We start from the raw sequence: 138863 nt of genomic DNA on the forward strand, positions 1-138863 counted from the left end.
AAGAGCCTTGATTTCTGGGAATGCCCAGATGCCTGTCATCTTTAGCCTGCAGAGCCAGGTCTGGAAGAGGATGTTTACCGGCAGCCTCTGAAATAATGACTGTTTTCTGAGGCTACAGTCACGTGGTCCTTGTAGCAATGCCTTTGTGGCACTTGAAGTCGTCCATTCCCACCCGTAAACTGGAAATTACCCTCTTCCGGGCCCTCCTCGTGTTTCAGCACAAAGGCAGGAGGTCAGTAAATTCTGGTGGGAGTGATGTGAGTTTACCCACCTGACTTTCCGCTGGAAATTAAACATTGATATTTTTTTTATAGTCTTTTATACTATGCAATAGGGCTGACTGTACAGCTGCTGCGGAGTGATGGCAGACACCTGGATGTCACTCACATCTTAAACTGGCACAGCTGCTTCTCCAGTAAATACCTGACCCAAGACTGAATATTAGTCACTTTGCTGGACAAGGCTTTCTATGGCAGCGTAAAGGACCTGGAAAGTATGTAAACTACAGCTGGCTAGAGACTTCTCCTGTGCAGAACTGACTTTTAAAACAATACATATATTTTAGAAGAAGGAAATTCCCATGCAGGAAACCTAGAGGTTTTTACCTGAATGTGAAAAGGCCACAAATGTGCAGGCATTTTAAGTATGCAAGGCCACCAATTCTCTGTCACTTAGCTAACAGGAAACGGCAAAATAGCTGAGGCATGAAAATCAGTCACAGCCACAAATAAAGTGATCTCTGGTGAGTGTAACTGTGAAAAAGCAACTTCCTCCAGCCCCAAAGAAACAGAATTGGTACTAAGAAACTAGATCTCATGAAAGTAAAAATTTGCCAACCATCTCAGAGCACACATTCTCCACTTCTACAGCAAAGCAGTGGGTGAACGTTACCAAATAGCTACATTATCCACCTGCATCTGCTTACGCTGCTGAGAGCTGCTGGTGGTGTTACTTCTGAAGTGAGAGCCTCAGTAAATCCGGAGCTTCTGTTTTGGAAGACAGTGGCGTTAGCTAGTCCTGACAAAACTCACCCCGTTTGGACTCTGACTTGGTATTTAGCAAATTACTGAGCTTCATTGACAGGTTCAATAATGAAGGATCTGTCGCATCTGTAGGTAAAAAGTTTTAAGGAATAATTACCTTTGCTGTTGCATTGGTTTTGATCTTGCTTCATTTTCCAAGCATTTTGTCTAGCTGTCTTTTCCTACTTGATTTAAATGGCAGTACTCTCAGAAACCGCTTTCCCACGTGGGTTCTTCATACACCATGATCAGGTCACCCCAAACCTTTTGGTAGGTGTTGGTGTAGTATGATGGTACTGGCACAACCTTTTCACTTTCACTTGGGTTTGTGCACAGTATTTTCTTCTGTGGTTTGTAACAGAAACATTTTTTTCTGAAAATTTGCCTTGAGTGTTTTGTAGGGTCTTGCTCTTTCGGGCCATCTTCTGACACATTATGCACACACTTGTTCTCCTCTAAGAGAAGACTGTTGTGATGTGGTAAGAAAAATTTCTGAACCTGAACCATTCGTCTAACCGCACCACTGCAGCTTTCACTGTTGGTCGCAACTGCTGTAGCATGATTTTTTTGTTTTTTATGTGAGCATTGCACAAAAGATTTGCTCTGACCAAATCTCCTGTCGCACTACTGGAAGTCTGTAAAAACTCTCTGCCTGGCAGTGAGGCAATGGTCTCGCAGCTAGAAAATGGGGCTGTAACATAAGAGTCTGCCTTTTCTCAATGTGACACCACCCCCTCTTCCAGCAGTAGTAGTGTAGTGAGGACACTGGGATTTACAGAGTTATATTGTACTGCTGCCTTATTTGACAGAGACCAAGGCAGGGTGTGAAAGAAGCCGATGGTACAGTAGGTACAGCAATTGCTGCCACAAGGGAAGCTGCAGTGCTAGTGAGTTACAGGCCATCAGTTTGCCGGTGTATTTTGCAGTCATATTGTGCAAGACGACTGTCAAAGGATGCATTAGAGACGTGAGTTTGCACTTGAACTGAGACCTGACTTAGTCTGTTAAGGACTTCATTATTATTCCACGTATTATTCCTACAATCCTGAAGTGGGTCAGGTACTGAAAGGGAAGCCAGTGCTGGCTGAACAGCATTAATTTTGGTTATTACGTGCATTGTCTGGTTAGACCTGTTTTTAAAATGTGCCACTACATGATGCGCTCATTACAGCAACCTCATCGTCTCTCCTGCCAGTCCTCAGCCCGTAAACAGTCCACTCCGAGTCCGCCGGCAGCAGGGGCAGATCTTGTGCAAGAGGCTGGTGGTGGAGCCTGCTGTTGGGCTGGCTGCTGGGGCAGAAAGCGACACAAGGAGCTCCAAGGGAGAGCGCGGGTTAGGCTGTGCCCATCAGCAAGGGGTTTGTCTCTTATGGCAGGTCACTAATAGAGCAAACAGGGTTGAAACGGTACCTCAGCATCTTTTTTTCCCCCTGCTTGCAAGAATATTTGAAAGTACTTTCATCTGTTTTAATTTTGAAACTGTTGAGCTGTTTAGACTGTCATATTTTAGCATTTACTCTATTTGTGGTGGCATTTGCATGCAACAGAAATTAAATTTAAACACAGCCCAGCCAAATGTTCTAAGCAACGAGTTGCCATGAGGGAACAAGCAAACAACTTCATGCTGCCTGTTTTCCATCTTGCCTTGCCCCTCTGCAGCCTTTCACTGCACCCCAGGCCTCTTGGCCACCCCCACTGCCTCCACCATGTTAAAAAAAAAAAAAATGAACAAACCCAAACAAACAATAAAACCCAACTGTCTTACTTTTTTACCAAAAAAAAAAAAAAAAAACCAACCCCGAAAGACAGTATTTGCATTATTTCTGTAGAAGGAAGAAAGGAGACTGAAAGCCCCTCCAAAACTGCACATCTACTCTGGTAGCTTTGTTATGTTGAATTATACCTCTCCCTGAAGTCCTGTGACGCAGGGATGGAGGAAGCTAAAACCAAGCTTTCTCTTTATCCAGGACACACAGGAAAGAAAAGCAAAAATCCCAAACTGGATGGAAACGATGTGAAACAGCGTGCCTTGAAATTGTTCTGTTTCTTTGAAGAGAAATGTAATAGTGCTCTGGTAAATCCTGTTTCCGAATATTTACCATGCTTTTACAGGACCCTACTGTTGCTGCACCTACTGTAATCTATGAACCTTGTATGCAAATCAGTCAGTTATTGTTTTGATTTGCAGGGGAGGGATTAAGACACTAAAAGTATAAATGCATCTGGTTGTCCTGAGCTTTGTTGTTCTTTCAGTGATTTGGAGTAAGATTTTGCTTTTGGCAGAACGGCTTTTGGCAGAATCCTCAATACGATCCATTAAAAACCACCCTGTGGTTCATTCATTAGATGCTTGTGTTGTTGACGCATCTCTCTCTGCTGTTCCAAAAAAAAAACCAACCCAACCCTTTTTTTTTCCTTAGGTTGTAAAAATTGTGATGAAAAGAATGATTTGTTTACTGTATCTCCCACATTAGTAACATGGGAAGGTGAGGGAACTGTCTTAAACATCTGGTTATTGTGTCACGTATCATTCATGCAAATCTGAAAGCAACCATAGTGTCCGGTGATGCAGGCACTTACCGAAAAGGAAAAAGAAGAGAAAAAACAAAAAAGCCCTCCCTCTGATTCTGGGCTTTAAAAAGAGAGAACTCACTGTTTTTCCCACCATGATATGCAAATACTATTTTGTTTCTTTCCCGCCCCCTCCCCCCCCTGCAGTAAACCTTACAGAAATACCCTTTTTTCTTTGTGCTTGTGTACTTCAGTGGTCAAATATCTCTGATGGCTGCGGGGGTGAGGGAATCTGCAAAGGAAGACCTGAGAATATGTATGTCTGATCCCTTGCAAGTGATGTTTACTTTCAAAAAAGATCTTGGTTCCTGGCTTTAGTGGAGCATGATGTAGCCTGGCCAAGGAAAAAGTCACCATTTGAAATAAAGAAATCATATCCTCATAGGTGTATAGAGAATATTTTTCTGTAAGTTAAACAAGAGCCATGTTTTGCTTTTAAAGACCTGATTATAAACATGTAAATTTAGATTGATTCTAATCAGAATTGGAAGATTCATCTGATCTAATGAAGATACTCTTCACATTTTTCTAAAATTTCTGCTGCCCATCACATGATTAAGGTAAGTGCTAAATTAGATTATAAAGACAGTGTTTAAATAATTAAACATTTGTTGCCACCTTTAAGATACACATTAATGAAAAGGGTCATCCTCCTTGTGCTGACAGAAAGATGGCAACATGTCATTTAGGTGAAAATATTCTGTATGGATGAGCAGGCACCTGAGCAATCTACACAATCATTTAGTGACATCAATATCTAAAATCAGAGGACTGATAAAACCAACCAGTAAATGACTGCTTTGGATAACACTGAGCTCTTCGCTGCACAGCGTAGGTTATTTTGGGGGTCTTCATACCTCTCCCTGATTTTGTGGTCAGTGTAAGATGCTGCAATGCACAGACGTGACCTTTCAACAAGGGTGACCATTCTTCTGCACCAGAACCGTTACTTCACTGCTGGACTAACAGAAGATACTTAAGATATATATGTGCGATAGCTGAGATGGCCCAGTTAAGCAATAGGGTGGCTAACTCTTCCTATGCTAATCTGTCCTTCTCCACCCATCTGTCTTCCTTCTGGCTTCGACCCACCTAGAATTAACATTAAAAGCACTTAACGAACCTCTAAATTAGTTCTTTGTGTAAGCTCAAAGGCTAATTTTTAGCAAAACTGCATTTTGTATATTATGTATGGAAATAGAAAATTTGCACTAAAAAACCAGTAATTGTCTCCACCTTAGACAGTCACAGAACAGACCTCAGACACGAAGGAAGGAGCTACGGGTGATTTTCTATACAGCAGATATCTCCACAGGGTCGTAAATCTGCACAAAAAGAAGGCACAGACTGCAAATTCAGCTTTTAGTAATAAAGTTAGAACTAGCAATATACTTATGCTGGTGTGTTGTTGCTCACAGTGTAAAATAAAGCTACTTGAGAATTGAGATCACTTGGTCGGAGAGCATTTTTATTTTTTGTTATGCACACTGTGCCTGACTGAACAGCAACTAAGAGTGAGTCAGCACTTTTCAGACTTTTAGATAAAAAAAATGTCCATTAGTAGCAACCTGGATGAAGAGAAGGAAAGAGGCTGGTGGTCCTGGGCTGCCATAAGCATAAGGCCAGTAATTAGAGAAGTTAATCTACAATCTGCAGTAATGGATACAGTAAAAGTAAATGAAATGCCAGTTCCTCAAAAACAGTTTGTGGGGAAAGTTTTGGTTTTGGAAAACAGCACTAAATTTGTTGAAAAGTAGCATTTTTAAATGACTTGATCTTAACTGCCCCAGAATAGGAAAAAACAAAAACACCACCATATTAACATAAGAGGTTGTCCTCATTTGGCAAAGGAAGTACTTAGGAGAAATAAGATTGAAATTATAGTGAAACAATGCAGAGGCCATAATCTTCCTATTAACAAACGGCAATCTTTCCCTTCTCATCTCATCTTTTGTTTCATCTGCGTTTTGACTATACTGTAATTTTGAAAAGGACTGGTTCCTGTTGCATAGTCATGTTGCAATCATTGTTTAGTGTTGCTCTTATATAATATCTTCTCTAGGCGTATATACTTAATTCTGATCAGATTAAAAACTGTGTTGTAGATGAACACACATACCCTCAATGGGAAGCTGTAACAAACTAAAAGAGACAAAAATAGTGAAATTACTATTACAGAAGGTAAACTAGCTCAGAGAAGGTACGTTGCTTCCATGCCCTGAGGGCACGTGCTGCATAGAGGCACCTGTAGGAAACCAGTAATAATAGAGGCAAGTGGAGCTGGATGCAAAATGTACATCACAAGACACCCTGGCATTCAGAGTCCAGTTTAAGAGTCACCTGTGAGAAATTCTCTTCCTGGCTATGCCACGTAGCTCCTCTGGGGGCTCTTGAGCACGGCCTGTTTTGACCCAGATTTCAATTTCATCCACTAACTTTTCAGTTAGTCCCTTGGTGACTGGGACCTAGATTTTCTCTGGCTGACCAGCCTAACTTGCAGAGGTACCATGCATCTACTCTTACAGAATCTGACCTTTTCAAAACATTCTTCCCTTTTACAACAACTGTCCTGTCCTGAATGACCTATATTTAACTCTGTGCTCATGTAAGTGTTGCCTCAGGTGGCACCCTCATTCCTCAGGCATGCATGGCGACGAAAACACAAAACATAAATAAATAAAAATGCCTTGCATCACGCCGTTCTGTGAGCCTCTGCGGAGGGAAACACCTACCGGTGACATGAGTCAGAGGGACAGAACTGACAACCGGGAGACTTCAAAGGGTGAGGAGTAGGAAAAGGAACAAACCGCCTTTCTTTTTTCCAGGTGTGCACAGCAAGGTTAACACCAGGCACCCAAAGCAGGGGGTAGGTGGGGAGACAGGGCTGGGCTACCCCACAGGCCAGAGGGGCCACAGCAGTGCCCAAGCCCCACACTGCGAGGCCCCTCACGATTCCCTGCGTGGGAACATGCACTTTAACCCTGATGACACATCCGTCACGAGCCCAGGATGTGGGATATCGACAGGGAGGGGGTGGGATAAAGTGCCCAAAGCCCCACAAATAGCCCCAACCTGAGCACACGCTTCCCGCTCGCTGCGGGCAGGCCCCAACGCTCCTGACTGGACGCCTTGGCCCCGCCCCGCCGCGTCGCTCTCCGCCAATCAGCGCCGCCCTTTCCTCCCGCCGCGGCACCGCCCGCCGGGACGAGGGGCCCAACGGCTGGTCTCGCGAGAGCGGCGGTAGCCTCGCGAGAGCGGCGCGCCCCCCCCCCCCCCCGCCTCCTCCCCGACGGCGCTCCGCCCCGCCGCCCTCCCGCCGCCACCGCCGGATCTGTCTCTCGCTGGGCGGTGGGGAGGGAAGGGAAGAGGAAGGGGGGGGGCGCCCGGCCCTGCGCACTGAGCGATGTTTGTCCGCCATCGCGGCGGAGGAGGAGGGTGAAGGAAGCGCCGCCGCCGGAGCGAGGGGCCTGCTCCGCCGCCTCGCCCCTCGCCGCCGCCTCCTCCCCCGCCGCTACCCCCCTCGGCCCGGCTCGGCCCGCCCGCCCTCCGCGCAGCCCCGGGGGCCGCAGCCCGGACTGAAGGTCGCCAGCGGCCTCCCCCCGCCCGGCCCCCGGCCCTGCTCCCGGGGTCTGCCGCCCCGCCGCGCGTCCCCCGGCGCCCCTCCGGACGGGAGGCGCCGCTGCCGGCCCCGAAGATGTCGAACCTGAGCAAGGGGACGGGCAGCCGGAAGGACACCAAGATGCGGATCCGAGCCTTCCCCGTGAGTACCGGGCCTAGGCCGGGCGGAGCGGCCGCGCCAGGCCCCGGCCTCCGCCTGCCCGCAGGCCCCGCGGCCTCGCCGCCCTGTCAGCCGCGGGCAGGCGATCGGGACCGGCCCCGGGCTGAGGCGGCCTGGGAGGGGGCGGCGGGGGCGAGCGGTGCGGGGTGAGCTGTCAGGCGGCCACGGGCAGCCCGGTGCGAGTTGCGGGGAGGGGGGCGGGGGGACACGGGGACGTGCGGGAGCCGCGTCTCAGGGGAGCAGTGCTCCGGCGAGCGGACGGTGGAGGACCTCGTCCCCGCGATTACCGTCTCCCTCGTCAGTCAAACAAATCAATTATGAAAACACACGTACGGCACTGGGGGTGTGTGTGTGGGGGGGGCTGGTTTCTTTGTTTTCAAGGAAAAGGCCTCAGAGAAGGAGTCGAAGGTGATACGCCTCCATCAACAAAATGAGTTAACCCCGGAAGGGGGTGGTGGTATTTATTTATGTCTTCTGGAGAGTTTCCTCTTGGTGAATTTATTTTGCTCTCTGCTCCGTAAAAGCGGCTATAAGTCGTATGATTATGAGATTTAGGTGGCACAATGCCAGCAGTTCAGAAGATGTTACTATAAACATCTAGGCATAGGTAACTTTCATGCGTGTTCGGCAGAGCCATGAGCATGCCAACCCTTTGAGTTGCAGAGGGGAATGAGCCAGATCATTAATTTATACTGCCATAAAGCTTGCTGTGTTTTGACAGTTGGTTCAATTAAAGCTTACAACAGAATAACAACTACAGTACTATTAATGGCGTTAAGGAACGCGAGAAATAGAAAAGCTTCAGTCTGCCAGAGGATGGCCAGGAAGTGTGCATGTGTTCCTCAGTGTATACGTTAAAAAGAAGATACTTAGTTGAGTCACAGGCTTTTAAGGTTTAGCGTTAACTTTTTGATGCTACATCTGATCCCAGTAGGCAGTAGTGTAGAACTAATGCAACTTGCCCTTATAGAGAAACTGGACCTACCTGTTTATCTAACTTCACTGGCAAGGAATATATCAATATATTTGCTTCATCAGAACTCTAGCTGATGAAATTAGAGAATTTATATTCTCAGCAGCTGGCTTAATTGTAGCAATCTGATTTATACTGGTTTTCCTTTTTATTCATTGACGGCTGCATTTAGTGGTAAAAGTGAAGATGAAAAAACGGGCTATTAAATTATGAATTTTAGGTGATGGAAGGTTTTTGACCTCCAAATTTCATTTATTTCTTTAAGCAGACTTTTTCAAGAATGCTGATTTTGTTAGGATGTGTTGGATTACAGGAATAAAGAAGATGATTTACTGCAGTATGGCCAGGGCTTTACTAAAAAGTAGTAGAAAAACATGTACAAAAATAAACCATGACAAAACCAATATGTATGTTTTATAACTTACTACACTAAAAATATAGCAGTCTCTTAATTTGATAAACAGATTCATGTATTCCAACCATGAATATGTAGATGTGGGTCATTCAACAAAGGCAGACTTAACGATGGGATAAACTTTAGTTTGTGTTTTACTTTTTTCACCACTTCTGTAAGCGAGCGTATGAAATTAGTTTGGGGGCTGAAAAATGCTCCTACAGAGCCATACTCTTACATGAAGTTAAACATTGTCATCAGGTTTGTTTCTTCTGAAACTTTTTTTGCTAGCATTGTCTTTGTCTTTCTTTTCAGTTGCTTAAAGGTTAAAAGTTTAAAAAAAAAGTTCTCCCCAAAATAATTCAGTAAGTAAATAGGTGTCGAGGCCTACAGATCTTAAATGTATGGTTACATCTGTTGACAGCGACTTTTCAGGTGTTCCCTTCAATAGATTTCCTTTTCTAAGACACTTTGTTGACAATGCGTTTATAGAAAAGAAGTGCAAACTTGGTGAACAGATTTGGAGGGGTTTCTCTTTCATAACTGCAGAACGCAATAGCCATAGTTCGTGTCAGAATCTTAATGCAAATTGTGTGGAGCCCAAGTGGTTGTATAGCTTTGGTTCTGCAAATAGTGCCAGTGGCTGCAGTGGGATTATTCATGTCAATGAGGTTGCATTTGTGTGTGGGACAGAGTCTATATTTAGAAAGCATACTATTCGTACTTCAGCTACTGATTTTAACTCTTTTATCTTGAATTTGGTGATTCTGCTCTTCAGTTCTGAATTAAGAGGACTTCTAGAGGTGACTTTGTAGGCTGCTTCAATTTGTCTTCTTATTGATCATCTTTCCACAGCAGGTCTACCTCCTTTAGATTAGTTTGCTGCTTGCATGGAGGTAGCTATTTACTAGTATATTAAACTAGAAGTAGCCAAATTGGAGAGGTAGCAATGTTACAGTAACTCTCTCCCTCCATGTAGGTTCTGTCTCTTTAATCTTTTTATTTTTTATAATATTTTTGATATTTTTGTTATTGTTATATTTTACAGTAGCTAAGGGAAAGGAGAATTAGTAATTTGCAAAATATTGCTACTCTGAAGTTTTCTTTTTCTACCTTACTAGAAATTAAATAGAAATTGACCAAAGCATTTGAAAACCACCAGCGTTGTACCTAGAGATCTTAATGTTTTGAAATTAGTTTTATTCTATATTCCTTCTTTATTATTTCTTGCAGTTGGTGGCAGATTATCTGTCATCCCAAGTGTCTGTTAATATTTGCTAGCTCCTGCTATGTGCTGTGGTGTGCTTTTCCTTACCTCAAGGGCAATGACTTTGGAGTACAGGATGTACTGTTTTGCTGAAGTGGGTTGTAGAGTAATCAAAAGTAGTTGAGGAAAATAGTTTTCTATACCTTCAACCTTTTGTTGTTGTTGTTCACAATAGGAAAAAAATGCATTTCTTTTCCCAATTTACAAACTAACTTATTAAAAAGAAGTTTCTTGCATTCTCTTGTTGAGCTTGACTTAGACAGTGATAATCTTTGCGTTAGAAGTAGTCCAGATGAGGATGCGTTCTTTTTTGAGACTTCAGACTTGGACTTTTTTTTAAATCTAGAAAGAGTAATAGAAATAATTTTTTATGAAAGTTTACTGTATATTCAGTAAATTGATGAGGTTAAGCTTGTACGGTTAGGTAACCTTATGTACTGCCATAGGCGACTTCCATTGTGCTACTTTCAATAACTGCTTATGGTACTTTTAACACTTACACAAATATAGAACAGCTATATATTATGAAAGGTCTATCCAGATTGCATTCAGAGTAGCGTTAAAGCGAGAGATGGAATAGCTTAAGAGGGGTCTTGAGTGAGTATAAGTTTTGTTGGGTTTTTTTTAAGCCATCTTTAAACTTTCTTGTTACAAATTCGTATACACTGCAACAAATAGGACTAAGTTGTGGTTGGACACCAAAAATAACAAAATAATTCCTGAAATGTCAAGTGATTTTTCAGTGATGTAATTTTGATACAACTGGTAAGTAATTTATCTCTTTTATTTGTAGGAGTGCAGTAATATTTTTGCTTAATACGCAATATGTGCAGGTTTGTTACTCATACAAAACATGAATTCATTGCACCTGTTCTGAAGAAACGTTGGGGGTTGTTTTCTTCCCTTCCCTTCCCTGGTTTAGTTTAAAGTTCTCTCAGGGTCTCAGATTGGCTCCCATTGCCTAACTCTCAGTGAGCCCATTGCTGCTGGCTAAAGGAATACTTAAAAAGCTCTCAAACAAGCTTGCAGGGAATCTAATTTTAAGATGATATAGTTGATCTGTGAAAAGTAGTGCCAAAGAATGCTAGATTTGCTCTTAAAACTTTTGGAGAGATGTCATGTCTATAAGGGAGATCTAGCATGTATAAATTATGTTTCCTGCAAGTGTATTTGAGCTGTTCTGCTGTGACGGTTTAGCTAGTGGAAAATAGTAGCCTTAAATGTGTTTTGATGGAAAAGTTGTACAAAGTAAAAAATGCACATTTCTTACAGAAATGAACAGTGTGTGAGAATTTGGAAAGGATTTTGGGAATCCATTTTCAAAATTTATACAAGTAACATTCAGATGTGTTGAACGAACTTTTTTTGCAAGAACTCACCCTTTTGTCAATGCAGTATGTCAGTTGTCACCATAAAATTGGTTGGACAGCTCTTTCTGAAAACCAGTATGACGTGCTGTAGGTTATTGGGTTTGATCGTTATATTTGGGGCTTTTTTTTGACTGCTTTTAATCATTTTCATTTCCTGCAGAGCTGTCTTTCCTCTCTAGAGCAAGGCTACAAAATAGTTCTTTGCCTGTTCTCAGAACTATTCTGGTGGATCGCTATTATATGGTTATATTATGAATTTTGGAAAGCATTTAGAGAGATCCTACACATGCACTTGCAATAGAACGAGTCTTTCAAATATGTATATATATGGATACATATAGATATAAGGGCTTCTCTGATTCATTTTGAAATACCTGTGCCCAAGAAAATTCTCATTTCATCTGGCCTTGGGCAGAAAGGCAAACAGCTGTTCGTTTCTTTCGACCCCATTTATCAATTGGTGTTACTTCTTCCTCAAAGAAAGTTACATAAACTTAGAAGTAAATGGTTTCAGCTCTTCCATGAGAAAGTATTAAGGCTCATATTTTCATTGCCACTGCTCCTTTTTCTTCAGATTTTACAGCTGCTTGTTCTAGGCTTTGTGTAGGCAGAAGGCTGCTCTTTTTTTTTTTTTTTTTTTTTTTTGTCTTGGGGAATGCTGACTGCTGCTGTCGTTTGTTTTGGATCTTGGGGAATTGAAGATGGAAGATGAGATGAGGTTTGTTAAATTTATGCTTCAACCTATAACGTGTAGATCCATCAATTCAAGAAGTTGATGTAAATTTTGTGTCTTTCTTAGCCCTCTTACCATGGATAGACCATGGCAAATACATTGAACTGCAGTTAAATTTAAGTGTTCAGATTATGTAAAAGCAATATGTGTATTTCTGCTTTGGCTTGTAACCCTGAGAGCACACGTGCTGTGTTGGCAAGTGAATGGAGAGGCATGGAGGATGGGATGAGGACAGAACTGGAGAATGGTTTACTGCAGGCTTTTTCAGTTCTGGTTAAAAGAATGTAACACCACTGAGTGCTGCAAGATCACCTAGTTAACTTAGTGTTTTACATGGTAAACTTTGAATTTTGATTGCTTTATATTCTCAAACATATTTGTAAGAGCATCTTAGCTATTAACCTGTATTGTGTGTACAGTAGTAATAAATTAATGTTCACGACTAAAATCTTAGTAGGTTTGAAACCTAGAATAAAACAGACCGAAAACCTAAAACACTGTTTATCTTATTCAAAGGAAAAAGGTGTGGGTATGGTGTAAATTACAGAAAAATACAGAAGTAATTGCTATTTACTGGACAGTTAATCTTATGAAGGCCTTCCAGTTTTCACAGATATTTTTTTTTTTAATGAAATGTGATGAGCAGGCTGAATGACCTAATATTACGTTTAGACTTTTTAAGAGATGGTAACGCTAATTCCAGGGTAGACTTGGAGTAGTTGTAGGTGGGTTTTCATTTGTTTCTGTTGTTGGGTTTTTTTAACACACTGTACATATTATCTTTAGTTGTGGTCTAACATAACCTCATTAGAATTCTTGAGTTCTGTAGGTGTTCAGGATTCAGTTGCAAATTTTCTTGTTTTTCCTTGTTAGTTGGGTCTTAAGTTCTGAGCAATTGTCATTCCAGTTGGTCTGAGTTCCGAGTAAGTGTCTCAGAATGAGGTTGGAAAGAGTACTGCTGTTTATGCATCTTTCCTGTATTTAAAACTTGCTTAATTTTTATGCAAGAGTACAAAGTAATACCAGTAGTATTCTGTTAAGATTTTAAGCTGGCTAATTCAATCAGAGTTTTTTCAAGTGGCTTGGTAGGTTTCTCCACTCCCTCATTCTTGTGTTGTATAGTAACAGGAATACTGTTTTTCCCTAGTAGTGGTAGGTAAAAGGGCTTTATGAGAGTTCCTATAAAACTGATCAAAAGTTTTTGGTATTCTGTGTGAAGAGTTACAATAATAGTAAGTAACATAAGAATAGTTTTTTTCCTAGAGAAATTGCTACAATTTTTCAAAATGTTTCTCTTTGTTAGAGAACTCTTCTGGGTAGGTGTACATGGCTTAAGTGGCAACATTTCTCAGAAATTCAAATATGTATTCTGAAGCCTTTGGCTTTGATCTGTAGGACAGGTAGTCTTAGTGCAGGTGCTTTTAAATCTTCATCACCATGACTGATCTGGAATGTCTGATAATCTCTCTGTATGGGGCGAAAACATTTTGTGATAGACTGGGAAAGGTTTTCTGAAGATAGTTTGAGTCCATTCATGAAATGCACAGTGATTCTGTTAAAGTTCAAAATAGGTTCTTGACCTTGTGTGTATGATCAGTGGATGTTGTCTTTGGTTTTTAGTAGCTATACATGTGGAAAAACAACTCTTGAGAAGTGACCTCGCATTTCTCATTCTGAGCCAGTTTTTCTGGAAACAAAGACTAGGAAATACTGTAGCAGAAAACCGTAGCATGGCCTAGCATACTTTTTATTGTATGATTGTTTTTTGAAGTTCAGTTAAAGCCAGTAGAAATTTGAATCACTAATGGCTCTTTTGTGAAGGTGCAAGTACTGGTATATCAGCAGCAGTAAACACTGTTAGATGATTTAACAAAGGAACTTCCACATCGACATTTTTAACATATGCATTTTAGGGAAGGGGAAAAGTGCATTTAATAGCTGAGTACAGCAAGGAGGACAAAGCTGTAATAAACATTTACATCATTGGGATGGTGCTTGCTGTGGAGTTGCCTAGATTCTTTAATTAGTTGCGCATAAAATTAGCGTTTGAGGGCTGAAACTGTCTTGCTGTAGTTTAAATAAGTATAATAGTATGCAAAATATACACAGATAACTTGCTTTGTTTATGGTTATGGATGAGGTGCATTGGTGGAAATGCCAATTTTTGGTTTAATACTAATGGGAATAAACATAAATGAAGACAATAATAATTTAAATTATAGACGTGAATGATATAAAGTTGGACTAGCTTATATCATCAAAAATTCATAACATTCATTTCTTATACTACATGTGGTCTGAGTACAGGCTGTGTGTGTCTGTTTCTTTTTTTTTTAATGTGATTAATCTTTGTTGAAAAATATTTTCTTTTTACTTTCACCCTACTTTTGTTTTTAAAATGTTGGTAGCATCTGAATGGACCTATTTTTTAATATTATATACGTGGGTGTAACTTTCATGTGTAGCTCTGGATTTGTTTTTCTGTTGCACTCATTTCAGTGTTAGTCTTGCTCTTCTGGCACTGCTGACTTGTGCATTCAATCATGGTGTATACACTATATGGTGCAAAAATCCCCCAGAGAAGGGTTATTGTCAGCATGCACTAGTATTGATTATCTGTAAATGTATAGGTGATTTATTAAGTGTATCTTCCTTCCCCTCCCTGAAGTGAGCTGAGAAAAAAAAAAAATTATCCTCTTTTGGCCTCTGTCTACCATAAAATTTTATCTTTTATTTACTATGAAAGTTCTGGAATTGGTATGCTGGTATCATTATGGAGGAGGAGTTTTCATCAAGTCCAAAAAGCCTCTAAAGGCCCTTCTGCCTCCTGTCTTTTCTTCCTTCATCCCTCTCAAATCTTTCATTGTGTTCCTTGTTTTGAAATGGCTTCAGGAAATGAGTCTACAATCTGTATAATTTGGTGTGTATTTCACAGATTTCCTCTTTAAATAGTGTTGATTTTTGAACAATTGTAAAATATTGAACTGCTTGTAGGTTAATTGAAAAAAACCCAGAAATAATTCTCGTGGGATTTGCTTTGAAGTTGAGTGGGCAAGGAGTGGGCCATTTGTGGTTCAGGGAAGCTTTCTGAATCCAGGTCATCGAGGCTGGGAAGTTAATGAACTAATGGCTTTTTTTCACTTGGAGAGATGATACCCCTGAGGAGACTCGGTGCCTTCCACAGAAAGTACGGATATGCTGAACAGCGTTGCTCTTTCCCCTGGCAGTTCTTAAATGGGAGTGAGGCACGCAGCGTCTCTCTTATGCTTTAAAGTCATTATAATGGTAGTATTATGCAAGTCATTAATATAAAAGATTTGCCAAGCCCCCCATGGTTTTGCCTCTTATTAAATTAATGCTATTTATTTCTACTTTGTAGCGTTAGGATGATGGTCTTTAACTTAATAGAATTACGGTCGCATAGTGAGTCAAAGTTTTAAACCATTTTGATTTAGGTTAAAAAAAAAAAAAAGAAATTTTTCTGTTGATTTAGAGTAAGGAGTGATGGGAGTAGCAGGCTGGGGTGTAACAGGCTGCTTCTGTGGACAGTGACCCGACATCTGTAATGGCAGTTTCAACTGACTGACTGCATGTTACCTGGAAAATTGTAGTCCCACACCTGGGTTTTAAAAGCAGATGAAGAGAGTCAGAGATCTAAATCCCACTGAAATTTGAGAGTTTCAGCAATTTTTTATCTTTGGCAGCATACCTTGTTAGGTTATAGGTAGGTAAACAGCTTTCCTTTTTGCTCTTAATTCTTCAGTAAATTGGAAGTAATTCCAGTGGAAGAGGAATGAGCTACCTTAGCCAGTTATCCCAAGTAAGCTGCTCTGGGGAAATTGCAGTCAAACTTACTTTGTGGTAGTTTGCTTGTAGTCACAGCCCTCAGACTTGGAAAAGCACGTCCTTGGCCATTCTAAGATTTTATTGCAGAGTGGAATGCTAAATGACTTGAATGAAGTTTTTAGGATCTGGCCCTTCTTTGTCAATGGAAATGGCGTGACCGGTAGGTTATGAAATTTTATGCCACTGTTTCCACTGTCTGTCACTTCACCTTTGACAAGAGCCTGTTTGACAGCTACGGACACACAGCTGAGCTCTTGAAGTGCGGAACTACCTGTCTCTCCCTGCTCCTTCTAGACCTTCAGGATCCTGCTGACAGATGAGAGAGATGATTCACTCCCAGAAATTCAGCTCCTCTTCATACCATTTCTGCTGTTCTAATTAGGTTCAAATATTTTCTTTTAACACCAACTTTCTTTAGGATAGAAACCTTAAATCTACTGTATTTCTTTCAGGTACTTATTCCTACTGTTATACAAGCCTTTCAGATTTTTTTTCCATAACTTTAATTTGGGGAAGCTTGTTTTAGGACTGCAACTTCTGAAGTGAATCAAGAAGACTCTGAAATTCTCATTAGTCTTCAAAGGGTTGATATTCATTTTTATTCTTTTGTACAGGAGAGAGGAATTAGGCAGATTTTTGGTGTCAATGCTTTGTATTTATTCCTCTGTTTCATTCAGAATGGATTTATAATTGTTTTTGAGTTGGGCAATCCTGCCCTGATATGCTCCTGCTTTTTCTCATGGATGTTATTTGCACCTTAAGCAATCAATAATGGAATAAGCCAAAAACTTATTTCATGTCTGAAAATGCTCCTGTTAACTTGCAAAGTTAAACGTCAAAGATCAGAGTTTTTGAAGTGTAAACTTAGATCTAGACTTCAGCTCTAACAGTTTCCAAATTAGTAAGAGAAGTTTCAGAAGTATAGATGGTTTTTCCTAACTATTGTTAGGTTGAAGTCTTCTTAGGAAAATCAGTAGTTTCATTATAGGTGTTTTATAATCCTCCTCCATTTTCAGGCACTATAGTAATGAGTGCTGTAGAAATGTCATTGAATGTTTTTAAAAGAACCTTGGTTAATAATACAGGCAATGTTGTTATTTTGGCTGTATAAGCACTTCATTCTATAGCAGTGGCAACTATCTTTTGAACTAGAACTTCCTGTATTTAGCCTCTTAGTAATTCAGTTCTTCTAGAAGCTTGAACAAAACCAGTGAAGTGTTATCTTTTAAATATAACTTTTGTAAAACAAGTTTTATAACCTGATGGCAGGTGGGCAGAAGCTTGCACTGTGGCAGGGGAAGGTTTACTCATTTACAGATAATGCCTTTTGATATTTGAAAAGGCATTGATATTTGTCTGTAGATGCTGGGGGAGGAGGTACCTTGGATTTCTGTATTTTTAATTAACTACTATTCTGCTATCCTCTTTGGGCAAAGCATGTTATTCTAGGATAAAGTCCCTAGTGTAATTAGTAACCTCTTTGAAGGTTTATGTTGAAAAGAAATTAATTTTGGTCTGTTTCCTTTGGTTTTTTCACCAGTATCTAACCCTGCTGGAAGACACCGTCCTTCAGTCCTTGCTGACTAAAACGTGTATTTCAAGGGGCTTGGGTCTTGTAGAAAATAGTAAGACAGATCAGTGTCAAAAAAAAAAAAAAAGGCGGCGTTAAACCTTGTATAGGTGATCTTAAACACAATATTTACTGATTTTGATTATCCTATGTTGTTACTTAACTTGCTGGTGGAGATTTTATACAGAACCTTAAAGACTGGTCTACATGAATCATACACACCAATAAGTGAATGAAAAATGAGGCTGATGAGTTATTCATTTTTCATTGATGCACTCAGACAAGTAATATTCTGCTTTCATCTGTATTAATGAGAGTTCTAGTTTTATCTGTATTAATGAGTGGCAGTTTGAAGGTGCATTTTGTAAGTTGTGCATCATAAATTGCAAATTGAACTCATCGGTTGATTTTTAGACAGTGTAACGTAGTTTGTGGACTACCCTTAACAGACCTGCAGGAAATAAAAGTATAGAGAAGTCTTGTGCACAGACTTAAATGTGTAGTGTGAGAGTCTGTATCTTTAATAGAAAAATGGAAAGAATTGGCAAATCAGAGAATCTCAATGGTATTAGAGGAGTGAATACACATGGACTTTGTTTTGAGTGAAATAAGTGCTACATACTACTCTTCTGCTATTTACTGCTGACTAAATATGTTGTCTTTTACAGTTGGGATATGCTATGAAACTGTTTTATGGAAGACTGACCTTAGTCTTTGTGTATATGATGCATTCTTGTAGTTGCTCATTAGTAGTTACAAACACTTAGTATGAGTTAGTGTTGGGAAAGTGTGTGAAGGTCTGTAAATGGGAAGGTATCTATGGTCACAGAATCAGCACTGGGTAATTTTGTGTTTCAGTTTATATTTAGTTGTCTGCTTCTCCAGATGGTCTCCATTGTTTTTGCATTTTTTAAAGAAATTAAACAAAACGTTTTACATTATCTCTTGCCTTTTGTTTATTCAGCAATTGATGACTGCTCAGATTTACATAGTTCATAGTAACAGTTCAGGTGAAACAGGTGTTTGGGAGTTGTTTTTCTCATTTTTTGCCCTTTCCTTGAGGATATTGTGTTCCACAGATTTGCAAGACTGTAGTTGAGGAAGGGCATTTGGGAAAAATGAAGAAATTGTATTAAAGTTTAAATCTAGAATAACTGAGGTATGTTGGCAGTTCAGGATTAGTCTCATTCTTCTGAATTGGTTCCTTAAATATGAAAGAGAAATGAGTCTCTGATCTATCTTTAAATTTGTTCAGTCTCCTAAACATGTCAAAACTGTTGCTGCAGTATGACATTTTCTATTAAAGACTTGTTTTAAACTTTCCATATAGAGTGTTAAATTGCTACTGTGTGGTGAAGCTCCTGTCAGGTCTACCTATAATGCAGACAAATGCTACCTTTTGAGAGGAGGAGCAAATCTTTTTTTTCCTGGGCTTTAGGTTTACTAGAAAAGGACTTTCTCGGAGGATATTACAGTTTGCTGTAGAGCTTATCAAAGCCAACTAACCAAACCCCTTCCCCTTCAAGCCCCCACCACAAAGCAGCACCTATTTTGTGATGAGACCAGCGGTCCTCTGAGACAGTGCCTTGGAGGTAGGCCAAATCTGTCAATCACTGCACAGGAGGTACAACTCCATCTTTTAAGGAACAATAACTAATCTAGTTACCTCCTTTGCTCCATGCTGGCAGAATAGCTTTTCATTGCTGCAGAACCCACTTAAGCATAGTGGAGAAAGAAGGGGTCTTGCCTAAAATCCTGCAGCTCATGGGTGTTTTAATTGGCAAAGAGGATTCCCTTTTTTGACTTAGTTGTACGTTCTGCTTGCTTCTCCTGAGTAAAGCCTGACACAGCTGCAAAGGAGAGGTTGGATATTGCAATTCCTGCATTTTTACTACTGGCTAGAGTTCATTTTTCTCTTGGCCTCTATGGGATTACTCTCAGCACCGGTTATCCAGTTCATCTTCTGAGCCTGGAATGGAGCACGTTCCAGGCCATGAATATTCCTTGCAGGAGGAATTTGGAGATGTTTAGTGTAGAGATTGCCCACCCAAACAAGGGTAAGGCTTGGATGTCAAGGGATGGATGAAGAACAAAACACAGATATTAGAAATTATGTCAATATTTAATGTTGTAAATAACTGGCAGATGCCATAGGCAAAATATAGGCATAGATTCCCCACCGCCACACACGCCCTCTGAGGGAGTATAATAGTGTAGTAGGCATTTCCTGATACTCCCAGGAGATGTGGATAATACTGGATCGTAATCTCCAGTTGTTGTTATAGGTCACCTAGGAGCAGAAGCCTAGTTGTTAGGACCAGTTTTGGTAGCACGTTGCTATGACTTCCCTGTGACCCTTTCAGCAGATGGCCAAAGTGGAGTAGTAGCTCAGATGCAGAAGAACAGCAGTAGCTGAGGGTGCCCCTGCATTTCTTCATGCTCTTTCTCTTAGCTTCCGGTCATGTTTACTGGTGTGTGACAGCCTAATCAGATAACACTATTGAGAAACTTTGTAACTGGGTTTTTTGTTTTGTTTGTTTGTTTGTTTTCCAGGGATTAGTTGTTTTTACTTGTGAGCATGTGTGTTAATGGAGTTGTCCACTTCTTCACATACTGATGTTTCTTAGGCAATGAGATGTAGCCAATGTATCCTCTTCCAGATATGCTTATTGCTACCCAGTGATGAAAACTTCAAAATTCAGAGAAGGTTGAATATTGAGCTCTCCATTTGTCATTAACAGGAGAACATTTTATCTGCTCTGTAGTTGAAGAATATGTAGTTCCATATTTTAATATGCCATTTTTCAGAGATATTCTTGGAGCAAACACTAGACAATATATATCTGACATTGTAAATTCTTGTCTTTTAAATTAACAGTATTGGAAAGGTTTATAAAAATTCAAGTAGTGATTAGGTTCTGAGGCAAGAAATGTGCTGTTCTTGCCCTTTTCTGGATAAGCTCAGCCAAGCTTCATCCAGAATGAAGGATCCAGGCTAAGAATGCTGCGGAGTTGTGTAACAGACTATTTAATACCATCTTGATGAATGCCCTGTCTTGAAATGGAAGTGAAGACTCTCAGTTTTGACAGCCTCCCATGCCTCTTGGACTGTGGGTCAGGACCCCTGTGGTGGCAGTTTTAGATGGCAGCAGTCAGCTCCTGCTCATTTTTTCTGCTGAGGGATAGGAAATGGGGGAGTGAGAACAGGCTGCAATTGCTAGGTGCAAATGTTTACTCACAGTGCTGCTAACTGACTTTAATTGTCTGTATCCACTCACTTCCTTCAAGGTAGAGAGCCTAAACACGTGCATTCTGTAATTTCCATTGGTTCTCACTTCCGTGCACTGAAGTATTAGATGTCATTAGAGGATGCAATGGAAAGGAATGAGGCAGGTGATGGTTGCATTTTTTGAAAATTTTGAGAAACGTTGCTCTGCAGTAATTGTTTCCAAATTGATCTGTTTTACCTGGTAGTGCATAGAACTGTGACAAACACTCGGTAGAAAAATTGAGTAGTAATGTTTGCAACTTATTTAAAGTAAAAATACCCTGCAAGTGTGTTTACAGTCTGTTAAAACTTCCAAGAATTAACAATGGCCTGTTTGGTCTGAGATCTTTGTGAGAACTTCGTAGAACTTGTCTAGAAACTCCTTCTGCAAGAAGGATAAGAAGCTGTGTGTAGTCACCAGTCTTATGAGTACTAGTTAATGTGCCTCCTGTTTCTGCTGGTTGGTAAACCTCTGTTGGATACTCCTACTGAGATTCTGTAGGACATGTATTAAGCTTTCTTAACCAGAAAGAAGACTAGAGCAGCTGCTTCCAGTAAAAGTAAACCATCAAGAATTCAGCAGTTTCTTAACAGTTTACTCCTGTAACTGTCTTTCTTTAACATTCACAGCACTTCAAACGTGGTTGTGTAAGTCAGAGGAGCGGGTTCTATAGTGTTAAAGGTGAAATGACCAACTGTCAAGAATATGGAATGAAGTTGCGTTCAAAGGGAGCAGTGTTGTAATAGAGTGGAAATTACACCACAAAGCATTTATTTTGATAGAGTAATCTGGATTTCTGGCAGTAGAGCTGTGTGATGTTCTGTGTGAGTCTGGGAGTCTTAGTGGTGTTCTTTGACTGTATTTGGTGTAAGCTAGGAAACAACTGCCTGGTTACAGTGACGACCACAGGCATTTTGTTGCTCACCTTTGTTATCCTGCAATGCATTTGAGTTGGAAGACTGGTACTGGCAGTTTTAACAGGTCACACTCAGGAGCCCTGGTTTTGTGGCTTCCTCAGTGTACAGCTGTAAGGTGTGTCACCAAATCACAGAATGGTTGAGGTTCAAAGGCACCTCTGGAGGTCATCTTGTCCAACCCCTCTGCTTAAGCCAAGGTCAACCTAGATGCTCAGGTCCATATCTAGATGGCTTTTGAATATCTCCAAGGATGGAGACCCCACAACCTCTCTGGGCAACCCATGCCAGTGCTTGGTAAAAAAAAAAAAAGTTTTCATGATGTTCAGAGGGAATTTCCTGTGCTTTGGTTTGTGCCCATTGACACTGGTTCTGTCACTGGGCACTACTGAAAGGAGCCTGACTCCCTCTTCTGTGCGCCCTTCCTATAGGTACTTATATACATTGATTTGATCCCTCCAAGGCTTCCCTAAGCTAAACAGACCTGACTCGGCCTTTTCTCATATGAGAGGTGCTCCTGACAGTTATCTTAGTGGCCCTTTGCTGGACTGTCTCCAGGATGTCCATGTCTCTCTTGTACTGGGGAGCCCAGAGCTGGACACAGTACTCCACGTGTGTCTCACCAGTGCTGAGCAGAGCCCTCAACCTGCTGACAACAATCCTCCAAATGCAGCCCAGGATACCATTAGCCTTCTTTGCTTCAAGGGCCCATTGGCTTGTGGTCAATTTGTTGTCCACCAAGAGCCCTGGGTTCTTTCTGCCAAGCCGCTTACCAGCCAGTTGGCCCCAGCACGTGTTAATACATGGGGTTGTTCCTCCCCAGGGACAGGATGTTGCACTTCCCTTTGAACTATGTGACTAGAAGGGAGATGATAGTATTTTGTATGAAGTTACATGCTAATACCAAAACTACTGGGGTTTAGCCGTTTGTCCCTTTTAATTTAAGGAATGCTGATAAAGTTATTCAAAAGAGGTGATATCTGTAGTGTTAGCTGCTAGGAGGGAGGCACTGAGAGGTATATTCAAGACTGTTACTAGCTTTACCTGCTGGTGTTATGCTTTTCAGGTGATAATGGCAATAAATTGCTGACAGTGATTGTTTATTCGGTCTTGGAGATTTTAATAGGATAGACAAACATCGTTAAAGAGCAAGCTTGCATGTATCTGATCCTGCACTGGGACAGTACTGTGGAATAAAGGACCTTTTGAGTCCTTTGCAGACTTTTTTTTTTTTTTGGTGAAATGATTGCACTTTTATGTACACTGATATTTTAGTCTAATTTCCTCAAGATGTACTTCTATACTTTGAGTTCAGACGTTTGTGTTAAAGTTACATCTTCGAATCATTAGTATTTGGGCAGTGGTTTGTGGAAGTTTTCCAACTAGAGGCTTCTTATAAACAGCTATCTCTCCTGCCAATAACAGACTTGATCTCTCTCCCGTTCCCCAAGAAAGGTAATGTTCAGATAAACTGGAGTACATTAACGCGTTTCCTCTCCTTGGACACTGGCTTCTTACTATCTTGGTGAATTAGGGTGTAAACACTCTGAAATTAGTGGGATTTTTGCTTCTGAAAGCTTTTCTGAACATGGGAGGGTTTTGTGTTTTTTTTTCAAAGCACCAGCAGAAGCAGTAATCTAGTTTCTGCTTAAATCTGCAAGGCAACTGTATTACAGCTGTGGCCTTCACTTTTAAAATATAACAATTAGAAGAAATCTGGGAATGAGCATGCAAAAACATTTGGGCTCTGATCCTGTATTCATATTTGTGGAATTGGATCACTTACAGGCTTTGTTGATAGGGATCTGTAGCATTGCATAGGTCTTCACTGTTGGGTCAGACTGGCGGATTAGGATCACGGTTCACTAACTGTTTTTAGAGATGCTTTTGTACAGAATTCTGAAGGATGCCAAAATGTTCTAGTAGCATCACTTATTTATTGCTAAGCTGTTTGGTTTTTTTAAAAAATGTGTGCAAGCCTGTTTTACGGAAGGGGGGTGAAAAGAGATGAACCTGTGAGTTAATCCAAGGGTAGATTTAGTCATTGCAATTCTTACATAACTTTGAGGATAATGATACAGGAAGACCTCTTCTGTTCAAAAGCTAAACAGCTTTTCAGCAGTGGAGAGGAAATAATAAATTTTTGCTAAAGCTTTACTGCAGTGACTTACTGTCTGATATAGTGGGGTAGTTTAAAGTATTAGGAGTCTGCTTTGTTAGAAAACAGTGCTGCAAACAAGCTAGCTATGCTAGATCTTTTTTGGAAGACAATGCTCTTCTAACTTGATATCCTAGAACTTTAGCAAACGGTTCCCACAAGACCTCATAGATACTAATCTAAAGTCAGTCAGTAGCAGAATAGGAAGCTGCACTGAGAAGCAGTTCTTCATGCTTAATCTTGAAAGGTAGTAAGATAAGTTCATAATACTGTTTCAAATATTTCTGTTTATTTATCCCATGGAGATTTGTACTCCTTAAAATTACCTTTTCTGGATCTTTCTTATGCTTCCAGAGCAGCTCATGGTGTGCTTAATGGCAGAAAGCTCTGTGTTCATGTCTGTTCAGTGAGTTTGGAGCGATAATGTTGTAATCATTCTGTGATCTTTTATAGCGTTTGGATTAAAAGCAGAAGAAATAAACAGTTCACTTAGCTTTTTCTTGAACAAATCCAAATTATTAGATGTACTGCTTATCTGTAACATACAGAAATGTTTACCAGCTGACCATCCCAGTGACAGCAGTGCTGTAATACCTCTTCAGGCTAGTGGCTGGTGATTTGCCCATTTCACAGAGATTGTACGTTTTAAAAAATACAGTGAGTAATTAAATTGTAATTGAGATAAAAAGTTTGTCATGTTGACTGAGTGATTTTTGATTAGCCAGGGGAGAAAATGGCATTGGGAATTGTTGGTTTGAGTCTAAGCTTGATTTGAAAACAAAACCTCTTTTTTTTTTTAAAAGGAAAACTGAAAAGCTTTTACTTGGATTGCTGTCTGCAATTCTAAATGGTTGCCTTCATTATCAGTACTTGTAAAACTGCTTGTTCAGGAAGGCTTTAGAAAATAATTTCCCTGAAGAGGCACCAATGTAGCAAATGCAAATTAAAAAGAAAATAACTGACCTTTCAATATGATACATAGCAGAATAAGCAAAAAGCAGGGGGACACAGCGTTCCACCATTTCACTGAGGTTTTGGGAGAGAGAGCGCTAAGAATTTTTGGACGAGTTTGTGTTTCTTTGGTTTTAGATTGACAATGACATACATACCTCTTAAGTTTTGGTCTACATACGGATTAGTAAACTAGTGGATCTGGTGTCAGGGGAGTGGAAAAAGTAGCGATAAGATTATTTTTATCATTAAAATGTATGTATTACGTTTAACCAAAAATCTGAAAGACAAGGAGGATGGAGGAGTTGTGTCCTGTTTTGATTTCGTTCAGCAGCCTATCCCCTCCCAAGGCAGTGAATGGCTTGTCCTTGTTATGAGCTGCACTTTTATTTATAACGTCTAGAAGTCTTGATATTTTGAAATTGCATGTTAAAATGCACTTTTAATGAAAAAACGTTCCGCTAATCTTTGTGTTTGATTACAAACAAAGGCAAATCTAGTCTTCCATTCCTTTCCTCTATTCACATAGTGCTTTTTTGTTGGAAGGCGAGGGAAAAGAGAGGTAGACCCCAGGGCTGGTAATGATTTTCCTCTATAATACCATACCATTATTCTTTACTCTTTTACTACCCTCAGCTCTTATTTTCAAGGCTGCTTTGACCGTATTTGTAGACTCAGGGATATTTTCTTTCTCCACAGTAACTGTGGGAACAGTGGCTTCTTTCCTCTCTTCAGCCTTTTTCTTTTCAAGTAAAATGATAGATCAGTTCCTTTTTGTATAAACTAAACCAAACTTAACTTTAAACATTGCATTTTTAATTTGGTACAATTAAAAAGTGGTGTGAAACTTGGCTAAATGAGAAACTTTAAGCAATACTTACATCTGATACTTTGTTGCTACACTTATTTGTCATCCTAGACACTGCGTTATCTACAAAGCGTCATATTTTGAAGCACCTTTGCATGGTAAAGAGCAATTGCAAACTGATTCACACTAAGCACTAGATAGTAAAGGACAAAAGTTGGTTTGCTGTTAAATTGAGACTATTTCTTATAAGAGTTTCTCTTGTTTTCTGAATTTTTCTCTGTTGCTGTAGCTTTTATTTGGTGTATTTCTGAAGTATATAGTGTCTGAGTAACAGATCAAGCAGATGCATATTCTGCTTCATGCTTGATACATATCCTTAGCAAGTTATTTAACCATATTTGGGTAATGGAAATATGTTCAATACATAGGTTAATTTTGGACATTTGGACTTTTCAAAAACACCTGTAAGTATTTAAATTGTAGGCACAATATTGTTGGCACGTACTTTGGCCATTAGTACGTTGCTGTAAATAGAGACTACCTAGTTAGCTCAAGCAGATGACTAAGTAAGTTTAACTGTGTCAGACATTATTATCTTTTGTTGTACAAGTTGATTTGGTGTCTGGTTAAGCAGATCAGTGTTGCAGTACGATTTATGAGGTGCCAAATAGCATGTTAGTATGGGAGGAAAGTTAGCTGGCTATCCTTGTTAAAACTGTGGAGGAACAGAATCATAGGATAGTTTGGGTTGGAAGGGACCTTTAAAGTTCATCTAGTCCAACCCCCCTGCAATGAGCCAGGGACATCTTCAACTAGATCAGGTTGCTCAGAGGCCTGTCCAACTTGACCTTGAACGTTTCCAGGGATGGGACATCTACCACCTCTCTGGGCAACCCGTGCCAGTGTTTCACCACCCTTATTTAAAAAAAAAAATCTTTCTTATATCTAGTTTAAATCTACCCTCTGAGTTTAAAGCCATTACCCCTTGTTCTATTGTGACAGGTCCTGCTAAAAAGTTTGTCCCCATCTTTCCTGTAGGCTCCTTCTAAGTACTGAAATGCCACAATAAGGTCTCCCCAGAGCCTTCTCTTGTGCAGGCTTGAATTACCCCAACTCTCAGTGTGTTGTCACAGGAGAGGAGTAGGGAATCATGTCCACGATTACTTGCCTTCCCACCTGCACAAGCTCTGGAGTTGGTTTCTGTGGATTTGCAGCTCTGAAGGGGAAAAGCATTAATCCTTTACAAATTATAATTTTCATAACTATTTCTTGAAATCGCTACTAGTTTCATAGATCCTGTTTTTCTTTTGATAAAGTTTGAGAAACCTTGTGATAATGCAATCAACAAAATATGACATAAGCAATTACTGCTTCTGGAGTTACAACTGAAGATAACTTTTTGTAGTGATCTCTTTTGATTCTAAACAGTAATGTATTGTTTTATTTTTACAGATGACTATGGATGAGAAATATGTGAACAGCATTTGGGATCTTCTGAAAAATGCAATCCAAGAGATCCAGCGTAAGAACAATAGTGGTCTCAGTTTTGAGGAGCTGTATAGGAATGCATATACAATGGTGTTGCATAAACATGGAGAAAAACTCTACACTGGACTAAGAGAAGTGGTCACTGAGCATCTAATAAACAAGGTACGTCATTTTATGAATTAAAATTGAAGTGTCTTAGATGAAAGAATTCTGGATAGTTACTTAAATGACAAAAAAAAAAAAAATTACTATGTTGTCTTGTGTTGAAATTGCTACCCTCAAAAACGGTAACTTAGAACTAACATCAAGCTTAAATGACTTCATATTCCAGATAGTGTTTCTTGTAAGTTACTAATGCAGGGCAGACCATAGGAAGTATTTGAAAGTGTATAACAGGAAGCAACTTTAGCTGAAGCATAACTGTTGAGAGCTGGGAGTTTTTTAAAGAGAGGTTTGTGGTCTTCTGGTGGCATTTTGTGACTTTCTCAGAACAAATTTTGGTTTATTTTCCAGTCAGTTTTTTCATCTGTGGAACAAAATAAATACCAGTGTTAAGAACCTGTTTGTTCATCTGGCCTAATGAACTAATTCACAAGTTAATGAGAGAGTTGTGCTAGGATTATGCTATTTAAAGAGGCAGTAGGCAATGTACAAAAACATCAGCTCAGCAGCAACAGAAGTCCTGAGTAGTCTGCATTCTATCATTTCACCCTTTTCAAAACCATGTAATTCAGTCAAAATGATGTGCAGAACTTCTTTTTTCTGAAGATGTATCATCTGAGAAAAGGACTTTTCACCTCGTGTTGAACCATGGAACCACCTCCTCCGTCTCTGTGAGGAAAGTTTAGGGTTGATTAGTACGTATGTCATTGAAAAAAACTCACTTTTTATGAGTCCAGATAATATGTAGTGGTAATAGGATCCTAAGTCTAAGGAAGATGCCTGCCTTACTCCTTATGGTAATATCCATAGCTCCTATCTTAGAGAAGAGATGCATGTCCACTTCGATCCTATATACTGCCTGTGGGTCCAGATGGAGTCTCAGATTTTTGTTCTGTTGTTATAACATTTGAAAAGGGAAGTCATACACCATCATGTGTCTTGAATGGTTACTTCTGGCTGAATTACAAAGAGTGGATGGGAGGTTTATGTCTAAATAATGCATAATGCTTGGGAGCTTTTTGTGCATTCTAACTGAAGTTACAGCTGTGGCAGAGAAGTGTGTTATTTCTTTTCTAAGATCTTGGTTTTCAAAGGTGCAGTCCGGACAAGTATAGTCTACAACTGCTTTGAATATGGGGCTTCTTTTACTGTTTGCATGAGAGGAGACATCCTGTATGAAGTGGCTAAATAATTTATGGCTCTATTCTATAATTGTGGCACATCTGTGACTCTCAAACACTTCTGTTTTCATAATCTGTGCATTCATAATCTGTACTATTCATATAAAATGTGGCAAATGGCTGAGGCTTTTTGTGCCTTGTTCTTGTATATTCCCATGTTTACAGTCTATATTTAATAATAATCATGACACTAAACTCTTATTCTTCCTAGGCTTTAGTTTATCCTGGTCTAATTTGAGGAAAGCTGCTTATCTTTGTTCCTAGCTATTCCGCATATTAAAAATTACCCCTATGCAAAATTAATTATTCTGAAGGGCTGATGGTGGCAAACTCTCAAAAGAACAGAAGATCCTGTGAGTTTGTATTGTCATTGTACTGGTTATGAGGGTTGCACAGATACCAGTGTAGAGAAATGCCTTTCTGGCACTTAATGCTATTGTATCTAATGCTTAAAAAAAAAAAAAAATCTTCTCCAACAAGCTAATATTCTGATCTTAGATGTCATTTGAATAATCACATTAATGTGTATACGTAACAAAAATAGATGACCAGAAGTTTTTTGAATAAAAAGGCAGACTACTGAGTTTTAATAGTTAAATGCTGTAAAGTTAAAAAGGCTAAATTATTCAGATGTCTGATGATGCCCTCCTATAAACCAAATAATCACAGAAAAAGATTAAAAAAGTGAAAACGTGTCTTCTGTCAAAAAGTTCTGAACAATAAAGAAAACTTCTGTATGCTCAAAGCTACTCGTCCTTTTTGGTGGTTTGCTTAAGGATGTTATGTTGAGGCAGCTACAGATGGAAAAAAAGTAGTGCATTGTTTTTTAAGAATAGGATCAGTTCTATAACGGAATCTTATGATTGTGCCATTAGTGCTTGTTAGATAAAAAGAAGTTTTTGTTTAACCTCACGCTTTATCTAACAAGTTTTAGAGGAATCTTGTATTTTCAGAGTCTCTTTCTAAGAGCGGTTCTCTGTTAAATATTAAGTAGCTAATTAACAACGAAAGTTCTCATCACAAGTCTTTGTAAACTTCTATTCAGAGGATCAATGGTGGATGCTAGAGTTTAGAAGATGGGGATTTTGCCAACTGAAATGTTCATGTAATCTGTTAACTTTTATGAAAATGTGCAGAAATGAATGTATTTAAGGAAAGGACTATGCTCAGTTCAGGGAGTGCTTCTGAGGAGCCAACCCCAAATTTCTAATTGCTAGAATCCTTGAAACAGAATTGTTATTTGCTGTCACATGTGCTAGTTATCTTTCTACGAAAAGGTTACATTCCAGTAGTATTCCAGTCATGCTGGTTATTTCAGAATAGATAAAGAGACAATGTAGAAGCAATGTATTTGTTCAGATGTTTTTACACGTAGGTGGGGTTTTTTTAATTGCTAGATGAAAGTTACACTTACTCAGCGTTTTTATTAGAAAGAAACCAAACACTTTGAAGAGGAAATTTATTTAACTCCCCAACATTAGAAAACGTAGTGCCATGTACGGTCTTTTACAGCCTGTTTAGTCGTAAATAAAATGATATGTGCAAACATGATCAATACAAGATGTAAGCACACAAGCAAGTTACTATAAAATATGCTTGCTTTTGAACTTGCAGACCCAAATGCAGTTACAGTCACCAGGTTCTGGCTGCTTGCTGAAGGCAGTAGTAAGCTGGGTGCCTTACTCTGCATCATTGACAGGAGTCAGCTGGCTTGACCTACCTTGTTTTTACAACAGGGCTAGGACGTGCTAAAACTTGTCTTTGCCTGTGTATTGACATCATTATTAAAGTGTAGTATGTGTAGAACTGAATTTAAAAGTACTGTTGAATAAGAAGTACTGAAACCTTTCACCTTAATTCAAGCATTTAATTCTTGTGCATCTGGTATTTCATTGATTTCTCCCTTTCTTGTCCTTCAGTAAACTTGTAGCTTGATGTGGATGCTCTTCCTTCCCGCTTCTTGAGCCTAGTCTGTTACTTCTTCACACAAACATTGTTAAAGTGTTTTTTTAAAAACAAGCACAAGAAGTGTAATTTACAGCTCTCTAAACCCTTTGATGATAAGCAACATCGCTTGTGTTAGAATAAAAAAATCTTGAAGTTAAAAAGTTTGCGGGACAATATTTTTAAAGTTCCCTTCATTTTTATGAACGCTTCATAGTCTAGTGAAATCTAAACTCATGACATGCAACATATATTCTGTGAAGCGTGTGTGTGAAAAGGAATTAATTGATTTTGTTGGCCAAGCCCGGTACAGTTTTGTTGTTTTTTCTGTGCAGTGTATGTCAGAGATTCAGACATGTAAAGGACTGGCCAAAACTGAAATGGGCTGAAACATGCTGCTTTAGAGAGATACTGGAGTATTACTGAAAAGGGAGAGATGCTTGGGATATTCTCATGTCCTATAAGATTTCTTAATCTTTCCAAACATTTCTGTTCCTGTCTGTTGCTGGCATGCCAGAATGCCTTCGACACGGTGGTCTTTGCTGATACAACTGGTGGAGATGGGTAGTGACAGTGCACAGTGCTATTTCAGAATGGTAATAAAGGCAGGCCTGCAAGAAAGCCTTTGGTAAGAGGGGCACAGAGCCAGGCATTGTGGCTGTGGTGGTAAGTGCAGAAGGAATTGTATGCGGTGCTGGTGCAGAAGGAATGGGGTGAGGAAAGCATGTCTGGTGCTTATAGAGGTATGCGTAGGATCCTTGGCAAGCTTTAAAATTTGCTATCGTGGTGTTGCGGAGAGAAGGGGAGAGAGAAGATAGGAATCTCTTACAGGGAGTTTAAAATTATTTCCATAACATTTATGAAAGAGGGAGGAGTGACATGAGGAGTGATGTAGGAACCAAATTAATTAGTGACCATTAGGCTATACTGTAAGCCTGGCTGACAATGTATGAAGTGTTGTCTGCCTTTATCATTACTTAGTGATGTTTTAAGATGATCTTTTGCAAGTTTGCAGTTATATGGCAAAAGGATGTGAGGGAAGTGCCAGAAAGTAAATGCAATTCAGAATTATCAATATTCTTCAGAAGTCTTTTCTTCTAGCAAAAGGATAGCAGCTACAGGGGTCAGCAGATTTTTCTGGTAAAGTCATAGTTAATCTGTTAACTTAGTTGGAACTCAGATTTTAGAGTACTATCTTTTAGACTATTTGGACTTTTGTAGAAGACGAAGACGCTCTGTAATAAAAGTTCTGAGACCTTGGGGCCTTAGTTCAGAAAGTGCCGTTCTATCCGGCTGCTCCACACAGAAGGTTCTGGCTGTCCTTACAGTAGTGGAAACTACATAATTGAACTATTTGTGCTGTTGTGTCAGGCCAGGCACTGTAAGAGAGAAATTGTATTCTTAATGCAGAGTTATTTAAAGGTACTGAAAGCTTATGCCAACAAACTATTCTTAAGAGATTGCCAGGGGAGGGTGCTATATTTCCTCAAGAGCTATATCCAGTATAAAATACAGTTGAGCCTGAAGTTATATACAAGATTTCATCCTTGCAAATATAAGATGACCTTATGTAGGTTACAAAGCTGGTGATTTATTTTTGAGACTTTATATGGACAGTCCTGTTTAAGCTGGATATGCCTGCCAATTCACTGCATAACTGCAAAGATTGTCATAGAAATCACTGCAAGCTCGGCTAATTGAAGGAACATTCTGCTGATAAAAATCTTTGAAATTGAAATTTTCTTAAGGCTTTGGAAGAGGAGCAGCTGTGTCTCTGAAGGGCTTTCTTCTCTATAGAAGAGTGTGGATATCCAGGTTCTTTTACTACAAGTCATTTATTCCACCAAAACGGTTTGACTCTGCGCCTTGCTAAAATGTTTTATGCATTATAGTAGTTTTCCTGTAATATTGTTATATTCATGGCCCGTACAAGGAATGTGTTCAATGCTTATTAACTAGACAGCTGTTGTAAGCAATAATTTGGTTGGCTTTTGTAGCAACTATAAGAATAGCTTCCCAAACCTGTGTGCAGCTTAAAATAAACCTAGGAGGATGTCATTGAGAAGCTTCACAGAGAGACTCTTTGAGTAGTTTCGTTGTACAGCACCCATTCCTGGTTCTAAAACACATTTCCAGAAAGCTCCATGGCATACTGTATGGAGCAGACGTGGCACAGACCTGCACGTTCCTGTGTCTGCTTGGAAGCAAGTAATCATTGCTGTCTTGGTGGCAAGCACCCCTTTTTGCTACCAGTGTATATTTAGTTTGGCACTGGCTGGCCTGGTAGGATTATTGTGTTGGATATGTGTAATTATAAAGGTACGTTGCCTCTGTGTTAAAAAAAAAAATCCTTAGTCCTTGAAGAGTTCTGTGATGGCCTCATAGACTAGGGTAAAATTGATCAATCCCTATCTTGGTTATCCGTGCTTGTGAACTAATTGTGTTTTTGGTTTTGCTTTGCTAAATTTTACTGGTGTGAGTGATCTACAGAATAACATTTCCAATGTTTTTCCACATTGACTAAAGAAGTGAAAGTAACCATGTTTGTTTCTCTTGTTCTGGGAGATTCTATGTACGCTTTACCAGTATAGCTGGTGAAGTTTTTAATACATATTTACATTTTAGCTAAAAACTATACAGATTGGATGACAACAGGGAACACATTTGGGAGACCAAAGGGTAAATGATGATTGCTACCAGAAAGAATGAGGCAGCTAAGCAGTGCTGGTTGGGACTTAGAATGGCATGTTGTGTTTTCCAAAAGCAAGGAGGAGAGGCCTTACTCAGGTCTGGGGAGTAGGTGTTTGAAGATTTCAGAATGAAGTCTGTCAGGTGGTTCCATCTGATGTTGGTGCAGCTGGTAGCTCCTTGTCATGTGTGTTTTTGTTTTCCTGTTTGAATTCTCTATACTGAAATTTACATTATCACACAAATACAAATGCAAATCTATAAATGTAAAAATACATTCTATTTGATTACGACAGTGGGCTGAATGTTATGTCAAAAGTCAATAAGCACGTTTTTTTAAATCTGGAATAAGTTTGTTACATTCCCTCAGGTTTGTCTTTTATATAAAGCTTGAGCACTGTAGTATGTGCCTACTGCGTGGAAATCAAAATATGAACCTGGATGTTCTGTTTTATTAGCATGGAGTAATAGTGTCAAAAAGAAATAAAGCCTGAAGTTGGTGGGACAAATGAATCAACTAGCAAATACGTATGGCTTTCTTTTGTTCTCCGAAGTCTTGTTGTTGGCAATTACGGATTAATAGTATAAGAGTCTGATCTTTACCAAGTGATTGTTTCCTTTCAGAAGTGTTGTTTGCTGTAACTTCATGCTATCTCAGCAGGTCTTTCTAAATGTCATCATGGCCAATTTTCCACCTGTACTTGTTCCTGTTTGTAACATTTACCTGTAGTACCCAATATTCTGAAATTACTTGTGATAGTAAAGTTAATGTTAATTGAAATGCTATAGCACGGGAAATCAAACCTTTGAGGAGTTGTCAAAAAATAATTTTAACATTTGAGATTTCAGGTATTCCTTTGAAACTTAATATCCATGTTTATTTTGTTGCTCTTGTTCTTAGCCTGATTTTTCTTACTTGTGTGAAGTCTCATTTTTTCCACAGAACTGAAATACAAGGTAGGGATGGTCAGCAGCCAGGAAAAGCAAGAACTTGTTCATGATATTCAAGTTCATAGAGGAGCGAGAATTTTTTTTTGAAGCAAAGCTTGTTAAGATTTCAATGATGCAGGAGAAACTGACTTGCATTTATGACAATATGTTGGGGTTTTTTCTTGCTTCAGGTGCGAGAAGATGTATTAAACTCCTTGAATAACAACTTTCTACAAACACTAAACCAAGCATGGAATGATCATCAAACAGCGATGGTGATGATTAGAGACATTCTGATGTATATGGTGGGTATTCTGCTTTTTCACACGTTTAACTTGATGCAGTAAATTGTCTTTGGACAAATGTATACAAAGGAGCTGGAAGGGTAAAAAGCAAGGCACGCTTACCAGTCTTCTTCCTAAGACTACTCTCTCCCTTGTTTTGAAATCCCTGTGTGCATACAAGACTACTGTGGATGTGTGACAAATGATAATTGGATTCTTCCTTCAGGTTATCTCATTATCACTTGAAAAATGCATCTGAAAAATGGTTGAATTTTGCAGTTCTTAAAAAATAAGCTGGTTGGACCCATTCTGGCAGGTTATAGATATTACTTGCATATTTTAGTTCTCGTAGTGGTGGTTTCTTACTGTGGAAAGCAGTTTGTATAGACCTCGGGTACAAGATTTTAGACAGTGTACATAGATGAGATCTTTGGTTGCATGGTTGTAATTTTAACAGAAAAAAGAAAAGTATTCATTACCTGATAGCTAATGAAAAAGGCCTATTTTGAAGAGAGAGCGTCTGACATTTTTGTGTCTGGATTGTGTTATGTTTTAGGTAGTTGGTGTACATTTAAATTCCCAGAATGGTGGGCATGCTCTGAGGATGCAGGAGAGTGTATTTTTGCATAGCTTCTGGCCAAAGGCTTTTACTTCAGAAGGAAAAGAAATACATGTTGAGAACATTGTGCTTTCTTTATGTATAATCTTATTTTCCAAAATACCATCCTGAAGATAGTAGTTCATGCAGTATTAGGCAGTGAGGGACAGACAATGGTAGTGCTTTTCTTTTAATATCAAAAAAGATCATTAGCTGAGATTGTACTTTATCTGCTGAACAACTAGACTTAAGAACTTATCTTGTAGCTGCTGGAGATCTAATGCTATGCAGTTGAACCTGTTTGTATTAGCTGTGAAGAAATCCTACTTGGTTAATAAGCTACTAAAAGTTATAGAATTTGGAGTAATTATTGTAGCTACATAGCTTATTTTTTATTATTTTTAAAATGGATTTACTGGCTTTCATCTTGTGTGGTTTGGGTTTTTGAGGGGTTTTTGTGATTTTTTTTTTTTTTTTTTTGTTGGTTTGGGTATTTTTTTTTGAGTTAGGAAAAGACCACATATCTAAAGATAGAGGGGCTGGATAAAATGCCTTCAGTGACTCTTAATTATATGTGTATCTTATCTTGCCAAAAGGAAGATTGAGAGATTATTTTGAAGATGTAGTATCTTTGCTATGAGAAATCTTGGAATCTTTAATCTGTGAGGGACAAACAAATCAATTACTGTGAGCTGCATCTGGGCAAATTCAAGAATAGTTAACTAAAATAATCTACCAAAGCTAATGGTGAATTTTCAGAAATGTTAGAAGATGGAATCCAGAGCCTTCTAGGGAAGTAGCTGTGGTGTTTTAGCCACATACTAAGTGTTATTTTGGTACAGAGGGTGCTGGATGCTCTAAGGTACGTAGGCAGTCAGAGTGGGTAACGCAGTGTTACATGCTCCTCTTAAATTCAATAAATCTTGGATCCCTCCAACAGTGCCAGAGAAAGGTGGCTTATCAGCTGTTCTGTTTTAGTGTATTGACTAGAATATTGAGGACCAAGAAGGCCTCTATTTGAGGAAGAGTTACATGCTTCAGTTAGCAATTTTTTGTGTTCAGGAGAGCAGTGCCTTGATTCTTGTTTGAAGCTTGCGAGTGCTGTTAGAACAGCCAGCCAGCCTTCTCTTTTCTGGAGAAGGAAGATGGAGACCTTCAGCATTCCTTCAAGTGCAAGTTGGACTTCATTGGGTTATATTTTAGATTCAGAACAGAATAATAAATAACTTGAATAACTCTGGAATATATAGTCTTGCATGTGCTGTTTTATTCCTAGTTATTTCAAGTGGGTGTTCAGTTGAGGCCTCTGCTTGACTAATTATTTACCTCCCATAGGCTTTTTTTCTTTGTACCAAAATAAGACCCAAAGACACAGAAAAGACAATTTTATCTGCAATGAAATATATTTATAGAATAATAGTAAAAATATAATAATTTTTTCTTTCAAAATGCTTATTTAAACTTGTCAAACTTCAGGAACGCTGATGTCTGCTTGTTAAATGCATAATGTAACATGTTTTTTATGATTATAACTTTAATCTGTATTAGAACTATCTAATGCAGAGAGCTGATACAAAGGGTAGAGTCCCTCCTCCTCTTTGATTTCAAGGGGCATAAGACAAATTGTCATTAGTAATTACGTGCTTTGATCACAAATTAAATTATAAGCTATGGTTTAAAATGGGCCTAGTCTCAAAGATCTGTGGTTTCACCTTTGTCACTGGGATGTCCTGTTGAGTCAAGCATAATTCCATTCATTGGAAATAACTAGGAGCAGGAAACTTCTAGTCTTGAGTATGTGTTCATTCGAAAAGCTTGAAAAAGCTGCTAGTACCAAAGAATTGTGAAGTGGAGGAACACCTGTCAAAGATGAGACCAGACTGCTCTTCAAAGAACGAATTTCAAGAACTTTATAAAATAAGGGATGATCTGTTCTTCTTTTATGACGTTGAGTCTGAATGTAATTTTATAGTGATGTCAGAAGTTGTTCATACCCTTTTATTCAAGCACAGCTAATATGATTTACATTAAAAATATTTTATTTAAAAAAAACCCCCAAACACTGTATAAATTCAGTCACCAGGCATTGTTAATTGATAAGCTTGTGTTCCACCAGGAGAACTATATGCAATTATACTATGTTTATAAATAAAGGATAACTCAATCCTTCTCTTTTGTAGGCCGTCCCAATTACTTATCCATCAGTTTCAGGAAATGTACCTGTTGGTACCCAACAAGCCACAGTCTGATGTTAGTGAAAGTAAAACATTTAACATCCTCTTGAATTCTGATCTTACTCTCTTAAATTCTTGCTTCAGCACAGTGATTGCACATCTTAAACTAACCTGTACCTGTTTTAATGCCATGTTTGTTTTCTAGTTTTTCACCCATTAGCTCCCATATGATCTAAGTCAAAACAAAAAACAAACACCTCCTCAACCCACCTTAATCTCTTTCCTCTGTTTAATTTTGCCACTTCTAAAATAAAAATTAATTCAATTCAATCTTTTTAAGAAACATATATGTTTTGTACAATGGGGTTTGTGCTTTATGATACTTAATGACTAGAATACTTGTTGTTTGAGGTTTATGGCAGGATCTCATTTTATGTGCAGAACCTCTTGCACAAGAGACTTTAAAGCTTGCTTTGTAGTTGTATTTAAAAAAAAAAAAGTGTATTACCTTGTCTTTTGTGTCTGTCTGGTAAAAGTCTGCTTGGTTTCAGGTCTGTTGTATAATGTAGTTGTAGTGTGAGGTTTTGCAACCCGGAATTGCACAATAAAGGCAAATCTAACTTTCTTGAGATATTCCAGTTTCCACAATTGAATTTCAAGTTTATGTAGTTCCAGTGTATTTTGTAGTTTATGTTCACTAGCTCTCCTCCTTCTGCTTTACATGTTTAGGCTACAGTAATCAGTGCCAGAAGAGATGTAATGCTCCCTGGAAATTCATGGCACTGTCTGCAGCAGGCAGTGAGGTACCGAAGCAGTGAAGTCATGTCCTAAGTAGTGTCTCCGCTAAGTCAGGTCATGTACTAAGACATGTTGAGGTAGTGAAGTAATGTACTGCGTTTGGGCATATCTGGAGTTGGGTCTCGCTTATGGCCACAGTGTTGGTAAGTGTACCTACGATAGTTTTTATTTAGCTGCTGTATCTAACAGTAGCAGTGGAGGTGCAGTTGTTCATTCTTCTCGTGAGTATTCTTGGAACGTCTTATGGAAACTGGGTGAAACTGGATTCTGCAGTCTCCCTTCCTTACTACTTGTACTTGCTATATTTGAAGCAGTTTCAGGTATGCAAGCACATGGCTGCATTATAGGCATATGGGTAGTGCCAGTTAAACACCGTCAGAAGCGAAGGACTCCTCGTGCGAATAGCTGTGTGTCTTGCAGAGGGCAGAGCCTTCCCTTCTCATCTCTGCCCTGCACAAAGCTGGTGTCGTGATTTAGGCCAGCACTGACAGATTGGCTATCTGACTTTTGACCTTGGGGTATGTGACTGCCATTGTTCACGGCTTATCCGCAAGGGAGTAGGGAGAAGTGTTTTTATTTTCAGAGCTAGGATCAGAGACACTTGAGATATGTAGATATAGATACACAATGGTGTCTGAAGGCTACATCATCCAGGTAGTGAATCCCTGCAGAGATGGGCGAAATGTGGCTGGTGACATTTTGTAGCAGGTAACTTGCTTTAGTTGAGACCGGAATTATTCTGCAGTGTAAGCAGCGTTGTAGCTGATGAATAATTGCTGTCTGAAACTCCACCCTTGTCTCCTGAGAGTTACTCTTACCTTTAAGCACCTGCTGCTTCTCCCCGTGGGAAGTGATTGCAGTTCAGTAGCGTGTAGCCTTGTCAGTCAAACCTGTTCCCAAATGGGGTTCCCTCTCTCTAAGATCTTTTTTATTTATTTATTTATTTTAGGTTGGGAGAGCTTCCAGTAAACAGTAAAAGTGATCTGTTACCAAGGGAAAGCAAATCGGCAGTATCAGAAACATTGATGCTGCTACTCTGATTTGGGTATTGTGCAGTGGTCGGGCTCACTAACGAGGCATTGCTGTTACACCCAGAGGAGATTCTAGTGCAGTTACTATTGCATTTCGTAATGGCAGCCTTTAGCACTGCTGCAACAGAAACTGTGCAAATGAGTCCGGACCATGGCTTTAATCACTTTGATACCTTGTTGCCTGTGCTTCAGAGGCCTGAATATTCTTTGGAAATAATATATATATTCTTTTCTTCTCAGGTTATGTAGTATATTAGACACTACTTTTTAATTTTCTCTTTCATCTCTTTGAAAGTGTATTTTAAGGTTGTTTTACTTTAGAGTCACATTTACTTATGTTCTTGATGCAAGTGTGTAAATAAGAGAGTGAAATAAATAACCCTGTTTCTAAATAACAGGAAAAAATAGAGTAACATATTGCAAAGATCTAGGCCACCATGTGTTCCTAAACTGACTTTATGAGACCAATTAGTAAACTTTTTGCTTTGAGGCAGAACTGAGCATGCTTCATGAGCCGCAGAGTAGGTATATCTGACCTATTCCCATCTTGCTTTTTCATTTAAATTAAGTGCTGCCTGTCTGAAGGGAGTGAGTGGGAAATCATTCGTGAATTGTGGAACCCAGTGTTTTGCTTTCCTCTGGTCATCAAGTGGCAATCTGGCATATAATTAGTATATGAATAATTTTGCCATGTAAATTCAGCTGCAAAAATACTAATGGGGGTGGTGTGTGTTCCTTCTGATTTTTTTCTAATTGTGTAACTAATTTCTGATTATATAAAAATACAGTTTTCTAATCTTTTTTCCATAGTCTGAAGCATGATGATTATTTTTTTTAAAATAGTTTAGTTTTCTAGGTGTTTGAGTAACTTTACATTTCAATTCTGAGTGTGGTGAAGCACTTTAGATAATTGATGGAAGTGGTGGAGAAGCTAATATTTTCATATTCAATTTCAAACATTGACCATCATCCTTTATAGAATTTTATTTTTTTATTTTGTTATAGCTATGTAAATGCTCAGAAAATCTTATCACAGTCAGGTTTGTGAGTGGGTACAAAACTCTAAACTCTTTCTAATACCATCATCCTGAAGATTAAATGCTAGTTAAGCAGTACTTTTCATAATTACCCAAGCTATTACATTAGAGGAATGGATTATGGCCTGGCAGAAATTAAAAAAAATAATCATTGCTTATCTCAGAAGTAGTTTGTAAAAACTCACTATTTTTGTATTCCTGGATTCTGGATATTAAGTGAATATACTCATTTACTGTCTGCTAGTAACTTTATTAATAGCTTTCCTTTCCCAGAGACTTGGTAAGTTGGGCAAGAGGAATAGAAAAGGGGAGACAAATTTTTGGAGCATTTCTGCAGGTAGCAGTAAGAAACTCAGGGTTTCTGCTCAGCAGTGTCTCAGTCAGCTCTGGTGTTTGGACTATACATGGAATACTGCTCTGAGGATCAGCCTCCATTTGTAAACGTAGGCAGTATAGAACTAGCGGATAGCTGAGGAGCTGATCCTTCGTATAGACTGAGATTATGCAGGGAGATAGAATTTAAACCCATATTGAGACATAAAAATTACTCTCTTCTTCTCTCCCCCTTCTTTTCTTTTGTGTGTGTATGTGTGCGATTTTAACATAACAGGGTTTCAAGATATTTGCTCATTGAATGAAAGTGATTTTTTTCATTCAACAGAAGTCCTTATGTACAATTTTGCAGTACCAATCCATAAATATTTTGATAGTAACTATTCTCATTTTGGCTTTACTTTTTCTTCTGTTCATCTAAGGATGCTATTTCAGGAAAGTTCACTGAATTTTGAGGGGGAACTGTCTACCTAAAAGGAGTGGTAGGAAGATGCATGGGAGATGGGAAAAAATAAACTAATTGTTCTTAAAGAACAAAAAGAGGTGGATATTAGGGGTTTGAGTAGATAATAAAACCTCTCTCAGATTGTGCCATGAGTTTTGTCAGTATTTGGAGATTCCCCTGCCCCCCAAACTAAAACATGGGAAACCTGTAGATTTGTTCTGGCATGCTTTAGTCATAAATGCTGAGCTTACACTCGTAAGCAAAAACGACTTTCTGTGTAAATGAAGTTTTGGAAGATGGGACTGATCTTGAATATTGAGCATATTCATAGTTTCTTTTTATCTCCATAAAAGAGAAGATTAATTTGATTATTTCTGTATAGTGGAAATATGACCAATCTCTTGCAATTTTGAATAGCATGGATGTACTGAATTTAAAATTTTATTGCTGTGTATGCCTTCGTTGTAGGACCGTGTGTATGTGCAACAAAACAACGTGGAGAATGTCTACAATTTGGGCTTGATAATTTTTCGAGATCAAGTTGTACGCTATGGCTGTATTAGGGATCACCTGCGGCAAACTCTGTTGGATATGATTGCAAGAGAAAGGAAAGGAGAAGTTGTAGACAGGTAAGATGTTTGTAAGTGACTGTCTTTTGATGTAAATAACACCTGTCAAGTTTTAGGAGCGAATCAAGAACATACACAAATAAATCATTACTTAAGGCTGCATTTCTGATCACCAATAAAATTTCTTAATAATCTGCAGTAACATATTTCTTTGTACATTAAGGTTTAGCATAATGGTAAATAGGGAAGCTTGTTAATATATTTTTAATATTTATCTTGTGTTTTTATTAAAACTGTTGTTAAATCTCTCCCATTACTGTCTCGTGGCAGAGCCTTTGGTTATAAAGCAGAGTTTTGACAGTCCTCTGCCTCTTGTTACCCTGTATTTCCGCTGCACTGAGAGGTTGTTCAATTTTCTTGTACTTTTTTTTTAATTATTTTTGAAGTTTTCTTTTTTAATTCTTGATAGTTCAGTTGCATCTCCGAGCTCTGAAATCTGTGTTTCCGGCCAGTTTGGTAGATGTGGAGTTTTGTGCCACACACTACAGATACACTGTGCAGTGCCACACACTGCAGCTGAAGCAACTTCAAATTTGCAAATTTTCTTGCGTTTCTCCAGTTTCAGAGCAGCTGTTGGGTGTGGAGATATATAAACTCCATGCTACTTTGGCTGCAGTTCTGTGATTGAGATTGCCCAACATGCGATTTATGAAGAGAAAAAATACTCCCTGGCAACAGCTGTGTATTGTCCCCTGCTGCCAGAAAGTGGAATTTTTTCCTGGATGCGATTCTTTTGTTTTCACATTTTATTGATGTGTTTCTATGCCTAACCAAATGCTTAACTCACCAATACGTTTTCATTTAGTGTTGTTTAAAAAATCCCCAAACAAACGAAAACCCCAAACTTGGTGCAGAAACTTCCATCTGTGTAATTGTTTTGAAATGCTCAATTCCAACCTACATGTGCGTTTTCAGTTTTCTTTGAAGTAGTATTTTTGGTTATTTTCTTAAATCGTTTGCCAAGTTAGTAGAACTTGAGACCTGCTTCCCTATCATTATATTTAAAATATTTAATAAACATTGTCAGCTCCTTAGTTCAGAACAGAAACAAAAAAATCTTGCTCCGGTAAACTTCTTGAAAACCTGTCATGTATCAAAGAGATTTAGGATGGACTTTCTATTATTAAATTTTATTCAAGTTGATGTTATGTTCTGAGTTGTTATTCTGCTGTGTACTCTGTCTTACAAGCATATAGATTTCTCAAGTTGTTAACAACTTACTTTTTGGCAGAGGCGCAATAAGAAATGCTTGCCAGATGTTAATGATTCTAGGTCTTGAAGGAAGGTCAGTCTATGAAGAAGACTTTGAGGCTCCATTTTTGGAGATGTCTGCAGAATTTTTTCAGGTACATCAATGTTGTAGTATCATATTTGGAATGTTGTTATAATTGCTTGGGATTGTGAGAAATGGTAGTATGTTAAGTAAATGCTGCTTATTTGATGAGTGTGTCCATATCTATTAAATGAAATAAGAAAAAAAATTACTAAATTTGTCAAAAAAGTGCCGCAAATTTTACAATTGCCATAATTTGAACATAGTTTGGAAATATGGGTGCTGATAGCATGTAAAGTGATTGTTATGCTAATCTTGTGCCTGCTTTGGGCTATTTCATGCAACTTAGTCTATCCCTGCATTGCAGCTACAGTCTTTTTGAAATACCAGTAGCATGAAATGTTCAAACTGTTTCAGGCTGGGAATGGAGAGGGGAGACTACTTGTCAAGCTGCCCTTGAGTAAGCTTTGTTTCCTTCATAGTTTCTACATTCATGAATTATATTTTGTAATATAATGGCCAAGTCAGGGAATTAAGTGTATCCAAGTGGCTAATCCAGTTGTTGACCAACCACTGAATAACACGTTTTAAATATTTCTTGGGTTTTTTTGTGAGAGAGTTTCAGGAAAAAAGGCAGTTAACTGGTTGCTAAATGTAATCATGCTCCTCTATTGTTAGAAATTAATAGAAGTTGTAAAATCTGTTATGTCTAGGTAAGATAATTTGTCAGTCTCCCAATTCATATGGAGGATCGACTGTCTATCATATCCTCTGATCTCCAAACTTCTTTGAAAATCAGAAGCATACATTGCACAACCTTTTAAAAGTCATTGCATTCTGTTTTTCATTGGTGCTATATAAAATTAGGAAAAAACAATTACTTTCCTTTAAGTTTTATTTCTTAGGTCTGCCTTAAAAAAAAAAAAAAAGAAAAAAATGTCTTTCTTCCAAAAGAGGACCAATATGGGTAAAAACAGTTAGACGTGAAATAATGTGCTCAGCATTGTCACTAATGAGAATAATGAGAACTGTTGATCCTCACAACTCAAAAATATGCCATAAACTGGCATTTCGAAAGGAGTTTTTGCCTCTTTCCTCTCCCCATCCCTCTGTTTTCTTTGGACCTGTGGCTAAAACTCTAGTGGGAAACTCAAAATGCAATTGGCTTAGGTTGTTTTAGTATGAAAATACCATGTTCATATTGCATGTACCGCTTATGTATATAACACAATTAGTGTAATAGAACCTTTATTTTGTGTTAAGCTTGTACATAAATCTTGGGGGTGTAATGATCTCATTTGCTGGAGGTGCTGGGTTTGATTTGAACTTGCTTATCAATGCTGATCTGAAATAACGAGTACATTTCTTTTTTCCCTTTTAAAAAAAAAGTCTAAAGTATTAATTTGTGTTAATCGCAGATGGAAAGTCAGAAATTTTTAGCTGAAAACAGTGCTTCTGTATATATAAAGAAAGTAGAAGCTAGAATTAATGAAGAAATAGAACGGGTGATGCATTGTCTGGATAAATCAACAGAAGAACCAATTGTGAAAGTTGTTGAGAGGGAGCTTATTTCCAAGCATATGAAAACTATAGTGGAAATGGAGAACTCTGGGCTAGTTCATATGCTGAAAAATGGGAAGACAGAAGGTAAGACTGCATCATATGGGAGCCAGAAATGCTTATGTTACTGCTTATTGTTTTTAAACATAGGATAAGTGGACCTTAACGTTTGTGTTCATGTGTAATTGTAAAAACACTTTGGTGGCTTTTTTGGCCCACAGGCAGTTATTTGAAAAGTGCTGGTGTAAATGCGTAATTTAACAGAAGTAAGGCAGGACCAATTCTTGGGGAAAGGGCTTTGTTGCAGAAAAAAAGTTTGCGTTTTTTAAAGGATAAGAAGCAGCTCATCAAAGTGGTTGAAAAAGGAGGGCTTGACTTGATTTGGTTTCCCCTCCTAGATGTTAATGTTGGACAGAATGACTAAATGAAATTTACTATGGAAAGAGATGGAATGTAAGTTTCTAAAGCAACATAATGAAGAGAGTGATCGTAGTGTCTATATTTAGAACTTGGTGCTTGCGCTAAAGCCATGAGAATGGGGAACACACTGCTTAGATTAATGGCCTTTGTTCATTAATACAGCTTCACAATTACTAGGTGAAAGTCGAAGTGAGCAAACTTCTTAGCTGTAAGAAAAGAGAATTACTGTATTGAAAAGGAAAGGGATGACATTATACTTAACCTTTTTTCTTTAATATCCAGCTATGGTAGCCTACAAGCTGAGGGTACAATGATGTTGAAGGGTATTCATAAGATACAGGAATCAGTTTAACTTCCATAGGCCTTACTTTGAATTTGTTAAATACTAGAGAGGAAATACTTGCTGCGTTGTGAAGATAAGATTTCACATAAATGTACAAGGATGGATTGCTCTTTGTAAAAGCCGTATTTGAGCTAAGTCACTTATCATGATTTTAGATGGGTGAAACAAAGTAGTGTAAAATTGTATGGCTGACCTTAAGACAAATATGAACTATACTTCAATTTTTACCAGTTTTTGCTTTTAATACAGAAACAAGCATCTTGTTAGTGTTGTCCTATTTGATTAGATTTTTCCTATAAATTTTAATACATTATTTGATTTTTGGGATAATGTTCTTGGAAACTACATTGTTAAATTCCACTGGAAAACATAATCTTACTAAAGTTTTAAGTTCACTATTGTTTAGCACAAACATCAACTTCTGCTGGCCTGGAGATCAGCAATAGCAGAGTCCATGCTATAGACAACCTAGAATAATTAAATGCAAACTTTGTTTTCAATTTTGTGACTGCTCAAATCAGTATGTTGCCGGGGTAAAGGAAAGGGAACATCAGAAGATTCCAGTGCCTGAGCTGTTAAGGGATGCTTTTTGTGGCTCAAGTGGCTGAACATTTACTGTCGTCTTTTGCTATGAACTGAATGAGTTAACAGAGGGTGTCCTGCATAATATCTCATTCTTGTTTCCAGACCTTGCTTGCATGTACAAGTTGTTTAGCCGTGTGCCAAATGGTCTGAAGACAATGTGTGAGTGCATGAGCTCATACCTGAGAGAGCAAGGCAAAGCACTAGTTTCTGAAGAGGGAGAAGGAAAGAATCCAGTTGACTACATTCAGGTAGATAAAATATTTAACTTTCTTTTTTTCCATCTTTCTCACATTTCCCAGAGTAGCAGTTAACTGCATGATTGATAAAGTAAACCTTAACATTGGTTCAGAAAGGATTCTTATTAATAAACTACATTTATAACTTCATTTAAAATGCGCATTTTCTGATTTTTCTGACGTTTCGAACTCTTACCGAAGATGCTTGGAAAGTACATGCTCAGGTTTTGTGCTTTTGGTAGCTGCTTTTATTAAACAACATGTTTGTGTTAATTATATATCTGCTGGGAACTTTTTGGATTATCCAGAATGATATTTGCCTCCAGAGTAAGTTGTACGTCTGCTGGCAAATAGCTTTATAGAGTCTATTTTGTATGTCATGTTAGCTATCAATGTTTGTTTCAAGGCAAGATTAACTATGACTGAGAGGTGAATATGTTACATGTAAAACACAACAAATTAATTGTTTCGTTCTTGGTCTCCCTGAGAAACAGAACACTCTGCATGTTAGGAGATGCAAGTGTTCTTTCTTGTTCTCCATCTCGCGCTGAGAAGTGATGTGTACCATTAATTTATCAAGATCACAAAATATGCTTTAGGAGAGTTTGTAATCTTTTCTCGTGCATTGGCTCTGAGAAGATGGTTTTAAATTTGTGCACAAATCTTTAGAGTTCATTGACCTTTAGGGAAATGATTTTATACCTGTGTATTAATGTGTATTAATTCTATGGTAAGTTGGGGGGGGGGAAGGGACATTATTAAATGTGGAGTTCAATTCCTTGTGTCTGGTTTTTATGAGAAACATTTAATGCTGTATGTCTGTTACCATCTCTGCTGTTTTGTTTGAAATCAATAACTTTGCTAGAACTGGTTACTGTTAGAAGAAGCCATTTGAGTATGAACTTACTTTTGATTGGATTATTGATTTTTCTGGCAATGCTGAAGCAAACTTCTTACCAAATTTGGACAAGAATTCACCTCTCCAGGGGTTGTTATAAAAAAAAAAAAAAAGAATGCTCTTTGAAATTTAAGTTTAATGATTTAGGGCTGTTAAGGATTTTGTGGTTGTATGATTTAAAAAAAACAGAAAAGGAGAGGGGCAAGTGATGTGGAAAATAAGTGTCTGCATTACTTTGAAGTAATTTTCACTCCTTTTAATTCCTGATGGAAATAAAGGGGTATCATAAAAAATTTAACTGAGAGAGTTAAAAACTTAATTATAAAGATGCTATCGGTATTTCCTACTACAAAGGCGAATAGCATAATGAAGCTGAAGACGACTTGCGCGTCTGCTTTGGCAGAGCTCATTGTCTCAGCCCATTAGTATGTGCCCCAACCATCTTGTGAAGATGTCCTGGGGAAGGGATTGATACTTGATTACCAGTAAACCCACAAACAGATTTATCCTTCACTTCCACTGACACAATGGAAGAAGAGAAAAATGCCTGTAAATTGAGAAGCCACCTCCCTCTTCTCACCTCGGCCGTGTTCGTCTGAGTCTTTCAAGAACTTAAGTAGCAGTAAGACAACAGACAAGGAAACTACGTTATACCATGAGGAAAAAAACCTTCATCATAGTCCAGCACTGCTTCTGCAACATGACATCACCAAACCCTGAGCATAATTGGTGAGATGATTGCAAAAGCATTGCCAGGGGATTAGATTTAAAACTACTTAGAAAATTCTATTTGAAGGGATGTTGAAATGCTGTTGTAATTTAAGGTACTAACAGTTTCTCCTGTTTAACACCAGGTTGTTCAGATGGTGTACTCCTGGGGAGGAGGCATAAGCTAACCTTGGTAAACAGAGAGATAGTGGGATTTACTTTGAATTTAAAATTTCTAATACGCATTAATTAGCCTGTCTAAAGACCATTCCTTTAAATGAGATGGTGAGTTCCTAAGAAACATTACTACTTCCTTGAGTAACTCTTGAATGGCTTCTTTAAGTAACCACATATAAATATTTTCTTAAGAAACCGAGGAATTTAAGATCACTTAACCTGAACAATTTGTGGGCAGTATTTATCCATGATAAATTTAACTCTCGGGTGAAATTCCCCCCCCAATGAATGCTGTTTTAATTATGTCTAAACCCTGTGTGTACCATATATACTTAGTAAGGTTCTTGGGTGATTTTAAGATGCTTCCTCCTGCACCCAGTTTTTTTAACTCTGGGTGAAGATGGTGCAAACCCTAAGAAAGAGATCAAGAATCTAATGGTTTAGCTCAGAGGAAGTGGTTCAGTTCACTCCCGTGAACTTCACACTGTGATAACTAGAGAACTATTGCTTGTTTCTAGCTTTCATATGTTCACAGTGACTCTTAAAAATCAGTAAGAAACATGCAACTGAATAATGCAGAGCTTGTCCCTGGATTGACATTAGAGGGGGAAAACACCTGACAAGACTAGACCTGTTGTTGCTGTGTGTGTTCTCCTCAAACTTGCGTAGTAGCTCGAGGGACGCAGTTAATAGGTGTTCAGCCTCATCTTTCCTGTATTTATGATAGTGACTTGGACAACATTATTTGAACTAGAAAAGGCTTAACAAGCATGACAAATACATCCTTCAAGTTGTGGATTTAAAAATATGGTAAATCCCTTGTTTAACAAGAGCATTTAAAAAAACTTTCTTAATCTTTGAGCAGCCTGTTACAGCAAACTGCAGCAGTATTTGGCACCATATTTTAGCCAGTTTTTCTGAAAATTGTTTCCATAAGAGATTTATGGCAGCTATAGGTATTTAAAAATGGAAATTTCAGATACTTCGTAACAATGCCAAACATTGAGAGCTTTGCAGAATCTCTGACTGTAGACGTGGTCTTCACTACAACTTCATCTGTTACTTGTTTTATAGCCTGCAACTTCAAATCAATGAACATGTTTATACTTTTCCTTTTTTTTTAAGGGTTTACTGGACTTGAAGAGTAGGTTTGACCGCTTTCTTCAAGAATCTTTCAATAATGATCGACTCTTCAAACAGACTATTGCGGGTGACTTTGAGTACTTCCTCAACCTCAACTCTAGGTCTCCAGAGTACCTCTCATTATTTATTGATGATAAGTTGAAAAAAGGAGTCAAAGGAGTAAGTATAAACTAAATTAAAAGATCATTCTCTGTGTTAACTTGGATCAGATTAAGCTAAACTACTTTTCCAAGAATGAATTTTATATTAAGATAAATGGCAATACTGCCTTATAAAAAGAAAGTATATGCAACACATCTGAGCTCATAAACTTATAGAAATATATGGCACAAGGATATTTCAAGGTGTTGTCCCCCATCTCTGAAGCAGTGTGCCTGGGTTAATTCCGACAGATACCTCAAAAAAAAAAAATTAGATTGTAGTAGACCCTGCAGCTCCCTTCCTTTGAAATGTTAAATAGCAATTTCTTAAATATCTTTATAGTTTGGCAGTTATTCTCTATATCTAGTAATTTCTTTTGAATATAAAGTCACTTGGGTGCGGGGACCAGTTTGCTTCTTTGTACTGCTTTTACGTAATGGGGGACTATTTAACATGTCTGTCCCTTCTACTTTAAATACAACTGTTTCCTTCAGTCTTACCTCACAGCTTCTTTCATGAAATTTTTTGAGGTACAGCACCTGGAACTGGATGGGATGGTTCAGCTGAGGTTTCAGTGGCTCTGAATAAAGCTGAATATTATTGCATGCATCTTATGCTTTGGGAATCAAATAGTAAATTCTATTTATCTATAAAATAAATAATCATTTTATTTGTTGTGGCACTAGACAGGCTTTACAAAATGAGTCTTCACATTCAAAAGCTTTCATTCCAAGTTGATTTTTCATATTCCTAATACTGGTTTCCATCTGTGCTTTTTTTTTTTTAATACTTAAAAACTTATCTGAGAACTTTTACTCTATTTACCTGTCCATTGTCTCCCATCTCCCTCTCAATTGCTTTTCCCTCCATTTTAGATCTATTTTCTTTCTTCAGTCTATTGAGCTTGTGCACTGTTGGTTTGGCTCTGTCGTTCACACATTGGTCCAGTTTTGTTGGCTTCTTTATAGGCTCCTGTTAGACCATATGTTTGCTGTGAATTACTTTTAAGTATGTAGGTTGTGTAAGACACTTGTGTTGGAATGTTAAAACCAGAAAATTATTTCTTTTACAGCTAACAGAGCAAGAAGTAGAAACTATATTGGATAAGGCAATGGTTTTATTTAGGTTTATGCAAGAGAAAGATGTTTTTGAACGCTATTACAAGCAGCACTTGGCAAGAAGACTTCTCACAAACAAGAGTGTTTCAGATGACTCTGAGAAAAATATGATATCTAAATTAAAGGTAAGAGTATCTGTATACTTTTTTTTAAGTATGGTTTCTTCTGTTTTTACATAAGAGATCTATAGACAACATCCATCTCGATTGCTGTTAAAATACAGATTTGATTTTAAAGCCCCAATAGAAAATATGAAAGGTTTTTCTGGATAATTTTGTGGAAATAAAGGAAATACTGGCAAGCAACTGTGATGAGAAAGCAATCTAGCAAAAAAACTATTCTTTTAAAAAAATAAACACATACATTTGTTAAGACTGTGTAAATAAGTGAACTACTCCTGTTATCTAATGACTGGATTTGAAGACAAGACTGTGTTTTATCCTAGATTTTCTATTATTCACAGTAGAATTTTTTATTGCATGCGTTATTGTTTTTTAGTTGCCTCCATCTGCAAACTGGTGATAATGCTCAATTCCTTTTTGATTAAGTAGCTTGAGATAGATTGGAAAAAAAATAATCTTCATATCAGTGTCTGAAAACATGTTTTCCTTAGTTGGTTCAATTGACTGATTAAATAGTCCGAGAGATGAAGAAGAAAGTAAAACCTAAAGGTGAGCAGTCCTTGAAGCAAGTTCTAATGCAGCTTCTTCCTAAGTGGCATGATAAATCACTAGGGAACTTGTGAACCAGAGTGATCTGATACTAAAATCAAACTTTACTGATCCTCATTTTTGACCTTCATATTCTATCAGTGAGCAAAGCCTGTTTGCATCAGATTTCTCCAAATTATCAGTATTAATTCCAAATTACTGGTATTAATTCCTTCTCAATTACCTCTCTACCTTTTCTAGCCTGGTGATTTAGAAGGCACAGGTCATACATTTGCAAGATGAATCAGTAAACTTGAGCTGCACACTTTCCTTATTCATGTTTTTGCACAGTGATGAGGCTGCTGAAGTTGACATGCTTGCCTTTACCGTATATGTCAAACTACGTGTTAGATTTAGGCACACAGTCCTGTATGTGCAACTGAAATGCATGTGTTTGTGTACATGTATCTATATACGCATATGGCCCTGATTCTCAAAAGGTCTAGTAATCTCACTTGGTAACCTGCAGTAAGCCTTTAAAATTAAACACCCTTAGAACAACGGGGGGAGGGCAGGGTTCTAATACAAATGAAGTTTTTTATTTCCCTTTATAGTATCATGCTAAAAGCAGGTGAAAGCATATGCTTTGGTCTGATAAGTTTTCACAGATTTCTTAATTATTTTTTTTTTTTAAGATGAGATAGGAAGGTAAAAAGAAACCAAAAATACACTGATGGAGAAAAATAAGGAGAGTAAGTTTTGATATGTTTAGGGTTAGCTCATTATATGAAATAAGAAACTTTGAGTTCTGAAAGTAATGCAAATGGGAATCCCAGTAACCGAATGTACAGAAATGTAATTTTAATGAGATTTATAAACTAACTCTTAGTCTTACAGTTTGCATATCAGGAGCTCTGTTTTCATAGCGCTGGCACAACAAGTTATTTTGTGTATTTTAGACTGAATGTGGATGTCAGTTCACATCTAAACTGGAAGGAATGTTCAGGGACATGAGCATCTCAAACACAACGATGGATGAGTTCAGGCAACATCTTCAGGCAACCGGGGTAAGAGCATGGGGGTCTGTGCGCTTGTCCTTTTACTTCAATATAAACCCTAGACTTTTACCAAGGGTTGCTGTTTTTAATTTGTTAGTATTATGCATGTGGAAAGGAGGAGTGTTGTTAGCATCCTCCAATTGTACTTCTCTTTGCCGTGTTTTTCATCTTAACAAACTTCGTTAGTATTTCCCAAAATGCAAAAGTCAGTTGGAAGCCTGACCCACAGCTTGAGCAGTGCCGGTTTCATTCCATAAAATCCTGTTTTAATGTCTAGTGTGTCCGCGTTCTTCTTGAAAGGGCTCTGCAGCCCGGGCTCAGCTGCTGCCCCGCTGCTGGGCCGAGCACAGCTGGGCACCGCTGCTGCTTGCGGCCGGCAGGGGGCGGGCGGCGGCCGCCCAGCTGTGCCCCCCTCCGCCCAGCTGTGCCCGCCCTTATGTGCGTTTCACAAACAGTGTTTCCGAAACTTTTTCAGGTCACAAACTGCTCAATGCTCTGTATAATGTATGATGTGGGGCATTCTAACTGAATTCTGTGTATTGGTCTGGCTATGACCAAAAAAAATCAGGAAATGGTTGCCATCTCAACTAAGATGTTTCAGTTCCAGATAAAGATATTTCCTCTGTCTTTCTGGCTGCATTGGTGACCTTTCCCTGCATTTTGGCTGGAGGGAGAAAACTAAGCTTTTTTTTTTTTTTAAGGTAATCCACAGATTAACTAGTTCTGTGTTTCTTAATGGCTCTGAATTTCTCTTGTGAGCCTCATGACATTGGTGATATGAAATTAGAAGTGTGGCAGTAACGCTGGCTGCAGAACAACCTTTATATGGGTCTTTACATACTTTTGCTAGTTGCTCCTCTTAAATCTTAGTAAAATCCAATCAAAGGGATTTCTGTGTGAGTAGCCTGTCACTGGTCAGTCTAGATTTTTCAGCAGTTTGTCAATGCACACAGGTATTCAGCACACACAGTGCAAAACCTTTTCCATAGTGCATGGAAATGCTACTCTGCTATTTAATAGTGGAAGTTTGAGTTCATGTGACAGTTTTTGACCTTCTAAAATGTAATGGGCTCTATTTCTATGTTGTGGGTTTATAACGAGTTGGATATAATATGCTTTGGTTTTTTTTGTCCATAATGTGTGTTCTTTGAAGGTATCAGTTATACCTCCTAGAGCTTAAAGTAGTCAGTTTTAAGTTTAATAATATTAAGCTTAGTTGAGATGCCTAGTGAGGATTATGCCTCACTGGTAGCCAGATGTTTATCACCTGCTTACACAACAACCTCATAGATCAACACTTCAGTTGTAGGATGTTTCCTAACCAGCACTGAATATTTCTGGTAATGGCTGTTGTTGGGGAAAGTGGCTAGGTTGCGGCTGTAAAAGTGAGTAACTGTTCACACTGTAGTCCAGAGGTAAATTGCAGGAAAAGCTGCCTATGGTTTAATGTTACATATTCAGTGTTTACTCTCTGCTTCCAGAGAGTAAATTTATAAACACTTATTTTGAAACTGATACGTTTAGTAACCTGGGTTTACTGTATGTATGCAAAAACCTGTTTAGAAAGAATTATTACATGTATTATGAGTTGTGTTTATGATCACAGGCATTTCATTCTTGGTTAAGAATTTATTTTGCTAAATTCTGCTCACTCTTGCATGCCAGAGGAGAATAATGTGGAGGATTTTTGCTGTACCATCTACTCCAACAGTGATGACTTAATTTGCCTGGCTTTGTAAAAATAATGTTTATAGATACATGTCTATTGTTTTTCTTAATCTGAGAAAATTCTAGACATTCTAAACGGATGTAGAAAAATGATGAAAAATGATCCTGTTTTAAAATAATGGATGTTTTCTTCCAATTGTCCTTAGGTCTCATTAGGTGGTGTTGATCTTACAGTGCGAGTCCTCACAACAGGTTACTGGCCTACTCAGTCAGCCACACCAAAGTGCAACATCCCTCCAGCTCCCAGACATGCTTTTGAAATATTTAGAAGGTATGTATTAAAGCAGATTTTTAGGCAGAGGTTTTAAGAAGAAACTTTCTAAACTTAACTTAGATATGTTTTACTGTTAAAGACATGCTAGCGTACTGCTCTTCAGTTCATGCAAAAGGTAGAGAATTCAATAGTCACATTGAGGCTTGAGTTTTGTGGAGCTTTTAATTAGAATTCTAACGAGAGTTAATGTTTTGAAAAAACAAAAGTTAGAAATTTCTTAGTGTCCATAATGACTATGAAAAGTCTATTTAACTGTTTAAAGCAATTTCCGCTTAATACATAGTTCACATTTTGTATCTAAGTTTTCAATTAAATTATCTTGCAGATTTTATTTAGCCAAACATAGTGGGCGACAGCTGACACTCCAGCATCATATGGGTTCTGCAGATCTCAATGCCACTTTCTATGGGCCTGTTAAAAAGGTAAAGTATCAAGATTATGAAAATACTGTGTCTTTTTTTGAGAAGTAAGTAAATGCACGTTTGTAGTAACTTCAGAATTTTGTAAAGTAAAAGCTTACACATTGATAATATAAGAAAAAGATGCCTTCCATTGGCTTTGTAGTCTGATTCTTCCTTCGTAGCATTTTTGGTTTGACTTCTTTTCCCCTCTCTAAATCTGAGTGCCTCACTCAGCATTATCTCTTTGTTACCTCACAGAAAAATAGTAATTTTGATCTTGAAGGGACCTGAATGGTTTGAGCATTTGGGGTTTTTTTGACTGTGCATCAGTCAGAAGTGAGATGTTTGTCTTTAGAGTAATTTTTGTTAATGTAAAAAAATGTTAAGCCAAGTTTAGCCTGCTTTTCATATGCAGAGTGCTAGCAATGCGGACCACATTTTTTCAACCATGAGAATCTTAGTAGAGTTTATAGAAGTATAGTGCTTAATGTTTATGTGTACAAGAAAATAATTTGCTGGTGATTTAGACCAGTTCTAAAAGGTTAAGCTAGAGGTAGTAATGGTATGACTCTCGGGAGCATAGAAGGCAATGCAAAATGAAAACAAAATCTCATAACACAAAGTATTAATAGTGTACATTTGTGAGGATGTTAAAATTGTATTACCATAGGATAAATATTTTGATAATTTTAAATATAAGAGTAGGAAAACAGGAGGATGGACAAGTAGTGAAAGAGGGGTCAGAGAGGTGGTGGAGTTTCCATCCTTGGAGATGCTCAGTATTTGACTGGACACAGTCCTGAGCATCCTGCTCTAGGTGGCCTGGCTTCGAGTGGTGGCTGGACCATGGGACCTACAGAGGTGCCTCCAACCTCAGTCACCCTGGGATTCTAAGACAGCTACTGGAGCGACATTCTGTTTATGCCACCAGGCGTGTGCTGTTCTATCACTTGTGTAGACTGATTTCCTAGATAAAAATTTCATCATATAACATTAATCTTGCTGAGGTAAAAGATTTTGCAGCGGGGAATAATCTAACAGTAGTTTTGTAATTTTAAAACAGGAAGATGGCTCAGAGGTTGGCGTAGGAGGGGCCCAAGTAACTGGCTCAAATACACGGAAGCACATATTGCAAGTCTCCACTTTCCAGATGACGATATTAATGCTCTTTAACAACAGAGAAAAATATACGTTTGAGGTAAGTGTTGGTGGTTTTCTCACCTGATTTTAAATAACTGTTTCAGGCACTTTCTTGTCATCTAGAATAGACTTTTGATGATCAGGTGCCTCTTGCTCTATTTGAGTGTGGATGAAGCCAATAAATACAGGAAGCAGATCATTAGCAGTGCTCCTGGGAAGCAGTCCTAGGGTAGGAAATTATTTGGGAACAGATGATTTCAGCAATATTAAAGAAAGTTGTGAGTGTGGTTATTCCTAGGCCATAGAGCTATAGAAAAGCTGAAGTTGGAATGCAGCAGGTGGCTCCGTTTGCTCATTTTTATCTTTGAGAAACTGGATTTAGAGGCCAAAGGGTGGAGAAGGGTTTGTATCCTAGCTTCTTAAGCACGAAAGAGCTTAAATTGGCAGGCTGGAGGGAGCTGGGGGATGAGTCGAAGAACTTTCATCCCTTCTCTGAGCTGGTGAGCCAGAAAGGACAATGAAGGTCCAGGTAGATCCTTAACAAGGAGACTAAAGGGGCATTGCTGGGAAAGGTTGAAGTGGTGAGCTGATAGATGATATGGAAGAAGGCTTTGGGAGTGGTGGAGGATCCTGTGGTGTGGGGTTTGAGCGTTGCATTGTTAATGCCAATTAATAGTTTCGGTTTAGACATTGTCTTCTTTTTGAGAGAGCATTGGCAGCCTTGAAAAGCAGTACGGGTGCAGTTGGAAGTGGAGTGGATTTCCAGGTTTTCTCATTTACTTTTGACTGTGCTGTGCATAGTAATAATTTGCCTTTTTGTTTGGATTTTGTTTTCAGCTTATTTGGCCTGCTTCTAGCTGGTTAATAAAGAATGTTTCTTTGAAACGGTCTCAGTTGGGATTAAGGAAGGCAGGGTTTGATAAGAGGCTCTTAATAAACTACTCATAGTTCAAAAAAAGATTATTTTAAAGCACAGAAAGTCCTGTGTGTTGTGAAATCTATTGCAGAAGCATTACGGCATTCATACTGGAGGAGGCGGGAAGAGGGGGACTTAACAGCTCTTTTTCTTGAAGCTGGTGTTGAAATTGGGCTGATGGCTACCTTATTCCTCAAAAGTATAGGCTTTATGAGTAGTAGAGCATCACCTATATATGAATAAATAGTACTAGGTAGAGGAGTGAAAAATGCAATTTTTAATACGTACTCTAACTTATCATTTATTTTACTAAGAGCAGATGATAGTGAAGTATGTCCATGTGCTTTTAGGTTGTGTATGTTTTATTTATTTCTGGTTTGGGAGTTCTTAAACTCTTACTTTGTGTCCCACTGTAACGAAAACATTAAGAAGGCATATTTGTTTTGTTTGGTTTCTTTGGTGAAGTGTGTGGGAGTTGTCTTCAACTCCAGCCAGGAAAGCTTATGAAAACTTAAGAGGAGGATGAATTTTATCTTTGTTCATTGATTATTGAATACCATGATTAATTGCTGACTGTTGGGCAACTGTTATTTCTCTGTCATATCACATTAGTGCTTTTACTGCAACATAGTGTGAGAGATGACTTGTGGTGTGTGCTTGTGTAAGCATAAAACTCTCTGATGTACAAGTGTGTCTGCAGATTCCCAGCTGAACAGATGAATTTGAAGTTGCCTTCACGGTTGAACAGACTTTGCTGTTTTGTTTTGCATTCAGTGTGATTACTAATTGCAGACTTGACAAGATCCTCACAATAATACTAATAGCCATTAAGCCATGGGATTGAGAGAAAACTGGGATAATAATGATGCAAAAATTATGCATAAGATGTTACAGAAACTTAAAAGGATTATTGTATAGCAAAATTCCTTCACAAAAACATAGGAATCGATTGTATTCCTATACAGCAAACTCTGTTTATATATGCAAAAGAACTGGTGGCCATGTAGGTGTAGGTTAATGCTGCTTGAATCTAAGAGGATCTTCAAGCAAGCATTTGAAGAATGCTAATTTTTTCAAAGAATTCAGTTTCTTCTAATCAAGTCTCACCTAATTTTCTTCTGTTAATGTACACTACATCTCAGTATTTTAGGTTTTTTAATGATGACATCAAAAATAAGGGGAAAACTTTGGGTTCCTTAGGCTTAACAAAGAAGAAGGGCAAATGTGACTGTAGTAGAAGTAAAGTTGTTGAATAATTCCACAAAAATGAGAGATGGGAACTTTACACAGGCTTACTTGTTTTGTGTGTTGTTGATCTCTGATTTGGAAGATCTACAAGCTGAAGTCTGTAAATAAAAATCCTTTTTTTTTTTTGTCATTTCAATAAAATGGCATAACGTTTTTTCTTTTAATTTCCTTTGCACTTTTTCCTTCCAATAAACTTTCTTGTATAGAAATGGACAGAAGCAGTTCCATGCCTAGAATCATCTCCTCTGTAGGCTTCTGGTAGAGCTCACTTGGTAATATTTTTAGAACTAAGTTTGCGTAATCGGTACCACTCTTGTGCACAACTCCAGTGTGGCCTTTAAAATAAGGTATTTTTGGAAACAGGGAAAAAAGTATACTTTTTTCACTGTTACATCAAACGTCTATATAAAACTATGTTTAGAAAAATGATATGCTGCAGACTGAAGGAAGAAGAGACCAAAGGAACATCTGTTATCCGCATTTACATTCATAGCTACACATTTTTTTTTTTTATCCAACCTGAAGTTGTGCCGCCTTTTGAGGCAGCATATTGCAGTGGTTCTTATTTTAATGCTAGCTTTTAAATTCTGAAACCCAAATGGTTTGCATACGTTAGTGGCTGAATTGGAATGCTGCAGAGTGAAGTAAAAAAACCACAGAAATACATACATAGTGGTTAGGATAAGGATGTTTAGCATCAGAAAAAACTGAACTCCATTTTAGCTCTTTTGTTTCGCTTCGATCAAAAGCAGAGCATATATATTCCCGTGTAGAAGTGATTTAGTTTTGAAAGGGTAAATTTTAGGTGTTGATCAAAAATCAAGATTTGGGAACCTGCATGTCAGAGGCATTACATCGTTAATAAGCTGGATTTGGTTTTTAGCCTTGAGGCTTTATGTTTACCGAAGTCTAAAATCTAAGTGTCGCATTCCTTTTGGTTTGTTAAATTTATGCTGATCAATACATTACGGTAAGATTTTTTTGTTGTGACTATGGAGAGGGTTATATATTGTGCTGGATCTGGAAAAAATGTGTGAAGGAGACAATTGTGTTATAAATAAAGCAACAAATGAAGAAATAGTAGCTTTCTGTGAGCTGCTTAGAAGAGGCATTTTGTTACTAGAAAATAGTTAAAATATGTGGATACATGTTGCTTATTTCAAATACTAGGAATATTTGAGTGCATTATGCTAAGAGTACTTTTAGGTTTAGGAATGTTTCATTACTTCTCAATCATCCATAAGCAATAGGTATCAAAATTCTGAAATTTTTTAATTTTAGACTTACTGATTATTTTTTTTAATTTACCTCACTGAAGTGAATTTGAACTTGTGTCAAAAACAGTTTCCCATGATTTCACATGAAGTCAACATTGCACATAAAATGTTGGGTCTATAGTTGAAAAGTAGGGTATATTCTGTCTTAGCCTTGGCTTCACAGAGACCTGCTGCTGAGACATTGTATGAGATGCACCGTGATTGGTGGCAGAGTCTGAGTAGAGGCCAGTACATCCAAATTACTCTTATTGCATGGTGTCAGTGGTGGATGACCACAGAAGAGTGGCATTTTTGTTCTGGATTGATTTTAAAAAGCATGAGTACACTCATGAAATAACATCATATAATAGATCTTAGTTATACTTTGATTTTTCTGGTCACTGTTGAAAGAACTTTTAACAAGTTCTTCAGAGTTCTTTATAGATCTTAGCCTTTTGATCACTGGAAGTTGTTACTGCTGCTTTTAGCCTGAACGTCATCAGTTTGACCTGTGTGCCGGGAGAATTAGGAATCTATGGGGACAGTGGAAGGGCTTGGTGCTGCTCTTGGAGCCAGAGGTGGGGAAGCTGAGAAAGTGTCAGCTCTTGTGGACAGTTACATGTCTGTGAGGTTTATTTTTTCTATTCGGTAGTTTAATCTTTAGCTGCTAGAGGTCCCTCAAGAGCCCGAATGGGCATGTGAAAGCAGAGATGTCTGCAATTTCCTCAAAGTAGAAAAAGGAAGAAAATGAACTTCTAAAATGAAATTCTAATGAATGGGAGCTCAGTTAGGAAGTTAGGTTTGAGGAAGCAGTAGTTGTTGACCTACTCCTAAAGCACCTTAAGACACCATAGTGCATCAAGTCTAATTTGCTCAGTGACTCGTGATCACTTGTGACTTACCTAACATACGGCTCTCAGCTGAACTCTTACAAATAGTGACAGAGGTGCAACAAGTTACGTATGTGTTTTTACAAACCTTTACCAGACATTTTTCTTCTAAGCTCATATATTTGCTGCACCGCAATGTTTTCTTTTCTTGTATTTCACTTGTAGACGTCCTAGCCAAGGGCATCTGGGCTGTAAATAAATTGTTTCTGGTTAATGGCACCTCCTTTTTGAATAATCTAGAGTATGTCTATGTTGCAGTGAAACTAGACCTTGTTTGCTTCCATTTGTAAAGATGTTGTTTTGAATGGTGCTGCTGAACGCAAAAGCATTTACACAGGTCTTTGTCAGGAATGCTCAGGAACATCATGGATGTTTTCCATCACTGAGTTATTTAGAGGGTTTGGTTTCACTCTGTTCAGCAGATGTTGGAAAGAGTGGAAAAAATCCTTTCAGCTTTCTCAAAAATTACGGTGAAATGAATCAGCTGGTCAGTCATTCTGTTTTCAGCTCATGCTGACTATTTACTTGACGGAATTCACTGTGCATTGACCCAGGTGGATCATTTTGCATAGTACATATTGAAACTTTGCTACCAAATGAATCCTAACTTTTCAAACCCCACAACTGTCATAGTAGTAGTATTTTGCACACTTGAAGGTGGACATTTTAGGTAATCAGTGCTGCTGTTTGCAAAACATGATACTTCTGCAGTAGCTATGAGTTAATGAAGGTATTTTTGTTTAGGAAATTCAACAAGAAACTGATATCCCCGAAAGAGAACTGGTTAGAGCCCTACAGTCCCTTGCGTGTGGCAAACCAACACAACGTGTTCTCACAAAAGAACCTAAATCAAAAGAAATAGAAAATGGTCATATATTTACAGTGAATGATCAGTTCACATCTAAACTACACAGAGTCAAGATTCAGACGGGTAAGTGAGCTTTATATTCTACTGTCTTGCGATCTCAAAACTGTATGAAAAAATGTCAGATTATCTTCTGCAGGATTAATGCCCGTGCGAGTAAAAGGAAGAGTGATACTTTTTTTTTTTGTTGATGATTAGTTACATCAAAATGAAAACTTAGATGCCAAGAAAAATGTGGAAGTCATAGTTAAAAGCCACCTACTTCACAAAATCTATAATTCTCTTCTATAAGGAAATACTGAAAGAAGATAAAATTCAAATCTAATAGTAAAATTAAAAATTGACTACTGATAGATTCAGAAATAGGAAAATTGCCTCATAAATGTGTAAGTTGCTGCACTGCTGTGGAATTGAGTGATGGTTTTAGCCCATGATACAACAGTATCTAGGTATTTCCAAGTGCCAGGTAGCTATAAGGTTTTTGTGCAATGATTTGGGTTTGACAAGTAAGAGAAGCTGATGAGTACAATACCACTTTACTAGCTCATAGAAGTGCTGGTTTGTGTTATGCATAAGTAATGCTGACACCTTTTGTCTAGAAAGTTCTCTGGAAATAATTTTTGAGTTGTAACATTGCTGTGGATACACTTCATAGAGTGTTTTGGAAGATTAGTTCTTGATTTTAGTACATCTAAAAATATTTTCTGACTTTGCAGATCTCAGTACATAAAATACACGGCATCATTGGCAGTGTTTAAGTGCAACATTGGTATTTCACATGCTGTTTGTTGCATGTAATAGAACTTGTTGGGCTTCTGTGCAGGACACTTTGTATGGGGATGTGTGTAAAACCCAGTAGTACCTACGTACATCACACTCCAAGTACCCCTCTGATTAAGTGATAGCAAGACTGCCCCGGTACGCATGCAGCATGCTGTTGTGTCCACACATTGGCCACACCTGGAGAATTTTTCTGGTGAGCAGCAACACAGCAGCCAAAAGAGGATGTTGGGAAGCCTCTTGTCAGGACACAAGGCACTTCACTGCCAGAATTAAAGTAAATTCTGTGCCAACTGTTCGAGCTTTAGTGGAGTTCTGCTTTTCACTCAACTAATGTCTGTGAATGGGGAATACGGTTGAGGGTTCAAGATGGTTTTGGATTTGATACTTGTGTTTTTCTGTGTCTGTCTTACACAGAATGTTTTTTTTTATGTATAAACATTATCTCTTTAAAGCCAAATACATGCTTGGGACTTTTGAGTGAAGAAGGGCAGGGAGTGGTATAGCAATGTGGGAGGAGGGCTTGGTAATAGCGATGCTTGGGTGGAAGGGTAAGAAAAGCTAGACACAAGGGCAGAAATAAAGCGCAAGTAGGAGAACAGAATACAAAGAATATAATTGAGTTGTAGAGGATAAAGTTGGACTATTTCTTCTGATGAACTCTCAAAGTATTTAACTAGTTTGAAGTAAATTTTCACTCCTTTTTCTATTTTAAATAATGGATTATTTGCTATATTAAAGAGAAAAATATGTAATGGCAGTGTGGGGGTTGGTGGTGCCTGTAAGCAGATTTGAGTGCTGTTCAAGTTTTAACATAGCAATAATTAAATAACAGATTGTTACTTTGTCAGTTGTTATCAAAATATGCCAGAAAGTGTTAATATGTTCTTGTGGCTGCTTTTCATAAAAAAATCAAGTTTGAGAATGTCAAAATTCAGGGAAATAACACTTGATGTCTAAATGAAATAAATAGTGAAGCTAACACAATGAAATTAATTTTAATTTTGCTAACATACTTTCCATTCTCTTTCTTTTCTTTAAGTTGCTGCCAAACAAGGAGAATCTGATCCAGAAAGGAAAGAAACAAGGCAGAAAGTAGATGATGACAGAAAACATGAGATAGAAGCTGCTATAGTTCGGATAATGAAATCTAGGAAGAAGATGCAACACAATGTGCTAGTAGCAGAGGTATATACTTGTACACAGTTTTGATATGGGCTTGGGAATTCTTGTTGCTTTTCCTATTAATTCATGACAGTTACACGGCTCTCACTAACATGATTCTGAAAAGCTTTTGAGAGATGCTGTATCTAATCATCCCTTTTTTTTTCTCCCTGTGTATCTGAACACATTTAAGTCCTTACCCTTTACTTCAGGATGTGCTCATGGGTGTATCTAATTTTCCTTCCTTCTTTTAGGGCTGTTATGATATCAAATTCCTTGAAATAACACTTGACAACAAAAAACACTGTACTTCACGTTATTTTCTGCTTTGATCTTGTTTACTGACTGTTGGGTCCAGGTTTGAGAGATTCAAGCTCTTAGCAAAGAGAGAGTCCTGCTGCTCTTAACTCCTGTGTTCTGACAGCTTCAGGAATAGTACGCATTTTCCGCTCTTGAACTCCCTTAGCGCAGAGGAATTGAGATGATTCTCAGGTTGTGACCATGCCTCTATAGAGGGTCAGTACTTTGATTCATACCCAAAAATGAGCAAGCAACTGATGCAGGGGAAAAAAACGTCAAGTTTGCAGACTACTGCTTATACTTTGTGGTTGTTGCCAGCCCTGTCTAAATGTGTTTTTCTGATCATTTTGGTCACTTAGAATACGTAATGATCTTACTTGCTCTGTGATCTTATATTATTGGTATTATCTTGTGTTTTAGGTAACTCAGCAGCTGAAGGCCCGATTCTTACCAAGTCCAGTTGTTATTAAAAAACGTATTGAAGGACTTATTGAGAGAGAATATTTGGCACGAACACCTGAGGATCGCAAAGTATATACTTACGTAGCATAAAATGCGTTCAGAAAATTTGATTTATTCTTGGACTGTACTCTCCGCATGAACTGGGAAGTTCTTTTAAATCATCAATATTAAGACGACCATCTCTTCTATTAAATTACAATACATGTTCTAGACCATTCAGATCAAGCCTTTTACTCCTTTTGAGAGTTTTCAACATCAATTGATTGAGCTTCAGGCTTTTCAACGTTATCCCTGTAGAGATCATCCTTAACAATTCTTCGGGAAAATGTGAATGTGCCGCGTTTGTTTTCAATACTGTATGAAAACAGAAAAATAAAAACAAATTTAGAAAATACAGCTCATTTAAAAAAATAAAATTGTTGGAATTTCATTTCCCCAGATCTTCAGTGTTGATGTAAATGTGTTTCTGTAGTGTTGCTTAGCACTTCGCGCATTGTATAAGTTGGGTTTAAAAGAAACCACAACTGGTAAGGCAAAATTCCCAGTTAATATTGCTCTGCTTCAAATGTTTCTTTAACTAGCCATGTTTAATTTAAATATTTGGTAATTTTTTGAAGACCCAAGAAGACAACTTGAGCATGTTTCACTCTTTCAGCTGCACTCTGTTCCAACAACATGAATCAGGAACTTCTGGGGGCTCAGAAAAGACCATAATAATTTTGGCTTTCCCTTCTGTAATTTGAGTTCTTCTAAATTAAACTCTATATTGATTAGGTTTGTTCTGGTTTCTTTATAGGAAAAAGGAAAAGATTTTAGTGTGTATAAACTGTATAATAATTTTTGCTGTTGTACTCACTGCTGATGGTGGATTGTACAGGGCGATGTTTTTATTTCACTAAATGTAGACAAAATAAATTTAAAATAAATGGATTTAGTGTACACAAACAATTCAAGTGTGTTAGAGTACAGGGTTGACAATCTTTTGGAACTAAATACTGTCCCCTGGGGAAACGGACTGGGATTATATTTTGTTAATAAATATTATAGATGGATCTGTAGCCCCAGGGCTTCCCATCATAAGTGCATATTTCAGGAGATTAAAGTGAGGCCAGCGTGCACTATTTGTTTTTAAAAATACATTTTAAACATGCAATAAAAAATTGTTACTGTAATTAAATTTTTAGTTCTTACCCTGGAACTTTCTTCTTCTTGTCATTATGCTGCAAAAATAGATTAAAAATTGCAGTTTAGTGGCATCATTATTCTCGTAGTTAGAAATTGTTGGAAGTGTGCATTCTACTGCAGAGTTTGTATTAAACAGTATTTCTGACATTTCAATGCACATAATACATGGTTTCTCTGCCATAGCTTTTTTTCTGTTTTAACTCAAAGCAATATTTTTTTTGGTCGTGGTTCGTGTTGCTTTCATCCACAGATACTGAAAAATATAGTTAGAATGGGCTTCCCAGTACGTAGAGCTGGAGTTGTGAAACAAAAAGAAACTTGGTTGTAGAGCACTTGGATAGTGCCAGGGCATTTCTCGATCGGCTGTATTAAACAAATTGGTGGTGGTGGTGTGATGTAGCAAAGCAGCTGGAGAGTATTTTTCGTATGTCCCCAGTTTCACCCCTCTCCAGCCTGTTGAGACACAAATCCTGGCTATTGTTCAGTCGTAGGATATTTCTTCTTAAGAGAGGGACGGGAATTGGGGTGGTATTTTATCTTGACTCTTCTGAAGCCTTTTTAAAGAAGCTTTACTTAAATTTACTGCACATCCCCAACACGCAGATGAGATTAGCTTTTAAGTCATCAGAGGGGAGGTGGCTGGGGGACTTTCCCTAATTCATCAAGAATTTAGCCCCACAAGAAAACAGCTAGGCCATCGGCCATTCTAAATGTGTATTTACCAATGGTTATTAAAACACCTGTGTGTCTCTGTACATATACAACCCTTCAACAGAAATGCTATCATTGTTTAGCTGTAAAACAATAACAAATACAGGTTGGATGAGAGTCTGGCTTTTGGATGGTGTCTTAAGTTATCAGAAACAGCTTCCTCGAAATGTAATTCCACGATCTTGTGTCTGTTTGTGGGTGTGTGTGGTGTGTGTGTTGTTTTTTTTGTTTGTTTTGGTTTGGGTTTTTGGGGTTTTTTTGGGGTTGGACTGGATGATCTCAAAGGTCCCTTCCAACCATGAAGATTGTGTGATTCTGTAACTCACTCTTCCATGTCTCAGTATGAATGTTTCCTTTTATGTATTTTTTAAGAGCATGAGTGTTGTGATATTGGCAATGCTGATGTTTTCCCGTGTGCTTTTCAGGGAGGAATGGCTTCATGTCTTTTTTTCCCTGTGAAGCTTATAGAGATAATGGTGTTGCTCTCCGTGGCAGGAGGACTTTGTCCTTAGTGATGCGATTGTACTTCTGCTGTCCCTCAGCCGAAGCTTTCTACCTCTGGTGCCTTTTGGAAGTGCTGAGCCTGAATGTTACGTGAATGACTAATTAGGTGTTGAAGGGTGTTTCTTTTACAAGCTACGTGGGCAAGAGTGTTGCTGAAAGAACAACGGGTGGTGATGGCTGTCTTCGGTAACAAATACTAAGAGTATAGTTTCCATTTTAAATCTAATAGAATTTGGAAGACAGTAATTATGCGGGAAGGGACTTTTGCTGAAGTTGCCTTTTGGAAATGTGCCCTCTACCACTGAACGACACGATCATGATACTCAGGATTTAAAGATGGAGAATGGGAAAACTCTGGTCAGAGAGAACGAGACATCACTCGGGCCCTGCTTAAGGTGAGTTTGATGCTTATGCCTTTATGCTCTTTGTATATGTTAGTGAGACTTCTTTTACAGTCCACAGTAGAATTCTGCTATGCCTTTTCTAATTGAATTTTTGCTTCCTTTTTTATTTTTCACTTAAAACTTCTTTGTGATTTTATTAAAATTTCATCAGCAGGATTGTATTTACATGTTTGAGTGTAATTATTAATGTTTTGTACCTTTGCAGTAACATGATATAATAAACATGCAGCAACATGATATAATCAGAATTTCTAAAAATTCTTTAGAAATTTTTAAACTAAAAGTAGATTTTGAGTTTTATAGCTATTTGAAGATACATAGGCATGTACTTTTCTTGTAGACAAGTTTATTCTAAAGGGTCGAGAGTACACTTCATTTACCATCATAACAAACAAGATTATCCTATGTATCCCTGGTTCAGTTCTTGATCTTTTCAGTGTTGGCTCCGTTTACAGCTTTGATTTGCTCTTTTTGTCTCCTAGAATTGCACTGTACAATTTCCCTATTTGCTACAGAACCATTGAATTTAAGCATGTCTGCAAAGCAGACTGAGCCTTGGATGCCAAGTTACTCCCGAATGAAGTGTCTCTCCGTGCCCCCTTTCCTAAAGGTGAATTCTGCCCTGTCAACCCTAAGGCTTTCAGTGTAAAATTGCCTGATGTGTTACCTCTGCTCATTGAGGATTGGCAGCTGCCGTAAGATTTACTTTTCTGGACTTGTAAAAACAGAAGCTTTGCACTCAGTATTCTGGGTGACTGAAGTATTCCCAGGTATTGTAATCAAATTGTACAGTGCCAGAGAGGTGGCGCGCGCACACACATATATATATAAAAAAAAATATATCTTGTAATGGATCCTGTCATGATGCACACTTTAGGAGGTAAGCTTGCACGGAAATGAGGTTCCCGTTTTGTCAAAGGCAGCAAAAACTGGAACTACTTGTGACCTCCTGTTGTATGTCCAAAACTGGCCAGAACCTCTATATCACAACCAAAGGCTCCTTATCTCTGCTTTGTTCATCGCGGTGGTTGGAGATGAGGTGGGTGCTGGTTGTCAGCTCCCAGCTCCTCAGAGCCCCTGTGGACTGGAGCAAGGACTGGGCAGTCTGGAGCTGGGCGCACAGTAGTGTCTGGAGCTGGTGAGAGACAGTGTCTCCTTTGTGTCTGTGCAGAAGTCCCATTTCTGTTAAAATTCATTTTGATATCTTGGATAGTAAAGGAAATAACCAGTGTGCTCAGTCTGAAGCATGAATTCAATGGCTCCTCGGTCTTCTGGAATGTGGCAAGTTTGTAAAACGCAGAACTTCATATATATCCCACTGAAAGCTGGATAAAAAAGCAGGAGAATAATTCACTGAACTTTCTGTCCTTCAATGTGTAGGGAACTGTTTCATAGAGCGCTCACAAAATGGATTGAACATTCTGAATCTTTCAGCTGGCTTGATCCATGTTTTAACTCTGTATCTGGCGTGGCAGAAGTGAACGTTAACGTAAAAACACTGTTTTAAATGAAAATAATGGCGTGCCTTTACATGCCTAACACACAGCTGTGCTAACCAGGCAGCGCCCAACAGCACCCGCATCGTGCACCCTGGCACGGGTTTTGTGGGCATGGTGGGCTCTGCAGGTCTCTCCCGATGCGCTGTAGCTCATATGTTTGCTGTAACCTTATTAACATTATCATTCTTTCTCTTTTGCAGTGGCAAACTTACCTTTAATTCCAGGTACCACAGACACTGAGGAACCCTCCAGTCTTGATGACTGCTGTTCTCTTCCTCCTTTTGAACAACACATCGCTGCGGTTCACTTAATTTCTGTGCCATATCCTTCAAGTGCTGGCAAAGCACCGACGTTTGGTCTGTCAGAAGCCGAAGTGAAGGTGGTGCAGGGTATTGTGTGTGCTCAGGAAAGAAATGTTTAGGCGTCGGAGTGACGTGTGTTTGCAGAGAGGGGCTGTTCATGGCAGCTGCCGGGGCAGGGAGGAAGGCACCTCTCTGGGGACAGTGAGGGAGATGCCTGGAGCAAAACCTCTTTTGAGGTTGTGGTGGGTACTGTGGGGCCAGTGATGGTCAAACCTTGTGCAAAATGTGGGTTTAGTAACTTGTTTTCATCATGTACTCAGTTGGTAAGATGTGCTGGTAGCTTTGTGGTATCCTGGATGACTTCCAGCAAGAAATAACTATTACTAGAGATAATTTTTTAACAAAAAAAAAAAGCAAAGTTCCGCAGTACTAAACCGCTTTGAATGTCAGAAGTTGTGACACTGTGGTCATGCCAAGAAGGTAGCCGAGACTGCCTGTGCTCAGTCTCGTCACAGGTCGAGTGAGACGAGTGGGCTCTGCAGCATGTCCCGAAGGTGCTGCTGCGAAGCCGTGGGGCTGTGCTGAGCGCTGGAGCAGGGCAGCCACTAATGGGGCCAAGTGTGACCTGGGGGTGGGCCACCCGAAGCACATGGACAGGCTCAGTCCCCATTCCTGCTGCAGGGCGAGGGGAAAGGATCAAACACCCCAGCCGGGCCGGCCCCTCGCTTGGGCTGCGGGAGATGGAGGGAGCTCTATGAAACATCCAGTAACGTCTTCAACAAGATGCTCCTACGGTTTCTGACTTGAAACTTTCAAGAATGTGTTTTGGAATAGCATGGATGGGGGCAGGAAAAGCAGCTTCCCGTTTAGTGTGACATGTCTGTGGATAAGGCAAACGAGAACTGAGAGTTACATACGCAACCTCAGGTGATGAAACAAAATAGTATAAGGTTTGGAAGCTGAATCTGAAAATAAGAAGTTTTCAGTCTGGCCATGGGATGCGTTCTTTGTTACAATTCCAGATTTTATTTCCTTAATGTTTCTTCCAAGACGAAAAAAAGACAGACCTGTAAAGGCCACAGAAAGTGTGTGGATTAGTTGGCAGTGATGATATATTTGTTATACTTATTATTTATTATCCATATTTTCCCTTCTATCTAGTGTAACCACTCCTTTGGATAAGTGTTATGGAGTTGGGGTAATCTAGGAGATGTAGCATATACCATGAGTCTTGTGCATCATGAACTTGGAGTGGGGTTTAAGGAAATTAATAGAAAAACACTAACAAACTCCTGTCTAGGCTGAAATCCCAGCACCTTGAGCTGTGTTGTTCCTGCGGTTGGTCTGCAGTTGTGGGATATGACAGCACTGAAGCTCACTGGTAATAGCTTTTGTAAGGAAACGTATTGTGGACATCAGGAAGGGGTTTAGCCCTGCCAAAAGGAGTATTTCCTGAGCTCTTGGCAGTATGTGGGATCTCCTGTACATGTTTCATGTCCATGAATGGTTTGTTTCAATAATGAACTACAGTTTTGCAGTTTATACAGGCTCTTGATGTCAAGCCCTGTGCTGGGCAGAGTCACTCTGATGGTGTGGTTTTGTTGGAGTGGGGTGGCCTCAGGCAGCAGTAAGCAACCGCTTGGTGCCTAGGTGACACTCGCTGGGTGGTGTGTGAAGGTAGGGGCAGCGCTAATGCACTAAACAAAGGTGCCGAGAACACAGGTACCCACGCGTTTCTTCTGCAAGAACCCTGTTACATATTCACAGTGGGTGCTTTTCTCCTGCTGACACCATCCAATGCTGAAGTTTTGTCTGAACAGTGCTATAATAACAGCATGTTGACCAACGCTGTTGCTGTGGTTCAATTTATGGGTCATGGCCTCAAGTGGGCAAAATGCCTGTTGAAATCTCTAGGAATTCATCCCAAGTCCCAGGGCGTGTGATTTAGCGCTGGGTGCTCAGCAGAGAGAGGTATCTCAGTTGCTTGATCCCTTGAAGGAATTGCTACTTGTTGGGCTCCTTGGGCAGAGCTGGGAACTGCATTCCTCCAGGAAGCAGATTTCCCAAAGCAGTGAGTATAAACTCTAATTCTAGGAAGTCTTGATTCAGATTAAGCCTACTGTCAGTCTTTCCTGAGCTGGAACCCATCAGAGGGAGTAATGTCTGAAACTGCACTTGTCTGTCTGTTTGGTCCATGTGTTGTGATATAGAATAATATCAACATGGAATAAGACTTTACACTCAGTCTGCACAGGTAATAATGGCGTCACAAAATGAAGATCAACAGAAAAATTAGATTTTAGCTATGAATTGGTGAATAATAGACAGAAAAGAGTGAAACTACTATTCCAAAGAGTAGGAGATATGCTCCAGTTTCTCAAATCACTGTGCTTCTGCACTTCAGGCATCTTTATCTTCTTTGGTATCTTCTGCACGTTATCTTCAGTAACAATTGTGCTCTGAAAATCCAGTGTAGATGTGGTCTTATTGCTCAGGAACAATTATACTTTCTCTCTAGGTGGGCTGTTACGATGATCTTTAGTCTGGTGAGTTTTTTGCCCTTGTGTTTTTAATCTTTATTATTCTCATCAGGTTAGTACCAGGAGCCTCAGTTGTGATCACATTGTATTTATCCTCTATGTGGAAAGACAGCATTGGTTCTTGCTTTAAGGACCTTACTGTATTTACGTCTAACGTGAATTTCTTTATTTTTACAACCTTGGAATTTAAGCCGGGTTTTTCAAGGACAGCCTGATGGTTTTAGGGAAGTGAACTCACAAGCAGTGGTTCTGCAGCATAGTGTTTCTGCCTCGTTCCGCACTAAGGCTGTGGAAAGATGATGGTCTGGGAGCTACGTGCTCCTGTTTGCCTGAGGAGAAGCTGGGAGGGAAGGGGGATCCACCAGGAGGTGAACTTCTATTCTCTATTTATGAATAGCCTTTAGCAGCACTGTTCTGGGGAGGAAAAACCACAATGGGAAGGGAAATCCTGAAGACCTCAAAGTGAAGCCTTGTTAGAGCCTGATAGTGCCTTACTCTGGCTTTTGAATTCACACGCTACTTTTCCTTTGCACCAAATCCCAGTAACACCCACGTTTCTTAGAACTTGTGAGCCACTTCTGTTAATACTCCTTGTTCAATGTCTGGATATTGCTTCTTTTGAAATTCTGTTAAAGATGAGGCTAATAATCTCCTGCAGCTTGTCTGTCACAGCGTTTGTTATCAACTTAATTATGCAAATCTGCAATTCCAACATAATGCGGGACCCAGGCCAAGACCATTTTTTTTAATTAGAATTTGGGGTGCATTATTCTGTATCTCGGGAGGGCTGTTCCTCAGGAAAGGGAGTAATTAGAAGCCTTCAGACAGCATAGGTCTGCCTTGTTCCTTAAGCTGGAGCTTGGACTCGTTAGCGAGCTCACCATCTCCTGACAACTTGCTCTTACTAACGCTCAGTAGGGTGCAGTTTCTCTCGGCATCTGCTGCTGGCCTTCCAAGAATTTTGCCTTGAGTTGTCTTCAACAGTGCTAAATGTAAGCTGGTTAAACACTTCACTGGGCCCTGCAAGTCTCAGTATTATTTAGATGTACCTGTTTTTCTGGAAGGCTTTTAATGGAAGTGTAACTTATGTAAAAGTTGCTAGGTTAAATCTTTCAGAAATGAGTCCCTGAAGCTGGGCGTTTAAATTCTCATCTAGGCAAGCTGGCTTGTAGGCGGAGGGCTCCCAAAGATACCGTCTCGGGTCAGTGCTAGATCTTGGCTCTGTGTAGTGAGTCAACAGACTTGACTTTGTTTCCTAATACTAATTTCTGATATAACCTCCTATTGGCTCATTATATTTAGTGGATCTTGGTTTGTGTATGGAGTGCTTTGGGGTTTTTCTGAAATATTTTAACCAAACTGAAAACTGAGGAAGAATCTCTCTCTGCAAGGGCCCCATAACCTGCCGAGGACACAAAGCCCAGATTTGGTTGGAGCTGAATGCAAAAGCTGCCTCGATCAGGTTGTATAAATCCAAATTCTCAAACTTTGTTTTTGTGGCTGTGGTGGGGTGTCTGTAGCCAGGCAAGGACATGCGGTGCCTTTTAATGACATATTTGTTACTAATAGGAAGGTACAAGGGGCAAAGCATATGTCACAGCTTTTTGGGGCAGGCAGGGTGTGCCCATTGATGTGAGCCAAGGCTCACCGCCCGTGGCAGCCAGTATGGGAACCGTGTAGGAGTTTCCGCAAAGAAACTTGTGCATCTTTGGGGCACAGAAGAGGGGCTGGCGGGAGGGATGGAGGGAGGGCGGCGTTGCGTGCAGTCGGTGCTATCAGCAGACTGGCTCTCGCCCCACACCGTTAGGGGCTGCAGCATCCTCCTCCCTCCCCATTTCCTCTCCCTCTGTTAAGCAGCACGGGAGCTTGTTTGGGGTTGGCAGCTGTAATATCAGCCTGGTGGGCATCACTGCAGTGGCTCTGGTTTAACGTGAGGTTTCCAAGATCCTGTTAAAGTCGGTATGTATTTGGAAACTCAGTCCTCAGTCTAGGCTCTCCTTTTACTGAGAGAGTATTCAGGTGCCAGTGGTAAAAGCTTGATTGCCTCAAAGTCTACAGCAGTTCTAACACAAGCTTTGGCAGGCTCATGGTCTGGTCTGTTGCCAGTGATCTGCCTTGTCTGTGTCTCAGTGCTGCTCTCCCAGCCTCGCACTTGCACCGAAGTCCGTGTTGCTTGAGGAGAACTTACTTGCTTTACTTTCATTAATACAATCACTAAGTGTACTGGGAAAATGCGGTTTGATCCTGGCTGTGCCTCTGAGGGTGCACTGTACTGCCGCGAGGGTGCCTGTTCCCACAGCCACGGCGGCCGAGCGTCAGGGGGAACCTCTCATTTTAGTTTGCAATTTATCTCCCGGGAGTCTTGAAACCCTACCTTGCCTGTGCGTCTCCCAGCGCAGTGTTTCTCAGCAGTCTCAAGTCGCTGTGTCCGGTCAATGGGAGGAGTTGCAGCCGGCTGCGCCGATGCTGCTGCCAGGTCGGAGCAGCGGATCCCGGCAGCCGCCGAGGGTCAGCCCTCCTGGTAGCTCTGCGAGGTAAGGCAGCCTGCAGCCAGCTTCCCCTCCCTCTCCTCTTTCTAACCATATTGTTTTTTCTTTTGTTTTTTCTTTCTTTTCTTTTTTTTTTTTTTTTCGGGGTGTGTGTGTATGTGCTTGGATCCTGATTCGCTGTGTGTGGTGGAGCTCTCTCTATCTTCCCTGTCTGCTGACAGACCCTTGCTGGATCCTTACTCTTTGTTAGCTGGTTAAAAAGAAGAAACAAGAACCATTCAGGACAGAAGTCTGCTCACATAAATGCAGTAGTTTAGATGGTTTTTGCTCTTTAGTGGTTGTACTTTCCTCCAAAGTGATGATGAATTGGAGTCACAGGGTTTGGAGCGAGAGACAAACTCTTTGAAAAGCTTATTGCATTCAAGACCTTAATCCTGATCTTTGTCTCAGTCCTGTCTATGCTGCAGATAATTGTCATCTAGCAGGTTAATTTAGTATTTTTGTCCTTGTTACAGACAGAGCTTAACATAGGCATAAACCAAAAAAAATGTCTTTTATAAGTTACTAAACCCAAGACATTACATGTATTAAATGAGGCCTGCTCCTGAGGTGCTTGGGTAACTGACACCCCGTCTCTCTGAAGTTAATTATGTGCTGGTGTACAAAACCAAAATCCTTACAAAGTAACTTCCTTACAGATGTTACTATGAACTTATTAAATCCTGTGATGCACCATCAGTCTTGTTGGTGTCAGCCAGAGCGAGGGGCTCTGAGCACCGCAGAGGACTAGGCACATCTTAAGAATTCATTATGAAAAGGAATTTTTAATTATTTTGCTCTGCCATTCCACAGTAAGATTTGAAACACATAGCAGACAGTATTCTCTGAGGCTTGACACAGTGAAGCGTGTGTTAGCTGGTTACGTTTGGACTACTTTATTTTAGGCAGGGCTTACTAGTGTATATATTAGCGGTAGAAACAAATATTCATATTTGACCTGCTCTTACACAGAGCTGGGCTACCCCAGCAGCCTGCTGCTCCTCCTGCTGGGTTGCCAGTCACTACCATGTGGGAATGAGGAATATATTTTTGGAGTACAACACCTTCCTTCCCCCCCCGCCCCCCTTCCCCTCAGCAGAGTGACTTTTCACATAAGATTGAACTGCTATTTTTCTAATCTCTTAAAGAAATCTTTCTTGGCCGTGTTCGGTAGGTCACTATGAATAATGTGCTTTTCCGTTTGGCAGCCAGAATGGAAAGCTGGGGGAAGGGGAAGCAGAGGGGAAGGCGAGGACTCATTAAGTTCAGAGATCGGAGCAAAACCAGCACTTTCCTTTTCTTACGAGATCCAGCAAAAGCCAATGCTTTGTTCTGATGGCAGTCATCCCTGTCCTACCGAGACCACCTTGGTGCCTCTGAGAAAAGCAGCTGATGTTCAGTTCATCGATGCTCCTCGTGGTAGGAGTGGTGGGTACCCCTGACCTGGTGCTGCTGGAAAGCTCATGGGTCCAAGAACCTGGCCTAAAACTGTTCTCCAGGTTGGTACATCAGACAGAGCTCACAAGTGAGAGTGCTTCCCCATCCCACCCCAGCACGTGCGCTGCTCACAGAGGAAACACGGCACGGTGGGAGGGTTCAAGATTTGGCCCTTTTTGTGCGTGTAGGCTCAGTTTCTTGGCTGTTGTAAAACCTGGTGACACTTGAAATGGATGGCAGCTACATCAGATCCCAGCTCTGTGCAGGAGAGATGTTGGTCACCTTCAGTGGTCTCTGTGGGAGGCACCTGCCCATCTGGAAACCAGTTTGGCTCCCACTGCTGTGGAAGCTGGAGGAAGACGTGGTGTCTCTCCTCCTGGTTCACCAGCCCTTACTCTCTGCAGCTGCTTTGCAAGACTTCATGTTACCAGTACTTTACCCTCCCCACTATGATGCTGCCCCCCCCCCCGCCCCCCCCCCCCCCCGCCGGGATTTTGGACAGCCAGGCTGATGCTATTTGAGTGGGGATGGGGGCCGAGAGCTGCAACAAGCCTGCAGTGATGGATGGGACTGCGCAAGGAAAGCCAGTGCTCGCTCCCTCGCCCTGTGCGAATGAACGGTCTGTGGTGGAGGAGGGATGGGGGGGATCCTCTGCTCCGTGGGAGAAGGGGAAATGGAGGGCAAGTACCAGGGCTGCGGTGCAGGAGCAGCCCAAGGGAGGTGATCACCGGGGGTGGGGTGAGCCTGCTCGTGGGAGGGGAGGCCACGGTGGAGCCAGTGCTCTGTGTTTTCAGAGGCATTGCAGCATGTCCCCAGACTTGTTGCCCAGCCTGTAGCCATCTGGTAAATCCTACATCTGAGCGTGTGCTCAGTCACCTTCTGAATCCCAAAAAACTTCTGGTATCACATTGCCTTGTGGCTGGATTAACAACACGTGTGGAGAAGTGTTTCCTCACTTGCTGGGAGAGATGCGTTGCTGGCTGCAGGTGGTCTCCTCGATGCTTTTTTGGGAGAGTATTTTAACCTACGGCTGCCCTTTTACCCTCCTGATGCCATTCATAACGTTATAGTTCTATAGCATATCGTGCCATGGTTCTTTCTCCAGGCTGTAGATCTTCATCCCCTTATTCCTGACACCCACGTGGGTTCTTCCATTACTATTGTCTTCCTCCTCCTGCTTTCTGCCTAAATCTCCACATCCAAAGGGCAGCTGGAACTGCACATACTATTCGACCTATAGACGTGCTGTGGATTTGTAGGTTCTGTTTCCCTCCCTACTCCTTCCCTAACAATACTGTTGTTTGGGGCTGTTGCTGGCCGCAAAGCTGCCACTTTTGCCCAGCTGCCCGCTAAGCCCTGGGCAGCGTTGGTGGGCTGTACCCAGCAGCCCCACCGCTCTGCGCGCAGGGGGAGGATTGCTTTCCCCCCACACCATCTTTATGTTCACTCGCGTTTACCCGCTTTGACTGTTACGGATCTCCACTCGTTTGCCTGACCCTACGGCGGTACCAGAGGGGTGTTGCCTTGCTGCCACCACAGCCAGGCCAGGCACCTCTGCCGTGCCCAGCACCCTTGCCTCCTACCAGAACAGGGACCCTGAACTGCAGCTCGTGCTTCCAGCTACAAACCCAGTCCCCGTGAACTTTCTTAGTTTCCCTGTTTTCTTGTAGAGGCAAAACTCCCCTTTTCCTCACGTGCAGGAAGGCAGATGACTGCTTGCCCCTGCCCTGTAGCAAAGAGCTGATTGTTTCCTTTTCCATATTTTAGTAAAATGGTGGTGTTCAGAGCTCATCTAGAGCACTGTAATGTTTTGAGCACTTGCGCTCTTCTCTTTACTCGCTTCCTGCAATTGTCCGAAGGCTGGATTTCTTTGCCTCCCTCCCAACGGTTGCTACTGGCTCAGAAGTGTTGTGGGTGGGTTTGTTTCTATCAGTGCAAATTAATTTCTTCCCTCATTTTCTAGCCAGCCTTTTCTTTTTTTTTTTTTTGCTGTACATTAGTGTCAGGGTGATTATTTTTTTTTTTTTAAAGCATGAATGTCTATTTCTACCAGTGAGTGTGATCTGCTACATAAAGGAAACCCAGTTGCTGCTACTTGTACCTTTAGGTGGTGGAGATTTTCTCAGTTGAATATAAAGCTAGGGTTGTATTTAACAAAAAATAAAAACAAAATAAATTAGAATTTTGAATAACAGACTCTTATTAATGCTGAGGTTTCTGCCCGGTGAACCACTGCTTTGTGTGCTTGACTGTTTGAGAGGGAACTGGTATGTCAGCAGAGAGAGATGTGTTGCTATTAATTAGATGGAGCTGGATAAATCATTGGAAGCCCCAGTTTTGATCGAAATACTGGCTGCAGTGGGGGCAGTTCTGTATAGAAAATGGGGGTTGGCTTGACTTGTATGTATCGCTCCTGGGTTGGTAAAATAAGGAGATGAAGGGACAGTGTGATTTATTTCCTAGACACTAAGAGAGGCTTGGAAAGAGGTGCATTTTCAGCATTCCTATTGTAGTCTACACAATAAGCTAAATTAAGTACCAATATGTAAACTCGAGGAGCAAGGAAAAAAAACCCCAGAGTTTAAGGGTGCTGATTACATGGGTATCTCAGCATTAAAAAAAAAAAAAAAAAAAATAGAGGAGGAGGAGGAAAGAGGCAAACAGGGCACTGAAGGGGGGAAGCCTGGTACGCAGCGTTTATCGACTCTGTATAATAATCTGGGACCTGGTTTCCAGCTAGGCAGTGAGCTACCTGCGTTGTGAAGTGCGTAACTAGGAGTCGAGGATTTTTCCCAAAGCTCCTCTTTCCTGAGGCTGATTCATATCTGTCCCTATTGTTATCTGTTGTGTTCACATGGGTTTTTTTCTTTTGTTAGTCTGTTTTCCTTCCTTGTTTTTAAAGAATAGCTTATCTCTATGCCCCAGAAGGGTGTGACTCGCAAAGATCATGAGCTTTTTACACTGAGCTAAAGCCAGCCTGCTGACTCCAGGAAAATACGCAGAGGTTTTCAAACACAAGTGCCACATCGCCTTTGCAAAAGGTGGCGATCGCACCGAGATGCGCGCCAGTGGGACTCGGCCAGATCCAGAGTGTCCATTTCCACTCCTGACAGGCAAGTGTACTTACAACATCATCTTGTCCTGGAGAATGACTGCCTTTGGGTTTCAGTGCTCCCCATCTCTGCTGCCCTGTGCTGTGAAGGACAGGAGCAGGAGGGCACGGAGGTGTCTGGTCGCGTGTACGCAATGACCAGCGCTTAAGGCTTGGAGTCGGAAAACAAGCCTTCAGCTGAGCTCTGCTGTGATGTGAGTGACCTGGCACCGGTCACACAATGCTTTGTCACTCTTCGCCTGCCTCCACGTGTACATTTAATGTGCTTACGTGCGTATTTCATCAGGTTATTGCAAAGCCTGCAGAAGATTGAATGCATTCTGTGGAAGTCCTGCAGTACACCCCTTGTGTTACTGAGGCTCCAACAGTCGGAGAAGGGGAGGGAAGGCACCAATCTGTCTTTTTACTTTTTGTCAGAAGCCTTTGCGATGGATGAGGGAGCAGACTCTCTGATGACTGTGCATCTCCTCGCCAATTCGGGTCACTCGTTGCTTCTGCAGCAAACTCTGGATCGGCTTTTGGAGTGGATCTGCCCAGACATTCGCCTTTTCCTGGTGTCTGAGCGAGTTACCCCATTGAAATACTATGAGAGATATCGTAAGAGAAGTTGTGGCTTTCCTGGAATATCTGTTCTCCTTTTTCTACACGAGGACTTGGGAGAAGAACGGATTTTCCAGGTCCATGAGCAATTTCAGCGTCCACCCTGGCGCTATCAGTGTGCCCAGATGGCTAATGGGCAAAGCCACCCCTATGCCCCAGCTCACCAGGACTTCTATGGCCTGGAGGAGCAGCTGCCTGTGTGGGGCATCAGGCGGGTGCACTGTGGCCCCGAAATCCTGCGCGTCACCCTCTACTGCAGTTTCGATAACTATGAGGATGCAGTGAGACTCTACGAGATGATCCTACAGAAAGAAGCAACTGTGCAGAAAAGCAACTTCTGCATCTTTGTGCTGTCTGTGACCCAAAGCGTTGCCGTGCAGCTCTGCCTGAAGCAGCTGCCCATCGGGGTGGCTGCTGAGCCAAAAGAGTCATCAGCCTTGCAGTTCAAGGTGCAAGAAATCGGGCAGCTGGTGCCTCTCCTGCCCAACCCGTGTATTCCTATCAGTAGCACCAGGTGGCAAACCCAAGACTACGAAGGAAATACAATTCTGTTTCAGGTATGTGTCTGTGGAGCTCTGAGAGGAGGGGTTGGAGGGGTTCTATTATTTTTTTTTTTATTTTTTTTTCCTCAAGGAAAGCAGGGCTGTTTCAAAATGGGAAATCAGGATTTTGCTTGTTCGTGTTTTCGTTTGATTTTTCAATACAGTAATCGGTATCAGCCAGCACTGTGATGCCATTGATAAATATAAGCACAGATCCTTGGAATGTTTTTATATTGTTAAATTAACATCTTTATTGCTTGCCTGAAATTGAAAGTATTAATGCTGTTTTGAGCAGGCTAGTTTAACACCTTCCCTGCCTGAATCAAATGATCATAACAGCCTATTCTTTTTCTGGTAAGTCATTACATTATAAATGTTTTTGAAAGCAGATTTTTAGCATCCAAAAACCGGATGTATTCTAAGTATAGTGTTGATACAACATTGCCTGCAATAGATATTTTGTGAGCTCTTGAGTGAGTTGCAGTTGGGCAAAAGCACTAAAGAAATGTGTCATAGGAAATCTCTGCCTTTTCCGCTCAAATCTGCAGTCCAGAGGTGGTATGAATGCAAATAAATTAAAAAAAAAAATAAAATAAATAAAAACCCAACAAAAAAGACTGTGCTGAGATGATACATAGTGGGAATTCTAAATGTGAAGAGGAGGGCAGTTTAGCTCAGTGTTCTTTCTCCCACCTCTGATTATTTTTTTTTCTTGCAGTTTGCATATTTAAATAATTTGCCCATCCCATGTTTTTCTTTTTCCTTCCGGAGCTCACTTGCTATAAATCAGCTTAATTATTCTGTACAGCCTATCTTTATGCTATTCTGAACACTAATCCTCAGGGCAGCCTTTACCTACTCCTCCCTTTACAAACTGGTTTGCCGCCATTTGGACTGGACAAGACTGAGCATCTTCATGCAGCTTTGAAGTTGGTCCTGCCTGGAGCAGGGGACTAGGCCAGGTGACCTCCAGAGGTCCCTTCCTAAGCTGCTCTGTGGTTCTTCCTGCTGTAGGTACAAGGTCTTTAAGCTGACAGACGTACACGAATTCACTGGCAGGAAAATTTGGAAGCTTTTCTGGGGGTGTAGCTGTGCTGCACTGTGCTCCTGGTGAAGGAAGCTGGAGTCCACTTGAACTTGAGGATTCGTATCTTGTGTCAGTGCTCCACGCAGCACGCTGACAGCCTCCCACGGGGTGCTTTATTCTGCAACTCTTTGGTTCATACTGCAAATCTTGAAGTACCTCCAAATCATTTATTCCTCCCTTCCCCCTCCCCCCCAATCGAAGGGTCTGCTCGTGGATTGCCACTCACGTGGAGTTGTCATTCCCCTCTGAGCCTGCAAGAACTCTTCTTGGTTTTATTGAGAGAGAGATAACCCAAGCCACCTAGTTTGATAAAGAAGTAAATAAACTACATCCTCTCCCTTTTTTTTCTGAAGTTGCTCACTAATGTTCTATTCCATGTCCTTTCTCTCAGTGTTTACAGGAGATCCCTGTTACTCAAATTTTACAAGTTTAGCCTTAAGACTCAAGCAGGAGTCTTCAGCAGGAGAGTAGGACCATTTACAAAACATTGTGTTTTGTAAATAAAGACATGAAACATGTCTCTAGCCTTGCAGAGGACTGGTGAGACCAGTGCTTTCTCTGGGTTGGTGTCCCCAGGGGCAACATGCTCCACTGTAACAAGTAGGATGTACTCAGCAGGTCCTTGTCCTGTTGGCCTTTCTGGTCTGATGGGTATCTCCTCCTTGGATTAGCACTGGTCCATGTGTTGGCTGGTCATCAAAGGAATGCCATTTGATCCAGAGATTCCTGAACGAGTTTCTTTCCAAAACCAGCCCGTCAAGATTTGCAGACGTGAAGGAGCTCTGGTTGATCTGATGCCTCCAAGAAGGTTTTGGGACAGGCACAACTACTTGTGTGTGCTGTGTTTAAGTCACTTGCAGCAAATCTGTTGCGGGTGTGCACTAGTCCTGAGAGCCCTCTGAAACCTGCCACAAGTATCACAGCGTGTGCCTGCTGCCATCAAGAAAATCCCAGAGGTGTAAGAGCTTGATAGATACTATGTGGTGATTTGGGTTTTTGTCTGGAATGAGTTTTGGCCACACCTGTCTGTCCACAGCTGGCCACAGGTGGCTGCTTTGGCAGGAACAGCAAGAGGACAAGCACATACAGGTGTTACACCCCACCAATACACTCCTGAGCTGCCTGTTCTAAACTCAAGGGTCTTCTGCAGCCAGCTGAGGTAACTTGCAGTGACCCTCCTTTCCAAGTGTTTATCTAGTCTCCCCCGAATCCACGTGAACTCTTTGTATCCACAACATACTGTGGCAGGGACTTCCCCAGGTCTGCTGCCACCTTCCTTTAATTGAAACTGGCCCCAGCTGGCTTCAGTTGATGCCTTCTGCTTCTTGCATTGCAAATGGCAGGGAATGGACAATACCTATCTGTTTCTCTGGGTGGCTCATGGTGGCTTTAGCATTTTATTCTCTCCGTCCTAAACTGTTGGGGTTTTTTTTTTGTTTGTTTGTTTGTTTTCCCAGGGTTAAAATTCCCAGCATATATGATTGTTCCTTTACTGTACTTGCAATTATCCTTGTTGTGCATTTCTGAGCATTCCCAGCTCCATGATACTCTGTTGTGTGCTGCAGGTGATGGACAGGCACCACGGTCCAGCTCTGGGACCCGAGCCGCCTCATGCATAACAATGTTCTCCATTTTGTTTGGAATAATTCTTAAGATTTCATTTGCTTTCTAGACTGCTGTTGGGCACTGAATGCTTGCTGACACGATGCTGTCTGTCACAGAAATGAGACCCTGGGTTACTCACAACCTAGCATTTTGTATGGGGAGCTGGGATTGTTTTTCTCCATGTGCATCACGTCATCTACAGTGTCTCCTCTGCTGTTTTTCAGGCTTGTAAGACTCCTATGCTCTTCTCTACACTCATGCTGCAGGTGATTTCAGCACAGTGAGGCTGGGTGAGAGCTTCATCACTTGGTCAAGCTAGAACAATGTGTTAATGGGGTTGTCTCCAAATTTTCTTCAACAGGTTCAAGGCGGCTCCAAGCCCCATCAAACAAATGTTGGCTTTTTCCATCAGCATAGTGATACAGGCAATGACAAAATCCTGCAGGACTCTGTCCCTGCAAAGCGGGGTAATACTGGGTGGAGAAGCCAGGAGGTCAGACCCATGAAAGGTAAACCAAAATCTGACCAAAGCAAAGCCCTTACTCCTGAGCAAGCTGCCAGTGACCTCCACAGGCACTTCTGCTCTTCTCACAGTGGTCCAGGAGCCCGGTGGCAGTGGGATGCCACCTCTCTCCGCAGGCAGGGGAGCAGCAAGCTGCGGGCTTCTCTCCAGGAGAGCCGTGCTCGTCGGCAGGTAGCCGAGACCAACGTCGACACCGGCCTCGCTGTGGCGGCAAACCCTGCGAGCGGCCGCTGCCCGCTGAACCACTTCTCCAGGGACCTGCGGAGCAGCCTCCTCCAGCCACGAGCACCCACGGACGGGGCCGGCAGTGCCGCGTCCTCGCAGGACAGGACCCCGCTGCTGCTCGCTGCAGCCAAAGGGAGCAGAGGAACGGGGCAAAGAGCTTCGGGCTGCCACTCGCAAACGCTGCCAGGCAGCCCCACGGACAGAGCGGAGGATGAGGAGGAGGAAGAGTTCTTTATATGACTGAAAACAAACGTGCCAGATGGACTCATCATTTCCAAATGACAGCGGAGCACTCTTGGGTGTCTTGTGCCTCTTCATACTGTTGCCACCGACGCTTGCTTTTTGTGGAGTGATGCTAAGCAGGCTGAGGGCAAAGCAGAAAAAATAACACAGTATTTACAGAAAGGTTTATTTTTTTTAAATGCAGGATATATTGGAGGATTATTGTGCAATGAATAGGAATAAGCCGTATGACTCCTAGAGCTGTTCTAAGATGTTAAAAACAATAGCCAGTGACACGTTCAGATGGGGTTAGAAAGTGCAACTTGCCTGAGCAGCAGGATGTCCCCAGCCATTGGGTGTTGTCACCCCTCGCCGGGATGTATTGGCTCAAGGTAGTGGCACAGTCACAGTGGTGTAATGCCAATTTTCCTCTATGTTCCTTCTTGTTTCCCCCGTTGTTGGTATTTAAAAGCTGTCAATGTTGTCAATTTTATGCAAGATGTGAAATGTAAGAATATTCTTTTAAAATACTATTGAAGGAAAAAAATTTCTAGAGAGACCTTTTCCCCAAATTACCACAGTACATGCGAAAAGCAAACACTTGCAGAGAATGGTTTGAGCTGTTTACGCTCTGGTAAGCCCTGCTGTTGCTTTTTTGTATGACACTTAGCAAAATACACCCAGCAACAGGCCAGGCTTTGTTAGACCAGGGTGCGGTTATCAGCAGACAATCCTAACTGGGCTTTAATTAACAGAAGTCTTGGAGGGAAATGCTGGATGCTGAAGAGTAAAAAAGACAAGAGAAATGAAATCATGTTTCAGCAACAGATGATGAAATAACTCCCATCTTGGTCAGCAGCTTTCTTTTCTCAAACAAGATTAAGTAAATCTCAAAGGGAATGAGATGGGAAGGGCATGACAGAGGAATGGAATTATTAAAAGAAAAGCCAAGTTTGATTACACTTACCTTCCAAATAGCAGAAACAAAGAGGTATTTTCTCCTTAAATATATCTGAACTCTGCTTTACACAAAAGTGTGAATTTGTTTGGAGAGTGCCTTCTCATTGCTGCTTCTTAGATCATAGCTTAAGTTTGAGAGGGGATGGAGAGGCAGAGGGTGATGGGCAGCAACAGAGCCTTCCTGCAGGGAGGTTCTGCACAATTTTATGGGTTTTCACACTTGTACATGTGCTGGCTGAACACAGCCCATGCTGCGCTGCCACAGCTTTCTTACCCAGGAAAGTCCAAAGCCCCCCCTCTGCTGCTGGTGGGCTGTCCCAGTGGGACTGGAGAGCGGTGCCACTGCTTGATGGGGGCTCAGGCTTCAGGAAGGCCCAGCTTTTTGGGAAAGTCTGAAGGTGCAGCCAAGTTGGTCTGAAGAACTGCAGGTGGGAATAGGGCAGTCCCTGCCCTGTGCTCTCGCAGCTGGTGTTGCCCTGGAAGTGATGCTCACATACCTTCCGATTCAGGGACCTAAACCTGCAGAGAACTAAACAGGACACGTATTCACTGGACAATTACACACACACACACACCCCATGTTTTCATAAACTCTGTAAAATTTTGGACTTTTTAATAAATCATACTGTGGTATTTTACATCAATGAGGGTGATTGCTTCATCTTCCCTAGCATGCTAGAAACTTGGCCAGTGCTTTTCAGAGGTGGAGAAAATGTTTGGTCAACTCGGAAAGTAGCGGAGAGCCTGCAGGTGGGTTAGCTCTCTGCGTTTGCTGCGGTGTGTGCGAGGGTGGGCTAGGAGGGATATGGGGGTGTGGGGTTACAGCCCTGGCAGTGGGCATGGATGAAAAGTCATCAATGCAGGACTAAGAAGTGGGATTCCTGGGACAAATGGCTTTGAAGAGAGATTTCATGGCCTTCTCTCTACTCTCATGCCAAGTCGCGGTTGAATGTGACTCTATTTAGCGTACTCCTATGTTAACTGAGAGAAGGAGGGTAGAAGGTCAGTACCTTCTGCATGGGGAAGATGCTGCATCATTTAAAACAAACAAAAAAAGAGAAGAAAATGATACGTGAGGTTCACCTGCCTGCAATAGATCACAGATGACAAGAAATTCACGTCAAAGGAAAATTGCCCTGAAAATACGCTTGTAACAGTGAGTATATAAAATCCATGTATCTAAGTGTAGGGCACAGGGCGCTGTTTCTCCCTGGGTGGATTCAGTAGTGACAAGCAAAGTTTTACACTTTCTGTAGAGTGTTTGTACCTCTGCAACTTTTATTTTGTGTTTCTTCCTTACATACAGAGGTGTTTCTTTCAGTTGTTTTGTTTGTGTTTTTTTTTTTAAAGAAAAGACTAGCAAAAGAGACCAGGGGGCTGACAGAGGTCTGCTGAAGCTCTGTGCCCCAAAGGACATGTGAGCAGCTCACAGGTGAGCAGCTAAACCTGGTAGCCTCTTGGGAAGGGGGAACGTGGGAAGTGTGTGGGGCTGGCGGTGGGCTGAGCCAGGGGCTTCTCTCTCCCCCAGCTCCTGTCCCACATACAAGTCCCAGCAAAGCTCACAGGGGAAAACAGTCTTGGTGGAAACCTGAAGAGGGAGTTTTGAAAAGTTATACTCAGTGGTATGATGGCATGGCAATCCTGAATGAAGGAAAATGAGGGGGTTTTACCATCTATTTGTGTCACGGTTGATATAAATTATTTAGTCCAGTGGAAAATGTTCTGACTTGTCTGTGAGCATCAGTGGTGGTGTTATGGATGCTGAGGTGCCGATTCCTCTGATGGACACCTCAATGGACACCAGCTGGGGTGGTCATTATGGGTGGGCACTCGAGAAACAAGATTTTAATTTTCTGAGATGTGTGTTTGTGAGGGTGGTGGGCACCCAGGAGCATGAGCAGGACCCCGGGGCTCCTGCGAGTTGTGCTGTGGGTGACCCCATTCGCAGGAAGGAGCAGAGATTCTGCTGGAAGGGAAGATGGTGAAGAGTCCCAGCCCAAAGAGAAAGGCTTTTCTCCTGGGCTGGTCACGCAGGCTAGGTGTCGGAGGAGGGAAATCTGTCCTTGCGGTGACAAAGCGGCAGCAGGGTGTGTGCTAAGAGCAGGAGCTGATGGCAGCAGGAATCAGAGGAAGCAGGAGAGCTTGCTCTGGAGTCACCTTCACCCAACCTGCAGAGGCGGCTGCTGTTGCTTTTGTTGTTTTAGCCCTTGGCTACAGAAACAGTGCCTTCTGTCTCCTCTGAAGCGAGCAGGGTGGTATTTCTGAGAGACAAGTTGCGGGGGAGGAGAAGGGGTGCTACCCAGTGCCTGGATACGGGCACAAAGACAGGGGCTGCCCCCCCCCCCAATGCCTGGCACCCTGCCTCAACGCAGGCAGCCACCCGGGCAACCTCAGCCTTGGCACCTGGCCCCTGGAGTCAGGGGTGACACCATGGGCTTGTCCTCTCCTGTGAAAGAGAAGTTGGCAAGCTTGATTCTTTCGGGGAAGCAAACGCTGAATGCAATCTTCTTTCCTGAGTTTTGGGCCAAACTCAGCTTTTGTGAACACCCCAGTGAATCCTGAGATAGTCCAGCGAGCACAGCCAAGCTCTCCAGATTTACCTTGGTGGGTCTGGGGTGGGAGTTTTTCTTCTCAGCTCAGGCAGAATATTCTTTGTCTGTGTTGGTGCTGGGCTCTGTGCTGAGCGCCAGGAGAGACAAAGCTTCACAGCCGCTTGGTGGAGCAAAAAATGTTGTGTGTAAGGGGGGTACAAGCCAGATACTTTCCCTTAGCAAAAGAAGAGCCTGGCAGCTACAGCTCCTCTGCAGGCTGGGCCAGGGTGTGCTCCTGGCACCTACGCACAGTGCACCCACAGCCCGGGCATCCATCGGGTCTCCGTTGCCACGAATTGCACGGGAAGGGTGCTGAGTCGCTGACGGATGGGTCCCTCTGTTAATCTGTGTGCAGCTGAAGCAGTAATGTAACTTTTCCTCTATTGCTTCTCTGCCATATTGCTTGAGTGCGGCCGGGCACCCTGTCCCCTCACCGCGGGGGCTTTCCAGAGTTTGCCAGAACTCCTCTCTTTTTTTATTTTATTTTTTTTTATTTATTTTTTATTTTTTCTTTTCTCTTATTTTTAAAAATAATTTTAAAATTATGTGCTTTCCTTTGTTTTCCTGTAGCCTGGCTGTGGCTGCGGAGCTGCCCGGACGCAGGCCCGGGGGTGCGCGCCTGTGTGTGCGCGCCTGTGTGTGCGTGTCCCTGTGTGCCAGCACCGCCCGTCCCTGAAGCACCAGCTCCGCCTGGTGCCCGCAAACGGCATCTTTCCTCCCGCGGGTCCCCTGCCCTTGGGAGCTCGCCCCTCCCCGGGCAGCAGCATCAGGCAGCACGGGGTCTGCGGGCACGTATTGCCCAGACCTTCATGAACCCTCCTGGAGGAACCCCCCCCTCGCCCCCCCGGCCGTTGTCCCCGCAGCGGTGAGCGGTTCCCGGGCTGGCACCCACGGTGATGTCCGCCAGGGGCTCCATCCCCAGCCGTGGTCCGGTGCCGCCGGGCTCCTCACGGAGCTGCTTGTCAGCCTCTTCAGTCCCTGCCCCGCCCCCGCCTTCCAGTAATTGAGGCTTTTAATCCTCACTTGCAGTAACATTAAATTACTCTGATACATAAGAAAACAATAGAGACATTAATAGTAAAGAAAGCCAATTTATCTCTCATTCATTCATTTTCTCTGCCAGCGAACTAGTTAATTAAGAAGATCTGTCATGTAAGTGGCAGAGAAAAAAATAGAGTCCTTCCGTAGCGTGTTTTATTGTTTTGATGGCAGCCTCAGATGTCGATCCTCTGCAATTTCATATGCAGTTGTTACTGTCTGCCTGCTGAGTGTATGGAAAAATTAAGCTATGTTACTGACATGCTTGTTGCAAAGATGTTTTGCTAAAAAAAGGCTACAGCAGGTCAACTTTTTAGCTGTAATAACAGGAAAAAAAAAAAATCCAAAATCATTAGTCTTAACTGGGGGTAATTCGATTTCAAAGGTTAAAAAAGTAGACATCCATTTTCATCAACAGCTGAGCACCAAAGGATCACTCTTGGGTTGTCATTAATTACTCCTGTTCCCATTTACAGAGGCAATGGGCTGCTGTGTGATGGAGCAGGGCGGGAATCGGGAGGAGATGCTGAATGTCAGGGCTGGGGCTCAGCTTGCATGTTGAGCTGCCCAACCTGCATGTGTTCCTAACGAGGTTTTGCTTTTGTCCTTTTCTCCAGTAAGCATTTTCATGCAAGGCCTGACATGACTTTTTTTTTTTTTTTTTTTGGTCCTCAGGGAGGTGAAAATTCATCTTTCCTTCCACCTTTTGGGCCTCTGGATGGTAAGTGCAGAAGGCACGTTCCTGCCTCGGGGCACTGCTTGCTGTTGGACATCAGGGAACACGGGAGAGGGACTCAGCAGCAGGAGCTTCCCAAGGACAGGGTAGGATGTACAGGAATGAGCAGAGTGCCCCATTTGGGCCTCAGTAAGAAACCTGGAGTACGATGTGTTTCCATTCAGCAAAGTGCTGATCTGGCTGTGGATTTTCTCCCAGTGCAGGGCTGGTTCCTCCCTGCGGTGGCTCAGTGCCGCAGAGATGCTCTGCTGCTTTGTTACCCCTGCAGCCAAACACACGGTGGAGGGAAAAACTAACTCGAGAGAACAAAATGCCTTTTAAAAGGCCTGTCTGACACCTGCAGTATGTTCCTCAGGGTGATAACTCATAGTCAGGCCCCTCTTCTGCCACAGGCTTCAGCAGCAAGTGGTGTCCTGGATTTGTCTGCTTTTCGGTGTCAGGCTGTTCCCCATCACTTTTATTTCCAGGAAGAGCTGCTCATTTTTAGTGCCATATCTCAAGCTGAACACCCAAAATCCTTAGTACCTCATTGAAAAGAAGTGTCAGAGGTATTTCCTTTCTAAAATGTAACAGTAGTTATGTAGAATAACAAAATACAACAACTGTCGCAATAAGCAATTTCTTTCCTGTTCCCACATAGTGGGTTTCATTAAGCACAGAGGATGCACCTGATCAACCCAGGATTAAAAATTCATTTATATTGTATTTTACAGGAGAAACAGAGATCACACCCAGGTTTGGGAGGGTGTCTGGAGGGAAAAATCAGCGTGTCAGGTAGTGGTCAGTGGTTCTGGGCACTACCAGGAGGCAGTGATACTTCCACTGAATTTCTCAACCTCCTCCTTTGGCAGACTCCTCCTGACACCACAACTGCATTGCAGTTTGCTGTGTTGCTCTTCTAATGTTTAATTCTTATCATTTGAGAGAGGTTTTGAGAGGTTTCCATCTCCCATGGAGCACTTGCATTAATATTCCAGTTCAGGATCTCCGTTCTGCTGCTGATTACAGGCAAGGGCAGATCCGATTCCTATTAGCGTAAATTAACATTCTTTAAGAGTCCCGAAAGCTTTCTTCTCCCCTATCGCCCTCCTCCAGGCACTGGCAGCCTGGCTATGCTGGGAGGTGATTAGGTTTGTAAATTTGTTCCTGCATACACTTGGTGACACCATTAGTTTTCTCATCTCACTAGTGCGGCTGAAAATTGTGACAGCCTCGCTTCTTTAATTGGGATCATCTCGAGTTGCATCTCAGCATCAGAAGGAGCCTTGTAGCGAGTGGGTCTGGGTAGGCACGGAGCAGACAGGAGCTGCTGGGGCTTTTAGCTGTCACCGCTGGCAGAAGATTGATCCTCGCTTTCCAAAACTTGAAGATAGGATGAGAGATGCCCTGACAACTGACTGGAGGCGGGAAGATGTCCCCGGCTCTGAAGTAACCCCCCTCCTGTTGGCGTAGCTGGGATTGAGTGCCCTGGCGTGGAGGAAGAGAATAAAGTCCCTCCTTCTCCTCCTGCCTTAGGTTTGGCTCACTGCTGCTCCTTTGAGAGTAGCAGGAGAGGCAGAGGGAGAAGGAAGCAACTGAGGCATCCCAGCCCTTGTCCACGTAACTGGTTGTGACGTGCTGGTGGCTGGGATTGTCCCTGGTGAGTGCAGTGACAGGGACGAGTGCAGGTCCTGCGTCACCTCTCTGCAATTGGGCGTTTGGGGTGGGAAGGGGTGTATTTGGAGCTGTGACTCCTTGATGGTGGCTTGCCCTCTGTCTGGGCCACCTTTGTCTCTTGTCTTCACGTGGTGGCAACGAGTGCTCTTGCCAGGCTGGGGAGACCAAAGGTCTCTGCAGAGCTCCACGCAGCCCCGAGTCACCCTCTGTCCCTGCACAGCAGGGAAACACCCTGCCGCTGCTGCAGGCAGCGCCCGTCAGCCCAGTGGCCGCCTTTGCTCTGCCAGCTCCTGCCTCTGCCTCGGGAGGGGCCTCTTGCGCAATGCGGGGCTGCCCTCACCGCTGCGACAGCCAGCACCATCCCAGCATCTCCTCCTGGCCCCAACTTTGTATTCCAGCATCTCCACTTCTCCTTTCCGGGTTCCTCCCATGCTGTCCCCCAGATGATGCTCATCGGGTCTCGCAGCTGGTGTGCAGGAGAAGGGTCCAAGTGGGACCTGCAGCACGGGGACAGGAGGGCTCCGTGCCTCTGCTGTAGGAAAAGGGCTGTGTCCTGACACTGCTGCGGTGTTCCCAGGAGGAGGGAATGGGGTGACCTACTCGGGGGGGAGCTCAGCCTTAAATCGCAATTTTTGTTTGCGCACCAGTAAGGAAAAGCTTCTGGGTAAGCTGCAGCCTCCACAGTGCCACTTTTGATCTGTATGGAACATTTTTTTTCAGGCGTGAGAATTACCAGCTGGTGGGATGGGTGACTGCAGTTTATTATATTTAATATTGTATTTATATGAAACAAAATATTAAACTGCAGCTTAATCTCACCATGAATCTCTTAGTTTATCTGTTCCTGTCTGCCAGTGTTGTGCTGCTTGATCAGAGACTGCAGATGGGGAGGGCCACCATCAGCCTCCAGGTGGAGGCCACCATGCTCATGGCCTTCACAGGAGAGACTGAATAGAGTGCCTGGGCCATAAATGCTCGTCTGTGATCCTTTCTCCAGGCTGGCCAGGAACCTCATACTACTGCTGGCCACTCCGAGGGCTGTCCCCTGCTCTGAGCTGCCCTACCACAGCTGGAGCCCCCCGGTGCCATCCAACCCCCAGGCTGATCAGCTGCAGGGGGAGTCGAGGCTGCCTGGGGGAAAGAGGGGCAGTTTTGAGGGGGTGAGCAGGGCACAGAGGAGACACCCCCCCCCCCCCACCCCCCCCCAGTGCCGGCAGCAGGGCTGCTGGAGCCGGGCTGGGTCCCTCGGGCACAGCGTGTGCCTGCCGGCTGACTGATCCTGCCGGCAGCGTGTGTCAGTCCTGGGCGTGTGGCTGCTGTCATCGAGCACCCATCTGTTCCCGTGGACTGGCCTTTCACCCCGCCACAAGGGAAGGCTTTCCTCCTCCCTCTTTGTTGTTGCCGAAAACTGGAGCTGGGAGCGCATATATTGGGGTTAGAGTGGCCGGGATGTGGTAATGGTTGTTGCCTACTCATTTTGGCAATGAGCCTGCCTGGCTTGTTGGCCTCCCCCCTTCAGCTAGATACTGTGGCCGAGCAAACGCCGCTGCCAGTGGTGTGCTGGGTGCCATGATGTCTTCTCCAGGGGTGCTCCAAGCCGGGGAGCACAAACCCTGGCGTTCTCCAGGGAGCACGGCTGCCTCCCTGCCCTCTCCTGCCTGGCAGAGCAGCAGCGTGTGGGCTGTTCACTGGCTGCTGATGGAGAGAGATGCCTCAGCCGTGGCGTTCCCGTGTTGCTTTTTGAATCTGAACCTCCACTGGTGTGTACAGCTGGAGTGGGAGGGTGCTTTGTGTTTTTGCTTTACCAGAATTGGCTTAAAACACCCCAGGGATTCTCAATTAAAATAAACAAAGGCAGTTATATTCAAGGAGACTTGCGGGACTACACAAGAGATGTAATTCCGAATACAAAGGGAACATGCTTTGGCCATTCCAGCAGCTGGAAGATTTGTTTCCAGCCTGGCAGTGGATCTAAGCAAGCAGATCTTGGTTGTCTTCCTCTCCCTTCTTTATTTGTTGGTCATGTTAGATGGAAGCATCCTCGCAGGGCAACCCATATGTATTAGGAACAGCACCAAGAGCAGCTTTCTTTGAGCGCAACTGTAGGGGAAACCAGTAATGGTCACTGGGATGGATATAAGTAACTGGGATGACATAAAGGAGCATTATGAAACCTTGTGCTGGATATCAAATGTGGCATTCTATGGCATTGATATCTGACTTCCCAGGGGCTTCCTTATGCATTGTCTTGTTGTGTTGGCCTGTGTGGCCTCTGCCAGTCCAGCCAGTGCTTTAAAATGTACTTACCAGAAGCAAGCTGAGCTGTTGGGAGATCACTCTCAAATTGTATCTGGCACCACCATAAGTGCCTTGGTGGATGGGGTGCCCCATTCCAAAGCCTGGACTCCGCTGAGCGTCCTGCTGGGTTCCCACCGGCCTCTGTGGGGGCGGTTTGGCCACCAGTTGGTTTCACCTGTAGGGTCGGTTGCTTCGTGCTGAGGAGGGCACTGAGCTCCCAGCCCAGCAGCCCAGCTCCCCCAGACCTACAGCCCTGACCAAAGCCAGGCTGTGAGGGTTTCCAGGCTGTTGGCATGAGCTGGAAGACCAGGGGAAGGGGTGAGATGGGAGCAGGGGGTCCCTGACAATTTCACTGTGGTTTTTCGTCTTGATTTAATTCAGAGCTACTGGGTTTCATGGAGGGAATAGCTGATTACAGAAATGCCTCATGCTGATGTTTACCAGAAATTATTTTTAGATGGGAAAATCACTCTGTGTCACAAGAAATTTTGCAAATGTTAGTTTTTGTTGCAAATCAGAGTGAAACCAGGTTTCTAGAGGCTTAGACTTCTCACAGACTTGCAGTTTTGGCCACCCTTAGCTGCAGCTGACAGCCTGCTTGAGCTGCTGAGCCACCTCATTCTGCGGCACGTGGCACAAGGTGTTAAAAGAGTCGAGACAAGATAGGTGCCACAGGAAGCCTAGCATTTTCTGTTAAGGAAGAGCAAAACTTTTACTTCTTGTAGCTGTTTTGATTCAGCAATTGTCTTAGTGGAGACTTCTTCTTTTTTTCCGGTTTCATTGTTTGAGTCTGGTAATAACCACTGTTGTGTTTGCAAGTTTTAAGTGATGACAGGCCAAATGTGCCCCCCCGGCATTTCATTTCTTCCTGTGTCACTGTGCTGGCTTTGCCTGATTTCATCAGCACCGTGGGCTTTCTCTCCCTTCCTCTGCTTGACATGTAACCGAGCTGTGGACAAGCCCTATCTTATACCGTGCCGGCATGGCATAATGTGCCCTGTGCCTCCCCAAATGACTGATGTCTCCAGGCGCCTCTCAGTCAAAGAGGTTACATTCAGTTAAATTAAATTCGGTTAAAAAGATTACATTCGGTCTGCAATTTGCTGATACCAGTAAGGCGGGTACTTTGATGTGGGGGTCCTTAATGGCCTTCATGCTCCTTCTGTGCCCTGTGTTGTACTTGGTTCTGGAGTTTACTTTGCAAACAAGGAGGTGCTGCCAGGGCATCGGTGGGAGGAGGAGCTGTGGGGGCACCAGGGTGCGGTAAACTTGGCAGGTGGGCTGATGTGAAGGGATCATGAGGAGCAACACCGCTGCAAGGAACAGGGATGGGGGTGGGAGGATGCACCGGGAGCTGAAATCTGCCCCTCTCCGTGCACCAGGCTCGGTTGGCCATGGCATGTGCCAGGAATGGCTCCTTCTCTTCCTCATTGTCCACGTGTGCTGCTGGCACAGTCCATCCCCGCCGAATCCAGCCGGGGGACCACAGCACAAACAAGCAGCAGCCCACAGGCAGCCCTGAGAGGCAGCCTACGTGGTAGCTGGGAGCAGAGACCTTCTGGGACTCATGTTTCAGGGTGGGAGCTGCCGAGTCAAGGCCGACGTCAGCCTGGCAGCCCCCCGCAATACCAGATGTCCCTGTGCCGGCCAGGCACACGGCTGCTTGCACAAGCTGGGTTACTCAAGCTCACAAATTATGTGGAAAGCCATGGAAAACCTTGTGTGTTTATCAAAAGAAAAAAAAAAAAGGGAGGAGAGGAAGGAAGGAGGACCCATAAAACACTTTCCTCCAACACCCTTGCCCTGCTTATCAGGCTGCTGCGTTTTGTCTTCAGCTCTTTGATTCATGACAGCGTGTCTCAGAGCGTTTGGAAGTCTGTGGATTACTTCTGTCCCCACCAGTGACTCACACCATCCATGGTGATCCAGGCCACCTTCTGGAGCCTTGCTGGCCGGGACTGGGGGACAGGCTGGTGGGAGCCCAGCGGGCTGCCTGGCCCCAGAGCTGAGCAGCCCAGTGTGGGGAGGCACCTCTGTGGTTTGCTGCAGTGGGGTAGCATGCAACTTAGTGAAAACAGGGGAGGATGGGATTTTTCCAGGTTTAATTTGAACTTTTCCTGATTCTGGTGTAACTGTGAGATTGGATGGACTCCTGTGTTTTCCATGTTCTGCTGTGCTTTTATGGCAGGAGCAATGACAAGCCTCAAACTGTCATCAGAACCTGGTTTTGAGTTATTTATGAAGGGAACTGACAATGAAATTACTTGGGAAGTGCTGCAAGGCCAATGTTGGGTGGAGATCTCCCTCCACACCCACCACAGAGACCTCGGACCTCCGAGAGGCGGGTGAAGACAGCAGCGGTGGCCGCCCACGAGGAGCCGGCCCCATGGTGCATGGAGTGGGTGGCCCCCTGGATACTTGTCTGGGTTTCTCAGTTGCTATTCTGGGTAGGATTTGTCTGTGAGTAAATCAATCATGGTTTTGATTCAATATGCAGTTACGGTTTGGAGAGTGATTATTTGAGAGCATTTGTTCTATATGTTTCTCCTTTGTGTTCCATCTTGCTTGACCTACACACAGAAATGCGCATTGGCAACCTCAGCCTCTCCATCTATTATCATTAATGCTCCAGCATGTGTTTTTACTTTACAGAGGATTGCACAGTGTTGCTGATAGTAATGGGAAAGGAGATGATGTGGGCATGCAGCAGCCCCTTTTAACATCTACAACATCTTGGCCAATTTTTAAAAGCCAAAGCAGTCACCCATTGTATGTTCTAAAAGCTATTTGTCTGTAATCTTAAATTGTAATAATAATAATAACCTTGCTAATGCAGAGAATGTGTGGGAGAAACAGGCCTCCTTGAAAATTTCCTACGAGGCTTTGCCAAGTTTGAAGTGTGGTGTGTTGTGTTTTTTCTTTTTTCTTTTTCTTTTATGACTGAATGCCATTTCTCACAGCAGTGGGTAGCAGTTCCAGCTGTGACATGTCAGAGCCGAGCACAGGACCAGGCTCTGGAGGCAGTGTGGCTCTGTGCTACATCCTTTTGCAAAGTGTGTAGGAGGCAGCACAGTAATTTCCCCAGAAATGTGGGAAACGGAGCCCTGGATGCAATTGCCCTTTGGTCCAGCAAGGCATCAGCAGAGTGGTCCTATCCCCTCTCAGCCCCACTGTGCCCACCTCCTGTACATCTGCAGCTCGCAGAGCTCAGACTTGGGCTCAGCCTTTCCTCAGAAACCCCTCATTTGTCCAGCATCGAGACTGAAAATCCACTCATCTCCCTGGAAAGGATGCAGCGCACCAAATTGCTCCAAAGAGGCGACCGGTTAACACTTGGTTACCTCTGCAAGACCGTAGAGGTCTCAGTTGCATAAATGCAATTAAACATCTTGAAACCCGGCAGGCTCATGGGTGTGCAAGGCAGGAGCGTGGGAGCCGGGGGGGTGCAGAGTGAGCCCCGGGCTCCAGCTGCCTCTGGGACACTGTATGGTGACACAAAATGTATGAGACTGTCACAGGCACAGCCGTGTGGTCACGGTCGAGGGGATGCTCTCGTTCCCAGTCCCTCTCCTGGGGCTTCCAGCCTCTCCAAGAAATTACCCTGTAGGGTGTCATTTCTCATGCTTATTCGTAGCCTAATGGTGTGTAGTTAGTTTGGGTTTTGGAAGTTGGATGAAAGTTAATTCATTTGAGTTTAAAAATTCAGTCAATTGGATGTGGTTGGTTGAGTTGTTTTTTCTTTCACCACATGCTTCATAGACATTTTGGTGGTAGGCATTGTAAGCAGTAGTGCTGAAGTGATCTAAACCTTTCCACCAGGTAGGAAAATAGTATTGTTACCATTTTATTTAGAGGGAAATGAAAATAAAGGGATTTTATGCAGCTTGTCCAACATCACAGGGAGAGTCCCTTTAATAAAAACCAGATCTCTCATCTCTTAATCTCATGCATTAACTGCAACAACATCCTTCTTCCTTAATCCTTCTTTCATACGCTTCAAAACTTTGCACTAACAGTTTGTTTTTATTGGGCATGGCCTTGATAAGTGATTTCTTTGAACAATAGCCAATTCACTGGGTATTGTTTAACGGTAATGAGCTGGTTTAACATAAGTTCAACAGTATGCTAAGACTTTACACCTGAATAGGCATCCAGAGGTCTGAACCCCATGTTTGATACCTGAAAAAAATCCCCATTATTATTTGGAAAGGAAGATGAGAAAAATTAAGAAGAGAACAAATGCAGATGTATGACATAAATACAAACTGCAGTGATCTTAGGTACTCAGGCTGGTTTCTCTGTTTCCTTGTGCTGTACCATCACTCCTTATTTCAGTCTTTAAAATCCCTCTTTGTCAGAGGGATGGCGAGATGATGATGTTGCCTTTAATCTGGGACATTGGGGCTGAGAACAGCTCTGTGAAGGCTGGACAGTGGTGGGTGGAAGGGAAGGAAGTTTTGGCATCTGTAGGAGGAGAAGGGGCTTTTGGATGACAGTGAAGAAGTCCTCCTCCTTGCTTGGAGGAGTGATGAGCTATTTAGTGCATCTTTCTTCCATCCAAAGTAGGGATTGGGAGGCCTGCTAGACTACAGTTGAGGCACTTCTTTGTGAACCTGGGCACTCCCAGACAACAGGGTATCTCAGAGGGATGTGAATGGTGAGATCAGAAATAACTCATGAATGTTTTTATTTCCAGGCTCCTTATTGTTTATGTGTGTTAATGGAACTATTTCTGTCTTTTTTCCTGCATTTGGGGGTGCTTATTACTACAGGCTGCTGGAAGACCCTGGGGAGTGGATGGTCCTACTTTGGCAGGAGCATTGACTGTGCTTGGAAATTAAGTTCTAGCAGCACTTAGAGTTTTCACCCTTCAAGTCAAGAAGCGCTTGTTATAGTTGTGTACTGTACAGTGATTTGGACACTAGGGAGATAGATCCTAAGAGATCTTTGCTGTGCTTGTCTCTTGCAGGTTTAGATCTGTCAACTAATGTATTGTTGGTGATGCTTTTTTGAAGTTACACAACTTCAGTAGGCTTGCCTCCTCCTTCAGGTGCCTGGTGTTGAGGAAGCCCCACATCCACCTGCGGGTGCTTGGCGTGCAGGCAGTGTGTGCTCGTTCCCAGGCTCCTACCTGCTGGTGGCAGAAAACAGACGCTGAACCATCATCACTGGGTATTGGGAATATTGGGGCTGCCCCCACTCACGCGTTGCTCTGCAGAGTTGTGTTGCACTACTCATTCTGCAAGGCATTACTGTAACTGGCTTTGTTTGTTGTTCGTAATAATTTTCTCCTGGGGTCATAGATTAGACAGTTTTGGTTTGCTCTTTTTTTGATTTGGTTTTAATTACTATTTGACCTCCTTGCTGCTGGTTCTCTTCTGCACTTGCTGCATTGTAGTCATTTTGCTCTGGGCTGTATTCTGAGAAAAACTAGGACATACTCAGTGCCTTTGGTAGATGTTATGCCTGGAAGGTGGCCCAGTGCTGTAAGAAATGCTCCTGACTGAGTAATAGAAGCCAAGACATAAAAAGTTATGATAGCGTTCCAGTTAAAACATGGGAGTACCTCATACAATTTCAAAGTGGCTTAGCCTGTGTCATCACAGTACCAAAAGAAAGGTGGGTCCGGAGTACTGCTGTTCCCAGGAGGCTGTTGGTTGTATAAATATTCACTCGAACTAGGGGGTTTCAGTGATAGCCTAAAACCACACCTTCTGTCTTGCCTATGGCCTTTGCTAGTCTAGCTGGCAGACAGGCCATCCCTCCTCTATAGGACTTACGTGCAAAGAACATCGCTGCAGGCTCAGTATTTATCAAGAGACAAGGCATTGCCAGATTTTTCTAGTGGGTGTAGTTTTAGATCTGATGTTCTGCTCTGTTTTCTGTGTCCGTATTTGTTTAAATCTCTTCCATGTGTGTTTCCCAGAGCGATAAGATCTCAGCGGCACAACCTCAGCAACAACGATTGAATTTAGCCCATTATCTTTCAAAAGCCTCTGCTGTCAGCAGCAGCCAGGGGTTCCTCCTCGCCGGGAGGAGCATCTCCCTGGGAGAGCTGCCTGCAGCGATGTGCTCTGCGGGGACCGCGCTCAAGCAGTGAAGCTGGAACGAGCCATCCGTGAAGGCAAAGAGCAGAGAGCGAGCGATGGAAATGTTAAATGAGATACGGTTGCGCCTTTTAAACCCTTCTCTGCATTAAGTAGAAGGCCAAATGTTTGTACAAGGTAAACAAATAACATTTCTCTTAGCCCCTGTTCAGCGGGTGTGATGGTCATTGCCTCCAAATCAGAGTTATGGGATATGCAGCAACTTACTCCAAAGCTCCCGGTTTGACCCAAGAGCTGGAAATATCCACCTGGAACAACAGAGTTCTAGGTGCGTAAAGGCAATGTTGAGAGAACCTTTGGTGGTGATATCTAGTTTAATTGGGATTTGCTATAGGTTATTTTATTGCCTAAATCAGCCAGGTTTCAGTGTGCTTTTGTCAGTGTGGCATCTCTTGGCAAGAACTGGGTCTTCCGCTGTATGCCTGTAAAATTCTTCATTTAGCAGGGCTCTGACTTGCTGGTGATATTGCTATATGTGACAGGTGAATATTGAAATTTTACTGTCTACTGCTGAACAGGCATAAACTTGTTATTTTATCATCCCTACTGAATTATTGTTAGAATGTTGTTAAATAAAATACTACTTTGTCAGCACGACTTCATTTTTATTGTATTTGTGCATTGAATCTAACCTACACAGAACTTTGCGCTGTGCTCTGGAAATGCTCCTATTCTTTGTCTTGTGCTCTTTTAAACAAAGCAATCTGTGAAGTGTTTATCTTGAGGCATAAAAGCCCCCCTATAAGTTGACACATATCCCAACTTTATAAGACTTGCATATTAATTTGCTTATTTTCCATCTGAACAAAGGATCTCAGGAACCCACAAACATGGTCAGAATCATCTTGATCCAATTTGCTACATAGTTTTGCTTGACTGTGCAGATGTTTTCTGTGTGTTTGGCAAAAGAAGGGTCAAACTCTGTATCTAGGCCTACTATTTCTGGCAAAAACCCTGATGTTTCTAATCCTTATTGAACACGAATCTTCCGAGAGCTTATTTTGATTTATTAACCCAATTGTTTGAACACAGAGAAACAATCTGAAACTGTAACCTTCGTTCAGGAAAAGTGCATGCTCGGGTATTTCTGCTCTGAATCTCTTTGAGCTCAGTTTGTGAAGGATGTGAAGAGTGTGAAGGATTCTGATGTGCACAAAAAGGACCTTCAGAGATGCAGGTAAGCCTGTGCATCTCCCTCTGCAAGGTTTGGGTATGGTTGTGGTCTGCATGGGATAGTGCACCATGCAGTTACCCAAGCGAGGTCTGATGGAGGGCTCTGGTTGTATTGCCAGACCTCTCCGTGGCTGAGGAACCCCAGCCCAACCAGCATCATATGGGGCTCTCTGCTCTGCAGCAACGTTGGCATGGGCTGAGCTTGCCAAGAGACCATGACAGGGCACTGCACTGCACGTGCGCACTGGCCATTGGCGGGGTTGCTGTCTTATCAAGAACAGCCAGGGTTCAGGGAGTGTCACCTCATGCAGTTTGATTAAATAATACTCTCTATCTCTCTAAAGAAGATCTGGAGATAGCCACTTCCTATGTGCTTTGGGAATGTGTGGTGTCAGCATCAGTATAGCTCCCATTCCCCTTTTGTCCTGTGGTGGTATCTGGGGGGTCCCCAGCACGGGTGTTATATGGACACAGCGCGGAGACAGACGCTGTCCCCCAGAGCCTTGCAGTGAAAGTGTATTCCCCAGTGAGTGGCAGGATGAATAATCCTTCTAACATTTTCTGCGGAGCTCCCCAGCCTGTGTGACGAAGCAGCAGTCGTCTGGGTCGTTATACCTCCCTTCCTGTTACTCACAGAGTTACTGACTAATTCACACATTTCTGGCCAACGTTTTTCCAACTTGGCTGCCTAAAAGAAGGCACCTCTGACGAGAGTGGCTGGGTTTCAAAGGGTGCTAGGGAGTCCCTGCTGCCAAGCAGAGTCAAATTTGCAATTGCTGGCCTACATTTTCTTTATAATTGCAAACTCTGTAAGCATTATCATTGCAATTGGAACCAGGTTTGGTTTTTTGTAATCCCACGAGGCTGATCTGAGTGTGCTGCAAACAGCCCGGACGGACCTGAGGATGCGTGATGGGATGGTTCCCAGCCCATGGCAGAGCTATCTCTGTGGGGCAGAGCACAGCACAACTGCTGCTGACAGTGTAAAGTACCCGGTGGATGTCTGGGGAGGTGTCTGCTGGATGCGATTAGCGCTTCTTCTGCAAGCTGGGTGTTGGAAAAGGAAACTGATGGAAACAATAACAGGAGCCAATAAACAGCCTTGTATACAGCAAACTTTTAAATTCTGCATTTCGTAAGAAACAGCAATTGTTCAGGGCCAATACCATAAACGCCCATCTTGGAGTGCTGCTTTCCGCGCTGACGATGACCAGATGTTTAGCCGAATCTGACTAACCTCTGTTTCATAAGTTCAGACTTTTTCTGTGCTCCGGGCCAATCCCAAAGCTCACGGGTGCGATGGAGGGCCTCCGTGGGACGCTGGGACTTTGAGGTGTTTTCAAAGCTCTGAGGTTGTTCGTATAAATATTGGAAAGCGGTTCTCAAGCGGCTCTCACTGTGTTTTAAGTGCTGTTCACTTCTGGGCTTTGAAAATGCGTCAGATGTAGACATCAGTAAAAACCCAGCATTGTGAGTGACACTGGAGTGAAACCTGGGGATGGGGAAAAAGAGAATTAAAAAAACCTAGTTCGTGCTACTTGCGTTACGTCTTGAATACATTTATCTCCCTCTCTTCTCCAGAGAAATCTCAGCGGCAGCTGTGTTTCTGACATTAGCCAATGATCTTATGTGCTGACTTAAGGAAAATTATTTTTTGGCCCTTTGTGCTCTTTCCCAAAGCACACGCTGTAACTATATTTTTGATATCAGGATGACTTGCAATGGCTTTTAGTTATCAGTCTTGACTGATCCTAATCTGGTTTTGTTATGTCAAGGAAGCCCTTTTCGTCACAAAATCTGGCTCCAAGGTGAGCTCCATGGGCCTGACGGTTGAAGTCCAGAGAGGCAGCAGATCTTGTGGTCTTTCCTTCTCATTTCTAACTGAGGAGAGGCAGCTGGCCGGTGGCACGGGGATAATTGCTGCCTTTGGCTCCCAGTAATAATGAGTTATCACGTAGGTAAGTGTTTCCAAAAATCCTTTTTCACCCAGCAATGCTCTGGCTGGTGGAAGTGGTTCTGAAGGAGGTTCCGTACCTAGACTTGGTTTCATCTCTGTTATCTCTGCCTAACGGCCAGGACAGAGAGATCTTTGGCTGGGTCAAGGCTGAACAGGTCTGGGACAGACATTGTATTTCATGCCTTGGTTGCCTCCTAGTCAGCATACAACAGCACAGCGCGACTGGCTTGGGCTCAGAGCTTGTCAGGGAAATTTCTCTCTTAATCCATAAATGTAGGGCATCTGCCAGATTTATTCTGTTTTCACTTATCCCGTGGTGCCTACTGTGGACTCTTTGAAGTGATAGTATAGCCAACTATCTTGGTGTCCCTTTGACAATCGTCCAACATGTAGGTGCCTCCTGGACATGCACAGTGAAAACTCAGGATATTTTAGCACAAAACTTCAAAGCCTAAATTTCTCCTATAACTCTCCTAATCTACATACTCGTCTATAAAATCCTCAAGTATTTCCACTTTGTTCTACTCCCTCTCCTGCCCACCACATCGGTTGTGCCTTATGGTAACAAGGTTCAGCAGAGCCGGCGGAAGGCTTATCTGTAGCCTCTGCAAGGTCTGGGTCTGTAAGCGTACCTGAATTATCCTTCACCCATCTAGGGAGTCCTTAAACTCTTAGATATTGCATATGCACACAAAACAGTACCTAAAATTACTTCCTTTTCTCTTAAGCTCTGGAGAGACAATTTCGGGGATGGGGATGTATGTGCTTTTTTTGAACCACCATGTGTTTTCCAGAATTGCAGCCTTCATGGCCACGGCTCATTTCCAACGCAGGAGAGAGACATCCAGGAGCTCGAACTGTGAAGTGATGAGTAGAACCCTCAGCTGCCCCATGCATTTCTTCCTGTAGATGAAGATCAACTCAATGACACTGGTTGGTGTCTCCAGGTAAGCTAAGAAAAGGTGTAGCAGGTCAATAAATGGATGTCTGTTAGAGAAACTTGGGGTGGAGATCTTCATGGTGGAGAATGAATCATGAACTTGTGGACTACCCGGTGTTCTTGTCTAAGAAAACAAAAAATTTTTTGCCAATCTGAACAAACAGTGATTTTTTTTTTTTTGAGCAGGACTTGTTCTAAGCCAATGATGACAGCATGTCTCAACCCAGGTTGTTATAAGAATTCCTACATTCAGTTCAACTCTGTTAATAGACTGCCTACTCATCTGCTAGGAACAGAAATGATAGTAAATGCTTTGTACCATTTTCCCCCCCCAGTATTTCACATAACAGTACCGGCACTGATGGCTTGCACTGGTGCGTCCTAAATCCAGACCATAGAGGCGATATGCTGGTGTTGACAGTGACGCTAGCAGGGTTTAAAAGGCTGGTTGTTGCTCTCCTGGCAAGCTCTTTCAGGTCCCTTGGTCTCCCTATACAGCCCCGTCACTGAAAGGCCAGGTGATTCCTCTCAGACACACAGGACCGTACTGGGCAGAAGGGACCCGAGGGGACCAGAGCTGCAGCCCCTGCCACCCTCCTCGGCAGCACCCAGCCTGTGCACTGAGACACCCCAGGGCAGGGGAAAGCCACCCTCAGTAGCATCAGGTTGTTCTCAGGCAGTGACTCAAGGTGGACCAAAACACCCACATTGTGCAATACCAAAGCTTCCAGACAGCACAAGTGAAAAGTGCTCTCCGTGTACTCGATCTGTTGATTGATCAGTGTTCTTCTGGGGTGGATAAAGCTGTCTTGTAGGTCTGGCCTGGCCTTTTGCCTGCTCCCAGTAGAGGGGAATGGAGCCATCGGTGTCTGTTTGGTTTCCACTGACTTCTGAAATTACCTGTATCCTATGGAAAAGGAGCCCTTTGTGCACCCCCAACTTTAACCCCAGCAGGATGAGGCATTAGTTTTGCTCCTCTCTACTACCAGGCAAAGTTTCTGTGTGGGGGTAGAAAGACAGCAGGTTTGAGGGGTGCTCTTCCCTCCTCAGGCCCATGCATTGGGATGCATACTGCTCCCTCACCCCCCCTTTTAGGGTGATGTATGAGCTGGTGTCACATAGCTCTCCATTTCTGTCCATGTGTCTTCCCTAAAAAGAAAGAGGTCTGTCTTAGCACTGACTGTAAAAATTAGGAAACGTTGGTGTTTTATGGCTTGGCAGGCATGGAACCCGGGGCTTGACCGCTGTGCCGTGAGGGGACAGCATGTCCTCCCTTTCACTGTTTAAAATAGGTTGATTTGAACACTATAACAGATTAAGGCACTGTGGGTGTTTAAACTTTCAGGATGATTGATCACCTCTCAGAGAGAGGCAGATGGTACCGTGATGAGTTCCAGATCCTTTCAATTGAGCATCTCCAGGGAAAGCTTTATGGACCAGGCTGGGGGGAGGGTGCTCGTAATTTAATTATTTTTTTTTAAAAAACAATGTGGCATTTCAAATTAAATCCTTTTGGCTCATAAACAGTAACTCTAAAAATTGACTCAGTTTAAAATAAACTGCCCGAGCCACTCTAGGATGTGGGCCAGGTGAAAGGGCCTCGGTTCACAGCGCCCCGAAGGCTTTAGAAAGGCTTGGAGTGGGTCAGACTTTGTGCTGTGGTCTCACACGAGTGCTACTGCGTGGTCCCTGAAGGGAACCCAGGTCACCTCCCAGCCATGTGGCCTTGGACGGTGACCACTGCCAGCTCCTGGGCTCTGGCAAAGGCATCGGCATTAATGTCCCTGATTGTATTACCCTGCTTAGGGGCTTTTGATCTCTGGAGTAGGAACGTGCTTTCAGTCCCACTTAAAATACTCCTATGACTGTACGGGAACTGTTAGCCCAGTAACCCCATAACGGGGCTGATGCTCAGTGAGCTTTCATAGATCTTCATTAGTGAAAAGCAATGAGCAACTAACGAGCAAAGCTCAGCAAATTCCCAAACATGTCCCACCTCTCTGCTAGCCTCAGTTCTCTGAGGAGGGGGAGAATTGATCAGAAAGAATCATTTGCCTTCTTGCTTTCCGGTGTAGCTTTTAACACTTTTCAGCAGTCAGCCTTCCCTTCATCTGAAGCAGGTCCCCCCCCAGGCATCCCCTGTGGCTCAGAGCAGAAGCTCCTGTCTCTGTGTCAGGGGCTGCGCTTCTATGTTCCCCTTGGTCCCCACTCTTTGCTGGGGAGACTGGGAAACCACAAGTTGGCTTCAATTCACAAACCATTAACTGTATCGATGCTGAAGGAGCTGATTATTTTTTTTTTCTAAGGCAGTTTCTGGGCTTTATGGTGATGTCAAGTTTCTCCGTAAGCCAGTTGGCAGCAGTGCCTGGGTAAAAGCCCGTGCTGTGTCACTCTTCCTTGAAGTGCACTCCCAGCCTTTGCCTGTTTGGGCTGTCTGGCTTGACTTCTGCAATTAGTTAAAGGTTATTGTAGTTTTAAAATGTTGCCTGCTTTGGCAGTATCTGCTGTCCCTTAAGGCCAAGATGCCTGTTTATTGTTATAACACCATCTAAACACAACACAGAAAAGTCCCTGTAGAAAAGAGTATTTCAGTGAAGCGGATTTTTTTCAAAAAGAAGTCTTGGCTGGCCTCTCAAACTTAAATGCCATTGGAAATTAATACTAAGTTTGTTTTGTTTATTTTTTTCTCCATAAATCACATCTCAGAGCTCTGTTACTCTGCTCTCATCGTGCCGTATCTTCCCAGGGCTGATAAAAAGTACTTAGCTGCTGTCCCGGATCCCCAGGGGGTGAGCAGAGCTCCCAGGGCTGCTGGCAGGTCTCTGAGTGAGCCCGTGCTCTGGCCCCCAGGCATCGCGTGAGACCAGGGGCAGCCCGTGGCCGCAGCCTGGTGTGCGGTGGTGGTTTAGCCCTGCTGATTGGTTTATTCTGCCACACAGAATATTCTGCCAGCTTTCAAGCCAACTGCGCCAGCATCGTGCTGGGCTGGGGAAAACGTTGGCGTGGAACAAAATGATTTTCCTCTAGCTGCTGGTCAGTCTTCACTGGAGTCCATCAGCTGTGTTTTGTGCTTTGTCTGAGCATCAGTGGTGTTAGGACAGTCTGCCTGTGAGTATTGTTTCTCTGTGCTGGAAAACAGAGGAAAAAGAATGTAATAATCTCTCCCTCCCGCTGGCCTCGGTTCTCTTTAGCACAGCTGCAGATGCATGGTGCTGGGTGGTAGCACGGCTCGTCTCCTGTAAGGCCATGAGCTATGTGGGTTGCTGAGCCACCCATGGCTATTTGGCAGGTGTAGGAGGCAGAGGAGACAGCATTGCTCCCTGTGTGCCAGGGCTGGCCTGTCACCCAGCCCACTCGGGACACCCAGGCGTGCCTGTCTCTGCTGGGAGCCACCGCATCCCAGACCTGCGGGAACAGCTCCTCCAGAGCTCAGTCCTTCTCACGCTAAATACCCAGCCACCAGAAAAGCCATCTCCAAAAGGAGGAAATCCCACTGTGGGACGGGCTTGCATATGAATTAAAATAAGAAAATGCCCTGAAATCTATTTTGGGCTTATCTTCAGAGGAGCCGGAACATCCAGTTCAGTATGAAAATCACTGCATCCCTCGGTGTGAAACGAGGGATGGCTGGGAAGCGAGAGCCTGTCTGTCAGGCTGTTTCAAGGGTTTGAATGCTTGTGCATTTTTACATGTCAGAGCAAAACCATATATATATATATATATATATAATACATGAGTTGTTTGGGTTTTTTCCCTCCAGCATCCATCTTTGAAGATTTCCCCGCACTCCACTGGGGCCATGCAAAGGAACAGCCAGCCCAGCATTACTGTGCGCCTTCATTTCACACACACTGATGGGAAGATGCTAAATGGCAGGAGAATTCAGTCCTCCTCTTGCTGGTGCCCGGGTGGGTGGAGGTGGCAGTCCCGCTGCTGGGAGGCAGGAATCATGCTTTGCCAGACCCCAAAGCATTTGCTCGTTTCTGATTACTCCAAGCCAGGTAATTCTGCATTATTGTGACAACGCGGAATAAATTCTGAGGTCTTTTTAACTCTCCAGCTCACTATAGAAGACACTGTGCATCATTCTGATCCTGTCCTACTATTAACCAGCAGGGTAACCACAAGTGAAATGGAAATAGCTCTGTACAGGTAATGCCTGACTGTACAGCCCGTGTGCTGCCTGTGGTATCTATTGAAGATTTTCCAGTGATCTGGCACATGATGGACTGGAATGATTTCTGACCCCTCTCATCATGCATGCATAATTTAGCAAGAATAATGAGCCAGATCATCATGTCTGCTATGATACACCAGCTGATGAAGTGGCCTATCATCTCCACAGCTAATAGCGCATCCTGGTGCGAGCAGTGGTTTGAACGTCTTGGCTTTTACTGAGAGCACTGAAACTTCTGAGCGGATTTATTTTGCTTTTCTCCTTGCATTTGATGTGAACGTTATACTAATGCGTTTCAACTCTCTTGATGTTCCTGTCAATATTCCAACTTTCACATCTTTGCCAGTGAGGAGCAAATCAATTAGATTCTTAAAACTTCACAGGAGTGATGGTTTCAAAGCAATTGCTTGTAAACACATTACTCAGGGAAGACTATTAGCGGAATATTCATGGTATAGGTTTATCTTCCAGAACAAAAAAAATCAGGCTTAAATATCTCTATGTGCTTTATCTGACATACTTTCCCTTTTGGGGCTCTATAACTACTATATGAGATTATAATATTATATAAAATTAATCTTTTTGAAGAAAGAGATATAGATGAAATACCTGCCTAAATTCTGAATTGTACTGGGTTTTTTCCTGCTTTGTTAAATGACAACTGTGATAATGATCTTTTTTGAGGATGAGGTTTTAATAGCAGTGTGTATTATACCAATGTTTTCCTAAAAGCATGAAGTGGAATTTACACTTAAATTATCATTTGGCTAAAAGTGGGATTATGTGAACGCACAGTAATGATCTTTCAGTGAGGATAATTTCTCCCTCATCTCTCTGAGGGAAAAGCTGGGAGGAACCCTCCCGGAATAAGCAGGGTCACAGTGTTATTGTAAACCTCCCATCGTTTCGAAAAGAACGTGGGACAATATTTATTGGAAATACAGTGCTGATACATGCCTGTAAAGTTACAGTGCATCCATTGCCCTTCCTCATGGTGGGCTGCAAAAATCCCTTTAGACCTCTTTTTGGTAAAGGGGAGTCTGAATATTGTGATTTTTAATGAATTTTTAAACACTTTTTATAAGGGTTTAAAGATTTTTTTAAACACCTCCACCAGTGCTCAGCTGGACAGGAGGGGGTGGTTCCCCTGCAGCCCTCTGCTCGGCAAAGTCCCACCACTCCACTGCTTTCTCTGTGTTGTTTTAGGCACCGTGCACGTCTCTTGCCCCTTCGGGCACGTGGTTCACCAATGCTGCGCTGCAGCCCGGAGCCTGGGATGTGATGCTGCGGAGCCTGTCGAGCCACTTGAACAAGAAATGGCTGCTCTGCCTTCTTTGGTCTCTCTGGTTTTAGAGATAAGTTGTTTTTCTCCCGGCTCTGTTCAGATGCCATCTCCAGAGCTTCTTCCCTGCCTGAGAAGACCCCAGAGATAAACACCCCTCTGGCATTTCCCCTCTCTCAGTAGTATAGGGATGCCTTGCATGCCCTAAACTACTAAAGCAGAGCTTCACTGCTCTGTGCTGGGGAATTATAGGATCCTTTGCTGTTGTGTATGCTGTGCCTGAAACTCTATTGGGTGTCTCTGTCCCACACACTGTTAATCGACCACGGGACCAGCTAGCATTTTACGGACAGCCGGGGGTGAGTACCCTTGCAGCCTGTTGTTCACAGCTCGCTGGCTTGTGCTCAGGACGTAGCTTGTTGGAAACAACTTCCCCAGAAAGAGTTTGGCAGGTTACGTCCTTTGAGAATTACAGTTGTCATGGGCTTTGTAGTAAATTAACTTTGATACAAATATTATTTTATGAAGTTTGAAGGGAGAACTAAACAAAATGTTTTTGGGGTAGTTATGTCAGCATTAAGCTGCTTTCCCATGTTAATACCCCATAAATAAAAAATAAAAAAAGGCAACTTATTCTTTGTTCAGAACCATACACAGGCTGTTGCACAATATCCCTGCTTTTACTGCACATGAATTTTATTTTATATTATTTTTGACTTGCCATGGTTGGAGCATGAGCAGCCAGGAGCTGGGTCTGAGCAGAAACCAGCGCCCAGGGAGGGGGTGAGTGTGGTGGCTGCAGTGGGGCTGGGACAGTGGCCATGGTGGCCAGGGGGGGCTGCGCTGGCTCTGCTGGTGGTTGCCGCTCTGGGTACACATGGGAGCCGTACTGTGCAAAAGGAGAAGCAGGTCTCGGCAAAGGTCCTCCCACATGTCCAGAGTGGCTGACGGTGTGCAGTGGAAATGATTGGCAGGTGCGGTGTTTCCTATGTCAAAACTGCATCAGGTGGCTTAGGCGGGGGACAGCAAAAGCTCAGCCGGGAGGGGACATTTCTGTGCCCTCACCAGCTGACCACCAGCCCTTTGCTATTTTACGGCACCGGTCTATCGGTGTGCCTTAGGGTCCCCGGGTTTAGCTGGCAAGAGCTGCATTCACCTCCCTGCTGCAGTTGTTGCTCACACGGGCTTGCTGTGCCGTGCTGTCCCCTCCCTCCACCCTGTAGGGGACAGTCTGGCACCGCAGCCCCCTTCCAGCTGTGGGCACGGCAGCAGCTCTGCTGCCTCACAGGGCTGATCTCAAAAGGAAGTGTTTGACTGCTGCCAGCCATTAGATGCGCAAGAGGCCTCTAGTCTTCATGAGTCCTGAGCAGCAGTGGTCAGCAAAGGGCTGTGAAGTGGGATGGCCACTGGAAAGCAGCTCTCCAGTGGGGATGTAATCATAGAATCATCCAGGTTGGAAAAGACCCTTGGGATCATCGAGTCCAACCATCTACCCTACTCTACAAAGTTTTTCCCTACACCATATCCCCCAACACCACATCTAAGTGACTTGTAGAATCATAGAATGGTTTGAGCTGGAAAGGACCTTAAAGACAACCTAGTTCCAACCCACCTGCCATGGGCAGGGACACGTCGCGCTAGACCAGGTTGCTCAAAGCCCCATCCAGCCTGGTCTTGACTGCTTCCAGGGATGGAGCATCCACAACTTCCCTGGGCAACCTGTGCCAGTGTCTCACCACCCTCGCAGTAAGGAATTTCTTTCTAGTATTTAATCTAAATTTCCCCTCTTTCAGTTTAAAACTGCTCCCCATTTTCCTATCGTATACTCCCTGATAAAGAGTCCCTCCCCTGTAATGATGATGTAATCTCTCCTGTAATGATGATGAGAACCTCCCTGCACTGACTCTTTGGGGCCAATGATTTCCAGATTTACCAAAATTAAATCCTGTGCGTGGAGCTGCTTTTGCAGGCAGGCAGCCGGCTCCGCTCAGAGTAAGTCTGTCTGTGTAAAGCTCCTTAAGTCTGTTATTCAAATTATTTCTGTACTCCACATAACAGAACTGAGTGGTGTAAGCACACTCCGGCATAGAGGCAGCCCTAGGACCTCACACAGGCTGTGACCTTGGATGTCACTGGTGTTTTTAGCTCATTTCTTGTGCTTCCAGTAAATGCCAGAAGAGTTGAGGAACACGGACGAAGCGCAGGAGGGTGCTAAAATGAGCTGCTGTCACCTACATGGTGAAGCTGTGCACGGGCAGCGTGGCCTTGCTGTGCTTGCAGGATAGTACAGCCCTTACGAAGGACCAGGTTCCTCCCTTTGCCTGCTGCCGGGCTGCTTGCCTGCAGATTCTGAACATCCTTCAAGTAAAAGTCAAACAAAGCTGCCCTCCCTGCTCAAAGGCTCCCCATTTGTCTCTGCCGGCAGCACGCTGCTGCTGAGGGGAGCTGGCGATGCCGAGCACCGGCCGATCTCGTGGCAGTGCAGATGGAAAGTCCGACGGGGGAGTGAGCACGTGCTCGGGGCCTCGCTTTCCAGCTCCAAGCCCATGCGGTTCAGCTGCCAGCGCCGGGCAGAAGCCAGAGAGAGCCTGCGGCTGGGAGAGGCTGAGCCGAGTTTCCACGGAGGGGTCCAGCAGGCTCTCCTCCAGCTCCTGGCACTGCAGAGGCTCCCCAGCTCTCGGTTCCCTTCCCGGGGTGTTGCTCATGCACTATCTCAACCCCACAGTCTGAAATGCAGTTTATACGCTCCATGTATTTTGCTTCTTCCCACCGTCCTTCAGCAAGGTCCTGCAGTAAGCAGTAGCAAAAGGATCCCAGCCTTTCTTCTGCTGGCAGCAGCTGGGAGGGATGGGATGCGTGCTTCTCCCTCGGATGTCACAGGCAGCTGTGAGATAGCCAGTTTCAGATTTGGGGAGATTTGCAGTGATGATGGCTCCTTCCAACCCCCCTCATCCCAGCTGATATCTCTGTGCTGCACTGCTTTCCTGCTTATCTCTGTATCCCTGATTTCTCCTCCTAAGTCCCTGTCTCTCCCCATTTTAGCCGCCATCCCGTAGTCGGGGCCAGCTGTGGCAGTGTGACCAGGCATCTATCTGCAGAGGTGTAGGACATGCTCCGATGGAAGCAGGTACACACAGAAACACTGAAGGCTGCTGAGACCACCCTTCCACCATGTCAAAGTGCGGCTCTGCACCTGGATGAATTGCTGTAAGGTTTCAACAGAGTCAAAACAAGGATTTTCCTTTTCCTTCCCATTCCTGATGCAAACATTTCCACTAAAAAACTCAGCCTCAGGCAAACACCTGGCTTGGAAAAAAACTCATAAATCTCAACGTGATTGATCTCAGTTGTGCAGCTTTGTGGGCACCTGAAAAGGCAAGGTTTGGCGGCAGAAAGTGCCAGGCAGTTGGTGGTGGCAGCTCCCTGCAGGGCCACCAGCCGGAGCCTGCTGCTCACATCGCACCGCGGGCTGAGGCCAGTGGCAGAGCTTGGCTCCAACTTCATCAGGAATTAGATTAAAATAAGACGCTATCAACTTTCCCTTTCTAATTCTTCCTTTGCGGTGGGCACACACAAATAAGCATTTGGCATACAGCGCGTGGAGCTTTTAGTACCTTTTGAAAGATTTCTTTAATACCAAGCCTGACTGGAAGTAGGTCAACTGAAAAACGAGTGAATTACAGTTGCAAAAATGCATTAGGAGCTGCGGTGTGCATAAATCTAACTGCCATTTAGCAGAGGTCCTAACGAATTAGAAATTGAAGTTTCAGATAGAAAAGTTTCCCAGGCTGCGGTCGGCGAAGCAGCCTCTGCCTCTGGGCTCTTTGCCTGCCCTGGTGCTGCTCTTCCACTTGGCTGGGAGAGCTGCGGGAGCAGCGTGCAGGCAGCTCGCGACGCGGCCTCATGTGTCACATCTCCTGACGTCTTTTCTTTTAAGGTTAAATTATTCCATGCAAACTTGGGGTTTTTTGATGCACTTTTTGTAGAAGGATCAATATTGCAACCGCTGGCAAAGCCCTGCTCAGGGACAATGAGTGCTTGGCACCCGTCTGGAAATCAAAACCTGGGGCTTATGTTGATGTGGTATTTGGACATCACCAGGGTTTTGAAGTGAGAAGCCTTCAAAATCCTTCCAAATTTGTCACTGAAAAGCCAAACTCACAAACTTGCAACTTTTACTCTTTTCCTTAATAAGGGGGTCAGGGGGAGGCACTCAGAGGAAATACAGTTTCAGCAATGAAAATTGAAGGTTTGGTGGTGTGATTTTTTTTTTTTGCTTTTTAGAGGAAAAAAAAAAAAAAACAAACAAAACCAAAAACACCCTGAAAACCCAGCCTTTCAAAACTATAGTCTGAGTATGCCCACGTTAGCAAATCTGTTTCTCAAAGGATGTTCTTTAGACTCTAACAAACATTTTAAATACCAAGTCTCAAAGAAGCAGCAAAGCAATTTAATATAAATATATTGGGTGAATCATGATGATAAATACTTTGACAAAGGCATAATTTTTAAAAAATATTAGTGTTTTCTTGTTTCTCAGGCTTATAGTTTCTGGGCCAAGCACCTTCAAATGGCAGAAAAGCAAGATTTTTCCTCTCTCCCTCTCCTCCCACCTAATCTGAACGTTGTTCTCTCTTCCCTAGTGTGGTTCTTGTTCTGCTGCCAGTCATGCCTCCTCCTCCAAACACATACAAAACTTGTGTTGTATTTAAAAATAAATGTTTGCTATGCCCTGGCACCCATGCTCATTGCGTTCTCATTTGAAAGGTAAGAAGTACTTGATTTTCTTTAAAAGGTAGCAGAAGACTAGTAGTCAAGAAAATAGCTTTTAAAAATAGCTTTAAAAATGCTCCTCTTTAAATGCCTTTCCGGGTGTTTATTTTACTGACCGTATGTGCTCTCAGATACCCAAGTGGGGAAGGTACTTCAGCATGTGCTGCTGAAATGAGTTAAATAAGCAAGTTTAAAGCACAGTGTGTGAGTGCTCATCTGTGGTGCAGATAGACTGCAAAGCACCGTCACTGGGGAGTCCCGAGTACAGCCAAGAGCAGTTGGGAAGGGAGATTTTTAATTGCTACCTAAGTTCATGTTATGTTACCTTCACAAGTGCTAACGGTATGAAAGCCAGGAAAACTTCTGCCTAACTCTTCCTTGCTGCTAGAGCTTCTCTATGCTTGCACGGCGAGAAAATTCACCATAGAAGGCAATACGAAAAACCCAAGTTGCTGCATTAAGTCCTCTTGAAAAGCAGAACCACGCGTTGAAATGTTAAGAGGCTCCTTACTTGTCTGTCTTCCTCTCCTCCTCGCTTTCCCCACCTGTTCTGCAGTGAGTTTGTCACCCTCCTCCTCGTTACATCAATTTCTACAGCAGGGCTGCTGGGTAATGCCACCACTGAGTTCTTCTTTATGATCGAGGGCGAAATATTTAGCTGAGTTTTGCTCATAATAGCCCAAAGGAGGAGCAAATATGAAACTGGTAAAGTTGTTTAAAAATGCCAACTGGGCTCCTGGACACAGCATCCCTACGACCCGAGGAGCAGGAGCTGCTGGCTTTTCCACAGTAGCGCTTGTGTGCTCTATCTAAAGCTCTGGAGTCCCCAGTGCTAGATGTATGACAGTCAGCGCCGGGGTGAGGAAACTCAATTACAGTTGCAGAGATTAGCATCCTGCCAGCTCGTGGGATTGCTGTCCTTTGTAACCGTGACCCACACGAGGCAACGGAGGCCTTGTAATAAGGTTCAGTTATTTACCGACACCTCCCTGCATCACCTGTTTTCTTACACCAGCTGCATTTTTCGGCAGTGGCTTCTACTTTGCCTGTCTTGAGACCTTGGTCTGAACTTCCGAAATACATTCTTGTGCCTGAACTTAGGGTTTGTATTTGCTTATTTTATAGCTTTCTGGGAAAACCCCCCGGTTTTGTGAGGGAGAGGGGGCACCCTGCACAGTCGCATTGCACTGCGCATCAAGCCTGTATCTTTAATTCGCAACAAAGCCATTAAAAAGAAAGCTATAGTAATTCTACTCCAGGTTAAATGCTGTCTTAAATGCAAGGAGGGAATTACAGTTATAGACAGCTAGCAGTTTAATTGTATCTCAAGTACATTTTCTCTCATTTTTAAATATTTTATTAAATAATATGCAGATATTTCTTCATCTGTTCTTGTTTTCATACCAAAACAGATATTTTGGGGCATTATTGCACATACATCTGAGACGAAGAAGGATGAGGTAAGACCGTGTAGGATGGAGAAGTACTTTTTCATCCTCTACAACACAAGCAGAAGCTGAGGCCTGACAGAAGCTCCAGTTCTGAGCAAACTCGGCAAATTTCTCCTGGGACTGAAACAGCGGCGCACGTGGTGATGGGACTAGGGCTGCATACCAAATCATGTGGGCGCCGCCGGTGGATTTTCATCCTTGAATCTTGTTAAAGGAAAGAGCACTGGGTGTTATGAGCACGTGGGCTCCTGGGAAGAAATAAAACCCCTGCCCAAGAGCTTTGCTGAGGCCTGAGCTGCAGGAGGAGGCTTTGGCCAATTTACTGCAAAAGGTAAATGAATGGGAATATTCTCTGCCTTGCAAAAGGCTTTGCCACAGGAATCCCTCGTGGGTCTGGGGCTCTCTGGCAGTGTACAGAGAGTCTTCAAATGGATGCACGGCAGATGGCTGTACTTGTGCATTCAATGCGTCTTTCAAAATCACTGCTATTATGTGACTTTAAACTGATGCTTTTCATACCCCTGTGTCTTGGTGTGGTGGGTCCTGCCTGTGGACTGGAACAGGATTGTCCTGGGGAAGATTAAGATAATGGAAAATGAAACAGCAGCTTTGCTTGAGTAGAGCAGAATACCTATCTGGAAAGATAAGCAATTCTGCTGCAATCAGTGGAGTTAGGTGTGTGTACCAGCAACGTGTCAAGCGCGGGACTATGGTCTTCTGCTGTAATTCTGTTTTTAAATAGATTTCTGCTTTTAAAACTGTGACTCTCCATCTTCTCGGTGGCTGTAGAGCAGCACAGCTCCACTGACTGCCATGGGCCTCTGCTGATTCGAAGAGTTTGGATTTTGTTTTGCTGAGGAAGGTGAGGGTGAGTGCTGCAGGGCCATGGGGAGAGGGGTGATGCTCCACAAGGATGGCAGCCCTTGGAAAGCAGACCCATCCTCTGCCTCGCTGCCCCCCGCAGTGTGGGCTGGCCTCAATAGCTGCCTTGGAAAGATGTATTAGTTTCCCTCTAAACAGGTATCAAGGCATGGAGGTGCAGTGCTGATCACAGTTTGGATGAGGACCAGTCTCTGTTCACCCAGTTTTTCTTAACATTCTCCACTTGGAGCCCATTCACCACTTCAAAGAGGCAGCAGAAACAGGCATGAAGCCCACAGGAGCACCTTTCTCTATCTCTGTGTGCAAGTTGCTTATTATTATTATTATTATTATTATTATTATTATACATTTTGTCACTTGGATTATACAAAACCAGAAATCAGAGCCAAGCAAAATCAGGATGATAAATACATTACCACAGGCAAAATATACGGAATATTTGTCTTTGTGTTCTCTTAGTTAACTGTTTTGCAGAAGGTATTTCAACAGAGTGATTTATCCTCTTCAGTTACTCGGTATAACTGTATTAGCAGAGAATGAAGTAATGGTTGTTAATGATGGCTACATTACTGTTCAAGCCAGTGAATGCAACATGTTTTTGTTACCTATTTAAACTTTTCTGTTGAATATTCCTCCACAGGGGACTAAGAGAGAACTGACCCTTCAGAGCCAGGTAACCAACCATCTTGTGTCTATTATCAGCAGAGGTTGTGCTCTACTTAAATTTGAACCCATTCCAAATGTCACCTCCAGATGATCCAAAGAGAAGTGCTTACAGATGCCTGAGTTGAGGAGAACAGCAAGGGAAAGGGGAAAGGGCATTACATGTGTCCATCTCATCAGGAAGTTTTGTCACGTTGCCAAAACCCCAAAATGCTGGAGTTGCCAAACCCAGTTTCTCTCGCCCTCTAAATCAGTTCAGTATGCTGTGCGGAAAAGAAATCTGAACAGCAATGTCCTTGAAGGAGCTGGTATGGCTTGCTTATTTTTAATTGAAAATAATGAACCAGGTGCTCAGCGTATACTGGGAAACTCAAAACGCATCCCTACTGCTGCGGGGCCAGACCTGCCACTGATGTGTAGCTGGGACCACGTGTTGCTTGGGGCACGTTCCTCCCCTGGAGCTGCCTGTTGTCCTCAGGGGCAGCAGGGCTGGGTGTTTGTGCTCCAAACCTTTCCCTACCCCATCCTGGGCTGTGCTACCGCTGACCTTCATCCCAGCACGGCAGTGACTCAGCTCCTCCTGCCTCCCTCCCGCTCCCTGCCTGACCTCACACACACTCAGATGCGCTTCACAGTTGCATTTTGTTTTATATGCTTATTTGGAGTCAGAATAAGCACAAGCGGAAAAATAGCTGCTGTAACACATTACCTGACTTGTCCTTTTCTGTGTGGCTTGGCTGCCGCCCCAGCTCGCCGGAGCAGCGCTCAGCAGTCCCCAAGACTCCCAAGCTCTGGCTTCTGGTCAGCTTTCAACTGGAGCAGAAGCCAGACATTTACAGCGAGGAACGGCGCTTGTGGGAGATGTTTGCCTGTGGTAATGTGCTCAATGGCTCTCAGTCTAAGTATTGAAAAATGCAAAACAACCTGGAAAAACTGCCAGCCTTTGGTATTTAACTCTTTGGTGATCATATAACAAGCAGCTAATAACTGTAATAACTTGGGTTCGTTTAAAAGTTCACTGCTTACTTAGGAGAGAAGTTAAATCCAATTTCCCAGCCCTGTTTAGAAAACCTTAGTATACATCTTTTCTTGTCTGCATAAGAGGTATTGCTATTTACTTCACTCTTTTTACTCTATTTCCAATTTAATATCCTAGAATTTATTGATTTACTATTTGAGTTGTTATAAGGTAACCAATTTTCAGATCCTAGCAAGGATTAATCTATCAAGACCCTGTTTCACAGATGCGATTTCGGTGAGCCTCGGTGAATTAGCTTGCTGAATCATGTGTTGTATAGGAGCATCATTTGCAGTGAGATTTGTCTCAGGCAGCAGCATCTCCTGTCTGCAATATGAAAGTGGTTCACGGCTGGTGTCACCAAGGAAGGGTGGCAAAAAAACTGAAAAGTGGCTCTAACATCTCTACTGCTAACGTCTGCCCACAAGCCAGGCGACTGCTGGGGCATTCGTGGTGCGGCCGGGGGGAGCTGGGCTGCCCGGGTGTGAGGCAGCTTTCCCATCACCTCCATCACTGGGCAGTGGTAGGGGGGGATCTGGAGCATGAAGGTTATGTCAGAACTAAAACACTTGTGAGAATTTCAAGGCCCAAATAGCAGTATGAATTTTTGGTACATAATTTTTATGCACTAACACACATATAATAATGAATCGTGTAAAAATGTATTATGAATTCCATCATACATACAGGGTGTACGTACCGTCAACACCTTAGCCCTAGTCACAAGCTCCTCTGTGAATTTCAGTTGATCTTTGGTCCTTCCTCTGGCAATCAAGTATATTGTTTAATTTTTTTGGACAGTACCCACATCACTGATGGGCACTTCATAAATGTATCTACATCCATCCTGGCAGCCTTCACCTCTCATTTTACAATGTGGTTTTCCGTGTCAGATGACTACATTTTTTCCTAACTGTTTTAACAAAAGCATCCAGCATGTTTCAGGTTTATTCTCTTAGAGATCATACATGTTGTGCATTCAAAACAACCGACGCTGTCATCTGGAGGGCCGTACTGTGCTCCTGAAGCAGCAGGTGAGATGCTTTAATCTGAGATTCCCATTAGGAAGCTGCTGCAATCAGTCCATCTGACTTCTTAAGACCTATTGTGGGGTGGTTTTTTTTCCCCACTCTGTGAGAGGAGTGACTCATTGCAACTTCCCTGAATTGCTCTGGAGAAGCAGCATGCTCATCTGTGGTACTTGCCCGGCTTGTGTTTCTCTCACGGGGCCGATACCTGCCCAGCTTCACCTCCGTGGGCTCTAAGGGCGGTGGGGGTGCGGAGCTGCTGTGCCCTCCTGCAGGATTGCCCTGGGCCAGTCTCACACCAAAGAGCTGCTGGAACCAACTTGTTGGAGATGTGTTGCAGTTTTGGTCAGTCTCTTGGTGCTCACAGAGCCAAAGGTTTTACTGTTGTGGTTTTGCTTTGTTTTGGTTTTTCATCTGTGATTTCCTTTCCGCCCTGTGCGTGCTCCCCTTGTGCAAGCTTGGAAAGCAGAACCATTGAGAAACAGCTGGAGCTGCCGGGTGAGAAGAAAACCATATCAGTGATTGATTTGTATGGGAATAACGGAGAGTTGTTGATGGGAAGTTAAGGCTATGGTACATCATGTCTAACTAGCCTGTTTACCTTCTATAGTTCTTTCAGAATGTTTCTTCACTCTTTTTTTTGTGTGTGTGTGTGAAAATGGAAAATCTGGGGGTGGTTCTTTCCTTTCTGCTTGTAATCTCTGGGTTTAGTTAAACCCACAAAAATGCTGAGAGAAATTGCTTAATCCCACTGAAGTCTGTCATCATCTTTCAGCTCAGTATAAATTTTTATTTTATTTTTTTTGAGGAAATTGTCATTTGAAGTGTTTTTTAGGCAATGACAGAAGAAGGTATCTGTATGTGTTATGGAATTTTTTTTTAATAAGTACAGCCAACATACTGCAAAACCAACATTCTGCACATTCGGTTTTTAGGGGTAGGTCAAGGAAATGTCCCAGAGAGTGGGGCTGAGCAGGCTCCATGCGCTACACTCGAGCGAGCAAAGGTTTCACCACAAGTGACTACTAAGAGTACCTATCTGTGAGGGGTTTGCTTTCTGCTGTGTTATGCTTTTATATACCGAAGACCTCGCTTTTAGTGCAAAACTCAACTGCCAGGCTTTATGGCATCGCTGCAGCCTGCTCCAAAGGAGATACTCACTATGTTCTCCCTTTTTTCCTTCTTCTAAAATCACCCTTTGAAAGGTGTGTTGTGAACGTTGTGTTCTGGGTGGTTACGGGTTTGGCAATTCCCTGTCCATGCACTTGGCAGGACAAGATCTGTAGCAGAACAAAACAGATTTATAGATGTATATAGACCCCGGCTTCCCAGAGGAGTTATTGGTAAGAATTTCTTTTTTGGCTAAAATGTCCATGACTCAGCACCCATCACTGATCTCTGGAAGTCATCATCATACCTGTCAAACGTTCAAGTTTTTTCCAGTTTACAAATTTCCTAATCTGCTGTTGCATAAACAGCCTCTTAATCAGATCTAACAAGTCTGTTAATTTATTAAAAGGGCCACCTGTGCTATTTGAACAAGCACCATATCTCCTTCCCTTTACCTTCCATCCTTCCAAAAGATCTGCTTTAACTGTGGCAGGTATTTGTGTTCAAGTCATCACTTAATCTAGAAAAATTAGATGATCTTGTACATAGCACTTATGTCCTTATTGCTGTATTTGAGACTAATAGCTGACACTGAACTGAACTTGCTGTTGAACTCTCTATCTAGCAGCCTGAAAACATCTGGTCTCTTGTGACTGAACTGAATAAGCAGCAAAACCCAGTATTTAATGTTTTTAACAAGTTTTAGCACAAATTCTGAGAAACTTCTGTACCTTTCATGTTCTGAGTGTGGTTATGAACCTTCCTTGGCTATAGTGAAATACCCATGTGCTTGTATAACAGGTTTCCCGTGCTTTTTTCTCAGTTGAAGCTCTAATGATAACAGGGCAGCACGGTGTAGTGTACCAGGCTGGGAAGATACCTCTTGAATGGAAAGCCTGTGTCTCCGTATGGCAGATGCTGCACAGAAGAATACGTTGAACTGGCTGGGAGGTTACCCTCGCTATTTCCTGAGAGAAATACTTAGTTTCAGTAAAAGGCAGTGTTTCTTTTGTAAAAAAAAAAATAAAATACAATAATCAAAAAATCAAAAAAAAACAACCCAGAAAACAAAAAAAAAAAAAAACCAAAACAAAACAAAGAAAAACCAACAACCCACTTGAATTGGGGGAGCAAGGGAATTCAATTCTCCATCAAGGAAATCAGGAGGAGACGTTTCCTCTGGGAAATGTTGATGAAATGTTGATGCTTGTCTGCTTTTACAACGGTGGCTCTGTGCCAGCATCCTGGCTAAACCACACTAGCTTAACGCTGTCCTGTGACTGTAACTCGCTGTGGGGTAGGTGCTCTGTCAGGAGTTGTCACACACGGGCAGCAAGGGACATGGGGCCTCTGAACCCAGTCTCACAGCCGCTCATCTGAGCAGGTTCATGTGGTTGATTCCTCACAAGAAACATTTGAGCCAAGAATGCTCTGAGCTCCCACGCTTTAAGGGAAGTTGCAAAAACATGACCTTTTGTCTTCCAGTTTAGGACAAAGCCAAATGGAGTTTCAAATGGGAGGAAACAGTGATTCTTGAACTGTCACCCATGGCCCACCTTAAGGTCTGATAAGTCAGGCTTGATAGCACAGATACACAGTGGCCCTGGAGACAGTCGAAGGCTGAGCCAAAACATTTTGCAAGGACTGCAACAGAAACAGCCAGGGCAGATTGTTCTTCTTCTGTCATCAGCTCTGGCTTAAAGGAAGTACTTTTATTTTAAATTAAGAGTGAATAAATGCATTTGAAAGGCACAGCAGTTCTATACATTGGCTAGGGACAACAGCAATAGCTCTGAGTTCACCTTTTGCAGAGTGTTTCCACCTTGCAGAGCATAACAGCAATAAGTTGTACTTAATCAGCATCTGTGTGCGTGCCCCCACAAAAATGGTCCCACCATGGGGCTGCATGGCCGGGCAATGGGGCCACGGGGGAAGTGAGAAGCAAGTGCTGAATTTTTGGTTGGAAGAGTGTAGGAACCAGAACATCACTGGCTTGCTTGGAAAGGTGTGGGATCAAGTACTGGCATCCCACCTTGTTCTCTGTGTCACAGGGCTGCTGCTGGGCAGTAGGTAAACACTGAGCTTTCCTGCCCAGTGCCAAAAGCATGAAATGACTCTTCATTGTTTTCCTGTAGTTCTTCTTGGCTGTTTTTCTGTTTGATGTGGGCGTTGTGAGGATTCACTGGGGGCTTTGCAGCGCTGAGGTATTCCAAAACAACTGCGGAAGGTGTTCGCTATGGCTCAGAGGAGCTGCACAACAGCATATAGTTAGGTTGTTTTGTCATGGTAGGAATCACACATCTGGGTCGTAACAGATAAACCCAACTTGGTCCAGCAGGCAAACAGAAGGCTTCCAGCACCACCCCACCGACATCCCACTTGGAGGTCTGAATAGAAACGAAGTGCTGGGTACAAATGCCCTCTTGAACAGCAAATAAACTAAGTTTCTGTATGGAGGATTAACAAAGCTGAAGCCCTATTGATTTCTCTTGCAAAATTCCTTAGGAAGACCAGTTGCAGCCAGCTCTTAAAACTAACTTCACTTACAGCATCTTATAAAATCATGTGATAGATGAGGAACATGTGTCCTTTTTGTCTGTTTTATTCTGCCCTACTTTAGCTCCTTTCTTTTTCAAAGCCTGTCTTTTGCAGTATGTCTTAGCTTGATGTAAGGGCTCCATCTCAAATCTACATTGTTTCCACCCTAGTTAAGTGTGGAGAAAATATTGCTCAACACAGCCTAAAAAAATGATCATAAGAAAAGACTCATCTGGATCATTTTTGAGAGATTGTTTTATTTCCTTTTTTCTTTTAACTAACTGAGTTAAAGTAGACCCAACTTGAACAGAGTTTTGTGAAAAAAATGCAGCCAGCATTAAATGTGATAGTTGGGAAACACCCACTACAAGGCTGACGGTGGTGATGGTAAAAGCCTGGCAGAAGCCAACACATGACTGTTAGTATTTGTGGAGGGAGTGCTTCTCACTCCCCTAGGCAGTAAGAATTATCTCCCCAGCTCCTTCCCGGCAACATCTGTCTTATGCCAGCTGTAAAGCCAGGATGCTGTGTGGCAAAAGCTAAGGCAAAAGGTACTTCTGGGGTCTTTGGTGTCTGAGGCTGAGAACAAAACACCATGACAAGACGAACCCACTGAGTCGTTTGCCCTGGGAGCAGCGTGCGCCGTCACCAGCTTCTGGAAATCGTTATAGCTGTTAATTTCCCGGGACAATCTCTCAGAGCAGTTTGTTGGCCCTGACAGGAAGCATTCACTGTAAATTCAGGCAGGAGATGAATTGCTGGTATTTGTAATCAGCAGAGCCAGAGGGATGACTTGGACAACCACTCCATGGCCCCCGGGATTTGGGTGCACGGGCAGCGTAGCAGGGAAGATCATCTCACTGTTTGGGGACAGATGCTGCAGCTTGGGGACGCCATTGGTACATTAGTCCCCGTGGCATCTTCCCTGCTTCCCGTCAGGCTGCGTTTACCTGGTGCTGAGAAATGAGCAGTTCTGCCCCACGCACCCCTTCTGATGACCAGCTGCAGAACTGAAACATGAAGGTGCTGGCATCAGTTTTTAGTGGGCTCCAGCTGCACCTCTGAGGGTGAGCGTCTGTCTTCAGGGCCTGAGCAGCTGACTTCAAACTGGGTTCACCCAAAGCTGAGCTCCTGCTAAGAGAGCATGGACAAACTTCAAGGCTTTGTGGACCAAGGAGGTCTTTAGCAGGAAAGAAATTAAGGGAAAAATAAAACTCAGGCTTTCAGAGCTGATGAAAAGTCCTGCTGTGATGCAGGAGCCAGGGTTAGCTGTACCCATGCACTGAATAGGAGGAAGGAGGAATCATTTCCTCGGGCCTCCTTTTGTGACTGTTAAATAACTAACGTCTCTCTAGATCTATATGACTAGTTTAAGCTTGAGCACCTGGAAAGCTCTAGGTTGCATGTAGGCCAAAGAAAACATGGTTTTGCTGTTAAAAGCACTCTCATTTTATCTCATCAGCCATGCTGTTTGCAAAAGTGAATTTGGGCTCTTTTCTCTGTTCTCCTCACATGCAACTATTTAGTTGGCCAAAGGTTATGGAAAGTTTCTGGAGAACACCTGACCTCACTGGAGAGAAACGTCCTATTCTGGGCATGGAAGGTAAAAAATCTCATTTAGCTTATTGCAGTTTGCGTCATCCTGTGGAACAGCAACACCCCTGAGAGAGCACCGACGTACGACTCCGGGTGGCTGTGGATTGCTCCACCAGACCTGGCTGGTGGGGTCACCAGGACCTGTTCCTGGGAATCCCCAGCAAAGTTTCTGAGCTGACAGCAAGCAGGACGGATGCCGTGGCGGGGAGAGAAGCGCTCTGTTACGATGTGACAGGAAGGAAATCTCAGGCTGCTGCCAATAACACAAGGGCAGAAATGTACTTTTTCATGACGAACTGAAGTAAGGGTGGGGCTGAGAATGAGTTTATCCTTTTTTCCAGTATTACTTCATAGAGCACTTGTAAAAGATACACTCTTCCGCAGAGTTTGTTTTTCCTTAACTTGAGGAATTTGTAACAGGGAAAGATGCCCCTGATCCCAGGTGCCACTGGTTAATAGAAGGATGTCCTCTCTGTAAAACTGTTCCTGTAAGGCACTGAGAAGGTGTCTTACAAGTGGGTGAGGGCTGTTGGATGCTGTGCTGCTGCCAGAACCTGGCTTTCAGTAGTTCTGCACTTGTGCTTCACCGAGATGCTGATAGTAGAGCCAGAGCTCTAATGGCAGAGTCCGTACCCCAGCTAACCTGCTGGCATTCACCTTTTATGCAAGGTGAATCGTTATCTTTGGTTTTGGGGATTGTTTTTTTCTATAGTTTAAGTGTCAACACTCTATTTAATATTGATGAATTAGCAGTAGAATAAGGAATAACTCACTAAGTAGAATAGCTTGGTAAATTAACCCTTTCAAACTGAGGTGTCCAAAATTAGATATACAGTGCATCAACTTCATTTCCAAATGCTTTGTAATGAATGCCAGCCCCATTATTCATTAGCCTTTCTGTGTGTGACTAGCCCTTGCCATTCAAATCCGAAAGCTGCAGTGGAGACTATCCGGGAGCGGTGGGGTGAGGCAGGCGGAGTTGGCTGAGCCAGACCAGCAGCCAGGCTGGGGACGGGGAGGAAGAGCCTGCAGGGCACACCATGATCCATGCTGGAATGGAAGGGAAGAAACTTGAGGCTTCTCCGCGATGTGCACCATCTCAGGCAGCCTGGGCACAGGGGTGATGCTGTCTCTCCACGTTGACCTTAGGAGCTGGATGTAGTGGTGAGGGAGGCGAGAGGTTGGAGCAATAACTGCTGATGCACTGCAAAGGGGTTTGGGCTGAGGAAACAAACCATTATGGTTAGATTTTACTTGGTTTAAAGAAAATATTCCCATTCCATCTACTTTTCTGGTAATAGGCTCTGCAGCAGGTTGTGTTTACCATCATCCTCCCCTCGCCTGTCTACTCTTGCCTGTGTTTATGGCAGAAGAAGAGAGAGATGTTAAAGAGAGATCCAGCCTTTAAAAGACAGGCATCTCCAGGTCTCTTACTTTCATGCCTCTGATGGGAATATTTTCTAGGCTTTTCAGGTGTACAGCTGCTGTAGATAGCCCTTGCTAGTCCAGCTGTTAATTTAATGAGCTAAATAGAGCTGCTCACTTCCCTCAGCCAGAAAGCTGGCACGGAGGGCTCTTGGTGCTGGGAAGAAGATATCCTGCTTTTTGATTGTTGTTTTCTCCTGCAATATTTCAGCTGGGAACAGACTTGACCCGCTATTCTAAACAGAGAGGACCCGTGGTTTTCCTGCGTGGTCAATGAAAAGCAAAATCTGCACAGCATCCCTGGGGGGGGCTGGAGGGAGCCACAGTGGTGGTCAGAAGAGGGAAACAGATTTCCCCACCTACTCAGAAAACAGAGCTAATTACAGGAAAGGGCAAGGCACGTCGAGAAGCGTGCTGTGCTGCTGCTCACATCGGTGAGCCCCGATGTGCTGGGGTGGGCAAGGCTTTCCAGGCAGGAGCCTGGTATCACCCTCAGGTCAGATCCCCAGTGGAGCACTCCCAGCTCTCTGGTGCCCAGCTCGGAGAGGGTCAGGGATTCAGCATCCTTCCCGTGCTGCTCCCCTGGGACCCCGGGCAGAGCCGCTGTCTTGGGAACGGCTGTAACGCAGAGTTATTGCAAGGATTAGGAGTGCTTGCCATGGCTCGTGCTCCCTGCTGTGCCTCCTGCTGTCAGAGAGAAATAAAGAGAGATGCTTCCTGCCCCCAAAACAGCGAATCTTTATAATTTAAGGGGGGGGTTATGTGATAAATGGAGCTGTTGCTATGTTTATTCCTACAAGGTCAAGCCATTTGTTTTCACGGGGTATGCTAATATAATCAATTTTTTTATTCTTTCCTAGCCACCTCTTCTAAAAAAAATTCTTAGAGGTTTGTTTGGCAAGTGTTGCACATATACTTCTATGTGACGTATTTATGTATACCGTTATTGATCTGAATTCAGGCCTGCACTACAGTAATAACTGATAGGTTGTAATGTTTATAAATGTTGCTTTGAGATTTAAATTTAAGAAACAAGCACAGGAAATAGATCTTATCACAACACACTGTAACCAAATAGGGCCCTGATAAAGAGAAATAAAGAAAACAAATTTTATATCTGGGCATTAACATTCTCCCAGGTGTTGGGTACCATCTGCCAGGATTTTTTAGCTCTGAAGTAAGTTGCATTTATAACACCCATAAACCTGGTGATTTCTTCTCCTCTTTCTCCTCTGCTCATGCTTTTGCAAGGGAAGGACATGCATGATACTCACTCAGGTGAAAATTTTCTGTTGGTGTACATGGAGAACAGCATGGGAGACTTGGCTCCATAAGTTGGACCAAGATGAGTGCTGAGAGGACTAAGAAGTTGGATCCTCTCTAGCAGTGAGCGGGAGAGCTGCTGTTCCAGATTCCCATCACAGGTGCGATGGGGAGATGAAGCTGCAGCCAGCGAGGACGGTGCATCTCCATTGGCATTCCTGCCTCTGGGCTACCACGACCATCAGTGTTCCTGGGAAGGACTTCGGTAGGTGAGGAGGTTTTTATCTTTCAAAGCATTTATGTTTGGGATGTAGCCAGTTTATTCTGGCCATGAGGCTTCTAACTTTTACTAATCGTTTTGAAGAGATCCATACAGGTATTATATGTATTTATGTGCATTTCACATCTGCTACTTACAGATGCTCAAGGTCTCAATTCTGACCTTATTGCTATGTGCTTGATATCAACAGGATATTTAGATTTCCTAGAACTCAAGTTTTTACTGGAAAAAAAGTCGGTATTTCTGAAATATTGAAAAGTCTTATCTAGTTTTGTTTTCATTCTAAATCCCAGGGATTCCACACAGATGAGATTTATTAGAGGCTTGAATGCTCAGTTGTGTGCATTATTTCCATTGGATTGGGAGCAGATTGAAAACTGGAGAAGTGGACAGAGAACATGGTCCAAGAAATGGAAGGTACAACTAGCACTGGGTTATTTCCCTCCCCCCCCGCCCCGAGTAATACTGACAGCAGCCATAATATTAAGGCTGAAAAGTTTATTTACTATATAAAGGCCATATTTTCCCTTCTTATCCCAGCTTTTCTTGGCTTGCGTTGCTTGGCAGTATCCCTTTAACCACTAACACTCAGAGGCGTGGTATTAAACTGGGATGAAAAATGAACATGCAGAAGAATATTGGAGATTTAAGTGGGTATGGTTCTAAGAAAACCAGTGGAAAATATGTTTACTCCAAGCATCTGTAGCACCTAATTGAAGCAGTGATATTTTCTGTAAGAACATAGGGAAGGCTTTTCTGCTTTCTCTTTGGCTTTGAATTTCACTTTGAATCGATGTGACATAATCCATGGAATTATTTTCTCACAGCTGCAATGGAAACTTTCTGCCAATAGACAAGGATGTGTTAATCGGGGTGAAAAAGCTTACATTCAGTCCAGCTTTGTTGCTTTCTGGAGTCTTTGTTGGGAACTGTTGCTTCCTCCTGATTTATTGAAATCTAGTACACAGTAAACACTATTATTTTTGAACTATTAATGTTGCTATAAATTTGAATGGCTAGAAAAGGGTGGCAGATTGCGATCAAAAGGGAGCTGATCTACAGCTGTGTGTGAAATCATTGCCGATACTAAATGTGACAGAGAATGAAACACGTATTTATGCGCCCATAAAGGATGACTTAGTGCTCCTGGGCCTGCAGTATTGGCATCACCAAACGAATTTCTGTGAATCTAATTTAGAGGAACATAAAAGAACCCGTATCACCTTTAGGGCATCTGCTAGTGCTGCCGGTTGGTAGTTTGTTGTTTATTCGTGTTATTTTTCCCAGGCATCTCTAATTTAAAGGCTGAGTTCCCCTGTGGTGGATTTGCCGGGACCAGCGAGGGCACGAAGCCCTGCTGGGATGGAGGACCAGCCACTGTCCACCGGCGGCAGCTCCCGACCGAGGGAAGGCTCCCGGCACGGAGTTCTCCCCCCTGGGGGAGGTGGTGGAGTGCGAGAAGGTGCCTGGTGGGGAGGCTGTCGGAGCGTGGCACACCGCTCCCTGGGCACACCTTGCTAACGCTGGGCCTGTACTGGAGTTTTAATTAAATACAGCTAAGCCCTGGTCAGCAGTTTTAGCTCATTATGGTCTGTGGTTCTCCAGTGCTTTTCCAAAATAAGTAAATAAAAGGCACTGTGTGTGTTTGACGGGAACACACAGGCAGGGAATGGCCTTTTCTTTCCTATATCCCCATCCTCCCCCTTTTTTGAGGCAGAGGGGTCCTGCAGCAGCTATCTGTTCTAAAAGCTACTGATTTAAGCATCCAACTCTTTTTGACTGTATTAATCCATATTTATACAGGTCACTTATCTTCCCAGGGACACACCACAAAACGCAGGCAATAAGTAAGCCCACAAAGCACACACGTCCCCCAGGGAGCCACGGCAGTCTCAAACAGGGAGGGGACTCCCCCAGTCCCTCTCCTCGCTGCAGCCGCACAGCCCCAGGTGGGCTCATCCCGCTGCTTGGGTGTCCCCCAGCACCGTATCTCATCGGCCTTTCGCTCCTTTCATTAACCACCCAAGGGACTGCCACTCCTGCCCAGGACCTCGCTGACAGCCTGGTACTTCACTTGGACCACGCCTGCAGTCACCAGGTAGGGCCAAGCCTGCTGCACCACCAGTGACCAGCCACCAGTCACTGGCCAAAGGAGAGAAAACAGGTTCTCACACCTCGCTGGTAGGTATGGCCCTTCGTGTCCTTGCCTTTAGTCACATGTGCTCAAACAGGAGCTGTTTCAAAAACGTACTTTATTTTTTCTCCCCAAAATACAGATTTACATTTTTCAGAGACCTTTGAAGGAGTAAATCGAACAAGATAGATTTTAAAGCTCTTCTAATCAGCATCACAGCCCTGGTTTGTGCCATATGGAGGAGCAGAGGAACAGACGAGCTGAGAGAGTGAGACAGGGTGGGTGATACACCAAATGGCCTCACTGGCAAGTTGCACCAGTGGAGATAAACCCAAATGGGGAGACTTAATTGGCACTGTAACACCAATGGTCATGGCCATCACAACAGAACATGATAGTGCCATCAGGGTGGCTGGAAAAAACTAGATTTTCTCATTTAACCAACTGTTATCATTTTACAGTCATGTTTTGGAGATTAACAATGTACAGAAGAAGCTACTGATGCAAGTGCTTGAGTGACAGGGACTTCCCCGCAAAAGGGTTATCAAAAGCCCCAGCTGAAAACAGCAGGGCAGTGTTCAGGCTGCAGAAGCAGGGCCAGCAATGGGCTTTGAGGAGAGGCAGTTTTATGAATGTATCTGTGGGGAAAATGGTCGGAATAGAAACGGCCCCAGTCGCCTGCTGGAACTGCTGCTGCAGGCGGTGCCGTGCCAGGCAGCACCTGGCTTTCACAAGCCTCTGCAGAACCACAGAAATGTAATACCCACCTCATCATGGGGACCAGTTTCCAAACTTTTTTCAGCGCACAGTTGAAAGAAAAGCTAATGTCCCTTCCCGGACAAAGCTTTGCTACTCTTCTTTTGGCTGGCTATTGGCCTGAGTGAGAGACATTGTCCTGGGTATGGGGTACCATGCCCACGAGTGGGTGGCTTCACAGCAGCATTTCATGTAGCGGGGAGCGCTTTAGGGATTTGCTTAGTCTGGCAGAGCTGTGCGTTGTGAGGGTGGGCTGGCTCCCCTCGCTCCCCACCCCTGCCAGTGTCACTGCGAAGCATTTTGTGGTGGGGTAGCTTTTGGCCAGGTGAGAGAGGGGTCTGACCTGCTGAGGGGCCGTGTCACTGCCAGGTCCCCAGCATGGGGCTACTCGGGAGGGCACAGCCCACAGTGGGGATGGAAGCAGGACCTCCTGCTCACCTGAACATCGATCCTCTCACTTCCTATCGTGCAGAGCAGGGCTTTATTCCGGTATTAGTCCCTGGGCACAGGAATGGCTCCGCAAGGCACAGGGAGCAGGACGGGGCAGAATTCAGCTCCGTGGGGTCTCCGTTGGTGTGCACAAAGAGCAAGCAAGGGAGAAGGGCTGTGGTACCCGCCACAGAGCAAAAGCAGAGGTGAAAATGAAGGTCTGGATTTAAAGAAGACTGTTCAGACTATCTCCAGCTTCCCATATGTTCAAAGCTGAGTTCCCTTCTCAGTCTGAAAAGCTCTTCAAGCCTTGTCCAACTCCAAGTGCAGAAAGCCCCGATTCTGCCACTCTTTCCCACCTCTCAGTCCTGTTGTTTGGGGTTTTTTTCTCAGCAAGATTAATGAGAGTGCAAACCGGTTGGCTGAGAAGGGCAGCGCTCTTCCTCGACTCCCACCTACGCCAGCAGTGGAAACCTGTGCCTCCAACCTGTGTAACCGCAGGGCTGGCTGTTGGGAAGCTCCCGCTGGGTGACAGCTTGTCCAGAAGCAGCTGGACTTTCACAACTCTGTAGATATCCAAATGCTGACAGATATTTCTAAAAATGGTTTCGAAAATGTATTTTTACCATTGCAAGTACTGTCAACCTCCGCTGGGGCCTCTGGGCTGGGCTGCAAAGGAAGTCCACGATGTTAGGCACTAAAATAGAAAATATTTACGTAAAGAAGTGAAACGCTATAATTCCTTCTCTTTTCCGGTAAGTGTAAATCAATGGCAGTTCAGCGCCGTGCTGAAATAAATGGGGTGAGATTGTGGGAGAGCTATTTTTAGGCAAAAATATGCAACACTTTAATCGTCACCCACTCATTTGCTTTTTAATGTGAACAAGGCTTCAGCAGGCTCCACAGAGCACGTGCCGGCTTCCCGAGCCCGCCCTGCTCTGGACTGGCCCCAGCTGGGGACCTCCGGCATGTTCACAGGCAGGTTTTTAAAAAAATACAAGATCACTGCTCGAGGAGCCAAATGCCACCTCCTGTGTCCATGGCTGCGGAGGAAAAAGGGCTCCGTGCTTTCCAATAGTGGTCAAAAAGCAAAGGAAATTTGGGAACGCCCTGGTCTGCTTGTTTCTCACAAGATGTTAATGGGTGTTAATAACCTCACCAGCTCCTGTGGCAAGACTGTGCATGCAGAGAAACAGCGATCACGTGCTGTAATGGAAGGTGGTCAAGCTTTGGGATTGTTCTTCCCCAAATCCACAATTGGTTTTGGAAGGGGAAGGAGGGCTGCTCGGTGTTTGAGGGTTTTTCAGAAATCCTCTGCAGTGGCCTAATCCTGCTGCCTCTGATCTCAGTTGGGGAAGAGTCTGACCGCCGCTGAGGACTTCTGGAAGTCCCACCAGCAGCACTGCTGAGGTGTCCAGCCCCTCTCCCATGCAGGGGTGCCGTTTGGGTGTTGGCACCCAACTTGGCCAGGCCAAACAGGTCCTGAGAGCCACCTCTGGTTCTCTATATTACTTTGTATCAATGTGCAGATTTACCTTGGTTTTTTGGATTTTGCTATCAGGGAAATGGAATAATATTCCTCCCCTTCACCTTTGTATCAGAACTTAAGCACTGTCCTTAACCACGTGCAGAGATCTGAATCCTCATTGTAATTGCACCTGGGACCTTCCCACAATGTAATGCAGAATAATAAGTTGACACTAATGAGCTCTATGTGTTCAGTCAGGATCAGACCTGCTATCCTTCTTCCCAGTGAAATCTCTGCTGGTCTGCTAGTGCTGTTTTCCCAAGCGTACACTAAGGCTTCCTATCACTTTCAGCAAGTCTTAATTTTGATTCAAGTTTTCTTCTGAAATATCCAATAAAGCCAAAGACAGACAAAGCCAGGACAGAGAAGCAGAGATGAATGCACTTAAGCTGAAAGACAAGACCCAGGGTTCTCTTTAATTTGCCGTTTATCTGCAATTTAAAAGAGTAAACACAGCCATGCTGAAGATGCATAAACACAGCTTGGCATAAACACAGCCATTGAGATGTAGGTCAGGGTTTCAGCTCCGCCTGGGGATCTCATTACGTGAATCGGGGAGACTCCACGCTGCTCGGGGAGCAGGGTGGACAATGCTTCTGAACCGGTATAATGAAACCAGGTAGGCTTCTGCACCACCAGCAGCAGCTCCGCTGTGGACTGACAAACAGGTCACATAAGCCGCTGCTGAACTGAAATCGCTGAATTATCACCAAATCACACCTTTCAGTAGCGGGGAAGGAAGTTGTCTTTTTATTGCCTAGTGGCTTCGGTCTACCATTGCGTTCCAAGCAGGACCTGAAGCATTTACCAGCATTAACCAACTCGCCTTCCAGGTGCTTGGGGGAAAGTATCGAGCTGTCAATCTGATAGTTGTTAACAAAATACACAAGTTTAGGGGAGATTTAAAGAAAAAAAAAAAAAAAGACAAACAAAAAAACATTCATTTGATTTGCAGTCTGAGTATATGACTTTTGCAGAGCATGAATCTATTCTGTATTTGAGACCCAGTCTGTGTTTGTATTTTAAGCTAGTCTTCCAAGCAAAACATGTGAAAAGAGAACATTTAAACAGGAAGGGTTAGATATTTTTTTTTCCCTCATAAATTTCTGTAGGTCTTGTTGCTGCTAATTACTGGAGATCTCAGCACAAGAGCTTTTCTTTCTAGCAAACCAGCTTCTCATGTTTCCTGCCCTTCAGTTAATCAGTTATAATCTCCTGCTCTGTTTGTTTATTTAACTTTTAAAAAGCTAATTGAGTGTTTGTGACATGAGTCGGCCTGAGCCTACGAAAGCAAAGTTTGTTTGCGTGTGCCCGCAGAGCAGACGGAGGGTGGGCTCTGCCAGCGCCCACAGCCTGCCGCTGCGGCCTCTACATGTTCCTCTTCTGATGCTCGGCCACCACCGAGGTGCAGGGAGGGTGGGTTCACCCAGCCCGCTGGCTCTGTCCCACCATCCCTGCCCCATCCAGGAAGCTGTTTTGCTCGGGAGGAGGCTGGCTGGCAGCCCGGCGCCCGCGCAGGGAGGGCAGGGGCAGCTGCCAGGGGCTGGTGACTTGCAGCCTTGCCCAAGAGAGGCAGAATCCCGACTGGCCAGGGTGGGCTAGGATCAAGTAAGGAACACGTGGGAGCCACTGCAAGCCTGATCCTCTGAGTCTTCTGGAGGGGCTAGAAAAGCAGATTGGAAAATAAAAAAAGTTATGAGCTTTGTTGCAACCTTATTTGTGCCTCTTCTCAGTTAGTTGAAGGACTGTGCTTGTGGTGAGAGCGGTAAGCTTGTGTCCTCTCTTGTCCCACTGCCCCCGTGTCCCCTCTGCTCTTTGGAAAAGCCAGGCATCTATTTCTCACTGCAAATATGCAGTGCAGGACAAATAGCTGCACCCACAGCTCCTTACCCCCCCACTGCCCTAGAGCTGGACTTCACGAGATGCAAACCAGTGTGTATGGGTGTCGGGGCTTCTCTGCAGTTAATAGTGTTTTCATTACATATCTACTACCTGTGTCTTCAACCTGAGTAGCAAAGAGGTCTCTCCCTGGTGTGTGGTCCCCCACGGCTGCTGCCTCCACATGCAGCATCGCTGGTGTGACAGCCTGGTTGCGTGGGGCCAGTTGGGTTGGGGTGTTACTGATGGTCTACTGGATCCTCTGAGCAAGGTTAGGAGATAGCTTTTCTCAAAATCTGCATTTATTTGATTGCAAGTGAGGTTTTTTTGACCAAGTGTTTTTTGCCTTGACCATGCAAGAAGAACTAGGCCACGCTGGTTTGTTTTTTTTCTTTTCTCCCTTTAATATGAGTCCCTAGATCATGTCAGAATTTGGCCCGTTTATAGCTTTCTGTGGCATCACATGGCTACAGGCTCAAAGGATGTGGCCAGTGGAGAAATCCTCCTGCCAAAGGGGAGTTTCTGAAAGGATGGGTCTGCTATAAGTGATCTTAGTCATGCTCATGCATGCATATTATTGGTACAAAAGAGGTTTTTTAATTTATTTTTTTTTTCGCAACCATGTGCTTCTGGGGTTGTATTTCAGCATCAGAGGAACAGGCTGTAATGCAAAGACTCTTCAGAAGGTCCCACTTGAGTTTCTGGTGTGACAAAACTACCATTTAACCTCAGGCCATCAAGTACGAGGCACTCTCTGTTTCTAAAGTGATTTGAGACATTATGCACAGTTCTATAGGAATGTAAACCAGAACTGCTGTGTTACCTCCCGTAGTTCAGGAGGTTTGGAGGAATTGGTCCATCATTTATTATGGAAAAAGCACTTCCTCAAAGCTGGGGCTGCCGCATCTTCCTTTGCAGCAGGCTCTTTAATTTTGTGCTTATAACATTGCAGTTTATTTCCGTGGCAACAACTATACTGTGATAATTCACATCCATAATCACTGCACCTTTATTAGAAAAGATAAACTTGTGATGATCATTTTAAAAAAAATTATCTAGGTCCAGCTGAAATAGCGAACTATAAAAAAAAAATTAAAAATTAAGTGGATTTCTCAGGTATTAAATCATGAGATATTGAGCTAAGCATATGATTTTTCTCCTCTCACTGCACAAAAGTTGCCTGCCGTGCTGGGGGGCAAGCCTGCGTAAGCAGGCTGGAGAGCTGAGACTGCGGATGAGGGCACACACAAGCACTCTCATTTGTGTTTTACTTAAGCTTTGCCAGTGTTGTTCTCTGTTTTCCCTTCCTTGAGGACTCCAATTACTCATGTACTGTTTTCCTTCATTCTACTGAGTGATGCACAAATTGTTTCTACATTCCAGGTTAGTTTCTGACGTCTCTCTCTTCTGTTTATGTGTGGGTAATGAAGACGCTGCCCTGCTCCTCAGGAAATGAGTAGGCTGGCTGACTCCAGCCTGAGCCGAAGGAGAGAAGCCGCATCTAGGTCAGTGGAATGGCTATGGCTTACCACTAGCCCTGAATCGGGATTTGTCCCAGCATCAACAGTTATTCAGTATTTTTGAACGTGTTTGTCTTTCACCTGTGTCTAAACTCCCAATGCTGTCCTTCACTGAGGCTTAGGACACAGCATGGGCTCCACTGGGATGCACACTAGTATAATCATGACAAAGGGGAAAATGTCCTTCCCTTGCTTCAAATTCCAAACCAGTCATGGGATGTCTCTCCTAATTCAGTGTGCTGTGGGTTTCGCTTGCCTTAAATTTTTTTTAGAACATAGTAAAACTTTATTTTCTTGTGCATACACACACACTCGTGTTCAATTAAATAAACGGGAATCCTGCTTGCATGATGAGACTAGCTTACAGAGGGTGTGTAGGACTCCACACTTGCCTGGTCTTCAATGCCATGCCTTGGTTCAAATGATGCTCTCTTTTGATGAGTTGATTAAATCTATTTTAACTGAATGCTTAGCTAATATACTGCTAATATTAAATGAGCTAAGAAAAATACTGTGGATAACCTTTCCTGAAAATCTTGTATTTCCTCCATAAATAGAAGTAAGAAAGCTGGCGCTCGGAGAACACAGCAGGCTATCAGGGAGGTTGCTTTGGCTGGTGTAGAAATTGCTTTTCAGATGATACAATTTTCCATGAATTATTGACTGCATAAGCAGGTTGAGAAGTTAAGACTCCTTTGAGAAAGGTAAAAGCCATGTGAGCCATTTGATCCCACACATGGTCATGAGGACTTCATCCTAGCTTGAAGTAGTTGGGCAAGTGAATATCACTTTTCTTCCTTGTGTGTGGTGTGGGTTGAGAGTTAGAACTATGAAAATAACCTCCTCGCCTGCTGTTTTGTCTCGTTACATTTCCATAGGCCAAATTCCAGACCAAAAAGCCCCACATTGAACAATGTAAGTAGGGGCTTGCCTCAGCCCTGTGTTCCCTTGCCGAAGGGTGGTGAGAGGTCTTTTCCCAGCCCCTGGACGCTCCTAGGACATGACCCACAGCTCAGCTGGCCTGGATCTGCTTGCTCTACACATGCAGTCCTCTTGCACATGGTGCTCACCTATGCTAGTATGTGGATTTGGCAAGTAAAATTTGTGGATGTATGTAGACATTTTGCAATCTAATAATTAAGGCATGGTCTTAATTAGAATATACTTATGAAGAACTGGCTCTTATGTTATTTTTGGCAAAGCCAGCTAGGCCGAATTTGATTTTTGCTTTCTTAAACATTTCCTGCTTTTTCTTTTTTGTGATGCTGCAGTCTTTTACCAGCTACTGGAGTCACCATGTGACATGTGCTCCTTGTGTGTGTTTGTTTTTCGCTTCGCTTTCAGAGTATATTGTCAATATTGATTCTCAAGATGGTTCTCATGCCATTTCTAGAGAGACGTGCAAATTGAACCACTTTCCATTTAATATTAACTGAAACTCCCTGGAACATTATCACCTGCATGGCAACCAGCAGCCCATCTGTGACTAGCATCAGTATTACAAAGTGAAAGAGCCGGCTTTTTACATGATAAATACGCACTGTGAAAATCCTTATCAGATCTGAACATGGGTTTGGTGGGAAAAGCCATCCTCTCCCTAACACTACAGGTCACGTTATATTTCAGCTGTGAATAATGGACAGCAGTGATTCACTCTGCAGCTAGTCTCATAAAAGTCCACTCCTTATTCTTCAAGATGAATAGGAGTGATATTTTTATAGACAAGTGTTGTTGTTGGTAAGTCCTTTCTAGGTCAGCTTAAACCAACACATATAACCCCTCCTGGCTGACTCCCAGCTTCATGCAAACTGGCAGATCCACTAGTCAGTTCAAACACAGGCATTGGAGCAGTGCTTTGGAGGGGACATGCTGGACAAGCCACACCATCAGACTTGGGAATTAGGTACAAAACTGCACCTAAGCCAAATATTGAACGAGGGCTGAGCTCTACTCTTTAAGGAAAAAAGAGTGCCAAGTGCTTGCCAGGGAGGAAGAGCATGAGCCACAAAGAGGATCTTCACATCTAATGGTCTTCTGCCTAGGGGTGACATAAGTGCAGGCTCCCTGTTTGGTGCTGTGCTTTCTCTCCAGTTCATGATGCTCTTCTGCTTACAAGAAATCTGCACAGTACTAATTTCGCTGTGTCTTAATTATTCCTTTTCTTGTTTTCAACATATAAGGCTGGTTTTATGCTTTAATGCAATATTTTCCATTAAGCAGCCTTATGCAGTACAACAAAAATAAACACTCTTATAACAACATGCATAAGATTAAACTATTAAACTCGCTCAAAGTATACAGTTCATAAATTAAAAGTGCTTATGCTCATACTTTAGTATTGATTGCTGAGTTTACAAAAATAGAAGAATTTGCCCTTAGGAAACAAAAATCATCCTTAAGCTTTTCTTTGTCATGGAGCCAAAAAGACAACATTACATGGAAATGTCGCCATTTGTTCATGTCAAATGTAGTTTATTCAATTAGATATTTTATAACTCTACTGAGTTATATGAAGGACGTTAATATTTTTATTGTTTTTCTTCATGCTGTGCCTCTAATGCACACAAAGATAACTTAGCCTAGTAAAATATACAGTGTAATTTGGTAATGTGTTTATTGGATTCCAGTAAAAGACTATGAGAAATTATTCAAGATTTTGCTTCTTCAACTAAAATTATCTTTTTCCTTTTTTCTTTTTTTCTGGTGGTTTTTTTTTTTTTTTCATTATCTTGAAAGCTTTTTGTTTTCTGGCAATGCTTTAAAGAAGAAATTGCTAGAAAGAGATTTGCATATTTTTTCCCCAAGAGTCAGGAATGAAAGGCTTTCTGGAGAAGGTCTTTACTCATGTTTTCCAAAATTTAATTGTCTATGGTTCTGAAACATATCTGACATCTTGCAGAATGATAAATGCAAAAAGAGCTTAAACTTACAGTACCTTGCCTTTTGAAATTGTCTTGTGGAGGGTTCAGATCAGTTACAGTTTTATGGTAGTTTAAACAAGAAAAAAAATACTCGTTTTTCTTGCAGAGTTAGTTTTCTGCCAGACTGGAGTCTGGAGTTCCACTCAGCACCAGGGGTCAGATAAATGCCACCTTTAATGCAAGGCAGAGAGATGGGAACACACAGCCAGTGCAAGGGAAAGGAGAGGACCAGAGTGACACTGACTTTAGGTTCACTTAAACAGTGATGGAACTTTAGCCCAAGCAGTTGGATAGAGCTACAGATACGCTCACGAGTTTTAGTGAACTGGGACAATGGTACCATGCCCTGTGCAATGGGCTTGCCACACATGTAAAGAGAAGGGAGAAGCAAGGCCATTTAGATGACTTTGGGTTGAGAACCACGCGTGTGGTCCATGGTTACTTCCAAAAAATTCCTGTACGCACTTTTGCTATGTGAATCTACAGGAGGTGACGTTTCTTGAAGGGACCAACACCCTCCCTGGAAAAATTGCAGAAGTTCACAAAAGGTGAAAGTTGAGAACTGCCACCCCCTTCCTCTTGTGTAATTTGATTAGCTCATCCTCTTAGGCAGCAGAAGTTGCCATCCCCACGGTGTTGGTTTTAAGGCTTTTCCTGAAGTCTCGTGTTGCATTAGGAACTGCTGTTATGCTTGAACTTGCTTGAGGACATGAAACCAACTACAACTTGGCAAGCCACATAGACTGGAGCTAATTTTTGTTCTCTGTTAATTTACCTGCCTGTGGTTTTGTGTGCTGCCCAGGATTTAATCACAGCTTGCTGATGAGATGCTAAACACATTCCTCTGAAACTCCGCTGGCTGCTGACTGATGTGCACCAGCAGTGTGTCATCCAGTCTGGTTACTCCTCCCCGTGGTCAGGCACAGCTGGACAGACCCCAAGCCTGAGGCTTCTCTTGACTACTACATACCTGAGTACATGAAGGGAGCGTTGGAAGGGTCTTTCACAGTGGGTGCAGCTCTGGGGTCCCCTGGTTGGTTGGGAGCTAGTGGGGCTGACGTGCAGAAATCCCTCCATCCAGTTTTGGCCTATATGAAGAGAGAAGAAGTGCAGGAGACGATGGTGAGCTGCAGCACGCTGTGAAGTGGCCTTTGGGAGGGACGTTGTGACCTGTGATGACTAAGAGTGGCCTGGGAGCTAAATCCAGTGTAACTAAGGGTGTAGTTTCACAAAATGCTTAATCCAGTATAAATACAAGCTGCTTCCAACAGAGGTGGCCTCTCCATATCCCACATGCACGTTCCTGCCCTCTCCCTTCTGTCGCCTCTGGGTATCCTCGAGCCACAGGCTGACTTGGATCATGTTGTTCATCCAGCACAAAGCAGCTGATGTTCTGTGAGCTGTAGGTTTGGTATGCGTCAGGCCATAACTATGCATATGAGAACGTGACCTAGGAGGCCCCATCTGGTAGGACAGAGGGAGTAATACTACTCTGTTTGATAGTCTTTAGTTAGACTGGATCAAGTAAAAGGAAACTGGACTACAGGGAAACCAATCTGAATAATGCCCGAGGCTGAATCAGTCTCAAAACCTCAGGAAACTGAAAACCATTGGAAACTTCTCTTAGCTGCTTCATGTAGGAACCATACAAAGTCTGGAGCCTTGCACTAGTCTCCGGTGATCAGGGCTGCAGACAGAGGGGCCTTCTGTTGGAAACATCTCTTGGAAGAAATCAGCCAGCCAAAGGGGGTTTGGTGGATCTTGCTGATACATTTATACAGGTCAACAATCTGGAGGCCAGGAAGGAGCTCTGGTTTCTAGATAAATGCCCTCTCTCCCATTCACTTTACTACTGGTCACAGCTGCTGGTTGCTCCTGTTTCAGGACAGGGATGTGGCAGTGTTTGAATAGGGCTGGTGGTTGCACAGCACTGCAAGGGAACACAACCACGGCATCCTCCTCCCTCTCCACTGCCATCCAAAATAAACACCCTTTCATCGCTGCACTTCTTACACTTGGATTTTAAACACAGCTTTTCCATTCCAGATGTAAACACTTTCCAGGATTACCACCTCTGGTTTCTGCAGATGGACGTTTGTTTTGGGAAACAAGTGGAAGAGCGGCGTGCTGCCAGGGTAAGTTCCCAGCCTCTGCGATCTGTGGCACGGGGGCTTGCTTCCTGAGCACGTGATTGTGTCTCTGTGGCGATTTCTTCTTCCAGTCTTGTCAGGTCAGAGTAGTTGCAGAGCACTAGCAAAAGGTGTTATAGGACTGCTGAGAGGAGCAGTGGCTCAGAGAGGTTTTGGGAGGCACAGGTGGGAGCTGAAAGTGAGGGATAAGGAGGGAAGTGAAAGGGATACCATTCCTGGAGTGTGAAGAATATTTGGCAGCTGTGGGAAGGATGGAGAAGGCTTCTAGGTTTTATCTGTAAGGAAACTAAAACAGAAAACACAAACCAAAAAACGAAAAAACTCAGCAAAATCAGGACATAAAAGTGGGAATAAAGGCAGGAAAAACATGGGAGCTCTCCTTCCAGCTTCTGCTTCTCTGTCCTGCTCCTTCTGTTCTCTCTGTGCTGCGTGTTGCTGCTCTACCCTCTTGCCTGCAGTATTGCTGTGAATCCCACCCGTCCTCCCCCTTGCGTGGCTT

At 42.9% G+C, this 138863-nt stretch overlaps 2 protein-coding genes across 4 annotated transcripts; both read left to right on the forward strand.

The window, feature by feature from the left end:
- The first annotated feature begins 7269 nt into the window (after positions 1-7269).
- CUL3 (cullin 3) lies at positions 7270-64249 on the forward strand. Of its 2 annotated transcripts, XM_074154015.1 has the most exons (16): positions 7270-7353; positions 27077-27274; positions 34209-34322; positions 41186-41346; positions 42578-42692; positions 44038-44266; positions 45630-45775; positions 48672-48848; positions 49903-50073; positions 51558-51665; positions 53531-53655; positions 53984-54080; positions 55123-55257; positions 60254-60440; positions 62197-62342; positions 63039-64249. In XM_074154015.1, exons 1-16 carry the CDS (start codon positions 7288-7290, stop codon positions 63168-63170), a joined length of 2307 nt encoding a protein of 768 aa, XP_074010116.1. In that variant the 5' UTR covers positions 7270-7287; the 3' UTR covers positions 63171-64249. The 2 variants fall into 2 exon arrangements, with proteins under 2 accessions (XP_074010116.1, XP_074010117.1); XM_074154016.1 differs by lacking the exon at positions 27077-27274 and having other exon boundaries at positions 7288-7353.
- An 8807-nt stretch (positions 64250-73056) lies between these two features.
- Positions 73057-83708, forward strand: FAM124B (family with sequence similarity 124 member B). Of its 2 annotated transcripts, XM_074153788.1 has the most exons (3): positions 73057-73139; positions 77721-78459; positions 81498-83708. In XM_074153788.1, exons 2-3 carry the CDS (start codon positions 77731-77733, stop codon positions 82122-82124), a joined length of 1356 nt encoding a protein of 451 aa, XP_074009889.1. In that variant the 5' UTR covers positions 73057-73139; positions 77721-77730; the 3' UTR covers positions 82125-83708. The 2 variants fall into 2 exon arrangements, with proteins under 2 accessions (XP_074009889.1, XP_074009888.1); XM_074153787.1 differs by lacking the exon at positions 73057-73139 and having other exon boundaries at positions 77293-78459.
- The last annotated feature ends 55155 nt before the right edge of the window (positions 83709-138863 follow it).

This window comes from Numenius arquata, chromosome 9 (genome assembly GCF_964106895.1).
Source record: "Numenius arquata chromosome 9, bNumArq3.hap1.1, whole genome shotgun sequence".
NCBI classification, from domain to species: domain Eukaryota; kingdom Metazoa; phylum Chordata; class Aves; order Charadriiformes; family Scolopacidae; genus Numenius; species Numenius arquata.

Excerpts from the sequence above, each read along its gene's own strand:
- FAM124B (XM_074153787.1), top strand. The coding sequence starts at position 77,563 with ATGTGCTTACGTGCGTATTTCATCAGGTTATTGCAAAGCCTGCAGAAG. Across the intron at positions 78,460-81,497 it reads GAAATACAATTCTGTTTCAG|GTTCAAGGCGGCTCCAAGCC; the intron begins GTATGTGTCTGT and ends TTTCTTCAACAG.
- CUL3 (XM_074154015.1), top strand. The coding sequence starts at position 7,288 with ATGTCGAACCTGAGCAAGGGGACGGGCAGCCGGAAGGACACCAAGATG. Across the intron at positions 41,347-42,577 it reads AAAGGAGAAGTTGTAGACAG|AGGCGCAATAAGAAATGCTT; the intron begins GTAAGATGTTTG and ends ACTTTTTGGCAG. Across the intron at positions 48,849-49,902 it reads TGAAAAAAGGAGTCAAAGGA|CTAACAGAGCAAGAAGTAGA; the intron begins GTAAGTATAAAC and ends TTTCTTTTACAG.